Source organism: Nicotiana attenuata, unplaced genomic scaffold (assembly GCF_001879085.1).
Source record: "Nicotiana attenuata strain UT unplaced genomic scaffold, NIATTr2, whole genome shotgun sequence".
Classification (NCBI taxonomy): domain Eukaryota; kingdom Viridiplantae; phylum Streptophyta; class Magnoliopsida; order Solanales; family Solanaceae; genus Nicotiana; species Nicotiana attenuata.
Window position 1 is genome coordinate 43,968 of NW_017670687.1, and position 144,179 is coordinate 188,146.

Below are 144,179 nucleotides of genomic sequence, written 5' to 3' on the forward strand. Positions count from 1 at the left end.
GGCACTGTCTTACGATTCATATAAGTTTTTCAAGAATTACAGATGGCTCTAGCAATTATGCATGATTAGCTACTTACCTAGGCCCCAATTAACAATTATGAAGCTGCCCACATGATTCTAAGCAAAAGTGACTAACTATTGACAATTTTAGGCATGAATTCAACCCTAGACAAAAGAACAAAACTAAGAAAAGATGAAAAATCTAAATATGAAATGTACATGCCATTAATGAAGATGCAGGTGAGATTCAAAACTGATGAATGAGGGAAGATTGAGAGCAGTTGGGATATGCACTGTGCTAGCTTAGAGCTTGAGATTTCAAAGAGTCTAAAGCGTAAAAAGTTATGAAAAGACCTATTTATAGGTTGGCCCGTAGGGCCCAGACTTACCTGAGTGCGGCCGCACAATTATTGAGAGTGGTCCGCACTCATTACCTGATCCTTTGAGGAAGTTCTGTGGACCGCACAAAAGTGAGTGCGGCCGCAGAATTTGTGCCGACCGCACAATTTTGTATGCGGCCGTAATATGTTAAGGAATTTTGACAGGCCAAACTTTAGAAAGCATGCATTTTTCATCTTCCAGTTGTGAGACCACACACAGAATTGTGCGGCCGCAGAGTGATTGTACGGTCCGCACTTTTGTGACACTTAGTCCTATTTTCTTGCACAGTCCCTGCAATGCACACCCATTCCTGCATACACTTCAAAACTAGTTAGCACAAAATAAAGCCTATCTAATCTAAAGAAGAAAAACAAGAAAAAAGAAAATGACACATGGGTTGTGTCACGACCCAAAATCCACTAAGGGTCGTGGTGGCGCCGGACACCTCTGTCAGGCCAGCCAACTAGATTATCAATTAATTCCTCTTTTAATACTTTTGAAAATCTAAGGTTTTTCCTTCCATTTTCATAAATGAAAGTTCACTACTTGAATTCAAATATAAATAATAACAATTAGTATAAATCCGTTTAAACCCATCCCAGAAACCCGGTGTCACAAGTACATGAGCAACTATCGACAAGGAAAGTAAAATACAACATCTGTCCGAAATACAGTGGACAGGCAATAAATAATAAAATGCTGAAAGGAACTACACTGGCTGCGGGTCGTCTCGAACAATGCAGCTCACCTAGGCCCAGAGTCATCCGTGCTGCTACGCCTAATAGGCTGCTAGAGGTATATATACCCGTGAGACAAAAATGCACAGAAGTGTAGTATGAGTACGTAATCAACGTGTACTCAGTGAGTATCCCGCCTAATCCCGAAGGGGTAGAGACGAGATGGCCATCTCCGACACTCACTAAAGGTCAATTAGTAAGTGCGAGGAAAATCATGGATTTGTATAGAAGTTCTGATTGTGAAGCCAGAAAAACAGGTAAACACCTTCAACAATAAATCCAGGGCTTCTAAAGTTTGTTCTTTATTATCTTATCAGTTTATATCAAGCCACGTAGGGCCAATTCCACATTTACAATTTCATGTAACAGATAAACACGCGCAAATCATGCCGAGGTCGACGGCCCGCTCCAACAGAAATGTAAATTGTGCACTGCCGAGGGTCGAACGGCACGAACCATAGATGCATCTATTCTCACCGAGGCGTTCGGCCTATTCCATAAATAAACACATATCCTGCTCGCGAATCATCCATGCGACGCAGGCACACATAAAGTACATGCTCAATCAGTCAAATAAGAACTTATCGGGGAATATTTATTCGGATAAAACCAATTTTCTTTAACAATTTAAGAAATGAAGTTTAATCCTTTTAGAAATTTACTTACTAATTCGATGTGAGTTAAACAATTCGAGCTACCAATGGGTTCACAATTAATCCACGTGCAACATGCTTTTGGGTCCTAACTACCCGGACAATAGCATAATAGTAGCTACGCACGGACTCTCGTCACCTCGTACGTACGTAGCCCCCACAAATAGGAGCACATAATCAATTACTTCACCTATGGGGTAAATTTCCCCTCACAAGATTAGAAAGGAGACTCACCTCGCTCCGAAGACTCATAATCCGCATTCTACATTCTTCCGAAGGCTTGAACCGACGCACATTGCACCAAAACTAGCCAATTAACGACAAACTAATGGGAACATACTCGAGTACTCGTTAACAATTCAAATTATACAAATTCCCAACTCCGCTTAGTGAAATGACCAAAATGCCCTCGGGCCCACGTGCCTGGAATCCGGAATTTCTCGAAGAAAAAGGTTACCCATGACCTTAGGAACTCAAATATATGATTTTCTCCTAATTCCATACTCAAAATCATGGTCAAATTCGAAGAAATGTAAATTCCTAGGTTTTCCACCAAAACCCCAAATATCCATAATTTCCTTGCCTAAATCCATGTATAAACCTTGTATTTAACTCAAAGCTAGCATAAATTACTTACCTCATGACAAGTGACGAAAATGGCATCTCCAAGCTGCTCCCCATCGACTCCAATGGAAGAAAAATGGGGTTGAAATGAACTCAACCCCGAACTTAAAACATCTCACTGCCCCAGCTGCTTCCGCTTCTGCGGAGATAGTTCCGCTTCTGCGACTTTTCGCCGCTTCTGCGGCTTCCTTGGGCCTGGCCCCTTCCGCTTCTGCGATATCACTTCCGCAGATGCGGTCCCGCTTCTGCGGAACCTTGACCGCATCTGCGGTCCACGAACCTTCGAACAATTCCGCTTCTGCGGCTCCCTCTACCGCTTCGGCGGGGCCGCTTCTGCAGTCCCGTTTCCGCAGAAGCGGAAATACCAGCAATCAGCAAACCTTAGCCTTCCCAAAAATCTATTTTTGATCCGTTAACCACCCGGAATCCACCCGAGGCCCCTGGGACCCCGACCAATCACACCCATTTTCCGTGCGATGGCCCAGGACGAGGCGGTATTCGAGAACAATTGGCTGCTGACAAAATTATCAACGAAGTCCCAAAACACATTACGAACTTGCTCGAGGCCTCAAATCACATCTAACAACACAAAAATCACGGATTACACCCCAATTCAATCTTTATGAACTTTGAACTTTCCAGCTTCTATTTCCGATGTTTAAACCTATCAAATCATGTCCGATTGACCTCAAATTTTGCACGCAAGTCATATTTGACATTACGGACCTACTGCAACTTTCGGGATCGGATTCCGACCCCGATATCAAAAAGTCAACCTCCGGTCAAACTTCTCAAAAACCTTCAAATTCCTATCTTTAGCCAAATGGCTCCAAAATGACCTACGGACCTCCGAATTCACTTCCGATCGCGCCCCCAACTCCAGAATTACCATGCGGAGCTATTCACAGTCTCGAAATCCCAAACGGACATCGATAACACTGAAATGCTCTTCAAGCCAAACTTATGAAATTTCTTCTAAAATGCTAACTTCCACAATAGGCGCCAAAACGCTCCCGGGTTATCCAAAACCCGAACCGGGCATACCCCCAAGTCCAAAATCATCATACGAACCTGCTGGAACCTTCAGATCCTAATTCCGAGGTCGTTTACTCAAAAATGCATTCCTAGTTCATTTTTTCAACTTTAAGCTTCTCAAATGAGAATTCTCTTTCTAAATCAACTCTGAACTTCCCGGAACTTAATTCCGACCACGCGTACAAGTCATAATACCTGAAATGAAGCTGTTCATGGCCTCCGACTGCTGAACGGAGCGCTAGGACTCAAAACGACCGGTCGGGTCGTTACAGGTTGCCTCCCAAGAAGCGCCTGATTTAATATCGCGGCACGACGCAGATTACCAATCACTTGAAATGAAGAACCGCACCCATCATCAACCTTGCCAAGATAATGTTTAACCCGGTGCCCATTGACACTAAACACCACCTCATTCTTATTTCAAATCTAGAGCACCAAAGGGGGTTACATTCACCACTTCAAAGGGGCCACTCCCTTTTAACTTCAACTTGCCCGGAAACATCCGTAACCGAGAGTTGAACAATAGCACAAGATAACCATTTTTAAACTCCTTGTTGTGGATGTACTTGTCATGGAGGTACTTCATCTTCTCCTTATAAAGGGACGAACTTGTGTAGTCATGATACCGGAATTCATCAAGCTCATTCAATTGTGCCACCCTTAAGTTTGCAGTGACATCCCACTCAAGGTTCAACTTCTTCAAAGCCCACATGGCCTTATGCTCAAGTTCTACCAGAAGATGACACGCCTTCCAAAACACCAATAGATATGGAGACATTCCAATTGGCGTCTTGTAGGTCATCCTATAAGCCCAAAGAGCATCATCAAGCTTTCTTGACCAATCCGTCCGGTTGGCATTCACAGTATTTGACAAAATACTCTTGATCTCCCGGTTGGAGACTTCAACTTGTTCGCTTGCTTGAGGATGGTAGGGAGTTGAGACTTTAAGAGTGACACCATACATGGTAAGTAAGGTATCAAAAGACCGGTTGCAAAAATGCGAACACCCATCACTAATAATGGCCCTTGGAGTACCAAACCTTGTGAAGATGTTCTTTTTCAAGAATGTCACCACTCTTTGAACTTCGTTGTTGGGTAAAGCCACCGCTTCAACCCATTTTGAAAAATAGTCCATAGCTACAAAAATGTAAGTGTTCCCACGAGAGTTCACCAACAGTCCCATGAAATCAATACCCCAAACATCAAAAATATCAATTTCCAAGATGGTGGTGAGGGGCATCTCATTCTTCTTAGAAATCCCACCGGCCCTTTGGCATTCATCACAACGCTTGACAAGCTCACTAGCGTCCTTGTAGAGAGTAGGCCAATAGAATCCACAACTCAATACTTTTGTAGCCGTTCTAGATCCACCATGGTGATCACCATACGGTGAAGAGTGGCAAGCCTCAAGAATTCCCATTTGTTCTTCCTCCGGCACACATCGTCTGATCACACCATCGGTACATATCTGGAAAAGATACGGCTCATCCCAATAATAGTCAAGACCATCCCGTTTGAGCTTCTTCCTTTGGTTGAAGAGAACTCATTCGGTACAATGCCGCTCACAAGATAATTGGCTAAATCGGCAAACCATGGCATCCCGGTCATCGAAATGGCTAGCAATTGCTCGCCGGGGAAGGAATCATTGATCTCAAGGCCGACATGTGGCCTCTCCTCCTCCTCCAATTGGGACAAGTGGTCCGCCACTTGATTTTCACTATCCTTGCGGTCTTGAATTTCTAGATCAAACTCTTGCAATAGAAGCACTCATCGCATCAACCTTGCCTTAGAATCTTTCTTGCTCATCAAATACCGAAGCGCCGCATGGTCGGTGTGAACAATCAACTTTGTACCCATCAAATGCGGCCGGAACTTCTCCATCGAAAAAAATAGCAAGTAACTCTTTAGTGGGCATCATTCATGGTCTTGCTAGCATAGTATACCGGATGGAAGATTTTGTTAATTCTTTTCCCCAAAAATACCCAACGGCCACATCACTAGCGTCACGCATGAGCTCAAAAGTCAAGCTCCAATCCGGTGCGGTGATAATAGTAGTAGTAGTCAACTTGAACTTCAGGAATTCGAATGCCTTCATACAATCTTCGTTGAAATGGAACTTGGCATCCTTCTCCTAAAGTTTACACAAAGGGTTTACCACCTTGGAAAAGTCCTTGATGAATCAGCGATAAAAACTCGCATGACCCAAGAAGCTCCTCACTTCCTTCACTGATGTAGGGGGAGGGAGTTGGGAGATCACCTCAATTTTGGCCTTGTCGACCTCAATACGATGCTTTGAAATTTCATGGTCGAGGAAAATGCCTTCCTCGAACATGAAGTGACATTTCTCCCAATTCAACATCAAATTTGTCTCCTCACATCTAGCCAAGACCTTATCCAAATTGTTTAAACAATCCTCAAAAGAATTCCCAACCACAGAAAAATCATCCATGAAGACCTCAAGAATATCCTCCACCATGTCGGTGAAAATAGCCATCGTACACCGTTGAAAAGTCACTGGTGCATTACACAACCCGAATGGCATCCTTGAAAACGAGAAAGTACCATAAGGACATGTGAAAGTGGTCTTCTATTGGTCCTCAGGAGCAATTAGAATTTGATTGTAGCCGGAGTATCCATCAAGGAAGCAATAAAAAGCACGTCCGGCCAACCTATAAAGCATTTGATCAAGAAATAGAAGCGGGAAATGATCTCTCCAAGTGACTTTGTTGAGCTTCCTATAGTCCATGCACACTCTCCACCTGGTGACGGCTCTTGTGGGCATCAATCCATTCTTGTCATTTGTTACCACAGTCATGCCCTCTTTCTTTGGGACACGTTGCATCGGAGAGGTCCACAAGCTATCGCAAATAGGGTAGAAAACCCCGGCATCCAACCACTTGATTAACTCCTTCTTCACCACCTCTTGCATTGCTTCATTTAGCCTCCTTTGATGTCCAACGGAGGGTTTGGCACCCTCCTCAAAAATAATCTTGTGCATGCAAAAGGCGGGGCTTATGCCTGGATATCCGCCAATGTCCAATCGATTTCTCTTTTCCTCCTTTGTAGCACCTCCAATGTGGACTCTACCTGCATGTTAGTCAAAGAAGAGGAAAGAATAACCGGTAAAGTTAAAGAAGGGCCAAGGAATTCATACCTGAGATGTGGAGGCAATGGTTTTAACTCCAATGTGGGAGGCTCCTCGATTGAGGGCTTTGTTGGAGGAGTCTTCCGGTTCTCAAGATCCAAGGATAGCTTGCGGGGTTCATAAGTATATGATCCTATTCCTTGCAATGCATTCACACATTCCACATAGCTAGCATTCTCCTCATCATCATCAAGATTGAGCTAGATGGCTTCCAATTTGTCCTCAACATTCATCGTGGCACTAGCATCATCAATAATCACATCCGTCACCAAATCCACGAACGAACAAACTTCATTACTATTCGGTTGCCTCATAGATTTGCACACATGGAAGACCACCTTTTCGTCACCCACCCGAAAAGTGAGCTCACCGGCTTTCACATCAACAAGAGCCTTCCCCGTAGCAAGGAAAGGTCTACCCAAAATAATAGGCACCTCATAGTCCACTTCACAATCAAGAATCACAAAATCCGCCGGGAGGATGAACTTGTCAACACAAACCAACACATCATCAATAATACCCAATGGCCTCTTCATTGTACGATCCTCCATTTGCAACCTCATGGATGTGGGTCTTGGTTGCCCAATTCTCAAAGTTTTGAACACCGAATATGGCGTCAAGTTGATACTCGCCCCAAGATCACATAATGCTTTGGCAAAGTTGGCACTCCCAATAGTGCAAGGGATTGTGAAAGCGCCCGAATCTTCCAACTTAGGACCCATCGAGTGCACAATAACACTCACTTGATGTGTCATCTTAATTATTTCACAATTCATCGACCTCTTCTTGGTCACCAAGTCCTTCACGAACTTTGCATATCCCGGCATTTGTTCCATGGATTAAACCAACGGCACGTTTATGGATAAACTCTTCATCATATAAATAAATTTTTTGAATTGGTTATCACTATTTTGCTTTGCAAGAATTTGAGGGTATTGAGGAGGAGGACTTGGCATTGGTGCCTTAGCCTTTGGCACTACCGGTTTCGGTATGTCAATATCAATTCTTACTTCTTCATTAGCTTGAACCACATTGCTTGGGATTTCCTTTTCTTGAACCACAACATCTTCATCCACACTTCTTCTTTGATTTGAGGTGGTTGCATCTCCACCTTTTCCATTCTAGTAGTCACGGCCATAGCATGTCCTGATTATTCCCACCCTTCGGGTTCACCACCATATCACTTGGTGGTGCCCCCTTAGGACAAGTGTTCAAAGCTAGCGAGATTTGGCCTAATTGAACCTCCAAATTGCGAATAGAATTGTTCTGAGAGGCTAGTTGAGCATCGGAGTGGGCATTCTTCTCCATCATTTGGTTAAACATATTTTCAATTCTACCCATCTCATTATTAGAAGAGCTCGGACCTGGAGAAGGATAGGGGGTGGATTGATCGGTTGTTGGAACATCGGGGGCCTTTGAAAACCCGACCCCTAGTTGTTGTTGTTGTTCCACCCTCCTTTATTTTTACCTCCCCAATTGCTTTGATTGTTTTCACCCCAATTGCTTGGTTACCTTGATTATTCCAATTGCTTTGATTATTTTACCATCATTCCAATTGTCTTGGTGGCCTTGGTTGTTCCAATTTTCTTGATTTCCTTGTGACCTCTATTGTTGTTGATTTTGTCCTTGAGCATTGTTTCTTTGGCCTTGATAATTGTTGACATATTGAACTTCTTCTTCTTGCTCATTGAACGAATCACCTTGATCATAACCACTATCATCTTGCATGAATTGTTCCAGACGGCTTTGCATTTGTTGACCTTGTTGTCGTCTCTTGTTTATCATCATATTCACACCTTCCATCGCATTCACTTGTTTCGGCCCTTGAACTTGTTGAAGTTGAGCTTTGGCCAATTGGTTCATTGTGGTTGTCAACTCGGCAATAGCTTGCCCATGATCATGTAGCTCCTTGTGTAGGTGAATGACATTTGGGTCACCTTGCAGAACATTGACTCTACTTTGCCATGCCGATGAGGTATCCGCCATCTCATCAAGAATTCACAAGCTTTGGCATAAGGCATGTTCATGAAGTTCCCACCAGTGAGCTGATTAACCACACATAGATTTGTTGTGTTGATCCCCCTGTAGAAGGGTTGTTGGATCATGGCCTCGGTCATATCATTATGCGGGCACTCTTTAACCATGGTATGATATCTTTCCCAAATCTCGTGCAATGGCTCATTGGGTTCTTGCTTGAACGCAATAATATCATCCCGGAGTGTAGCCATATGTCCTGGAAAGAAGAATTTGGCAATGAATTTTTTTGCCAACTCATCCTATGTGTGGTTGGAATGATTGGGCAATCTCTATAGCCAGTCCAATGCCTTTCCCCGTAGAGAAAAGGGAAACAGCCTCAACCGCAACGCATCCTCGGAGACATTTGTTTGCTTGCTCCCCCAACAAGTATCGACGAACCCTTTGAGATACTTGTAAGCATTTTGACTCGGAGCCCCGGTGAAGAATCCCCATTGCTCAAGTAGTGTAAGCATCACATTGGTGATTTGGAAGTTGCCCGCCCTAATGAGGGGCAGAACTATAGCACTTGCATAACCCTCGTTTGGCAACATCCGGTGACCTGCTGCTCTTGGAGGAGGCGGGGGAGGGATGGGAACATTAACATGAGGCGGTCGGCCTCGCCTATTTTCTTGAGGTTCAAGAGGAACCTCATCTACTTGCTCATCATCCACGTCCTCCCCCATTGGCAAATTCCCAATAAGCTCGTTCTTGAGAGCCATTTTCGTACCTAAAAGCAGTTCAAAAACAAAGTTAGTAACTCAGAAGGAAAAGAAGACAAATCACACAAAAACCTAGATATATAGCGAAATCCATTTAACTCCCCGACAACGGCGCCAAAAATTTCGCCCAAACTCACCCCACAAATATAGGTAGTGAGGCGGTCGAAGCAGTAATAAAAACACAACGCAAGTCGGAGTATAATCCACATGGAGTTAGAATTGGGATTAGGTATATATTTAGTGTAATTGTATGATGTGCCTCAAATTGCACTTCCACATTCTTGTTTGTTGTTTCTATTTCTATTTTAGGCTATTGATTGCAATTATAAAACTAGGAGACAATATTTTGGTTTTGGTTATTTTTCAAATGATAAAGGATCTAGGGTCGTGACTTCCACCTAGGTGGTTACCTAACGGGTCGTAAACTCAAGGGCAAGTTTGATTAGTCGGGATTGTAATATAGGAATCACACGCAATTACCCACTCTATAACTCTCGGTAGTTTGAGTGATTTTGCCCAATTTGGCTTTCTCAAGACCAAATGGGTATTTCACAAAACAAGCAATATATGCTCAAGTCGGTCTTACTATCTCTAAATTTGACCCTTTAATTGGGGCTATAAATTTCTTGAGTTCACCCCAATTTCTTGTTAGCCAAGTATTACTAGACTTAGTCTCTCTTTCTCAAGTAGAAACTAAGTCAAATAGGCATGAATCAATGTTTGCAACCATTAATTCTTGAATTCAAGCAAGAACTAGGCAAAATATCACTAACCCAATCACAAACAAGCCCAAAATCAGATACCCATTAAGTACCCACACTAGGGTCGGGCCACAACCCTAGCTACAAATTTGGCTACTCATGAAAAATAAAGAAACTAAAAAAGAAATTAAAATAGAATGCATAATAATTGATTAGGGAAAGAATATATAATGTTTAGAAGCTAATCTAGTACAATATTACTCAAAGCAGTAAAGAAAATGGCTCAGGGGCTCTCCCAATACAAAACATAACCTAAAAATGACAAAAAGTTCTATTTATACTAAGCTAAAAATATGTGACAAAAATGCCCCTACGGAGGTTGTGCGGCCGCACAATTCTAGTGTGGTCTGCACTCCTTGAACTTGGACTTGGCTGAGCAAGACTTTTGTGGACCGCATAAAAATAAGTGTGGCAGCGCTCTTGATTATGCGGCCGCACAAAAATGGTGCGGTCCGCATTTCTTTTTAAACGTAAAGTTTCATCTCTCTGATCTTTGTCTTCTGCGGACCGTATAATTGTCAGTACGGCCGCACTTGTCATCCTGTGGCCGCACAATAATGGAGAGGTCCGCATATCTTCAGCTTGCTCAAAACAAACTCTCTGAATCTCCTCTTCTGCGGTCGCATAATATTTGTGCGGTCCGCATACTCTGAAGAAAAACTGACATGGCTCTTTCCTTGTTTTGCGACCGCACACAGTATTGTGCGGTCCGCACTTTGGGCCTTTTTGCCTTTTTGCCTTGTTTTGGTCCTTGTCCACTTTTGACTCCTTTATGAGTTGATTGTGATTTCTTTGGCTCATATTGCAACACTCCTGCATGCAAGCACATTTCATTAGTGTTCGGGAATACCTTTAAGTATTTTTGAGCTAAAACGCAAGTAAAAGAGAGCAAATAAGCTGTCAAAATCCCTACTTATCAGTGGGTGCAATCATTTCAGGTTTTGGTATGCGTATAACAAAAATCCTTAAAAGATTTAAATTGCTTTGAAGCATATTGAAGTTCCCAAGAAATTTATTAAATAACACTTCGGCAAATCCTTATGTGGATTAGAGCAATCATGACGTACATAATTTTTTGTGTCTAGTACAATTGGTGCACTAAATTATCTTACTAGAACTATGAGTATAACAATATGCTAGCAGGATATAGTTTTACTTTTATGTGGATATACTGAAATACGATTAGTGTTATATTGCAAACACTACTAAAAAAATTGGTTTTAGCGATAGACAAATTTTGTAACTACGGGCAATTTAGCAACAGATTAGCGACGACGTTCGTAGCTAATTCTCGTTTTATATTTGTAGTGAAAAGGAATCCTTGATATAGATTTGTTTATTCTAACAAATACCGTTAAGATTTTGTTGGTTTTGCAAATACATATATTTCTTGAAGTTCATTCTTCTAACAATCTATTTGCATGTGATGACAATACTATATTTTGATATTCGACAAGGCAGACGATTAGTGATACTTATTCAAGTCATGCCAGGATACTAGCAATTGATAAAGCAAGTACCTCAACAAACAATGAATGTGTGATTTTTCTTTGAAAAAAGATTTCAATAATAGTGAAGACAATGTTGCTTGCTTATCTCAATTGAGAGAAGGATATATTGAAAGCAAAAAATTAAAGCGCATTTCACCAAAGTTCTTTTCAGACATGATCTTCGACAGATTGGTGATAAAGATGTTCAACAAATTTATTTGATTGATAATTTGGTAGATTTGTTCAATGAATCATTAACAACCTCAACATTTTGAGAAGTTGGTATACGGGATTGGAATGCGTCATTTCCGAAAAGTAAAGTGATGTTTTCATCAGGGGGAGTATGATACGCGCTTAACTCTTTTTTCCTTAGCTGAGGTTTTATCCCACTAGGTTTTCCTAGCAAGGTTTTTAAGGGGGCAGCAAACAATGTGTATTACAAGATATATGTACTATTTTTCCTTTACTAAGATTTTTTCCCACAGGGTTTTTTCTTAGTAAAGTTTTAACGAGGCACATTATCTATAGACATCCAAGGGGGAGTGTTATTATGATGACCCGAAAGGTCATCTTGTGTTTTAGAACCCAATTCGGGGTTTCGAGGCCTTCAAATCCTCATTTTATTTCTCCTCGATTTACGTGCATAGTCCGGGCGCATTTCCGGAAAGCCTTTATGTGGAAATTTGAGAAAATAATAATTTTTGCCTTTAAAAGTTGATTTTAGTTGTCTTCGGTCAATATTTTGAGTAAACGGACCCAGACCCGTATTTTAACGGTCCCGAAAGGTTCGTAGTAAAATATGAGACCTGGACGTATGCCCGGAATCGAATTTCGAGGTACCTAGTCCGAGAAATGAATATTTGATGAAAATATTTAAACTAAAATTATAATAGTTCTGAGAAATTGGTTAATAGTTGATCTCATTGGTATCGGGTCCGTATTTTGGTTGAGGAATCTGGTACAGGTACATCATGATATTTATACCTTATCTGTGAAATTTGGTGAGAAACGGAACTGATTTGACGTGATTAGGACCTTTGGTTGAGAAAATTAAAGTTTTGAAACTTTCTTGAAAATTTCATGCAATTTGATGCTAAATTCGTAGTTCTAGGTGTTATTTTGGCGATTTGATCGCCCGAGCAAGATGCGTGTTTGGTTTGGAGCCCCAAGGGCTCGGGTGAGTTTCGGATAGGCTACGGGATGTCTAGACTTAGAAAAAGACCTGGTGTTTGATAGTTGCAGAAATTGCAGGTCTCGGATCTTAGGAGTGCAGCCGCGAAGTGAAATTCGCGGACCGCGGCCGCCGTAGGGACTTCGCGGACCGCGGTAGGGTAAGGCTCAAGTCTCGCGGTCGTACCCATAATATCGTGGACCGCGGTGGGGGTTTGCAACCGCGCCCAGAATTTCGCGGACCGCGTAGTATAGATCAGAGGGGTGCTATATAAACGAGATTTTTCATTCATTTCTCAATTTTTCAAATCCTAAAACACAAGAGGAGATTTTTCAAACACTTCTTCTTCCCCAAATCATAATTAAGTGATTCTTATCTCATTTCTTTCACTCTTTTACTTCCTTTTACAAGATGTCATCTTAGAATCTAAGGTTTTCATGGTGGAATTGGAAATTTTGGGTAGAACTTAGGAATTTCGAAATTTGGGAATTTAGACCTCAAATTGAGGTCGGATTCCAAAACCATTTGTATATCCAGGCTCAGGGTGAATGAGTAATCGGGTATTGGTCCGAATTTTGAGTTTGGACCAAGCGGGCCCGGGTGTTGACTTTTGTTGACTTTTTTTAAAAAAAAAGACCTAAATTGAATTCCTTGCTATCGTGGGTAGTTCCTAAGGCTTAAATTGAATCGTTTGGTTGGTAATTTGCTAGATTCTATTGGTCCGGAGGCTTGTGTGAAGGGAACAGCTGTGATTGAGCTTTGAGTGGCCCGCGGAGGCGAGGTAAGTGTTGGGTCTTACCCTGGCTTGAGGGATTAGGTATTACTTGCTTAATTGCTACGTGTTTTGATGTTTAGTACAACGTATAGGTGAAGTGACGAGTACCTATACGTTGTTGTCGAGTCATAGCATGCGAGTTAGTCTTATTCTTGTAACTATTGTACTCTTTGCTCATATATTTCATATTTAGACTTGTTATTCCATGTGGTGAGCAACTCTTATCATGTTTTACGAGATTTGGTACTGATTGAGTATTAACTCAGAGTTGAGGCTGCTATTGTGGAAATTAATATTGAAGTAAGACCGATTCTTGATATTTCTATCTCTCTGTTATTATCGTTCATTGTCTTGGTGAGGGAGAGTGTTAAAGCACGAAGGGTGATTCCGTGCAATATTTTGTGAGCGAGTGATAATGCATGAAGGCTGATGCCGTGCCATATTCTGTGAGTGATAATGCACGAAGGGTGATGTCGTGCCATGTTAGAGAGAGCTAATGCACGAAGGGTGATGCTGTGCCATGTTATGAGAGAGTTAATGCACGAAGGGTGATGCCGTGCCGTTTCTATTGTTTCTTATGGTGAGGATGAGAGTAAAAGCACGAAGGGTGATGCCGTGCACTTGTTTTGCGAGGTTTATTACTTTTGTTGGTGTAAAGCATATTATTTACTACGTTTCTGTACTGTTACTGTTTTCAGGATCTGATATGCCCCTCAACATGTCTTCCCCTTCCCGTTATAATCTACTTTGTTTCCAGTTGTTGTTATTTTCTTTTATATGATTTAACTGCACAGGTTCATGTATTGTCTTGTCCTAGCCTCGTCACTACTTCGCCGAGGTTAGGCTCGACACTTACCAGTACATAGGGTCGGTTGTACTGATACTGCACTCTGCACTTTGTGTGCAGATTTCGGTACTGGACCGTGTTGATCTGAGTTGAGTTGCTGCCTTCAGTCCATCAGGAGACCCAAGGTAGATCTGCCGGCCTTCGCAGACCTTGGAGTCTCCTTCCATTTATCCTAGTCTTCCTGTTTTCTTTTAATTCGAGAACAAATGTATTTTCTTTAAACCAGTATTTGTAGTGACTCTTAGAAGTTCGTGGATTGTGACACCAAATTTTAGATAGTCGTGTGTTAGTTTTTGGATTATTATGAATTTACGCACTTCTTTACTTTGTTTGGTTTAATTATTGTTATTTACTGTTTTGGAGAGTGGTTAGCGTATTAAATATTTATCTGTTGGCTTGCCTAGCATTTTGAAAACTTAGGCGCCTTCACGATCCCGAAGGTGGAAAATCCGGGTCGTGACAGTTATGAAATATTATAACATATGTGGATGTCTATTACTCCTAAAGAAGTTACTCCCACTACTCTTCTCCATTCACCTCTCACTATTTCTTACCATTATGGTTGTAACCCCCACACCTCCATAACCTCGGGGGCGGATCTATGTAGAAGGCTAGGAGTGGTACGCCACCTGGACGCTCGGGTAAAATTTTGAGCGTGTATACATATATTTGATATTTTACAAACAGATCGTTATATATTATATGGATGGCACCCGGAGTTGTATGTTGTCTCTAGGTGCCTAAAGCCAATATTCCAAGTTCCACATTCAGGATCGAATCCTTGTTTTTCCTTTTTCTTTCTTTACTTTCTTCTCCTTTTCTTAGTTTCTTGTATTTCTTCATCTTTTGATTTCCTTTCTTAGTACAACCACTTTGTTATTTATTCAATAATATATTTGTGTTATAAAACAATAAAAGAACAAGAGCAATATTGCAGAGAAAAGTAGAGAGAGAGAATTCTAATTGAATTTTGGGATGAATTACAATGGAATAGAACCCTCTATTTATAAGGAGAGGGTGGCTTAGCCACCAAGCAATGAACCCTAGAATCTCTCTAAATATAGACATTCACCATAAATATAATTGTATTTATAACACTCCCCCTTGAATGTCTATTCAACAGATAATGTGCCTCGTTAAAACCTTAACTAAAATAAAACCCAGTGGGAAAAAAATTCTAGAGAAGGAAAAAGAGTACACATATCTAACAATACACCTTTTGGTTGCCTCGTTAAAAACCTTGCAAGGAAAACCCAGTGGGACAAAACCTTGTAAGGAGAAAAGAGTACAACGCATATTAACTCCCCCTGAGGAGAGCATCAATTCACATCCTTAAGCATTTGCATTCCAATCTTGTGCACCATCTTCAAAAGATCTTTGGTAGAGATTTTATGAACAAATCAGCCATATTAACTTGAATGAATATATCGCACCTTGAAATCATCATTCTTGATAGAGATGAATTGTCTTCATATGATCTTGTTGGAATCTTCAGTTCAATATCTTCACATAGAGGTGAAACTCTTGCTATCATATTATCATGCATATAGTTATAGCAAGATACATTTGTGCACAAATTGCACTGAGGAAGTGGTACTTCAAGATCAAGAATTGTATATGCTTCAAGCAACTTAAATCCTTCATGGATTGTCATATAAGTTAAGTCGTATAAGTCATATAATAGACTTTTGATGCATATCGAGTTTTCATGTCATGCTAGACACATAAGATACCCAAAACTGATTGCACATACCATTGACTTTATACTTTCAAGTGTTTGAACTACATGTCCAAAACTACATGTCTTTCATATGAAATCAAATTCTACTTGAATTGTTTATCCAGACTTAAGATGCTCATATATATTTAGCGCTATCATAGATGTTGTTGACGAACATTTTATATCGGTTCCAACCTCCTTATTTTGTATAAAGACATAACATAGAGATCTCTTCATTGATATATTCAGGTACCTGAATCTCTCATGAGATTTTATGAAGTGCTATGTCATGTGATCTTCTAGATCACTTGCCTCCTTATTATGATCATTTGATCATTTGCTCATCTTCTTTATCAAGAAGTTTATTCGAAACAGATTTGTCTATACGCTTCAAGCGTACCATAGACTTTGTCCTTCTAGGACTTAATATGAGCATTTGCAATGAGAATATAGTTACTTTCTTTGGGTCAGCAAATGCGTCTGACATGCTTTGCAATATATTGCAACTGAATTATCCTTTTATGAACTTCAAGTTCATATTATCTTATTCAAGGATCTAGATGTATAAATGATAATTCATTCCATGTAACCTTGTCTCAACTGTTTATCATGTCTCCCCCTCATGTTAGAAAAACTAACTTGTGTTCTCAACTTTGAGAATCCATCTTTGTGCGTTATGGTGTTAATCAAAATATACACCGCACATCAATAATAATAAGATGGAATTATTTGGTTCCTGACCATGAACCACTTGTGAGGGGAGAAATTAATATACTTTCGTATATAACGTATATCAAACTGGTATATAAAACTTTATTTTCATAAGTAATTATTTAGCTATTAAGTGGAGGCACTCAATAAATCATTTTGCTAAACCAGCTGTGATGTAGACCAACTTATCAAGATGAACTTCTTGAATAGAAAATCTGGAATATGCTCTAAATTAAATTATTGAGCAAGTTACCTCGCAAACACCATGTTGCGGGTTAATAATAATCGCACATGTAACCATCTCATAGATGCATCTTATGTGGTATACATGGCAGGTGGGCCCATATTCACCTTTGATATTTCCAGCATTCATGGGATTCAATCCCAATTTTAGTTGATCTATTAATTAATGAGAACAAGCAATATAAGAGAATTCGTAAAGAACTTTCTAGTTCTTTAATATTTACCCATGTGAATTCTCTATTATTTTTGCACATCATACATGAATTAACATGGCTAAACCAAGTATGCCAACTGGATAAATTATCAATATTGATAAACTTCAGGTTTACACCATGATGTGTGCAATTATGAATAAACTCCAAGTTTATTATGATAAGGGTTTTTATATCAATAAATATCCACTTCATTGTGGTATTCTTTTGTTTATGTAGTACAAATTGGAGAATAAAGCGGGTAGCTTTTCACATACATATTACCCCGCTACAAGATGTAGTAATAGAAGATATTAAATCTTTCCTTTATTTATAGTCTCAATATAATCAACCGCTTTCGCGTATACTTTGGAAACTGAATAAGTTTCTCTGCGACTTACTACAACACAATACCTTATTTGTAATTAATTGTGTTTCTCCAAAATAGTATAATTGGCTCTTGCAGATTTCTCAATTAATTTTGTAGTACCACATATTCATCAACACCCATATGGTGAATATCTCTTTTAAAGAGAAAGTTATACCATTATGGTTATGGTTAAAATTATATGCAAGATCTGTTTCTTGCATTACCGTTGACTTTTAATAATCACAATGCCAAAATATTTTGGCGTACAATAGGTACGTGACCAATGACCATTCATGCCATAATAATGATATTATTTTCTTATATCATATCAAACCTCCTTCTAGAGGTGAGTGTGGTATATACCACTAGCACGCTCATATTCTTCCAAAAATGAATATGTATTCTTAAATCAGATGTTGTCACATTCACATCATGAATAGACCATAATCATCTATATGTGCTTTATAAAATCTCATGTCAAATCGATGACAAATATTTTCACAAGTGGGGGATTATTTTGAGAATCCTTATTATTCTCATTATCACAATGATGACGATTATAATTTCGTCTATTGCCACGTCCACATCCATTGATACATACACAGTAATAATTTTATCTTCTTTCATACTTATCACATACTGCTATCACATTCTCTTAAGGGAATGAGAATGGAGCAAATTCAATGGGACGGGTTTCCACTTTTTGTGCCCATAATCATACATGAATTTGATCATGGCAAGACATAGAAACTTTTACCACTTCAGGTGGTTATAATTTCTTACAAACTCCATTAGAGTTATAATCAAACTTTGTTGTCTTTGCTTGTATATAAAATCAAAGTATAGAATAAAAGAGAAAAATACGGTAAAATACTTACCTTAAATCCAGAATTTAATCATGAAGGAAGTTCATGGAATAATTGACAATCATTATGCTCAATTTCAAAGTTTCTACTCAATTGGTTAGAGTCGCGTGCTGATAACGTGTTATAAAACAATAAAAGAACAAGAGCAATATTGCAGAGAAAAGTAGAGAGAGAGAATTCTTATTGAATTTTGGGATGAATTACAATGTAATAGAACCCTCTATTTATAGGGAGAGGGTGGCTTAGCCACCAAGCAATGAACCCTAGAATCTCTCTAAATATAGACATTCACCATAAATATAATTGTATTTATAACAATTTGCTTCTTTTTCTTGCATAGATCTTTAAGAATGTGATTTTAATATTTTCTCTTTTTAATCATATAATTTTATTATTTTCATGATTCAAAATCTTTTATTTGAATTTTGTGTATCTAATCACATCATTCAATAGAGCCAGAGAATTAGATCGAATTGGACAAATTTATTCGGTTCATACATTTATTTATGTACCAAAAATCTTGTAAATCGAACTGAATTAATTCAAAATTGATCGAACCAAACCAAAGTGAACCGAATTAGTTCAAAATGGATCAAACCAACAAAATGTACACCCTAATTCAATCTCTTCCCTAATGGTAGGTTTGCATTATAAAGTGGCACCCATAGTCATCAGATCCTGGATCCGCCTTTGCATAACGTGAGGGGCGAATCTACGTAGTCCGTGTCGGGTGCTGAAGCACCCATTGACGCCGCCGTGAATTATGTACAGTTATATAAGAAAACATAGCAAAATGAATTAGTAAGCACCCACAAAACAAAAGGGCTCATGGGTGCTTTGGTTCAAAGCTGAAGTTAAGAACAGTGATTTTAAGCCACACGAGTTCGATTCCGAATTGGGACAGCATTTCGCTAATAAGGCTGGCTATTTTCTCTGTCTTTTCAATGCTCTGACTTTGACCTTTTCTTTTAATAATTTTTTTATTTTTTTTATTTTTTTTATTTCCTTTAGGCTTTATCTCATTCAGGATAAAGTTAACTGCTACTAGACACCAAATGACCAAACTCTTCTCCACTTCTTGGATTTTCGGCTCTCACATAAAGAAAGAAAATACACCTTCCAGCGAAAAGAAAAAAGAAAGCTAACAATCTCTCCTATGCTTCAAAATAATTTCAAAATCAAAACGTAAGGAACAATGTAATAAGATTATGTTTTTATTAAAGCTAGAGATTGAAAACATTTAGTAGAGGGATTTGGAATTTTTTTTTCCCCATGCTTATTGTTTATGCTTCGTACAAAGTTCATTGCCACTTTATGATTAGAAGTTCGTTTTGGTTGTGATAATATTAACCGGTGTTTTCTCATTAACTTTTTACACTATCGCGTTAGAATAGTCATGCATTTATAATATATAATTGGTAGCAAATTTATGTTAAAGGAAATAAGCACCCACGACCTTAAAATCCTGAATCCGCCACTGCATAATGTCCTCCATGATATCCCCCCATGATCTCAATAGTTTTTACCATGTTCATGGCATCCCTTTGTATTACCTCAATATCATCCTATAAATAGTGGGTTTGGGCATCACATTGTACACACTTGAAAACACTTGATGAAATAAGAAAGTTCCCTCTTCCTCTCTACTTCTCTTGTCTATATTCTTGTTCTATATTATTAGTTTGAGCTTAGTTTCTTAACAAAAACAAAGTTATAAAAGGGATAATAATTAATCATTTATAAATCCTCCAATAATTTTGCTTATATTTGGGGTTATTCCTAAAAATAGGCAAACGTGAATGGAAATATATCAAGAGACAAGAGGATAACTTCTATAAAAAACATAACTGCCGCTTTTTAGGGATCCCTCTTTTGGACGAGATTTTAGATACTTTGAATATACCAAAATTGATAGTACAATTTAACATCCACATAAAAGAATTTATATTTATCTATATTATTATTATTATTATTATTATTATTATTATTATTATTATTAATATTTATTATTTATATTATAAAAGCACGAATGTTCGTCGCTAAATATTGAACGACAAAAATATCCTCAAAATATTGGTTGACTTTTATGTCCTTAAAAGTTAAAATATGCCCTAAAAAGATAATGTCATATAGGTTAAAATTGTAAAACTAGACCATATACGAATTTGTATAGACTCCTAATTGCTAGGCCTAAAGTGAATTGCATAAATTTCCAACTCCATTGGAGTCTAATTTTTCAATTATGCCCAACTGTTTTGGAGTGCCAATTCCAGATAGAAGAATATTTATATTTTATATTATTGGTATTTTGGTTTTAAATAATCGGACTCTTATGCCCTTTAAAACTAAATTATTCTTTCAAACAATTGATTTTATTGTGGATAAAATTGTGGTTTCAATAATTATTTTGCTGACTTCAACTACACTTGAACTTTAGGACTTCAATATTCATTAGGAATCAAAACATTGAAACCAAATTATTCACATAAGTTTAATCACACAAAGAGTTCTGATGATTGAAAGAACCTTTACCGAATTCTAGGCAAAAGGAGTTTACTCACATAAACTTTCTTTTGTTTGATTAATATATTTAACGGACAATATTTATTTTGACATATTATTATCTTTGTATATTATTATATACAGTAACATTTTTGTTTGGTGAAGTTCTCTCACTGTTCTCATTGACCGTAGCTTTGAAATATCTACTTTTTTCTTTTAATCAATAATATTATGGATATGCTTTTAATAAATCTTCAGCATATGTAAAATTTTGGCAAAAGGCCATCTCTGTAATAACTAAAGTTTCTTCTTTAAAGGTATCAGATAATTACAAGTAACAAATTTGAGATAGATATTTATTATATGAGATAGATATAGGTGATTGATAAAATTATGCTTGAGTGAGGTAAACATGTAGGTGATGAATATGGTGTTCGCAAACACATATCGATTTGTTACTTTAAGTTGTTAACTGGACCTTTTCTCAAAAATAACTAATCTACTTTGACAAAAGCATATATATATTTTATCAGCTTTAGTATTTTTCTAAAATAGTTTTTTCTTTATTGTTATAAATGGCTTAGTTTATAAATATTTTTAGGACCCATTTATTAGTTACGAAAAATATTATGAAATTCAATAATATTAAATATTATGTATATTATTGAACTTCATAATATTCACAGACCTAAAATTTATCATACATATTCAATAATAAGTAGTTTTAGTATATTTACACAATGCATTTTCTAATATTCGAACAAGATATATCGTGCAACGCACGAACATAGAGACTAGTATTATATTAAAAGCACGAAACCCCTTAGTAAAATGTCGTTCGCCTTTTTTACCTCCTTAAAATTTAGCTCACACTAGACAAATAGTCATTTAATTATTTTTCTAATAATTAGGACTTTAAAATTAACTAATATTTTGGCTACTAAATCTTTTCTTATTTGAATTATGTAAAGAATCCTAATATTTAGGAATCTAAAGTGACCAAAGTTTACTTATATAAATTCTTTCCCAAATAAAATATATATTTTTCTAATAAAATATAAATTCTTTCCCAAATGCATATCAACATTAAAACGAAAAATTTATCTTCTCTATTGCTTATATAATAATTTTTCTTGCTTGTAATAGTACTGAACTACTTTAACGTTAATATAATATTCCTGCTTACTCAAAAAAAAAACTCTTTCGACAGCAATAAATTAGTTTTGTTTGAAAGCTCCTCATTCTTTATTTGATTTGGATTTGAACTTTCTTCTTTTTCTTTATATATTTTAATTTTGTAGTACCATAAATGAAAATTCTTGTACAAGTGACTAAATAACTTAGCTAATATATTCTCATTCATGCTTCATATCATAAATTAATCTATGTAGTATAATCTCCACTCTACCATGATGTTTATTGATATATTTTGGTCTATCGATATGTTGAACAGATTTGTAGTTGAAAGTATACCCAATGAAAAATTTATTATTTAAAGATATTTTTTAATATTTGAGAAGGGATTATTGCACGTATACAGAAACTAAATATTTATATATGACTTTTAAAAAAAATAGGTATTGATAATGAGTACACGCGCAACGCGCATATCCTAAGACTAATTTTAATTTAATAAAGAAGAAATTACACTCTATGTCACTTGGCCCACTATCCTAACAAAATACGGCCCATATTTTCCCTTCTTACCCGGTATGGCCCAGTTCTATACTGTTGAAATTTTTTTTTCAATGATTAGCCCTCGCCGCCCACACTCTTTTTTAGACTTTCTCCCCACCCCACTTTCTCTTTCATTTTCAATCTCTTGCTCTTTCTCTGTCTCTTTCTCTCTCTCTGGCAAAATAGTCGAATTCTTCTTCAGATTTCCTTGCTCCGTTCATTATCTTCCTCTTCCACAAAATAATTTTGTTGAACAATCCACACCGGATCTATCTTTTGTAGTCTTTTTCTTTTCTTTGAACTGGAGTTAGCAGTCAGCAGTTTGGGATGTTTTTCAGCTTCACTTGAGTCCAACCAACTGAGAGGATTGCGATTATAGACGGGCCAGTTGGGGATGGTGACAAGGGCAGTAAAGACAACACCACCAGCATATGTTAACAGCATAGTCTGAAACGATCCCAACGCATAGCCTTTCTTCTTCTTCTTCTCACTTTAAATAACTTCTGAAGGGAGGAAGAATGATGTATATGTTGTATATACATATATATACTTTGTATNTTACAATGTATTTTGAAGACCAGGAGGTGGTGTCACTACCGCTTTTTTACACGCCACCCCGGAGGATAGTGTATAAGGGAGTTTTTCCACTTAAAGTGATATTATTCGAAATGAGATTAATAAGGTGTTTAATAATGTAATTTTTTTTTCCAGTGAAATAAGAATTTTCCTTAGCAAAACTTTAAATTTTACAAAAAAAATATAAAAATAAAATTATAGACTCTAAGGATGAATATATTTTTATTTTTTACTTCAACTTGCTGATATTGTTTACTATACAGAGGGAAGTAAAAAATAAATAAGAATGAAAATGGAAAAAGGGTAAAGATAAAAATGAAAGAAAAAAGTGAAATCTGATTTAGGCGTGATTTTGGGTGTAGTTGATGAAGTTGTGGGTTAGGCGCTGAAATTATTTGTAGGCTACCGCATGAAAACTGTATTTGTGGGTTAGGCGGCTGAAAAGTGCTTTCCCCAAGTGTACTTATGTGAAATTATCCCTTTAATAAAAGGGTCATTGTTATAAATAGAATTGTATTTAAGGTGAATGTCTGTATTTTAGAGAGATCTTAGGGCTTTACTTGGTGGCTAAGCCACTTTTTCCCTATAAAAAGAGGGGTTTTATTCCATTGTAATTCATTCCGAATCAATAAGAATTCTCTCTCCGTACTTTTCTCTGCAATACTCTTTTTCTTCTTTTATTATTTCATAACATGTTATCAGCACGAGACTCTAACCAATTGAGTAGAAGCTTTGGGATTGAGCATAATGATTGTCAATTGTTCCAATATGACTTCCTTCATAATTAAATTCTGGATTTAAGGTAAGTATTTTGCTGTATTTTTCTCTTTTATTCTATAATTTGATTTTAAATATAAGCAAAGACAATAAATTTTGATTATAACTCTAATGGAGTTAGTAAGAAATTATAACCACTCGAAGTGGTAAAATTTCTATGTCTTGCCATGATCAAATTTATGTATGGTTATGGGCACAAGAAGTGCATACACGTCCCATTGAATTTGCTTCATTCTCATTCCCTTAAGAGAATATGATAGCAGTATGTGATAAGTCTGAAAGAAGATAAAATTATTACCGTGAAGGTATCAATGGATGTGGACGTGGCAGTAGACGAAATTATAATCGTCATCATTGTGGTAATGAGAATAATAAGGATTTTCAAAATAATCCTTCACTCTGTGAAAGTATGTTTGTCATCGATTTGACATGAGATTTTTTAAAGCACATATAGATATTATGGTTCATTCTTGATGTGAATATGATAACATATGATTCACGAATAAATATTCATTCTTGGAAGAATATGAACGTGCTAGTGGTAGTGAATATACCACACTCACCTTTAGAAGGAGGTTTGAGATGAAATAAAAAATTAATTTCATTATTATGGCGTGAATGGTCATTGATCATGTACCTATTGTGATTATGCCAAATATTTTGGCAATGTGATTATTAAAAGACAACGGTAATGCAAGAAATAGAACTTGCATATAATTTGACCATGACCATAATGGTAAAACTTTCTCTTTAAAAGAGATATTCACCATATGGATGTTGATGAATATGTGGTAGTACCAAATTAATTGAGAGCTCTGGAAGAGCCAATTATTATTATTTTGGAGGAATAAAATTGATTATCAATAAGGCATTATGTTGTAGTAAGTCTCAAAGAAACTTAATTGAGTTTCTAAAGTATTCGCGAAAGCGGCTGGTCATACTGAGACTATAAATAAAGGAAAGATTTAATATCTTCTATTACTACAACTTGTAGAGGGCAATATGTATGTGAAAAGCTACCCGCTTTATTCTCCAGTTTGTACTATACAAACAAAAGAATGCCACAATAAAGTTGAAGTTTATTGATATAAAAATCCATATCATAATAAACTTGGAGTGTATTCATAACTGCACACGTCATGGTGTAAACCTGAAGTTTATCAATATTGATAATTTCTCCAATTGGCATAATTGGTTTAGCCATTAATTTAAGTATAATGTGCAAAATAAAAGAGAATTCACATGGGTAAATATTAAAGAACTAGAAAGTTCTTTACGAATTCTCCTATTTTGCTTGTTCTCATTAATTAATAGACCAACTAAAATTAGGATTGAATCCCATGAATGCTGGAAATATCAAAGGTGAATATGAGCCCATTCACCTGTCATGTATACCACATAAGATTCATCCATGAGATGGTTACATGTGCGATTATTATTAACCTGCAACCTTGTAACGACCCGACCGGTCGTTTTGCCTTTTAGAACTCCGTTCCCCTAAATAAAGCCTCCCGTACTTGCTTTAGCCAAATTACGACTTGCGGGGGCGGTCGGTTCGGGAGTTAGAAGAGTTTTGAGTGAAAAATGCCTAATTGTTTCTTTAAGAATTCCTTAAAATGCCAAGTTTGACTTCGGTCAACTCTCTTGGGAAACGGACCCGTATTCGTGATTCGGCAATTTCTGAGGGTCCGTGAAAAAATATGGGACCTGGGCGTATGTCCGGAATCGAATTCCGAGGTCCCTAACCCGAGTAATGAATTTCTATTTAAAATTGTTTAATTGAAGTTTTAAAGAATAAAAGAAACTAAGTAATCATTGATCCCCTAGGTATCGGGCTCGGATTTTGGTTCCGAAGCTTGGTACAGGTCCGTAATATCATTTAAGACTTGCCCGTAAAATTTGGTGCCAATCCGAGTAGTTTAAGGGCATTTTGACCCGTTAAAGGAGAATTAAGAACTTGAAGATTCAATAGTTTGATTAATTTGGTGTTAGGGGGTGATTCCAAGATTTGGCGTTGTTTTGAGTGTTCCGAGGGTTCGAGTAGGTCCGCCTCGTGATTCCAGACTTGTCGGCATGTTCGAGCGGGGCTCGGGAGCCCCGAGCGTCAATTGAGCGAGGTTCGAGCGAAGTAAGAAAATTGGAGGAGAGCTGAAGTTGCTGCTTCTGTCATAACCGCATCTGCGGTTCTTTGACCGCAGAAGCGGTACTGCAGATGCGGTCAGCCATCGCAAAACCGGAAAGGGCCAGGCCCAGGGGAAACCGCAGAAGCGGCCCAGAGACCGCAGAAGCGGTCCCGCTTAAGCCGCCCCCAGACCGCAGAAGCGGTCCAGCTCCTTAGGCCCAAATCCGCAAAAACGACTCGACATTCGCAGAAGCGGACCCGCATAAGCGGGCACCTGAGCGCAGAAGCGGTCTAGGCTTCTTGGGCCATTTCCGCAAAAGCGGGCCTTTTTCCGCATAGGCGATTTCCGCAGAAGCGGTCATGGTGCCGCAGAAGCGGAAATCGCTGGGGGCAGAGAGTTCATTTAATCCGAACTCAAAGTCATTTATTCCATACACAACTCCACACTTGGGCGATTTTGGTGCTTCTAAAGAGAGGGTTTCAACATAGCATTGTAAGGTAAGTAATCCCCATTCATCCTTAGTTTAAATACATGTATATTAGGTAGGTTAAACACTAAAAATTAAATAAAAACCAAGGGTTAGAGCCTTGGCGCAAATGCTCAAACTCTACGCGCCATGTATCCCTGAGACTCTGTGGGACAAACTCCCTCATGAACATATCCGAGAACTGGGTCCAAGTCAGTGTAGCAGCCTCGACTGGACTGTCTATCTCATAAGTGCACCACCAATCATAGGCAGCTCCCCGAAGCTGAAAAGCAGTGAAAGAAACCCCGCTGGACTCCACTATGCCCATAGTGCGAAGAATACGATGACACTCCTCTAGAAATCCTAAGGCATCGTCTGATGCTAATCCACTGAACACTGTGGGATCATACTTCTTGAACCTCTCAAGCCTGCGCTGCTCGTCCTCTGAAGCAGCTGACCCATCCTCGGGCTGAACTGGTGCTGCAGGCGGTGCCGGAATAATCTCGGGAACCTGCTCAACCTGCACTCGCTGCTCAGGAGTGCGGACGGCGGGAGTCTGTGCTCCTCCCCCGGCCTGGGATGTGGCTGCAGCAAGGGGAAGCAACCCCGCCTGAGCCAAGGTGGTGTACATGCTCATGAACTGAGCCAAAGTCTCCTGGAGCGCTGGAGTAGTAGTGGCAGTAGTAGGTGTGCCAGGTGCCCGGGCTCCGGCTGGATCTGCTGGTGGTACCTCGGCGGCAGCTCGCGCAGGTGCTCTGGCTGCACCACATGCGCGTCCTCGACCTCTTCCCCGGCCCCGGCCTCTGACGGCTGCAGTAGGGGGCGCGGGTGCCTGATCATCTCGAGTAGCACGTGTCCTCACCATATGTGAGAGAATAGAAGTCAGAAGTTTAGAATTGATGTCAAAAATATCGCACGACGAGGAATTCAAATGAAATGAAGATTTTTCCTAAACAGTTACATAGCCCCTCGTAGATAAGTACAGACGTCTCCGTACCGATCAACGAGACTCTAATAAACCGGCCTGTGTTCCGTGACTCCTATGAACCTAGAGCTCTGATACCAATTTGTCACGACCCTAGTTCACCAACCGTGAACATGTCGTGACGGCACCTGGCCCCCATGACCAGGTAAGCCTAACATTTGCGGAAATATAATAATTGCGGAAAAATAGAGAAAATCAAATCAAGTATCTAAAGGAAAACTGTACTGAATGCCGCATGGCAAGTACAACTCAATATCATAAGTCTAAAACAATTCCCAAAACCCGGAAATTCACGGGCAACACAGGCTACAGAAGTGTATAGTAAAGGTTACAAACTCCAGAATTTCTAACAACTGAAAGAAGGAAAACTAAGTACTAAAGATAGAGTAAGAGGGAGACTCGTCGGTCTGCGGACGCAGCAGATCTACATCGAAGTCTCCGTAGTCCTCCTGCCTCACTGATAGTGCGCCTGAGTGGAGGTACCTGAATGATCTGCACATGAAAAACATGCGCAGGAAGGGCATGAGTACACCACAGCGGTACTCAGGAAGTGCTAAGCCTAACCTCGGTTGGGTAGTGACGAGGAAGGTCAGGGCCCTACTGAGGCTAAAATATAATAATAAATTAACAGTATGAAAAATAAGCAGTAATAGTGAGTACAGCAGTGAGATAAGACAGGTTAAACAAGGCAATAGCAAATACACAAAGAACGGAACAACCACAGAATAAGTACAGCTCATACCAATGGTAACAATGAGGATCTCCCAGGATACCGTCCTGTAGTCCTTTTCTCAACTGTCCAGTGGATCTCCCGGGATACCGTCCCGTAGTCCATCATATGTGTATATCCGAAGAATCTCCCGGGATACCGTCCCGTAGTCTAACTATCAATGTGCAGGGGGATCTATCGGGAATCTATGTTATCACAATATCATCGACATACACAAGAAGAAACAGAGTAATATCCAAGTTTTTATAAATAAAAAGAGAATTATCAGAATGAGCCTTGGTAAAACCTGACTGAACTAAGAAATTTCTTAGCTCATTGTACCATGCCCGGGGAGCTTGTTTGAGCCCATAAATGGCCTTTCGAAGGCGACACACATGAGTTGGATAGTCAGGATGCTCGAAGCCCTTTGGCTGTTGCATGAAAACTTCTTCATCTGATGTCCTTGTAAAAAGGCATTATTGACATCAAGATGGTGGAGCGGCCAGCCGTGCATCGTTGCAATGGACAAGACAACTCTAACGGTTATTGGTTTGACGACTGGGCTAAAGGTGGAATCAAAATCAATGCCTGGACGTTGTGGTAAACCTTTGGCAACTAATCTAGCTTTATATCGATCAAGACTCCCATCTGCTTTACGTTTGACATGGAAAATTCATTTGTTACCTATAACATTCTGATTTTGCATTAGTGGAACAAGGTCCCAAGTGTGTTTTTTGAGTGATGCAGAAAATTCTTCTTGCATAGCTGCATGCCAGTGGGGGTCCTTACCTGTATGTGAGACTGAACTAGGAGTAATAATTTCATTAGAAATAGTAGCCATGTAGTCTATAATTTTTTTTGGTTTTTTTGTGATCGAGTAGTTATACGTGGGGGATTAGGTTGGTGAAAATTTTCCTATGTGGAAGCACTATTATTTAGGGGAGAGTTATCAGGTGATGAATATAAAGTAGAAGATATAGGTGGCGAAGAAGCAGTTGAAAGGATATTACTTACCTGGTTTGAAGAAGTACTTGGCGACTGTGAGGGTCCATCCATGGCGGCCTGAGTAGGAGGACCTATTGTAGTGTTCAATGTAGATTTGTTGCTAGAATTCTGAAGTAAAGAAATAAAAGGAGAATCACTAAAAATATAGGATTGGGAAGGTTTGTTTGAGATATCAGTGGAACATACTTCGTGCCACAAAACAGGAGAGGAGTGCAAATTTAAATTGGATGATTTGAGATGAGCGAAAATTGTTTTGAAGGGAAAAACTTCTTCAATAAATCTTACATCACGAGAGATATAGACTTTTGACGAAATAGGATCGTAAGATTGATGAATATAATAGAGATTAGAAAAACCCAAATAAACACATGGTACTGATTTTGACTCTAATTTATTTTTGGCATATGGTTTAAGCCAAGGATAACAAAGACATCCAAAAGGGCGAAGTAAATCAAAGTTAGGATCTTTCCAAAAAAGTATTTGATATGGGGATTTTGCGTTAGTAGTTGGTAAGAGAAAACGATTTATAAGGTATACAGTTGCATGACATGCAAAAGACCATAAATTTTGGGGCAGGGAAGCTTGATGTAATAAAGTTCTAGCAGTTTCTAATATATGACGGTGTTTCCGTTCAGCTAAGGCAACACGTTGAGGGGTGTAAGGTGGCGATAATAATTGTTGTATTCCTTTAAAAGCTGGAGAAGATTTTAAGCCAAGGTATTCTCCACCACCATCAGAGTAAACAGTCAGGATTTTGGTATTAAAATAATTTTCTACTAAAGGCTTGAAATCAGTAAAAATCTTTGCTACATCACTTTTGTGTTTTATGGTGCATGTATAACCATGTATATTTAGAAAAATGATTGACAAAAATGACATAATAAGAGTTTTGATTGACAGATCGAACGGGACAAGGGCCCCATACATCATAGTATAAAAGTTCAAATGGTTTAGTACTGCTTAAAGAATTTTTTGAAAAAGGAGATCTGTGGCTTTTATTGCAATAACAAGAATTACAAAACGTAAATTTTTTTGAATCGGAAAAAGGAAGATGATGACTACGTAATATGTAATTCAAAACACGAAGATTGGGATGTCCTAATCTATGATGCCACACAGAGAGAGAGAAGGTCTTGTGGTGGTGGCCGAGTATGCAAAGGTTGATGATGTGCATGCGAAATCTGAAGTCAACCACTCATACAGATCCTTCCTATTCTGGATGCGGACCAACGGTGCCCCCGTATTCAGTGCCTTGACAAGAAAATAAGACGGAAAAAATTCAATAGAGGTCTTATTTTGAGAACAAAATCTAGAAACTGAAATAAGATTCCTTTTATAGAAGAATCACATAAAACATTTTGCAGAGAAAAGATCGAGAAGGAGTAAGAGAGGAAGTGCCTGCGTGAGTAATTGGAATTGCATTACCATCACCCATTGAAATCTCTGTTGGTCCAGTATAATCCTGTGCAGTAGCCAAGTTTTGAGGGTTGTCAGTGATATGGTGAGACGCTCCTATGTCTAGAATCCATGGTGCTTGGCTTGAGTGTGATCTGGAAGAAAATAAAGCTTTCCCTTCAAAGTGGTTATGAGACTTTGAGCGACAAACAGAGGCTGCATGACCAAATCGTCCACATAGTTAGCATTGAATAGTCAACTTATTATAGAATGGGGATGAGGGACGCCATTGCTGAAAATATACATTGTTGTTCACATTTTTGTTGGGATGTAAATTTGCAGATTGTGGGTTATGTACACGCCATTGTGGCTGTCTGTTCCATGGTTGTGGTCCATTCCAACGCTGATCGCTTTTGGTGTTGTTTGAACTAATGTTTCGTTGTGCTACTTGAGCAGTAATGGAGTTGGTCTGCTTCTTCTTTTGTTCTTCATGTTGTAAGAAGATTTCATGATCTGAAAGTTTCTCAAATAGTTCTTCATAAGAGATGGGAGTATCACGTGTTTGAATAGCAGCACTGAATTGACTGTATTCTGGTCCAAGACCATTCAAAATCTTGATTACTAGCTCTTCATGAGCAACAGGTGATCCAGCAATGTAACGATCCGACCGATCGTCTTGAGAGTTAGAGCCTCGATCCCCTATTAGCTACTTCCCCTGTTATTTTTTCCTGCTATTGTGACTTGCCGGGAGGTTTCATTTTGGGTTTTGGAATGATTTGGGACACTTAGTCCCTAAATGGAGGCTTAAGTCTTCGAAATTAGACCGTAGTTAGAACTGTGTGAAGACGACTCTGGAATGGGGTCCCGTCGATTTCGTTAGCTCCGTTCAGTGATTTTGAGCTTAGGGATGTGTCCGAATTGTGTTTTGGAGGTCCGTAGCTTATTTAGGTTTGAAATGGCGAAAGTTAAAATTTTGAAGGTTTGGACCTAGTGGAATTTTTGATATCGGGGTCGGAATCCGATTCCGAAAGTTGGAGTAGGTCCATAGTGTGAATTATGACTTGTGTGAAAAATTTGAGGTCAATCGGACATGGTTTGGTTGGTTTTGGCATCAGTTGTCGAATTTGGAAGTTTCAAGTTCATTAAGTTAGGATTGGAAGGAGATTTGTGTTTATAACGTTGTTTGATGTGTTTTGAGGGCTCAGCTAAGTTCGTATGGTATTTTAGGATTGGTTGGTATGCTTGGTTGAGGTCCCGGGGGCCTCGGGTGTGTTTCGGATGCTCAACGGGTTGAAATTTGGACTTGTGCATATTCTGAAGTTGGTTTGTTCTGGTATTTTCGCACCTGCGGTGGGAAGCCCGTAGGTGCGGTCCCTCAGAAGCGAGGAAGGAGTCGCAGGTGCGGGTTTGGGTATAAAGGCCAGGGGTCGCAGATGCGACGAGGGAGTCGCAGGAGCGGAGCCGCATCTGCGGAAGGGTAGTCGCAGATGCAGAGGTGAGAAGGACCCAAGGCTCCGCAGAAGCGGACGATTGGCCGTAGAAGCGCACCCGCAAATACGGAGGAAGGCGCGTATGTGCGGACTCTAGAGTTTAATGAAAACTCGCAAATGCGGAGTCCCTGTCGCAGAAGCGGGACCACAAATGCGGTCCTGGGAACACAGAAGTGGAAATCGCTGGGCAGAAAAGGAGATTTTCGAGGGTTTGAAGTTCATATGACAAAATTCAATTTGGAACTGGTGGAAGGCGAATTTTTGAGAGTTTTTCAAGGAGATCTATTGGGTAACGATTCCTTACTTAGTTTTGGCTATATTTCATTAATCTACTATTGTTTTCTTCATTTAATCAAGGATTATGAGTGAGAAAGTTGGGAAAATGGGGGAAAAGTTCCCCAATCGAATTTCTGAGTTTTGAGTAGGATTTAGAACCTCAGATATGGATAATTTCGGTGCGAGTGAACTCGGGAGTGAATGGGTGTTCATATTTTATGACTTTTACCCGATTCCGAGACGTGGGCCTGGGGAGGCTTTTTGGGCATTTTTTTAATTTCTTGCCTTAGGTTTGATTTCATTAGCTAGATTAGTTTCTTGTAGCTATATTTATGTTATGTAATTGGTTTTGGCTAGATTTGAGTCATTCAGAGTTGGAGATTCATGGAAAGAGCATTATGACTGATTAATTGAGCTTGGTTCCAGGTAAGTGGCTTGCCTAACCTTATATGGAGGAACTCCTTTAGGATTTGGTACTGTTTTGATATATGAGCACCTTGTACGTGAGGTAACGAGTGCGTACACGGGCTATTTGTTGCAAAACTCCGTTTCATTAAGTAAAATATCTGTTTTCCTTTAACTGAGCTACACTAGCATATGTAATTATCCTGTTTAGTTTAGAACAACATGTCTAGGTGTCTTAATTGTTTATCTGAACTCTGTGCAGCATGCTGAGTAAATTTCCCGCTTCTTCGTTGACTTGTACTTAGTCTAAATTGTAGGATTCCGTGTGGTAGTGGTAATTCTATTGTTTGAGCTGCATATTTATTTTGAGACTACGAAACGGTATTCCGGTAAATCCCCTTGTTCCGCATATTTACTTTGGGACTATGGAACGGTATTTCGGTAGATCTCCCTAGGGGCGTTTGCCGGTCGGTTCGGTACGGTATTTTCGATATTCTGTTTCTTAAATCCTATACCTATACCGTACCAAATTAAATTCGGTTGGTTCGGTTTTTCTCCTTTCGGTTTCGATTTATTCGGTTCGATAACTTCAGTTTATTTGGTTAGAATACTAACTAGTGCATAGAGCCATACACTCTAATATTCTTAATTAAAGAACTCAAAAATACAAAACTAAAAATGTTTGGTGACAAAAATTTTGTCCAAAACTAGCAAATATCGACCCAAATAGAGAAAATTGTACATGAAAGAATATTTGGTCATTAGAAATATCTTGTTACTTGTTTAGAGTTAGTTGATGAACTTTGAGAATAAAGGAAAGTAAAATTTAAGATTTTTTATATTTATGTTATAATTGATAATATGTGTTTTGTGTAATATAATATATATTTCGGTACGGTATCGGTGTTTCGGTATTTTATTTTAAAATACCAAATACCATACCCAATACAAAATTTTTTAAAAACTCAAATCAAATACCATACCAAATACCTTAACACCGTATACCAAATACCAAAATTTACGGTTTCGGTACGGTAATTCGGTATTTACCAAATTATGCATAGCCCTAGAACCCCCTATTCCGCATATTTACTTTGGGACTACGGAACAGTATTCCGGTAGATCCTCCTGTTCTGCATATTTACTTTGGACTATGGAATGGTATTCCGGTAGATTTCCCTGCACATTTACGTTTGGGACTACAGGACGGTATCCTAGGAGATTCCCTATTGTTATCTCTGTGTTCTGAGCTGTTGTTCTTCCATGCTTGCATTCTTGTTAAATTTTAGTAATTATTTTTATTGCGATATTTCATTCTGTTATATTTTATTATATATATTCCAGCAGGGCCCTGACCAGATCTCGTCACTACTCGACCGAGGTTAGGCCTGACACTTACTGGATACCATTGTGGTGTACTCAAGACCTTCCCTGCACATGTTTTTCGTGTGCCGGTTCAAGTACCGCTTATCAGCCGCATTATCAGTGAGGCGAGCTAGCAGTAGAGACTTCAAGGTATATCTGCCGCGTCCGCAGACCTCAGAGTCCCTATCTACTCTTCCCCATGTCAAACATTCCTTATTTTGTGAGTTACGATATTCCGGGTTTTGGGAGAGTTTATGTACAGTTCGAGAGTGATTATTGTATATGCCGAGCGGCATCTAATTTTCTTATTTAAATTTACTTGTTAAATTATTAGTTTTCATGTTTTCGTCTCATTTCCGCAAAATGTTAGGCTTACTTAGTCGTAGAGACTAGGTGCCGTCATAACAGTGTCGTAACAAATTGGTACCAGAGATCTTGGTTCATAGGAGTCGTGAGTCACAAACCGGTCTATTAGAGTCTCGCGGATCGGTATGTAGACGTCGGTACTTATCTTCGGGAGGCTATGGAACTGTTAGGAAATTTCACTTAATTTGATTCCTTGTCGTGCAAAATTATTGACTTCGAAATTCTAAACTTCTGTCTTCTATTCTGTCAAGATGGTGAGGACACCTGCAGCCCGAGATGACCAGGATCCCGCTCCCTCTACTAGAGCCGCCAAAGGCTGGGGCCGGGGTAGAGGCCGAGGACACCAACGTGGTGCAGCCAGAGCACCCGAGCGAGCTTCCATAGAGGAGCCACCAGTAGCTCTAGTCGGAGCGCAGGCACCTGAGATGCCTACTACTACTACCCCAGCAGTGTTCCTAAGCATGTTTGGTACATTGGTTTAGGTGGGGTTGATTCCGGTTGTACCAGCTACTTTACAGACCGGGGAAGGGACCCAGAATCCCGCCACCCACACTCCAGAGCAGCGAATTCACGTTGGTCAGGTTCCAGGTGTCATGGTGACACAGCCTGTGATCCCATTTCAGTAGGTGGTAGGGATCGCTCGCCGGATAGAGGACAGGTCGGTCCAGGAGAGAGAGGGCAGACGGGGTTAGGAGAGAGAGTACAGGGAGGTGAGGAGACCTCGTAGACCGGAGAGATCCACTGGTCCTTATTTGGAGGCAGGGTATGGCATAGTAGAGGTTTTGTGGGTAAGCTAGTTCAGTTTGCTTTTCAAGCTTCGCGCAATGTTTCAGGTGTTCATGGGTCTCAGGGTACCCGTACCGCACAATTCCCAAAGCCACATCAGCAGCGAGGGTTTTTTGAGTGTGGCGACACTCGCCATGTGGTGAGGATTTGCCCCAGACTTAGGAGGGGTGCACCTCCATAGACTTTTCAGGCACCGCGTGTCGCACCCCTTTTTCTCGCAAAATCGGGTTTCGACACGTGACAACTCTTTTAAGGAAGGGTTTTAAAAGAGAGAGTCGTCATCTAACGGATTAAGGCACGTTAGGGCACCTATTTGCAAATAACTCCGTTTTAACTAGTCAACGTCACCAAAGATCGGGTAAGGGCTCGAAATTTACCTCGAAGAGAAGGTGTTAGGCACTCTTCGAGGTCCACAACTGTGGGTCCCGACCGAACTCAATTATATGAATTAGTCTATGTGATCAAAGATAAGAAACAAGGAATTACTAAACATGAATAAACAATTGAAAAACAAAGAAGAGGGGGGTCCTAAGTTTTTTAACCTAAAGGATCACCCCGTGCAACATAAATAATATTTCATAACTCCCTCGAGATGGGGTGATACTCATATTATTCAGCGGCACAAACTATAATCTCCCGCTGCCCAATTACTATCTTTAATTTGTTTACTTAAAGCGCACTAGTCAATTCTAAGTCGTGTCCTACGCGTGCACTACACGTCCCATGCCTGTGGTCCAGGAGGCATTTGGACCTTTATTTCAGGGTGGTTCTAGATTTTAACTTAGGCTGCTCAAAATGGAAAAATACTAAGCGACAAACAAAACAGTTAGGACTTTCAAATAGAAACAAGTATAGGCTCAAGTTAGCCTCCGCATTTAGACATCAAATGCACGCCAAATTGGTTAACATTGACAAATTTTATTAATTTTAGAATCCTATAGGCAGGATATCTATGTGATATTGAATGAACAAACGAACAGTCATGTACAAAATCAGTTTCTTAATGCGATAAGTAGAACCTACATAGGTTTGCTTACTGGTTTTAGCATAATACGATTAAGCCTATTAGTATGGTATCTAGGTGTTTTATGCGATAGTAGACAGTGGCAGGTCACAGAAACAGATCCAGAATTATTTGTTTGAATCCTATGGGCATGTTTTCTAGTAAGGGTAACAACACAGTATTTGGAAACTCGGGCAGAACTGATAATTAAACAAATCCGGGCGTGTAAACGTGCATTCCACAATTTGGTCAGTTTTAGATCCTGTAGGTATGATCTCTACAATTTGATCCAGTTTTAGATCCTATAGGCATGATCTCTACAATTTGATCCAGTTTTAGATCCTATAGGCATAATCTCTACAACTTGAACAGAACAGTATGTAAACAATCATTTTGCACACATATTGGATCACACCATTTCCTATAGGCATGGTTTCTAGCAAAGCAAAACATAACAGAACCAATCATTAAGTCTATAGGCATGGCTGCCCGTATAGGATGATTAAACATAATAAGGTACCTATAGGCATGATTTCTACCACATCACATATAATATCACACTGTTAGATCTATAGGCAGGATTTCTAACTCATTACATATAATAGCACATTGTTGGACCTATAGGCAGGATTTCTAACACATTACATATAATAACACATTGTTGGACCTATAGGCAGGATTTCTACCAAACTTTTATTGCAAAAAATAAGAAACCCTTCCCAATTTCACTAACACCCTAGAATTGTTATTATAAAATAATTATTACAGACCAGAAATTAATGTAATGAATTACAGAATAAGTATCACTATAGGGAGCCTACAGCAGGCCCAAATACACCTAGACAGGCCACGCCTTCAACACACAACAGCTCCAAAATTCACGTTCATAGAAACGAAATAACTAGTTGTTGAGTGATTTACCCATATATCAAAGCTGAGTATACAAAACCCAAGTCCTAGTATGTTAGAGTTCCCAAGGGGTTCAAGAACCCAGGGCAGTGCTCACACTAGAGAGATTGATCAGAAACAGTTCATGGAGAAGACTAGGGACCAGATCCTAGTGCGTCAGAGTTCATAAGGGTCTCACATGAACCCTGAGCAGTGCTCACACTAGGGAGGCCAAAGGATAGAATCTAAATAGCCTTGGCTTTCAGCCGGCTAAGAATAAGAATTCAGAAGGACAAGATAGTAAAGGAGTAGAATGGAGTCAAGGGATTTCACTGAAGGACAGAATCCAAACTGAACATATACACACAAATGACAGACATGCTTGAACTTAGGCAGACTTAGTCAAGTTTTAGGAATTAAACTCAATCACAAGTCACAAAAAAAAAGATTTATAGTGATAAAAGAGGATCTAGATCAGGATAAGTGCAGAAACTAGTGTCATAAGAAGAAAACAATTAGCAACAGATCATGACATGCTAGGGACTAATTAGGGCAATTACTAGAGGTGTCAGAATATGATTAAACAGGATCAAACATGCCACATTATAGCAGGTTCAGCAAACAGATTTGCATACATCTTATACATAGTTAACTAGCCCACAGAAGGAGATATGAGAACATGTTCAAAGAGCAGAATTATAACAGAACTAAACTTAAAGAGATAGCTATTAGTGACATATGGTTAAGCAGGATCAAACTAACAAACTCACAGTAGATTTAAGCATGTCTCAGATGTAATAGCATTTAGGATAGCATAGTTCAATTGAGTAGCAAAGGTCTACCAGGTTGTCCCAAAACACAACCAAAAGCTCCATCTAGTACGGACCAATAGAGTAGCAAAGGTCTACCAGGTTCCGGCGGGACCAAGACTGGTGGTGTGGATAGGTATTCCTTGATTCTGTCAAAGGCTTTCTGACATTCTTTAGTCCATTTTGTTGCAGCATCTTTCTTTAACATTTTGAAAATTGGCTCACAGATCATAGTCGATTGTGCCATGAATCGGCTGATGTAATTGAGATGCCCCAAGAAGCTCATCACATCTTTCTTGCTCTTCGGAGGTGGAAAATCTTGTATGGGTTTGACCTTTGAAGGGTCCAATTCAATCCCCGGCGACTAGCGATGAAACCTAGCAATTTTCTAACAGGGACTCCGAAGGCACACTTTGTAGGATTCAGTTTCAGATTGTACCTTTGAAGCCGATTAAAAAATTTCCTTAAATCTGCTATATGATCTGCACTTCTTCTGGATTGATGATGACGTCATCCACATACACCTCTATTTCTTTGTGAATCATGTCATGGAAAATGGTCGTCATGGCTCTTATATAAGTGGCTCCAGCATTCTTCAGGCCAAACGGCATCATGTTATAATAATACATCCCCCACGGAGTGATAAAGGCTGTTTTCTCGGCATCTTCCTCATCCATCCAGATCTGATGGTATCCCGCGAAGCAATCCACAAAGGATTGCAGTTCATGATTGGCACAGTTGTCAATCGGTATGTGTATATTGGGTAACGGGAAATCATCTTTGGGACTTGCATTGTTTAAATCTCGATAGTCGACACATACTCTGACCTTCCCATCCTTCTTCGGAACTGGCACAATGTTGGCCAACCAAGTAGGGTATTCAACCACTCTGAGAACCTTAGCTTTGATCTGCTTGGTGACTTCCTCTTTGATTTTTAGACTCATATCAGGCTTGAACTTTCTGAGTTTCTGCTTTACAGGCGGACACATCGGATTGGTAGGTAGTTTATGAGCCACTATAGACGTTCTCAAACCAATCATATCATCATAAGACCATGCGAAAATGTCCTCATACTCCTTCAGGAAACGGGTGTATTCTTCTTTTTCTGATGGTGACAAGGGGATACTTATGTGGGTTTCTTTGGCTGTTTCAGAATCTCCCAAGTTGACTAACTCAGTTTCGTCCAGGTTGGACTTAGGCTTATTCTCAAAGTTCTCGATTTCTTTGACAATTTCCTCAGGTATCACATCCTCTTTATCTATCTCTTCCGAGTCACTATCCTTATGTTGCGTTGTCTCATTACATGTCATAGTCGTTGGTTCATCAGGACAAGTAATAATAATGCCGTAGAGAGAAAATGTGAAAGATAATAATAAATACTAAAATAGCAATGCATTAAATAAATCTTGAGAACATTAAAACAAGTATGGCCCGATAACTCGAGCAATTATTCCAAAACAAAATGCGTCTAAACAAAATACTAAAAATGTCTTAAATGCTTAAACTGCTTTTAAAACTAGATCATGCTTATTGCTAGGCTACCCAGGAACTCGACGGGCCTGGGATGGTGCAGCAGTCCAATTCTTGAGAATGGCTCCTTTCTCCATGGTCTGAATGGTGAGGTCTTCTTCTTCCTCCTCCTCAACTATTGCATTGCAGTCCATGTCTTCATCTTCTAGAAATAGATTCCTTAGGCCAGATAAAGCCTCATCTTCTTCAGATCCCCATATCACTTCAGCTTGTTGAAACGTCTGGCGCAAATGTGGTATTGGCTGTTCGAGAGGGTAATAGGGACCACGCCATGGCAGCGACCAATCATCGTACTCCTGCCAGGTGTATTCGTACGCAGGCCCAAAGGTTGTACCGTGGCACTTTAACTGTATTGATTTGGTGATCCTTGGAGATTCTTGCCGAGACCTTTACTGGGTTCATACCCTGTCCATAACAGTATGCTTTCAATCTTATTACTCCACCATTTGTCTTTCTCGAATGCATTGACGCGCTCGATGCGATGGTACGTCTCTCCACCCAACTTCCTTCTATTCTCGACAACTCGAAGCGGTTTGATTGGTGTAAATGGGATTACTTCCATCTCCATGAATGATCACTTCCTGATGATTGCATTCAAACTTCACGGCCTGGTGTAGCGTAGAAGCTACGGCTCTAGCAGCATGTATCCAAGGTCGTCCCAACAGCAGATTGTATGTGGCGGATATGTCCAATACTTGAAACTCATGTTAAACCAAGTTGGACCCATCTGCAGGCATAGGTTTATTTCCCCGATCGTGGCCCTTTGGGATCCATCGAATGCTTTCACATTCATAGTCCCTACTCGTATCTCATGCAAGCCTTTACCCAATCACTTCAAAGTGGTCAGCGGACAAATGTTGAGGCTCGAACCCCCATCTATTAGGACTCTGGCTATGAATTTGTCCTCAAATGCACTATGATGTGCAACACCTTGTTGTGACTCAGTCCTTCAGGTGGTAGTTCGTCTTCGTGAAAGGTGATCTTGTGGCTTTCCAATACTTGCCCTACCATGTTGGCCATCTCTCCACTAGTGATGTTGTTGGGCACGTAAGCTTCATTCAACACTTTCATTAATACATTCTTATGCATCTCCGAATTCTGTAGTAGTGATAGAATGGATATCTGAGCAGGGGTTTTGTTAAGATGATCAACCACATAATATTCTCTTGCTTGCACCTTTCTCCAAAGATCATCCGGGCATGCTTCAATGATAGGCTGCTTGGGAGCGGCTTTTTTACTTGTTCCTCCCAAATGCTCAGGTGTGTAACCCCTACCGATCCTGGTCATGCCCTGTGCGGCACCTGTCTCTTCCATTTTCCCTTTTCCTTTTCTCCTCGCCTCTGCAACATAGACCCATGGTATAGCATTGGAATTAAAGGATGGTGTGGGTGCTACTGTCACAGTGAAGGGTGTGGTCACTTCCACCTCAAACAGAGCTGGTGCGACTGTGTGCCTTGTTGTTTTAACCTCGAATAGAGTTGGCGTGGCCATTTCAACCTCAATTGGTGAGAATTTGCACTATAATAGGTGTGAGAGTGACTGGAGGTATTGTGGTTTGATGCCCTTCACGACTGAGTCCAATCGATCCTTCGGAATCCCATTCTTCATCAGTTTCTATCACATTTACCCCCTCACCCCTGTGATCCGGGAGAGGATTGTTATGGACATTAGGTGCAACCTCCTTTGCTTGTATAACCTTGTGTCAATCAATGTTTGGATCTTATTCTTCAAAGTGCGACATTCATCGATGGTGTGTCCCTTCATGCCCGAGTCATAGGCACACGTCTTGTTCGAATTAACCTACTGGGAAGAGTTTTCCACAGCAACAGCAGGAATGGGGGTGACATAACCGGCAGCCTTCAGTCTTTCATAGAGCTAATCAATGGGTTCAGCGATAGGAGTGTATTGTCTGGGTCCTCTACGGTCAAAATTTTGTTTGGGTTTCCGGTAGTTTTGGCGAGCTAGTGGTGGTGAGTGGTAATATGCAGGTTGGGTGTTATAAGTATGGTAAGTGGTGGCGGGTTGTTGGTATCTGGGAGGTGAAGGCTGATATGTGGGTGGAGGTGTTTGTTATGTGAGAGGAGATTTTGGGCCCTGGGCTACCATCACCACCCCCACCTCCTTCTTCTTGGATATACCCCCTGACTTTAAAGCTTTGTTCGTAGCCTGTAATGCCTCAAAATTAGTTACCATTCCGCTCTTGATTCCTTCTTCAATCCTTTCCCCTAATTTGATGATATCGGAGAATTTGTGATTCTCGATAACCATTAACCTTTTGTAGTATTGTGGATCCTGGGCTCGGACAAAGAACTTGTTCATCTGCTCTTCTTCCAATGCCGGCTTCACTTTCGCAGCTTCCGTTCTCCATCAAGTAGCATACTCGCGGAAAGTCTCTATTGGCTTCTTCTTGAGATTCTGGATATAGAAGACATCTGGTGCATTCTCTGTCACGACCCAAGTTCGCCCTCCATGAACTGCCGTGACGACACCTAGTCTCTATGACTAGGTAATCCTAATAATAGCGGAAAAAGGAACAAAATGCGGAAAACAAATAAAAACTGAAGATAAACAAATATAGAAGTGTTTAAGACGCCGCCCGACATATACCAATACAAGATATAAAAAACTGAACAATTCCCAAAACCCGGAATCCCATGAATCACAAGCTAAGAGATACATAAAAAGCTCTAACTCCAGAAATGTCTATCAACAAGGAAAATACAGAAGGGCTAAACTAGTACAGAGAATAGAAAGGGACTCCTCGGTCTGCGGACGCGGCAGATATACCTCGAAGTCTCTACAAAAGCGCCTCGCCTCAAGGGTGATAAGACTGAGTGGGAGTACCTGGATCTGCACATGAAAAATATGCGCAAAAAGGGCATGAGTACACCACAACGGTACTCAGTAAGTGCCAAGCCTAACCTCGGTCGGGTAGTGTTGAGGAAAGTCAGGGCCCTACTGAGGTTAAATGAAATACAAGGTATAACAGTATAGAATAAGATAGTATAGTTAAGTGCAACAGTAAGAAGTAACACAGGATAGAAAGAACAACAACAGCTATAACAGAGACAAAATAATCGCGGAAAGGAATACAGCTCACACAGAGATAACAACCGGGGATCTCCTAGGATATCGTCCTGTAGTCCCAAATATAAATATCCAGTGGATCTCCCGGGATACCGTCCCGTAGTTCAAATGTAAATATACAGTGGATCTCCCAAGATACCGTCCCGTAGTCCAACTCATAGTGCGCGGGGATCTACCGGAGTCCCGATCCGTAGTCCCAAATGTAAATACTCAGTATTGGGGGAATCTACCAGGTGCAGTCCCGTTGTTCCAATGTAATAGTGCAGGGGGATATCCCGGAATACAAATCTGTAGTCCCAAAGTAAACATACAGGGGGGATCTCTCGGGATACCGTCCCGTAGTCCCAAAGTAAATACACAGCAGCAACACGAAGAATACTCAATTCAATCAAATTTCACACCAAGGTAAAACAGGTATTTCTAACCTAGCATGTTGCACATAATCCAAATAAGACAGTTGAGCAAATAAGCAATTAAGTCAATTAGACATGCTTCCCTAAGCTAACAGCAGGCTTAAATTGCAAGTAGTATAAACAGGAAAGGAAACACAATTTTAGTTACTTAATTAAAATCGAATATTCAACAATTAGCACAAGTACGCACTCGTCACCTCACGTACAAGGCATTTCAAATAGCAACAATACCAAATCCTAAGGGGAGTTCCCCACACAAGGTTAGGCAAGCCACTTACCTCGAACCGACTCAAAAATCAACCCGAAACCACGCTCTTGCCACGAGTACTCGACTCCAAATGGCCCAAATATATTCAAATCAAATTTCATAATGTAAATAAAACTTCAAGTAACTGATTCCACTAATTAATTATAAGTTAATACGCGAAATTAGGAAAAATGACCAAAATGCCACCGGGCCCACGTCTCGGAATCGGGTAAAACTTACAAATTCAGAATCCTCACACTCTCACGAGTTCATGCATACCAAATTACCAAAATCGGACCTCAATTGGTCCCTCAAATCACCACTCAAAGCTCTCCAATATCAAGCCCTAATCCCTCAATTTTCTTCCTTAATTTCCACTAATACCACGATTTAACAATGGAAAAATGATCGTAAACTCAAGTATGGAAGCTTAGGTAGCTTACCTGACTGGAAACCTCCGATTACCCCTTGAAATTCACTTCCCTAGCTTACTTCCCGTCTTCAAAAATGGAGAACTTAGCAAAAATTCGCGAAGGAAACCTTATATACTTTCTGACCAGGGATTCGGCACCTGCGGTCCATTACCCGCTTCTGTGGTCTAACCCACCACATCTTCTGTTCTCACTTAAAGGCCTGGGACCGCACCTGCAGTCACTCACTCGCACCTGCGCCATCGCAGATGCGTCCAGGCATCCGCTTCTGCGGCTCCTCGCGACTCACCTCTTGGCCGCTTCTGCGGTTTGATTTTGCATCTGCGGGAGTCGCACCTGCGGCCTCTCAACCGCAGATGTGGTTATGACAGCAGCCCTAAACTTCAGCTGCAACCCCGAGGCCCCTGGGACCTCAACCAAACGCACGAACAAGTAATATACCACTATCCAAACTTATACAAATCTTCAAAACACCTCAAACAACATTGGATCAACCAATTAGAATCGAATTCAAGCCTAGAACTTCAAAAGTCTCAATTTACGCTTTCAATCAAAAAGTCTATCAAACCTCGTCCGAATGACCTGAAAATTTTCACGCACGTCACATTCAACACTACGAAGCTACTCCAACTTCCGGAATTCCATTCCGACCCCGATATCAAAATCTCACTATCGAACCGGAAACTTCAAAAATTCAACTTTCGACATTTCAAGCCTAATTAAGCTACGGACCTCCAAAACACAACCCCAATACGCCCCTAAGCCCGAAATCACCCAACTGAGCTAACGGAACCAACAGAATTCCATTCCGAGGCCGTCTTCACACTGTTCCGACTACGGTCCAAATTTTAAAACTTAAACTCTCATTTAGGGACTAAGTGTCCCAAAACTCTCCGAAACTCCAAATAAATCCTCCAGGCAACTCACAATAGCAGAAACAAACATGGGGAATGCAGTTAATAGGGGATCGGGGCGTTAATTCTTAAAGCGACCGACCGGGTCGTTACATCCTCCTACCCTTAACCATTCGTTCGTCCTCAAATGAGCATAGAGACATACCTGAAGTAGTGAAAAGATGAGGGTAACGGCTGCGCATATCCTGCTCGGTCTCCCAGGTCGCCTCCTCGACCGGCTGACCGCGCCATTAAACCTTCACTGATGCAATATTCTTTGACCTCAGCTTTCGAACATGCCTGTCCAATATTGCCACTGGCTCCTCAACATAAGATAGATCTTTGTCCAACCGGACTGCATTGAAAACCAACACGTGAGACGGATCAACGTGATACCTCCGGAGCATCGAAACATGAAATACCGGATGAAGTCCTGCCAAGCTGGGAGGCAAGGCAAGCTCATAAGCAACCTCCCCAACACGCCGCAATATCTCAAAAGGGCAATAAACCTCGGACTCAACTTCCCTTTCTTCCCAAATCTCATCACGCCCTTCATAGGCGAAACCCGAAGCAAAACCTGCTCTCCAATCATGTAGGAAACATCATGAACCTTCCGGTCCGCGTAACTCTTCTGTCTGGACTGGGCTGTACGGAGTCTATCCTGAATCACCTTAACCTTCTCCAAAGCATCCTGAACCAAGTCTGTGCCCAATAATCTAGCCTCACTCGGCTTAAACTAACCCACCGGGGATCTACACCGCCTACCATATAAAGCCTCATACGGTGCCACCTAAATGCTGGACTGATAACTGTTGTTGTAGGCAAACTCCGCCAATGGCAAGAACTGATCCCAAGACCCTCCAAACTCAATCACACACGCACGGAGCATATCCTCAAGAATCTGAATAGTGCGCTCGGACTGTTCGTCCGTCTGAGGGTGAAATGCTGTACTCAACTCAACCCGAGTACCCAACTCATGCTGTACGACCCTCCAGAACCGTGATGTGAACTGAGTACCTCTATCTGAAATAATAGAAACTGGAATACCATGCAGTCGGACAATCTCCCGGATATAAATCTCTGCCAACCGCTCCGAAGAATAGGTGGTACACACAGGAATGAAATGCGCGGACTTGGTCAGTCGATCCATAATAACCCAAGCGGCATCGAACTTCCTCAAAGTCCGTGGGAGCCCAGTTACGAAGTCCATGGTGATCCGCTCCTACTTCCACTCCGGAATCTCTATCTGCTGAAGCAATCCACCCGGTCTCTGGTGCTCATATTTCACCTGCTGACAATTGAGGCACCGAGCTACAAACCCAACTATATCTTTCTTCATCCGCCTCCACCAATAGGGCTGTCTCAAATCCTGGTACATCTTCGCGGCACCCGGATGGATGGAGTACCGCGAACTGTGGGCCTCCTCTAGAATCAACTCACGAAGCCCATCAACATTGGGTACACAAACTCGACCCTGCATCCTCAATACCCCGTCATCACCAATGGTCACATCTCTGGCATCACCATGCAAAACCTTGTCCTTGAGGACAAGCAAATGAGGGTCATCAAACTGACGCTCCCGGATACGATCAAATAAGGAAGACCGAAAGACCACGCAAGCTAGAACCCGACTGGGCTCTGAAAGATCCAATCTCACAAACTGGATGGCTAAGGCCTGAACATCTATCGCCATGGGCCTCTCTGCTGCTGGTAAATAAGCCAAACTCCCCAAACTCTTTGCCCGACGGCTCAAAGCATTGGCCACCACATTGGCCTTGCCCGGGTGATACAAAATAGTGATATCATAGTCCTTCAGCAGCTCTAGCCATCTCCTCTGACGCAAATTAAGGTCCTTCTGCTTGAATAGATGCTGCAAACTCCGGTGATCAGTATAAATCTCACAAGGCACACCGTACAAATAATGACGCCAGATCTTCAAGGCGTGAACAATAGCAGCTAACTCGAGATCATGGAAAGGATAATTCTTCTCATGAACCTTCAACTGTCTGGACGTGTAGGCAATCACCCAACTGTCCTACATCAATACCGCTCCAAGGCCAACCCTCGAGGCATCACAATAAACAGTATAAGACCCCGAACCGGTAGGCATTATCAAAACTGGAGCTATAGTCAAAGCTGTCTTGAGCTTTTGAAAGCTCTCCTCACACACTTCCGTCCACTGGAACGGAGCACCCTTCTGGGTCAACCTGGTCATAGGTGCTGAAATAGATGAAAATCTCTGAACAAATCGACGGTAATAACCCGCCAAGCCAAGAAAACTGTGGATCTCTGTAGCTGAGGATGGTCTGGGCCAATTCTGCACTGCCTCCACTTTCTTCGAATCCACCTGAATACCCTCACTCGAAACCACGTGACCCAAGAATGCCACGGAATCCAACCAAAACTCACATTTTGAGAACTTAGCATATAGTTTCTTCTCTCTCAAAGTCTGGAGCACTGTCCTCAAGTGCTGCTCATGATCTTCCCGACTCTGAGAATATACCAGAATGTCGTCAATAAAGGCAATGACGAATGAATCAAGATATGGCCGGAATACACTGTGCATAAAATGCATGAAGGCTGCTGGGGAATTGGTCAGCCCAAATGACATAACAAGGAACTCATAATGACCATACCGAGTCCTAAAGGCAGTCTTTGGGATATCTGGCTCCCGAATCTTCAACTGATCATAGCCTGAACAAAAGTCAATCTTAGAAAACACCCAAGCACCCTGTAACTGATCAAGCAGGTCATCAATACGGGGCAAAGGATAACGGTTCTTCACTCTAACCTTGTTCAACTGGCGACAATCAATACACATACGCATAGAACCATCCTTCTTCTTCATAAATAAGACAGGAGCACCCCAAGGTGATACACTAGGCCGAATGAAACCCTTATCAAGTAATTCCTATAACTACTCCTTCAACTCCTTCAACTCAGGAGGAGCCATACAGTACGGAGGAATAGAGGCTGAGTGCCCGGCAACAGATCAATATCTCTATCGGGCGACATGCCCGGAAGGTCAGCTGGAAACACATCAGAGAAATCCCGTACTACTGGGACTCAATCAACTGTAGGGGTATCAATACTAACATCTCTCACATAAGCTAGATACGCGTCGCACCCCTTTTCAACCATACGTTGAGCTTTACGGAATGAAATAGCTCTACTGGAAGAATGATCTAAGGTACCCCTCCACTCTACTCGCGGTACACCTGGCATAGCCAGCGTCACGGTTTTTGCATGACAATCAAGAATAGCATAATGGGGCGACAACCAGTTCATGCCCAGAATAACATCAAAGTCTACCATGTTGAGCAATAACAAATAGGCTCTAGTCTCAAAACCACTAAGAGCAATCAAACACGACCGATAAATGCGGTCCACAACAAGAGAATCTCTAACAGGAGTAGAAACATAAACAGGAGAACTCAAAGAATCCCGAGATACGCCTAAATATGGGGCAAAATAAGAGGACACATAAGAATAAGTGGAGCCTGGATCGAATATAACTGATGTATCTCTATGACAGACCAGGATAGTACGTCTGATGACAGAATCGGAGGCGATAGCCTCGGTACAAGTAGGAAGGGCATAGTATCTGGCCTGGCCTCCCCCTCGAGGGTGACCTCTACCTCCCCGTCCTCCACCTCTAGCTGGCTGAGCAGGTGGGGTAGCAACTGGTGCTGTGATCATAGCCTGAGAACTCTGCGGGGCATGTTGTGGCTGAGAAGTCTGTGGAGGTGCACCCCTCCTAAGTCTGGGGCAATCCCTCACCATATGGCGTGTGTCACCACACTCAAAACAAGCTCTGGGAGGACGTGGCGGCTGTGACTGGCTCGGGCCAGGTCTGCTGGACTGACCACTGGGAGCACCCCATTCAGGAGGCGCACTGGATACTGGTGTCGCATAATAAGGCTCCTGAGGTCTGGGAGGAGCTGAAATACCACTGGCTGCTGGAAGAGCTGAATGAACAGGGTGACTCATATAACCCCTACCATGACGACCTGCAGTTGGGGCACGGGCACCAGAATAATCTCCAACTCACGAGCCATGCTAGACCTGATGCTGGGAATAAGCCCCTCAATAAACTGGCGAACCTACTCGCAAATAGTAGAAACCAAAGCTGGTGCATGTCTAGCCAAGTCGGTGAAACGGACAACATACTTCGAGACTGTCATAGTACCCTGGTGCAAATGCTCAAACTCTACGCGCCAAGCATCCCTGAGACTCTTGGGGAACGTACTCTCTCGTGAACATATCTGGAAACTGAGCCCAAGTCAGGGAAGCTGCCTCATCCGGACTGTTTAACTCATAAGCACGCCGCCACTAATAGGAGGCACCTCGAAGCTGGAAGGTAGTGAAGGAAACCCCCCTCGATCCTGATATACCCATGGTATGGAGGATACGGTAGCACTCCTCTAGAAGTCCAAGAGCATCATCTGAGGCTAGTCCGCTGAATGTAGGAGGCTGATACTTCTTGAACCTCTCAAGCCTCTTCTGCTCCTCCTCTGAAGCTATTGCCCTCTCCTCGGGCTGAGCTGGGGCTACCAGCTATACAGGAATAATCTCTGGGACCTGATCAACATGCACTCGCTGCTCAGGAGTGCGGGCGGCGGGAGTTTATGCTCCTCCCCCGACCTGAGATGTAGCTGCAGCAAGGGGAAGCAACCCTGCCTGAGCTAGAGTGGTGTACATAGTCATAAACTGTGCCAGAGTCTCCTAGAGTGCTGGAGTAGTAGTAGCAGTAGGCGTATCAGGTGTCTGGACTACGGCTGGAACTGTTGGTGTCACCTCGGTGGCAGCTCGCGTGGGTGCTCTGGCTGCACCACGTGCGCTTCCTCGACCTCTACCCCGGCCTCTGACGGCTTCAGTAGGGGGCGCGGGTGCCTGATCGTCTCGGGTAGCACGTGTCCTCACCATCTGTGAGAGAATAGAAGACAGAAGTTTTGAATTGTGGTATCAAAAATCTCGCACGACAAGGAAATCAAATGAAGTGAAACTTTCCTAACAGTTACATAGCCTCTCGTAGATAAGTACAGACGTCTCCGTACCGATCCGCGAGACTCTAATAAATGGGCTTGTGATTATGAACCTAGAGCTCTGATATCAACTTGTCACGACCCAAGTTCTCTCTCCATGAACTGTCGTGACGGCACCTAGTCTCTACGACTAGGTTAAGCCTAACAATTGCGAAAAAAGGAACAAAATGCGGAAAACTAATTAAAACTGAAGATATACAAATATAGAAGTGTTTAAGATGCCGCCCGGCATATACCAATACAAGATCTCAAAAACTGAACAATTGCCAAACCCCGGAATCCCATGAATCACAAGCTAAGAGATACATAAAAAGCTCTAACTCCAGAAATGTCTATCAACAAGGAAAATACAAAAGGGCTAAACTAGTACAGAGAATAGAAAGGGACTCCTCGATCTGCGGACGCGACAGATTTACCTCAAAGTCTCTACAAAAGCGCCTCGCCTCATGGGTGATAAGACTGAGTGGGAGTACCTAGATCTGCACATGAAAAACATGCGTAGAAAGGGCATGAGTACACCACAGCGGTACTCACTAAGTGCCAAGCATAACCTCGATCGGGTAGTGACGAGAAAAGTTAGGGCCCTACTGAGGTTAAATGAGATACAAGGTATAATAGTATAGAATATGACAATATAGTTAAGTGCAACAGTAAGAAGTAACACAGGATAGAAAGAACAACAACACCTATAACAGAGAAAAAATAATCACAGAAAGGAATACAGCTCACACAGAGATAACAACCGGGGATCTCCCAAGATACCATCCTGTAGTCCCAAATATAAATATCCAGTGGGTCTCCCGAGATACCGTCCCGTAGTTCAAATGTAAATATACAGTGGATCTCTCGGGATACCGTCCCGTGGTCCAAATCATAGTGCGCAGGGATCTACCGGAATCCAGATCTGTAGTCCCAAATGTAAATACTCAGTACTGGGGGAATCTACCGGGTGCAGTCCCGTAGTTCCAATGTACAAGTGCAGGGGGATCTCCCGGAATACAAATCCGTAGTCCCAAAGTAAACATACAGGGGGATCTCCCCGGATACCGTCCCGTAGTCCCAAAGTAAATACACAGCAGCAACCCGAAGAATACTCAATTCAATCATTCACACCAAGGTAAAACAGGTATTTCTAACCTAGCATGCTGCACATAATCCAAATGAGGCAGTTGAGCAAATAAGCAATTAAGTCAGTTAGACATCCTTACCTAAGCTAACAGCAGGCTTAATGAAACACAATTTTAGTTACTTAATGAAAACCGAATTTTCAACAATTAGCACAGGTACGCACTCGTCACCTCATGTACAAGGCATTTCAAATAGCAACAATACCAATCCTAAGGGGAGTTCCCCCACACAAGGTTAGGCAAGCCACTTACCTCGAACCGACTCAAAAATCAACCTGAAACCACGCTCTTGCCACGAGTACTCGACTCTAAATGATCCAAATCTATTCAAATCAAATTGCATAATGTAAATAAAACTTCAAGTAACTGATTCCACTAATTAATTCTAAGCTAATACGCGAAATTAGGAAAAATAACCAAAATGCCCTCCCCCCCCCCCCCGGCCCACTTCTCGGAATCNCATATATACATTCTGACCCAGGGATTCCACACCTACGGTCTACTATGCGCTTCTGCGGTCTAACCCACCGCATCTGCGGTTCTCACTTAAAGGCCTGGGACCGCACCTGCGGTCGCTCACTCGCACTTGCGCCATCGCAGATGCATCCAGGCATCCGCTTTTGCAGCTCCTCGCGACTAACCTCTTGGCCGCTTCTGCGGCTTGATTCCGTATCTGCGGGAGTCGCACCTGCGGCCTCTCAACCGCAGATGCAGTTATGACAGCAACCATAAACTTCAACTGCAACTCCAAATTCCTAACTTTCCGTCAAGCATCCAAAATCACCCCGAGGCCCCCGAGACCTCAACCAAAAGCACAAACAAGTAATATACCACTATCCAAACTTATACAAATCTTCAAAACACCTCAAACAACATCGGATCAACCAATTAGGATCGGATTCAAGCCTAGAACTTCAAAAACTCTCAATTTACGTTGTCGATCAAAAAGTCTATCAAACCTCGTCCGAATGACCTAAAATTTTGCACGCACGTCACATTCAACACTACAGAGCTACTCCAACTTCCGGAATTCCATTCCGACCCCGATATCAAAATCTCACTATCGAACCGGAAACTTCAAAAGTTCAACTTTCGGCATTTCAAGCCTAATTAAGCTACGGACCTCCAAAACACAATCCGAACACGCACCTAAGCCCGAAATCACCCAACTGAGCTAATGGAACCAACAAAATTCCATTCCGAGGCCGTCTTCACACTGTTCCGACTACGGTCCGAATTCTAAAACTTAAACTCTCATTTAGGGACTAAGTGTCCTAAAACTCTCCGAAACTCCAAATAAATCCTCCCGGCAACTCACAATAGCAAAAACAAATACGGGGAATGCAGTTAATAGGGGATCGGGGCGTTAATTCTTAAAACGACTGGCCGGGTCATTACATTCTCCGTATTAAACCTGAGCCGATCTATGAAATCCGATGCCATGCTTACCCAACTAACCCACTTCTTTGGATTTTGACTGATGTACCAAGATAGGGCATCTCCAGTAGGCTCCTCATGAATAATTTCATGAGAATCCTTTCATCCATTCCAACTCCTACGAGCTTGTCACAATATGTCCTTAGATGCACCTTTGGGTCACCTATTCCGTCAAATGTCTCGAACTTGGGAGGTTTGTAACCCTCTGGCAGTTCTACGTCCGGCTGAATGCACAAATCCTCATAGTTCAATTCCTCAATTCCTTTACCCCCTTCGACACCTTGGACTCGACTTGTGAGCTTCTTAAGTTCCTTTGCCATATTCTTGATGAGCAGGTCCTTTTCGGTGGACTCGGGTATGTATAGGGTTTGTTGTGGAGTGTGGGGTAGGGTTTCCACATATATGGGGTTGCTTTGATGGACTCCAGGGATTTGGGTGTAGTGGTGGTCGTTGGTTGAGTTTTGATGATTGGGGGTACGTTGTGGTGCGTTCTAAGGAGTATGATAGGTAATGGTTTGTGGATATTGAGTTAGCTGATAATGATGTTGTGGAGGAGTTGGTACTGGTGGAGGATTGGGGTTTTGAGGCGGTGTGGCATATTGGTGAGGTGCGGGAGGATTTTGCTGGTTTTGTGTGTTCTGGGGAGGTGCTGGGTTTTTGGTGTTTTGTTGGTTGATGTTGGGGACATTCAAGGTGAGGGAAAGGTTTGCCAAGTTATGGACCAGCTCGAGTTTCCCTTGTAACTCCAATATCTTATGTTCCAATCGTAAAACCAAGTCATTCGGTGCTGGAGTGCTTCGACCATCAGAAGTTTCGACATTCTCTTCATGCGTAGCATTGTCTTTTATGATATTGTTTGTGTCATCCATTCTGGCTTTTCCTTTGCTTTTGAAATTACTTGGAGGAGGAGTAGGTGGAGGACCTCTTGATCTGGTATGATATGCTGATGATGCCAGTATGCACGAACAAACCTTAGGGGATGGGAATAAACAAATAAAGAAAAAGAAAAAATAAAAGGTAAACAAGTCAGTAGGAGTATTAAAATGTTGTTTGCGGTATTTAAACACATATTGCGGAATTATAAATTCGCGTCGTAATTTGGGGACCTCATAGTGCCCGATATAGACCTAAGCGACATATAGATTTGGGGAAAATTGATGCCAGTAGTTGCGTCATTTCATTAATATGAAAAATAAACCGAATCCCCACTAAAACGACAATAATGATAAAGAGTCACTAATGGCATGTGCCTTATTACAACTAAAGCCTAAACGAGTCTAGAAAGCAAGTAAAAAATAATTTCTAATCTATTTGATCCCAGAAGGACCTTCTCCATGCTTGGCCTTCTTGGCTCTATCGATCAAGTTCCCCAGGTCGCGCATGTTCAGCAGCAGATACGCCCTTGCTAGGAGACCTCCTTCATTTCCATCCATGTTTTGACAGCCTATAACCCTGTTTCTCATCTTCCCTTCCAGCTCCATCAATCCCTGCTCTAAATACTCTAACCTCTCTATTGATTTAGTAGCGATTTCTCTCCATTCATTGATTGCTTCCATGTTCGCTTTGTGTTGTTCCAAATGTCTGGCCTCAGATTCAAAAATCCTTTTGCGTAACCTCCTATATTTGACTTGGGCCTCGGCAGCGTCGTCTATGACCCTATTTTCCAAATCAATCCCTGGATTGACTTCTCCTTCTATGTCATCGACCATCCATGATGGATAAAAGTGCACCTGGCGTCGTCTATGACCCTACCCAATTACTATCTTTAAGTTGTTTACTTAAACCGCACTAGTCAATTCTAAGTCGTGTCTTGCGCGTGCACTACCCGTCCCATGCAAATGGTCCAGGAGGTATTTGGACCTCTATTTCAGGGTGGTTCTAGACTTTAACTTAGGTTGCTCAAAATGGAAAAATACTAAGCGACAGACAATTCAATTAGGACTTTCTAATAGAAACAAGTATAGGCTCAAGTTAGCCTCCGCCTTTAGACATCAAATGCAGGCCAAATTGGTTACCATTGATAGATTTTATTAATTTCAGAATCCTAAAGGAAGGATATCTATGTGATATTGAATGAACAAACAAACAGTCATGTACAAAATCAGTTTCTTAATGCGATAAGTAAGACCTACATAGGTTTGCCTACTGATTTTATCATAATACAATTAAGCCTATTATCATGGTATCTAGGTGTTTTAAGCGATAGTAGACAATAGCAAGTCGCAGAAACAGATCTAGATTTGTTTGAATCCTATAGGCATGTTTTCTAGTGAGGGTAACATCATAGTATTTGGAAACTCGGGCAGAATTGATAATTAAACAAATTCAGGCCTGTGAACGTGCATTCTACAATTTGATCCAGTTTTAGATTCTATAGGTATAATCTCTACAACTTGAATAGAATAGTATGTAAACAGGTATTTTGCACAAATATTGGATCACACCATTTCCTATTGGCATGGTTTCTAGCAAAGCAAAACATAACAGAACCAAGCATTAAGTCTATAGGCATGGCTGCCTGTATAGGATGATTAAACATAATAAGGTACCTATAGGCATGATTTCTAACACATCACATATAATAGCACACTGTTAGATCTATAGGCAGGATTTCTAACACATTACATATAATAACACATTGTTGGACCTATAGGTAGGATTTCTAACATATTACATATAATAACACATTGTTGGACCTATAGGCAGGATTTCTACACAACTTTTATTGCAAAAAATAATTATTACGGACCAAAAATTAATGTAATGAATTACAAAATAAGTATAACTATAGGGAGCCTACAGCAGGCCCAAATACACCTGGACAGGCCAGGCCTTCAACCCACAACAACTCCAAAATTCATGTTCATAGATACAAATTAACCAGTTGTTGAGTGATTCACCCATATATCAAAACTGATTATACAAAACCCAAGTCCCTAGTGTGTCAGAGTTCCCAAGGGTTTTAAGAACCTAGGGCAGTGCTCACACTAGAGAGATTGATCAGAAATAGTTCAGGGAGAAGACTAGGGACCAGGTCCTAATGCATCAGAGTTCACTAGAGTCTCACATGAACCCTGATTAGTGCTCACACTAGGGAGGCCAAAGTATAGAATCCAAATAGCATTAGCTTTCAGCCGGCTAAGAATAAGAATTCAGAAGGACAAGATAGTAAAGGAGTAGAATGGAGTCAAGGGATTTCACTGAAGGACAGAATCTAAATTGAACATATACACACAAATGATAGACATGCTTGAACTTAGGCAGACTTCGTCAAGTTTTAGGAATTAAACTCAGTCACAAGTCACAAAAAAATAGATTTATAGTGATAAAAGAGGATCCAGATTAGGCTAAGTACAGAAACTAGTGTCATAAGAAGAAAACAATTAGCAGTAGATCATGACATGCTAGGGACTAATAGGGAAGTTACTATAGATGTCAAAATATGATGAAACAGGATCAAACAAGCCACATTATAGCAGGTTCAACAAACAGATTTGCATACATCTTATACATTGTTAGCTAGCCCACAGAAGGAGATATGAGAACATGTTCAAAGAGTAGAATTATAACAGGATTAAACTTAAAGAGAGAGCGATCAGTGACATATGGTTAAGCAGGATCGAACTAACAAACTCACAGTAGATTTAAGCATGTCTCAGATGTAATAGCATTTAGGATAGCATAGTTCAATTGAAGTTACACATAGATGAAACGACAGATATTCAGAATAGAATGGTAAAAGACATGGTAACTTACCAGTTAAGATGAAGCAAGGAAAAAGGAATTCAACAGTATGGTAAATATCACCAAACAAGAGCAAGAACTTGGAAATTTTTGGCCCTGGCTTCCAGCCGGCCAGGAATCAAAATACAGAAAAAGATTATTCAAGAGTGGAAGCACATAACCTTAGTTTTTAGTGGTCTAGAGATTTTCAAACTTAGAACTTTTGGTCCACTTTAAAGGGGAGATGGAGAGGGGTTTAAATAGTGTAGAAAACTAAACACATAATATGGAAAATAATTAATTCAGGCATCCAAATCAATAAGGAAAGGTAAATTTGAAACCCTAGTTTTAGGTAAATCACACAAAATCGGCAGAGATATAAGGACAGAATAATCACACAATGCGTAAAGATGTACATGGATAGGAAGCTATTCAAGAGAACAAAGAATTGAACCAGATTTGGTTAAGTAAAAACGGTCTGAAACCCTAATTTGGGTAAACCACAAAATCGACAGAAAATAAGGCAAAGAATCACATATTTGCATAAAATGAACATAGATAGGAGATTATTCAAAGAGAAACACAGAATCGAACCAGATTTGGTTCAACTAAAGTAGATCTGAAACCCTATTTTTAGGGCAAGTATGAATCGGCGAGATACAAGCGAATCGGTACAAAATAAGGCGTTTGGACTCGAAGTCATCTAGATTCAAGAGGCAAACATTGATTTGGACAGAATCAAAGTGGGGTACTTGCCATGTTTAGGCAAGTACTTAAGTTATTCGGTAAAATAAGACCAAATAAAGGAAAAACACCGAAATGGTAAGTGAATGGGGAAAGAATCCCATTAGGAATAGGATTTGGGGGGATTTTAGTGAGGCAGTGGGGTTAGGGTTCATCATAGGCGGGAAATAGAGGCGGTGGATTTGGGAAATGAGGGTTAGGTTTGGGGGGTGGAGATATAAGGGAAGGGAGGGGTCGTTTACTAGTCGTTGATCATTTTCGTTCAACAGTTGGGATTTAGGCAGGGTTGGGTTGGGTTATTAAATGGGTAAGGGTAATTGGGCCAAGAGTATTGGGCTTGGGATAATTGGGTATGTTTGGGTCCGAAATTAATAGAAAAATTGGGGCTAGATTTTAAATACCTTATTTATTAAATACAATAATTTATAAATATGAGGAAAAAATTGGGTATCAACATCGCGTGCCCCACCGGGTTCTCAGGCCATGATTTCGGCACCAGCTGCCACTCCACTTGCTCAGCTAGGTGGAGGTCGGAGAGGTAGAGGTCGCCCTAGAAGGGGAGGCCAGGCCAGATATTATGCCCTTCCTGCTCGTACAGAGGCCGCTGCTTCTGATTCTTTCATTACAGGTATTATTCCGGTTTGTCATAGAGATGCATCGGTTTTATTCGATCCAGGCTCCACTTATTCCTATGTGTCATCTTATTTTGCCCTGCATTTAGGCGTATCTCGGGATTCTTTGAGTTCCCCTATTTATGTGTCTACTCCTGTGGGAGATTCTCTTATGTTGGACCGCGTGTATCGGTCGTGTTTGATTACTCTTAGTGGTTTTGAGACCAGAGTTGATTTATTATGACTCAGCATGGTAGACTTTGATGTTATCTTAGGCATGCATTAGTTGTCGCCCCATTATGCTATTCTTGATAGTCACGCCAAGACCATGACGCTGGCTATGCCTGGTTTATCGCGATTAGAGTGGAAGGGTACCTTAGATTACACTCCCAGTTGAGTTATTTCATATCATAAGGCTCAACGCATGGTTGAGAAGGGGTGTGACGCGTATCTAGCCTATGTGAGAGATGTCAATATTGATACCCCTACAGTTGAGTCAGTCCCAGTAGTGAGGGATTTCCCTGATGTGTTTCCAGTTGATCTTCCGGACATGCCACCCGACAAAGATATAGATTTTGGCATTGATTTGTTTCCGGGAACTCAGCCATCTCTATTCCTCCTTATCGTATAGCCCCTCCTGAGTTGAAGGAGTTGAAGGAACAGTTATAGGAATTGCTTGATAAGGGCTTCATTCGGCCCAGTGTGTCGCCTTGGGGTGCTTCTATCTTGTTTGTGAAGAAAAAGGATGGTTCTATGCGTATTTGCATTGATTATCGCCAGTTGAACAAAGTTACAATGAAGAATCGGTATCCTTTGCCTCGTATTGATGACCTATTTGATCACTTACAGGGTGCCCGAATGTTTTCCAAGATTGACTTGCGTTCAGGTTATCGTAAGTTGAAGATTCGGGAGCCAGATATCTCGAAGACTGCTTTCAGGACTCAGCATGGTCATTACGAGTTCCTTGTGATGTCATTTGTGCTGACCAACGCCCCAACAACATTTATGCTTTTGATGCACAGTGTATTTCGGCCTAATCTTGATACTTTCGTCATTGTCTTTATTGATGACATTATGGTGTATTCTCGGAGTTGGGAAGATCAGAGCAGCACCTGAGGACTGTGCTTCAGACTTTGAGAGAGAAGAAATTATATGCAAAGTTCTCAAAATGTGAGTTCTAGTTGGATTCAGTGGCATTTTTGGGTCACGTAGTATCGAGTGAAGGGATCAAGGTGGATCCGAAGAAAGTGGAAGCAGAGCTGGCCCAAACCATCCTCAGCTATACAGATTCGGAGATTTCTTTGTTTGGCGGGTTATTGCCGTCGATTTGTTAAGGGATTCTCATCTATTGCAGCACCTATGACCAGGCTGACCCAGAAGGGTTCTTCGTTCTGGTGGACGGAGGAGTGTAAGGAGAGCTTTCAAAAGCTCAAGACAGCTTTGACTACAGCCCTAGTATTGGTATTGCATTCAGGTTCGGGGTCTTATACAGTTTATTATGATGCGTTGCGAGTTAGCCTTGGTGCGGTGTTGATGCAGGACCGTAGGGTGATTGCCTATGCATCCAATCAGTTGAAGGTACATGAAAAGAACTATCCTGTCCATAACTTTGAGCTAGCAACTATTATTCATGCCTTAAAAATTTGGAGGCACTATTTGTACGGTGTCCCTTGTGAGATCTATATTGATCACCGGAGTTTGCAGCATCTATTCAAGTAGAAAGATCTTAATTTGCATCAGAGGAGGTACTTAGAGCTGCTTAAGGATTATGATATCACCATTTTGTACCACCCGGGGAAGGCCAATATGGTGGCCGATGCTTTGAGTCGTCGGGTAGAGAGGATGGGGAGTTTAGCATATCTACCAGCAGCAGAGAGGCCCATGGCGTTGGATGTTCAAGCCTTAGCCAGTCGGTTTAAGAGATTGGATATTTCTGATCCTAGTCGAGTATTGGCTTGTGTGGTCTCTCGGTCTCCTCTTTATGATCGTATCAGGGAGCGTTAGTATGATGACCCCCATCTGCTTGTCTTGAAAGACACGGTCCAGCCCGGCGATGCTAAGGAGGTCACTATTGGAGATGATGGTGCATTGAGGATGTAGCGCATGCTATGTGTGCCTAATGTGGACGGTTTGCGCGAGTTGATTCTTCAGGAAGCACACAGCTCGCGGTACTCCATTCATTCGGGTGCCGCAAAGAAGAATCAGGACTTGAGGCAGCATTATTGGTGGCGTAGGATGAAGAAGCACATAGTGGAGTATGTTGCTCGGTGTCTAAATTGTCAGCAGGTGAAATATGCGCATCACCGGGCCTGGTGGATTATTTTAGAAGTGGAGATTCCGGAGTGGAAATGGGAGCGGATCACTATTGATTTCGTTGTTGGACTCCTACGAACTCAGTGGAACTTTGATGCAGTTTGGGTGATTGTGGATAGACTGACCAAGTCAGCTCACTTCCTTTCTGGGATGACTACCTATTCTTCCGAGCAGTTGGCTCGACTTTATATCCGTGAGATTGTCAGACTTCATGGCGTGTCGGTATCTATCATCTCTGACCAGGGTACGCATTTTACATCACGGTTCTGGAGAGCCGTACATCATGAGTTGGGTACTCTGGTGGAGTTGAGCATATTATTTCACCCTTAGACGGATGGACAGTCCGAGCGCACTATTCAAATTCTTACGGATATGCTCCGTGCGTGTGTGGTGGAGTTCGGAGGTTCTTGGGATCAGTTCTTGCCACTTGCGGAGTTTGCCTACAACAACAGTATCAGTCTAGCATTCAGATGACACCGTATGAGGCTCTGTATGGTAGGCCGTGTCGGTCCCCAGTGCGTTGGTTCGAGTCGGGGAGGCCAAATTATTGGGCACGGACTTGGTTCAGGATGCTTTGGAGAAGGTTAAGGTGATTCAGGATAGACTTCGCACAGCCCAGTCCAAACAGAAGAGTATGTGGACAGGAAGGTTCGCGATGTTGCATTCATGGTTGGGGAGCGGGTCTTGCTCCGAGTTTCGCCTATGAAGGGCGTTATGAGGTTCAGAAAGAGGGGCAAGCTGAGCCCAAGGTTTATTGGTCCCTTTGAGGTGTTGCGGCGTGTTGGGGAGGTTGCTTATGAGCTTGCCTTACCTCCCAGCCTAGCAGTTCACCCGGTATTTCATGTCTCGATGCTTCAAAAGTATCACGGTGATCCGTCTCATGTGTTGGGTTTAGCTCAGTCCAGTTGGACAAGGATCTACCTTATGTTGAGGAGCCAGTAGCCATTTTGGACAGGCCGGTTCGAAAGCTGAGGTCAAAGAGCATTGCATCAGTAAAGGTTCAGTGGCGGGGTCAGCCAGTCGAGGAGGTGACTTGGGAGACCGAGCAGGATATGCGCAGCCATTATCCACATCTTTTCACCACTTCAGGTATGTCTCTATGCTCGCTCGAGGGCGAAAGAATGTTTCAAGAGGGGGAGGATGTAAATACCCATCCGGTTGTTTTGAGAGTTAGAGCCCCGATCCCAAATTAACTGCTTCCCCTGTATCTTTTTTCTTCTATTGTGACTTGCCGAGAGGTTTCATTTTGGGTTTTGGAGTGTTTTGGGACACTTAGTCCCTAAATAAAGGCTTAAGTCTTAGAAATTGGACCGTAGTCGGAACTGTGTGAAGATAACTCCGAAATGGGGTTTTGTCGATTTCGTTAGCTCAGTTAGGTGATTTTGGGCTTAGGGGCGTGTCCGGATTGTGTTTTTGAGGTCCGTAGCTTATTTAGGCTTGAAATGGCGAAGTTGAATTTTTGGAGATTTGGACCGGTTGTAGAATTTTTTTATATGGGGGTCGTAATCCGATTCTAGAAGTTGGAGAAGGTACATAGTGTGAATTATGACTTGTGTTCAAAATTTGAGGTCAATCAGATGTGGTTTGGTTAGTTTCGGCATCGATTGTCAACTTTGGATGTTTCAAGTTTATTAAGATTGGATTGGATGTTTTTAGCGCTGTTTGATGTGTTTTAAGGGCTCGACTAAGTTCGTATGGTGTTTTAGGATTGGTTGGTATGCTTGGTTAAGGTCCTGGGGGCCTCGGGTGTGTTTCGGATGCTCAACGGTTTGAAATTTGGATTTGTGCATATTCTGAAGTTGGCTGGTTCTGGTGTTTTTGCACTTGCAGTAGGAAGCCCGTAGGTGCGGCCCCACAGAAGCGAGGAATGAGTCGCAGGTGCAGGTTTGGGTATAAAGGCTAGGGGTCATAGATGCGACGAGGGAGTCGTAGGAATGGAGCCACATCTGTGGAAGGATAGTCGCAGATGCGGAGGTGAAAAGGACCTAAGGCTCCGCAGAAGCGGACGATTGGCTACAGAAGCGCACCCGCAGATGCAGACGAAGGTGCACATGTGCGGAATCTGGAGTTTAATGAAAACTCGCAGATGCAGAGTCCCTGTCGCAGAAGCGGGACCGGAGATGCGGTCCTGGGAACGCAGAAGCGGAAATCGCTGGGCAGAAAAGGGGATTTTCGAGGGTTTTAAGCTCATATCACAAAATTCAATTTGGAACTCGGTGGAAGGCGAATTTTCGAGTGTTTTTCAAGGAGAACTATTGGGTAACGATTCCTTACTCGGTTTTGGCTATATTTCATTAATCCATTATTGTTTTCTTCATTTAATTAAGGATTTTGAGTGAGAAAGTTGGGGAAATGGGGGAAAGTTCCCCAATCGAATTTCTGAGTTTTGAGTAGGATTTAGACCTCGGATTTGGATAACTTCGGAATGAGTGAACTCGGGAGTGAATGGGTGTTCATATTTCGTGATTTTTACCCGATTACGAGACGTGGGCCCGGGGAGGCTTTTTGGGCGTTTTATTAATTTCTTGCCTTAGCTTTGATTTTGTTAGCTAGATTAGTTTCTTGTAGCTATATTTATGTTATGTAATTGGTTTTGGCTAGATTTGAGCCATTCGGGGTTGGATATTCGTGGAAAGGGCATTGTGACTGATTGATTGAGCTTGGTTCGAGGTAAGTGGCTTGCCTAACCTTGTGTAGTCCCCTTAGGATTTGGTACTATTTTGATATATGAGCACCGTGTACGTGAGGTGATGAGTGCGTACACGGGCTGTTTGTTGCAAAAACTCCGTTTCATTAAGTAAAATATCTGTTTTCCTTTAACTGAGCTACACTAGCATATGTATTATCCAGTCTAGTTTAGAAACGCATGTCTAGGTGTCTTGATTGCTTATCTGAACTCTATGCAACATGCTTAGTATATTTCCTGCTTCTTCATTGACTTGTACTTAGTCTAAGTTGTAGTATTCTGTGTGGTAGTTGTAAATCTATTGTTTAAGCTGCATATTTACTTCGGGACTACGGAACGGTATTTTGGTAGATCCCCCTGTTCCGCATATTTACTTTGGGACTACGGAATGGTATTCCGATATATCCCCCTATTTTGCATATTTACTTTGGGACTACGGAACGATATTGTGGTAGATCACCATGTTCTGCATATTTACTTTGGGACTACGGAACGGTATTTCGGTAGATCCCCCCTACACATTTACGTTTGGGACTACAGGACGGTATCTTGGGAGATCCCCTGTTGTTATCTCTGTGTTCTGAGCTGTTGTTCTTCCCTGCTTGCATTCTTGTTAAATTTCAGTATTTATTCTTACTGCAACATTTCATTATGTTATATTTTATTATATATATATATATATATAGTAGTAGGGCCTTACCTGATCTCGTCACTACTCGACCGAGGTTAGGCTTGGCACTTACTGGGTACCATTGTGGTGTACTCATGCCCTTCCCTGCACATGTTTTTTGTGTGCAGATCCAGGTACCGCTTATCAGCTGCATTATCAGTGAGGCAAGCCAGCTGTAGAGACTTCAAGGTATATCTGCCGCGTCCGCAGACCTCGGAGTCCCTATCTACTCTTCCCCATGTCAAACATTCCTTACATTTCCTTTTTGTTAGATTCTGGAGTATTGAAATATTGTTTTCTTTCTGTAGTTTGTGACTTATGATATTCTGGGTTTTGGGAGAGTTTATGTATAGTTCGAAGTGATTATTGTATATGCCGAGCGGCATCTAAATTTCTTATTTGAATTTACCTGTTAAATTGTTAGTTTTCATGTTTTCATCTCAATTTCGCAAAATGTTAGGCTTACCTAGTCATAGAGACTAGGTGCCATCACAACAGTTCACGGAAGGAGAACTTGGGTCGTAACAAGCAACGGTAAGTTCGTCAGCGAGGGATCTAATTTCTCGAAGATATTCTACGACAAATTTTTTATCTTTCGAAACCTTAGTAAGAAGATCTCTAAGATTGTAGATTCTGGTTTGAGACTTATTTGCAAATGTGGTGGGCAAATGGTCCCAAGCCTCTTTAGCAATAGATGCAGTAGCAACAGAAGGAGCGATTGTTGGGTCGACCAACGCCATCAATGCATTGCATACCAAACTATCCTGTTGGAACTATACTTTATATTCTTGATTAATAACATGAATATCGCCTTGTTTGATGATTTTGGGAGGGCAAACAACGTAACCATCATGGTAAGAAACAAGGTCAAATCCACACATAAGTTTGAAAAATTGAGCTTTCCCAGTTGCAAAATTGTTACTGCCTGTGAAATTTATTGGCAGTTGTGATGCCGGATTAAAGCTAATGACTTGTGTTCTAGCATTGGGTATATCAAGATAAGTGGTATGTGAATGTGCTTGTAAAACAAATGGGTTGTGTTGGTTTGATTTGGTTGCAGAGGATTCAGATGGAGAGTTAGATGGAGAGCTGCCTGCCATTGTTAAAAAAAAGAGGAGAGGATTGATCAGTTTACTCATTTGATTGTGTAATGCTCTAATACCATAAAAGAGAGAGTTGATGCAAAAGAGCTTGAGTATTTTATTGATAGCATTCTTCTTTTTGTACATAGAGAAGAGAATGAGAACCCATGAAAATAGACAAATACAAAAGCAAAAATATAAAAAGTGAATCAAAGTGAATATTCTTGTGTCTGAGAATATCAAAACAAATATTCTTGTGATTGAGAATATCACAATCAATCTTCAGTTTCCTTATTACTTTAGGCCCCACATTTATGGGCCCCCCATTTTTTTGTTATACTTAATAGGTTATGTATAAATTTATAAAAAGGTTCTGTGAAGTGAAAAAGTTTGATTTTTTTCTTTAACAAGTATAGAGAAGAACGATTTGCAACGTCTGTTATGATTTCTGCCAAGAAAATTGCAAATATCAAACCCGAATTTCAAAAGAAATGTATGATATATAGGAAGTAACAATTTGATGAGAATGTTGATAATAAAATCTCGAAATCTTTCGAATAGTCCTTTGGAGTTGATTACTTTATACATAGTAGACAAGGCAATTTTTTTTACTTCAAAATAGATTTGAACAATTCGACGCATATAAAAATATTTTTGGTTTTCCATTTTGTGGTAAAAATTAAGATCACTAGATGATGAAAATTTGAAAACATATTGCGTTAATGTTGAATGTTCCTTGAAACATAATAATCAATTCAATATTGATGGTTTCGATTTATTTTTTGAATTAAAAATATTAAAAAAATAGTACAATTAGAAGATAACATTTTAATTGATAAACTCAGACAAATAAATTTGATTCTTTTTCCAATGCCTATATTACTTATGGAATAATGTTAACAACTCTTGTTTCCGTCGTTTCAGCGGTAAGAAATTTTCAAAATTAAAATTCATAAAATCTCACCTAAGATCAACAATGTCTTAATAAAGGTTAAATAGATTAGCTATATTGTCAATTACGCAAGACTTATTAGGAGTTATTAATTATTAGTCCGGAAGTATTGAATTGTGTTTCCGAAACTAATAAAATTGTGCAAATTGCAGGAATGCTGGAAGTTTGGTCTCCCGAGATGAAATCCGACTCAAAAAGGAGTGTTCTGAAGCACAAGGCGATATAGGGCACGGAAGCACAAATGTGCGGTCCGTAGAAGGAATTCTCCGACCGCAAAAGAAATTGCGGACTGCAAAATTCCATCTGATGCCGCAAACCAAGAAGAAAAGTCTAATAGAACTTTCAGCAATATGCGGACCGCACATGAATTGTTCGGCTGCAGAACTAGGCTAAGAGTCAAAGATCAGAGAGTATGCAAAAAGAACAAGTCCAGGAGCCTTTGTAAATTGCGGACCACACAAGAATTGCACGGCCGCAGAAGATTGCCTCGCGGCCGCAGTCCAGAAATATGCGGCCGCAGTTAAGAAATGTGCAGCCGCATAACTCCTCTTCCTGCCAGCTAAAGAAATCTGCGGACCGCACATTGAATTTTGCGGCCACAGAACCTACAGAGGGGCATTTTTGTTCGAGATTTTCGGCCCTGTATAAATAGACGAGTTTCATAAAATTAGGTCAAGTTTGAACATCTGAAGTTGCTGTAGCCGTTTTCTTTATTACTTTAGGAAGTTTTACATTATTTTGGTGTATTTACATTAGATATCATCATTTTAATCTTCCATTATGAGTTTAATTTGCTTTTATTCTTTATTTTCTTCAAATCCCATTATGAGTAACTAGACTTTTACTAAGGTTGTGACCCAACCCTAGTGTGTAAATCTTATGGGTATCTAATTTAGTGCTTGTTTATGATTGGGTGTTGATTATTCAACTTAGTTCGTGCTTCAATTTAGAATTAATTGTTGCAAACATTGCTTCATGCCTATTTGATTTAGTCTCTACTTGAGAAAGAGGGACATAGTCTAGGATAACTTAGCTTACAAGGAATTGGGTCAATTGAGAGATTGATTAACCTAATTAAAGGGGTCAACCTAGAGATAATAACAACCCGACTTGAGCTCTTATCAACTATTTTGGTTGATACCCATTTGGTCTTGACAAAGCCAAATTGGGCAAAACCACACTCTGACTGAGAGGTATTGAGTGGGTAATATAAAGTTGTGAGCTATAATACACCCCAATCAACAAAACAAGCATTAACATCTTTATCCCATTAGGCAAACACCTAGGTTATGGTCACTAGGATTTTACCCATTTGGAAAAACCTTAAAAATATTTATCTCTAGTTTATTTTCTCTATATTGCAATCATTAGATTAATAGTAGAAGTAGAAAACAAAACTGTGTTGTGGAAGTGCAATCTGGATAACCCATTTGCTTATTTCAAATATATACCCCTAACACCCTTCATAACTCCTAGCGGATTCGACCCTGACTACTAGTTGGGCGTTTATTATTGCATACGACCGTTTCATATCTTTATTGAGGTTTGTTGTGAATGTGATCACCCGTTACAAAAAATATGGCATTCACTAATTTTGATAGCTCTACGCTCGGAACGAAGATATCTGTCGTTTATTTCAATTTCAGGGTTAAGTTTTATAATTCTCTCTAATTCAGCTGTTATTTTAGGATTAAATTAATTCACATATCTATAAACCACGTATAAATTCAACTGTACCATTTTACGGGTAAACATTTTGGCGCCCACCGTGGGACATAGATAGTTGTGTAATTGAATTGAACCCTACATCTATTACAAACTTGTTTGATTCTTTATCCTTAGCGAAAATCATGAAAATTGGAAGATATTGGTGTTAACAACACACACAACGATGAGGCCCAAGGAAATCTACCTCAACACAAAGATTCTATCAACGATACCCACAATGAGGGAAAAGAGGCCATGCCGGTCCTCGGCGGCCGATATCCGCGGCATGTACGGGAGACGAATCCTAATGATGTTGTAGAAGAGCACGTCGTCGAAGCAGTAAGGGTCTTGCAGGAGCAATAGGAGGCCATAATAAGCCATCTCACATGATAGGATAAGGTCATTATGGAGCTGAAGCAGGCATTGTCGGGTGCTTCCAACAACGTGAATGGACGAGGTCCAGTTCTTCTCGGTGCTACCGTAAATCAAACAACACAAAGGGTCGGAAACAACACCCCGAGGGGCGAGGTCGGCTTTGATGGGGCTAGAGGGAGTGGACCCAGCCACAAGAGTGAGAGTGATCCCTTAAAAATCAAACTCATGCGGTTTATGAGGGAAGTAAACGCCCGAATGGATCAATTCTGGGCGCACCACAAATGCTGAAAGGTCCAGACTTAAAGAAGTACACGCATTCGTCGTACAAGCGAAGCGCGGCACCAGAATTGATCCCGAAGTGGTTTAAATGCCAAATGTACCGAAGTATGATGGGACTTCAGATCCTCAGGAGCATATCACCACCTATACAACATCGGTGAAGAGGAACGATTAAGCTCCCCACGAGATTGAGTCGGTTTTGCTGAAGAAATTCGGGGAGACTCCTACGAAGGGAGCCCTAGAAAGGTATTCACTTTTGCCTGAGTATTCCATAGACTCCTTTGAGATGCTCGTGAACTCTTTCATCAAGGCCCATGCCAGCCAGAGCTGCGGGAGTTTGTAACCAAATTCTAGAAGCAAAAGATGTTGCTACTGCCATACTAGACGAATGGGCGGCTGAAGCATTCACCAAAGGTCTGAATCTGAGAAGCACGATGCGTCTCGTAAGTTGAAAAAAAGTTTGCTCGAGTTCTAGAAAACAACTTAGGCGGACGTTAACAACCGGTACGAATCAAAGATAAGAATTGAAGATGACCAATTCGGTTTCCCGGTGTCGGTCAAGGGTCGGGACGGGGAGTATAATAAGGAAAAATTGAAAGATGATTTCGACACAGATCAACTGTCTTCAAGGAGTCGGTTTTTGCCCTATGAAGGGGCCGAAGGATGAGGCAGAGGTTTCCAATCAGTAGATAGATTCTCTACCGATAGGAGAACTGATCGTTGCCAAAATAACAGGTTGTTACATGGCAAGGAAACGTCAGGTTCTTGAGATTCTTCCTACCCCAGGCTTTCCGAATACAACTTCAACGTCAGCATAATGGAGCTGGTGTCGGCCATGAGGAACATTAAAGAAGCTCGGTTCCCAAAGCCAATAAGATCTGATCTCACCCAAAGGGATCCAAACGTGTGCTGTGTACCACGAGACAAACAGTCATCGGACTGGGAACTGCCAGCATCTACGTGAAGAGGTGGCGACATTGCTGATGAACAGCCATCTCAGGGAATTTTTAAGTGACCGGGCTAAAAGCAACTAAGGTCACAACCGTGATAATACAGAGCCTTCAAAAGCAGGTGAAGATCTTCCGCGCCTGACGATCAACATGATTTTTTTTGGGGGGGGGGGGGGGGGAACGAGATTAACGGGGTTACATTCTTGGTGGCAAAAAAATGAAGGTGTCAGTACCCTACAGCAAGAGACTCCGGGAAGTCACTGAAGACGACATTACTTTCACGGAGTAAGATGTAGATGGATTGCTACTGCCACACAATGATGCATTGGTAATCTCTTTATATGTCTTAGATTTTAAAATTAAACGTGTTCTGGTAGAGCTAGGAAGTTCGACAAACATCATACAATGGAGGGTATTGAGCAAGCCAAGCTCGCCGAAAGCATTATTCCGCTAAACACCTCGCCGGGTTCAACCTAGAAAGTGTGATGACCCGAGTAAAGATTCTGCTGCCCACGAATGCCGAAGGGGTGTAAAGATGACCCTTTTTGAGGTGGTGGATAGTGATATGGACTACAATATTATCATGGATAGGCCGTAGTTGCACGAGATGAAGGTTGTGCCATCAACATATCACAAGTTGCTGAAATTCCCTACTCCCGAGGGAATTAAACAAATAAGAGGTGACCAACCGACAACAAGGGAGATGAACGCAATCTAGTCTCCAGTAGCAAGGGGAAGGAGCATGCAGCATAGCAATTACAGGAAGCGGCACCTGCTCCCGAGTCAAGCGAAGTCAACCAGGGGGGAGAGTCGTCGGAACCCTACTAGGTGCCAAGGTACTTCTAGGTACCAGAAGATACGGACACAAAAAAGTCCACAGCGGAAGAACTTGACCAAGTCGCATTATTCGAAAGGTTCTTGTATAGGAAGTTCCACTTGGGGACAGGACTGCACCCCGAACACAGGTCTGGATTTATTGAATTTCTCAAATTTAATATCGATTGTTTTGCGTGGTCACATGCAGATATGATAGGTATCCCGCCAGAAGTGGTCGTACATACGCTAAGCTTGGATCCCAGCATTCCTCCGGTAAGACAGAAAAATGTCCTATTGTCGAGGCCAAGAATAAATTTTTCAAGGAAGAGGTTACTCGCTTGCTTGATATCGGTTCAATCCAAGAGGTAATCATCTTAAACACTTGCAAGAAACTTTTGACATCTTAAGGAAGCATAACATGAAGCTTAACCCCGAGAAGTGCGCAATCGGGGTCAGCCCTGGTAAGTTTCTGGAATTCCTGGTTTCACAAAGGGGGATCGAGGTTAACCTTGATAAAATCAAAGACATCGAAGACATCCTGGACCAGATATCAAGCGTAAAAGAGGTTCAAAGGCTAACAGGGAGATTGGCCACTTTGAGCAGATTCATCTCTCGATCTTCAGAGAAATGCCATCATTTCTTCTCGTTGCTCAAAAAAAAGAACAACTCGAATGGATCCTGGAATGTCATCAAGCTTTGAGGGATTTGAAAAGGTATTTGTCAAGTCCTATATCACCCGATAGTTGTGGTGACCACTTTTCCCCTACGGAATATCCTTCATAAACCCAAACTTTCATGTAGGCTGGCCAATTGGGCCGTCGAAATGAGTGAATTTAACATAGAATATAAACCCACAACTGCAATTAAGTCACAAGTTTTGGCCGACTTTATGGACGATTTCAGTCCGGGACTGTTACCTTTGGCTATAAAAGAAGCAATAATGGTATCAGAATCAACATCAGAAATTCAGACGCTACTCATAGACGGAGCTTCCAGCATGAAAGGGTCCGGGCTTAGTGTAGTATTAACCACGCCTTTGGAAGAAATCCTAAGAGAGGCCATAAAAATTGTTCCCCTAACTAAGAATGAAGCTGAGTATGAAGCTTTAATTGCAGGGCTCGAATTGGCCCGGAGACTGGACTCCGAGGTGATAGAAATCAAATGCGACTCCCAATTGGATGTAAATAAAGTCTACAGGATCTTCGAAGCCAAAGAGGAATGCATCCAACAATACGTAGTGAAGCTTCATGCTTTGCTTTCTCGATTCGGGGAGTGGTCAATTACGCATATCCCGAGGGAAGAAAATGTGAAAGCGGACACAAATGAAAGGATCGAACACTGGTACGGTAGTACAGCTTATGCACTCGGTGTTGGACGCCGGTAGCTATTACAAGGTAAATGCAACCAATTTGGTCTAGGACTGGAGGAATGAGATCATTAATATCTCGAGCACGAAAAGTTGCCTGAAGATCCGAAGGCATCCCGGGCGCTACGCACTAAGGCAGCACGATATAGTTTCAAAGGAGGTCAATTGTATTGAAAATCTTTCCAAGGATCGCTGGCCCGATGTTTGGGAGCCTCCAAAGCTAATTATGTTATGCGGGAAATCCACGAAGGGATCTGCAAAATTCATTCAGGCGCAGATTCCTTAGTGTTAAAATTAATTAGGACAGATACTATTAGCTCCGAACAAAACGCCAAATCTTATGTTCAAACATGTGATAAGTGCTAACGCTACGCACAGTTGGTACATCAACCGGTAGAGCCATTGCACTCAGCTTTATCACCATGGCCGTTCATGAAGTGGGGAATGGATATCATTGGACCACTACCGCCGGCCCGTGGTAAGGTAAGATTTCTTTTGATTTTAACTGATTATTTTTCTAAGCGGGTTGAAGCAGGTCCTTATCAGAAGTTCGGTGAAAGTGAAGTGGTAGATTTCTTATGGGAGAACATAATTTGGAGATTTGGGATACAAAAAGAGATAGCCTGCAACAACGGGCCATAATATATAGGCGCAAAGGTCAAGAAGTAACTTGAAGACTTGAAAATCAAAAAGATCGCATCTTCACCCTATCATCCGAGCACAAACGGTCAAGCGAAATCAACTAATAAAGTGATTATACAGAATCTCAAAAAGAGATTGGAAGCAGCTAAAGGTAAATGGCCTGAAGAACTGACAGGTGTACTATGGGTGTACCGAACAACGACCACATCGAGCACGGGAGAGACTCCTTTGTCCCTCGTGCACGGAGCAGAAGCCCTGATCCCAGTAGATGTAGGGGAGCCAACAATGTGATATTTTCGGGCAGATGAAGAAGCAAACAATGAAGCAATGTTGGTCAACTTGGAGTTGCTAGATGAATGCAGGGACTTGGCGCATATAAGGATGGCAGCCCAAAAGCAGAGAACAGAAAGATATTACAATCAAAGAGCTAACCTCCATTATTTCAAAGTAAGAGACTTGGTTTTTAGGAAAGTGACTCAGAACACCCAGGAGCTTAATGCAAGGAAGCTAAGTCCAACAAGGGAAGGCCCCTACCGGGTTTCAGCTGTCACCGGGAAAGGATCATATGAGTTAGAGAATCAAGATGGAGAAAAGTTGCCAAGCAACTGGAACATGGAACACTTCAAGAGATACTATTGCTGATGAACATCACCTGTACTGAAAGTATGTACTGCACTCTTTTTTCTTTCGTCCAGTTTTTGTCTCAATTGGGTTCTTCTCGCAAGATTTTTAACGAGGCAGCAAAGGAAAGCATACTATGAAGGAAGCTTCAGCAACAACAATAAGACCTTTAAATGAAAAGGCACACAAGCAAATAAGGATTACAAAGCGGTTAGTTAGTCTTTTCCGTGATAATAAAGTTCCTACCGGGAAGTTAAGTTTGCTATCGAACATAGATTACCCGACCGATCACAAGTGCAAGCCACTGGGGGATTGGTAGATAATCATTGGCTCGATAGCATAAAATCCTAAGGGGAAGCGAAGTTTGTTACCGAACTGAAGATTATCTAGCAATTCACTAGTGGAATCCTCGAAGGTGTAAAACTTCCAGTGTTAAAATTCTCATTCTTTGCATTCGAACATTGGAGAGGGGGTGATCACGTATGAATGCCTCTAACGAGGTATGACACGGTTGTTTGCAATAATAAAACCCAACAAGGAGTCGAGATCAAATCCACATGGAGCTGAGAAGGGAGTTAGTAGTATATATTTGGAGTGAGTACGTGAAGTATCTAGATTGCACTTCCACAAACAGGGTATTGTTTTTACTTTTAAAATTAACTAAGGATTGCAAATCTAAAGGAATAAAACTAGGGATGATTGTTTTTGAATGTTTTTCAAAGATATAAAAAGGGTTTAGGGCTGTGACCATGACCTAGGTGTTTGCCTAATGGGATAAAGACTTTATGTTGTTTTATTGACTGGGGGATATTATAGCTTACAATACTACATTGCCCACTCAAATACCTCTCGGCCAGAGAGTGGTTTTGCCCAATTTGGTTTTCTCAAGACAAAATGGGTATCTACCAAAATAGATGATAAGAGCTCAAGTCGGGTTGTTACTATATCGAGGTTAAACCCTTTAATTGGGATAATCAATCTCTCAATCTTTGAATTGACCCAATTCCTTGTTGGCTAAGTTAACCTAGATTAGGTCTCGCTTTCTCAAGAATAGGCTAAGTCAAAAAGGCATCAATCAATGTTTGCAACTATTAATTTCATAATTGAAGAATGAACATTGCTAAATAACAAACACCAATTCATAAACAAGCATAAAATTAATCACCCATAAGGTTTACACACTAGGGTTGGGTCACAACCCTAGTAAAAATCTAGCTACTCATAGTGGGTGTAGCAGAAAATAAAGAAGAAGAGATAAATAAACTAATATTGAAAGATTAAACTGTAGAAATTCAATGTTAAATCACAAAAATAAGGTAAAGTTGCCCAAAGGAGAAAAGAGAAACGGCTACAGCACTTTTAATATTTAAAACTTGACGTAAAAAAGTGAAACTATTCTATTTATACAACGTCGGAATTTTCAGACAAAAATGCCCTTTCGGAGGTTCTGCGGCCGCACAACTCCATGTGTGGTCCGCCCTTTGCTTCAGCCTCACAGGACTTGGATCTTTGCGGCCGAACAATTCTGAATCGCGGCCACATCTCTCATTTTCAGCGGTCTGCACATTTCTGGGTGCGGCAACGGCGCCTTATATTGATCACGTCAAAATGCGCGTATCTAACGAAAACGACATGGTCGTTTGCAATAATAAATCCTAACAAGGAGTCAGGATCAAATCCATAGGGAGCTGAGATGGGAGTAAGTAGTATATATTTGGAGTGAGTACGTGAAGTATCTAGATTGCACTTCCACAAACAGGGTATTGTTTTTGCTTCTAAAATTGACTAAGGATTGCAAATCTAAAGGAATAAAACTAGCGATGATAGTTTTTAAATGTTTTTCAAAGATATAAAAAGGGTTTAGGGCTGTGCATGACCTAGGTGTTTGACTAATGGGATAAAGACTTTATGTTGTTTTATTTACTGGGGGGGGGGGGGGTATTATAGCTTTCCATACTACGTTTCACACACAAATACCTCTCGGCTAGAGAGTGGTTTTGCCCAATTTGGTTTTCTCAAGACAAAATGGGCATCTATCAAAACGGTTGATAAGAGCTCAAGTCGGGTTGTTACTATCTCTAGGTTAAACCCTTTAATTGGGTTAATCAATCTCTCAATTGACCCAATTCCTTTTTAGCTAAGTTAACCTAGACTAGGTCTCTCTTTCTCAAGAAGAGACTAAGTCAAATAGGCATAAATCAATGTTTGCAACCATTAATTTCACAATTGAAGCATGAACCTAGCTAAATAACAAACACCCATTCGTAAACAAGCATAAAATTAATCAGCCATAAGGTTTACACACTAGGGTTGGGTCACAACCCTAGTAAAAATCTAGCTACTCATATTGGGTAAAGAAGAAAATAAAGAAGAAGAGATAAATAAGCTCATATGGAAAGATTAAAGTATAGAAATGCAATGTTAAATCGCCAACATAAGCTAAAGTTGCCTAAAGGAGCAAAGAGAAACGGCTACAACACTTTTAATATTCAAAACTTGACCTAAAAAAGTGAAACTATTCAATTTGTACAACGCTGGAATTTTCGAACAAAAATGCCCTTTCGGAGGTTTTGCGGCCGCACAATTCCATGAGTGGTCCGCACTTTACTTCAGCTTCACAAGACTTGGGTATTTGTCGCCAAACAATTCTGAATCGCGACCGCATCTCTCATTTTCTGCGGTCCGCACATTTTTGGGTGCGGCAACAGCGCCAAAAATAGATCACGTCTAAATGCATGTATCTAATGAGGTATGAAACGGTCATTTGCAACAATAAACCCCAACAAGGAGGCAGGATCAAATCCACGGGGAGCTGAGATGGGAGTTAGTAGTATATATTTGGAGTGAGTACATGAAGTATCTAGATTGCACTTCAGCAAACAGGGTATTGATTTTACTTCTTAAATTAACTAAGGATTGCAAATATAAAGGAATAAAACTAGGGATGATTGTTTTCAATATTTTTCAAAGTTATAGGGTGTAGGGCTGTGACCATGACCTAGGTATTTGCCTAATGGGATAAAGACTTTTATGTTGTTTTATTGACTGGAGTGTATTATAGCTCACAACACTACGTTGCCCACTCAATACCTTTCGGTCAGAGAGTGGTTTTGCCCAATTTGGATTTCTTAAGACCAAATGGGTATCTATCAAAACGGTTGATAAGAGCTCAAGTCGGGTTGTTACAATCTCTAGGTTAAACCCTTTAATTGGGTTAACCAATCTCTCAATTGACCCAATTCCTTGTTGGCTTAGTTAACCTAGACAAGGTCTCTCTTTCTCAACAAGAGACAAAGTCAAATAGGCGAAAATCGATGTATGCAACCATTAATTTCACAATTGAAGCATGAACATTGCTAAATAACAAACACCCATTCATAAACAAGCATAAAATTAATCACCCATAAGGTTTACACACTAGGGTTGGGTAACAACCCTAGTAAAAATCTAGCTACTCGTAGTGGGTGTAGTAGAAAATAAAGAAGAAGAGATAAATAAACTCATATTGAAAGATTAAAGTATAGAAATCCAATATTAAATTACCAAAATAAGCTAATGGTTCCAAAAGGAGCAAAGAGAAACGGCTACATCACTTTTAATATCCAAAACTCGAACTAATAAAGTGAAACTATTCTATTTATACAATGCTGGAGTTTTAGAATAAAATGCCCTTTCGGAGGTTGTGCGACCGCCCAATTCCATGAGTGGTCCGCACTTTACTTCAGCTTCACTGGACTTGGATCTTTGCGGCCAAACAATTCTGAATCGCGACCACATCTCTCATTTACTGTTGTTCGCAGATTTTTGGGTGAGGCAACGACGCTAAAAATTGATCACGTCCAAATGCACGCATCTAACGAGGTATGACACGGTCGTTTGCAATAATAGAACCCAACAAGGAGTCGGGATCAAATCCAAAGGGAGCTGAGATGGGAGTTAGTAGTATATATTTGGACTGAGTATGTGAAGTATCTAGATTGCACTTCCACAAACAGGCAATTGATTTTACTTATAAAATTAACTAAGGATTGCAATTCTAAATGAATAAAACTAGGGATGATTGTTTTTGAATGTTTTTCAAAGATACAAAAAGGGACTAGGGCTATGACCATGACCATGACCTAGGTGTTTGCCAAATGGGATAAAGAGTTTTATGCTGTTTTATTGACAGGAGTGTATTATAGCTCACAACACTACGTTGCTCACTCAATACCTTTCGGTCAGAGAGTGGTTTTGCCCAATTTGGATTTCTCAAGACCAAATGGGTATCTATCAAAACGGTTGTTAAGAGCTCAAGTTGGGTTGTGACTATCTCTAGATTAATCCCTTTAATTGGGTTAATCAATCTCTCAATTGACCCAATTCCTTGTTGGCTAAGTTAACCAAGATTAGGTCTCTCATTCTCAAGAAGAGACTAAGTCAAATAGGCATAAATCAATGTCTGCAACCATTGATTTTACAATTTAAGCATAAACATTGCTAAATAACAAACACACATTCACAAACAAGCATAAAATTGATCAGCCATAAGGTTTACACACTAGGGTTGGGTCACAACCCTAGTAAAAATCTAGCTAATGATAGTGGGCATAGAAGAAAATAAAGAAGAAGAGATAAATAAACTCATATTGAAAGATTAAAGTATAGAAATCCAATATTAAATCACCAAAATAAGCTAATGGTGCTTAAAGGAGCAAAGAGAAAAGGCTACATCACTTTTAATATCCAAAACTCTACCTAATAAAGTGAAACTATTCTATTTATACTACGCTGGAATTTTTGAACAAAATGCCCCTTCGGGGGTTGTGCGACCGCACAATTCCATGAGTGGTCCGCACATTACTTCAGCATCACAAGACTTGGATCTTTGCGGCCAAACAATTCTGAATTGCGGCCACATCTCTCATTTTCTGCTGTCTGCATATTTCTAGGTGCGGCAACGGCACCAAAAATTGATCACGTCCAAATGCACGCATCTTATGGGGTATGACACGGTCGTTTGCAATAATAAAACCCATCAAAGAGTCGGGATCAAATTCACAGGGAGCCGAGATGGGAGTTAGTAGAATATATTTGGACTGAGTACGTGAAGTATCTAGATTGCACTTCCACAAACAGGAAATTGATTTTACTTCTAAAATTAACTAATGATTGCAAATCTAAAGGAATAAAACTAGTGATGATTGTTTTTGAATGTTTTTCAAAGATATAAAAAGGGTCTAGAGCTATGACCATGACCTAGGTGTTTACCAAATGGGCTAAAGAGTTTTATGTTATTTTATTGACTAGAGTGTATTATAGCTCACAACACTACGTTGCCCACTCAATACCTTTCGGTCAGAGAGTGGTTTTGCCCAATTTGGATTTCTTAAGACCAAATGGGTATTTATCAAAACGGTTGATAAGAGCTCAAGTCGGGTTGTTATAATCTCTAGGTTAAATCCTTTAATTGGGTTAATCAATCTCTCAATTGACCCAATTCCTTGTTGGCTAAGTTAACCTAGATTAGGTCTCTCTTTCTCAAGAAGAGACTAAGTCAAATAGGCATCAATCAATGTTTGGAACCATTAATTTCACAATTGAAGCATCAACATTGCTAAATAACAAACACCCATTCATAAACAAGCATAAAATTAAGTACCCATAAGGTTTACGCATTAGGTTTGGGTCACAACCCTAGTAAAAATCTAGCTACTCATAGTGGATATAGCAGAAAATAAAGTAGAAGAGATAAATAAAATCATATTGAAAGATTAAAGTATAGAAATCCAATAATAAATGACCAAATAAGCTAAAGTTTCCTAAAGGAGCAAAGAGAAACGGCTACAACACATTTAATATCCAAAACTTAACCTAAAAAAGTGAAACGATTCTCTTTATACAACGCTAGAATTTTCGAACAAAATGCCCTTTCGGAGGTTCTGCGGCCGCACAATTCCATGAGTGGTCCGCACTTTACATCAGCTTCACATGACTTGGATCTTTGCGGCCAAACAATTCGTAATCGTGACCGCATCTCTCATTTTCTGCGGTCCGCACATTTCTAGATGCGGCAACGGCGCCAAAAATTAATCACGTGCAAATGCAAACCACTAACGAGGTATGCACGGTCGTTTGAAATAATAAAACCCAACAAGGAGTCAGGATCAAATCCTCAGGGAGCTGAGATGGGTGTTAGTAGTATATATTTTAAGTGAGTACGTGAAGTATCTAGATTGCACTTCAACAAACAGGGTATTGATTTCACTTCTAAAATTAACTAAGGATTGCGAATCTAAAGGAATAAAACTAGGGATGATTGTTTTTGAATGTTTTTCAAAGGTATAAAAAGGGTTTAGGGCTGGGACCATGACCTAGGTGTTTGCCTAATGGGATAAAGACTTTTATGATGTTTTGACTGGACTGTATTATACCTCACAACACTACGTTGCCCACAAAATACCTCTCGATCAGAGAGTGGTTTTGCCCAATTTGGATTTCTCAAGACCAAATGGGTAACTACCAAAACGGTTGATAAGAGATCAAGTCGGGTTGTTACTATCTCTAGGTTAAACCCTTTAATTGGGTTAATCAATCTCTCAATTGACCAAATTCCTTGTTAGCTAAGTTAACCTAGACTAGGTCTCTCTTTCTTATGAAGAGACTAAGTCAAATAGGCATAAATCAATGTTTGAAACCATTAATTTCACAATTGAAGCACGAACATTGCTAAATAACAAACACCCATTCATAAACAAGCATAAAATTAATCACCCATAGGGTTTACACACTAAGGTTGGGTCACAACCCCAGTAAAAATCTAGCTATTTATAGAATATCAGAAAATAAAAAACAAGAGATAAATAAACTGATATTGAAAGGTTAATGTTTAGAAATCAAGTATTAAATGATAAAAATAAGCTAAGGTTTCCTAAAGGAGCAAAGAGAAATAGATACAACACTTTTAATATTCAAAACTTGACCTGAAAAAGTGAAACTATTTTTTTTAAGCAAATCCACTAGTCAGGTGCCTAGGGCTAGTTTTATTAATACGAAAAAGCAACAAAAAAAAAGATCCACATAGGAAGAGTACAAATAAGGGGGACAATAGCACCAGTAATGTTGCCTCTATGCCTTGGCTATATAATCACTCCTCTGCGCCTCACAATGCCCTTATGGCAGCCTCATGTAGAGGAATCGTGGTGCAGCTGCCGACAAAGTCTCACGAGGGCATATGATCTCATAGCTATTTGGATATCTTTCCAAAGGCATATGACTAGAGCAACACAAACTGGGCTAAACCTTACCTTACTATTCCTATTGAGGCAAAGAAAAAGCCTCACCTACTAACATGCATGTAAAAAGAAAGAACTAGCTAGAACTAGATATTCTATGATCATCACAGAGTTTATAACATACTCTGTGATGATATTACATAGAATTATGCTAATGTGATGGTAGAATAAAAAGATGAAGAAATAACAATGGTGCTCTTTCTTTCCTAATCTTGTGAAATCTTCAATTTGTAGACGCTTGTCTTCATCCTCAACCTTCTTCAAAATATCTTCAAAATTCATGCTTTCTTCTTTGAACGATTGGACTTTGTAGATGTATTTTGGATGGCCTGTTTTTGTTTGGAAATTCTCATTGGAAGTCTCCTTATGTTTGCATCTTCATTTACCCTGCCGTCCCAACTTTTGTCCCTTGTTCGAGACTTCTTACTTTTTCCACTATGCATAGGTGATAAATCACCTTTTCTTGCTGCCTTTGCCCGGCATTGATTTAAAATATCATCTTCCTCTCCCTCTTCATATATATCTCTGCCCAATGTCAACGGATTTGGTATGTCCTGCTCAATTCCTTGTGCGATCAAGGCATCTCCATCTTGTATTTTTACCAAAGCTGCCTTTTTATGTTGTAGCTCAATGTGTTGCATTTTATTCCTGCTTTTACCCACACATCCAGTACTACCAGTATTAGGATTTAACAAATTAATAGGTTTTGAACTTACCATCGCGTCCAGTAGCTTTCTATCTTCAACACTAATAATCTGCTGTTGTTGTTCATTATTTGTAACTGCTACTGCTGCCTCTGAACTGTCTACATGTTGTTGTTGCTGCCCAGGATTTGTTGTTGCCTTAAATGGTTTTGGCAAGGTTACAATTTGCTGCTGCTTTCCTGGATTTAAAGTGGCTGCTTCATGTTGATTAATAGCTGGAGTGTTACAGCTAAGTTGCTGCTGCCCAGACATCATGTCTACTGCCTTTGCCATTGAAATAGCAACTGTTGTAATCTGTTGCTGCCTAGTTTTAGGAATAAAATCTGGTGCTTTTGCATTTAATTTGCTGCCTGAGTTCAACTTAGAAGAGCTGCCAATTTTTGGTAAAGGTGAGCTAACTGAGAGCATCTCCTCATCTCCACTACATTGTTCACCTTCATCAGAAGAATCCTCCACAAAATCAACACCAAAATCTTCTTCATCATCATACTCACGTTGGTCATCCCACAGCTTAGATTTAATTTCCATTGCCCTCACGTTTGCTTTAATAACCTCATTGTTGTTTCCTGTGGATAGCACCAATTGCCCATGATCAACTCCATGTTCTCCACACGACTCCAAAGACTGTGATGGCACTTCATAAACTGAGGTGTTCAAAGTGACAATTGGTTGTTTAACCATATTAGTATGCATCATCATTGCATTGTAGGCCTCTTTGATTATTTGTTCGACATGAGGGCTGGAAAAATTAAAGGTCGGAGCATTGGAGATATGTGCTTGATTACTCGTTAGCTCCTCCACCAAGTTCACCTTTAAGGCTACATTAGACACTGCTCCAGTCATTTGCTCGTCAACAGGAACAAGAGCAAAATCTATTTTTGATCGACCATCTGCATTCTTAGTGAACTGCTGTTGCTTTTCACTGCCTGGAGAGTTAGACAGCCTAGTTGTTGAAGCTAAATCTTGACCAACCTGCTGTATGTTCTTCTCACCATCATCATTCACATTGCCAAGAGCCTCAAAAGGATTTGAACTTTTTCGCGCACCTGGACTGTCTCTTGCAATCTGCAGCAGTTTTTTGCTGTTTGGAGTGCCTTTTTTGCTGAAAACTTTTGTCCAGTTATCCTTAATAGTATGTTGCCCTGCTTCCTTTGTATCTTGTCCAGCATCAATAGGTTTTGAAGCAACTTCAGCTGGAACTAAGGCAGCAGTAGATACATCTACAGCAGTTGTACGTAATTCAATATCTCCAGCAACATCAAAACTAGCTGCTTGTACCCCTGATTCAACATTGGTCACTATATCAAATTGTGCACATGCTACTGCTGATTTCTCCACTGGTTCAACGAGTGCAACAACTCGATCAAAAGTTGTTTTCAATGTAGTAGTACCCTCAAAATTTGCACCTACACCAGTTGGTGAAATTTCAGCTCCTTCAACATGTCCTGGCATTGATACTGCCTTAGCAGTAACTGCACTATTAACAGCTTTAGGACCTTGACAATCACCATCCGGACTTCCTGCTTTACCAACATGTCCTGCCCCCGCTACCTTTATTTGATTATTACCAATGTTTGCTTGATTCATAGCCTCCCCTTGAATATTAATTTTACCAACTGAGGCAGCCATATCACGATCCTGCCCATCTGCAGAAACTTTCAAAGCATCAACGGTAGCTTCAAACATCCGTGCAAAAACTGTGGTAGCAGGTATATCAGCAGAAAATTTGGATCTCACAGGACCTACCACATCATCTACTGCTATTTCTTGTTGGCTATTACCAGTAGTTAAATCAAGCACTTGCACCTCTTTTCGATTACCAAAAGATATCCCTTCACCATCTCCCTTTTGTCCAGCATTAGCCCTAACCAATTCAACATTAAACTTTTCCATCACAGTAACACTTTGTTGTCCTCCATTAGATTGCACACCAAAATTTGTAACTTCTTTTGAAACATTATCGACCAGTTGGGCAGCTCTTTTTGCATTCGAAAAATCCCTAGCGTCCCCTTGTAATTGTTCAATATTGTCCACCTCTATAACAGGTAGATTGTCATCACTTGTAACACCCTCTGCCATCACCTCTTTTCCAGCTTGTTCTTTCATAACTCGACACACCTTTTCGTCATGTCCTTGATGCTTGAAATAAGTGCAATATTTAGGAAGATTGTCATACACTATTTCCTGATAGTGCACGATATATTTACCTGTAGCTCGATCTACAATCTGCAACTTGACCTTCTTAGGATGTTTCTCCAAAAGACCGATTATAACCTTAACTCTAGCAGCACTAGGTCTCGTTCTTTCTCGTGTCGCCTTGTCCACAGCAAGGGCTTTTCCAACAGCTGAAGCTATAGACATTAACGACCTCTTAGCAAAGAAATTAGGTGGCAAACCTGGTAGAGAAATCCACACGACTGCCATAGATGTCTCCTCCTTCGGATTGAATCCTAATGTCCATAGGAATGTTCTAAAGAAGAATTAGTCGCCTTTGGATTTAAGATATCCAGTAGACTTTGAAAGGAACTGAACATAGTCATTATAAAGTTCAAACCTGACTAACAAGTGACGAAACTCCAACTGCCCAACATTACAATGACCTTGGACGTCAAATTGCGATGAAAAATTTTGTCGAACCTCCTGTAGATCAGGATTTCCGTATGAAAATTTTATCACAACTGCCTGGTGCAGTCCTTCTTCCCTTGTGAAGTCATTAACATCCTCCATTGTGAACTCTATCACTGGTTCTCCATGATCGTGTTTAACTGGAAACAACTCGATTATTTACGACACTAAGGCAGCCTGTTTTGCTTGAAGTTGTGACGCATAGGATTGTTTCGTATTGTATTTTGGGATTGTTTCTGTATGGAGGCTTGTCTCTCCCACAGCTAAAGGCTGGGGAGAGCTCGCAGCAGCCATGGCTGCCAAGCTCACAAAAAAATCGCAGAAGCCTAGAGAGAGAAAGAAGAGAGAAGGGAGAGCGTTTTTGCGTACGAGTTGGTTTGGGTTTTGAAATTATTATATTTATACAACGCTGAAATTTTCGAACAAAATGCCCTTTCGGAGGTTCTGTAGCCGCACAATTCCATGAGTGGTCCGCACTTTACTTCAGCTTCACACGACTTGGATCTTTGCGCACAAACAATTCTGAATCGCGATCGCATCTCTCATTTTCTGTGGTCCGCACATTTCTGGGTGCGGCAACAACGCCGAAAATTGATCACATCCAAATGCACGCATCTAACGAGGTATGACACGGTCGTTTGCAATAATAAAACCCAACAAGGAGTCGGGATCAAATCCACAGGGAGCTGAGATGGGAGTTAGTACTATATATTTGGAGTGAGTACGTGAAGTATCTAGATTGCACTTCCACAAACAAGGTATTGATTTTACTTCTAAAATTAACTAAGGATTTGCAAATCTAAAAGAATAAAACTAGGGATGATTGTTTTTGAATGTTTTTCAAAGATATAAAAATGGTCTAGAGCTGTAACAATGACCTAGGTGTTTGCCTAATAGAATAAAGACTTTTATGTTATTTTATTGACTGGAGTGTATTATAGCTCACAACACTACGTTGCCCATTCAATACCTCTCGGTCAGAGAGTGGTCTTGCCCAATTTGGATTTCTCAAGACCAAATGGGTATCTACCGAAATGGTTGATAAGAGCTCAAGTCGGGTTGTTACTATCTCTAGGTTAAACAATTTAATTTGGTTAATCAATCTCTCAATTGACCCAATTCCTTATTAGCTAAGTTAACCTAGAGTAGGTCTCTCTTTCTTAAGAAGAGACTAAGTGAAATAGGTATAAATAAATGTTTGCAACCATTATTTTCACAATCGAAGCATAAACCTTGGTAAATAACACACTCATTCATAAACAAGCATAAAATTTATCACCCGTAAGGTTTACGCACTACAGTTGGGTCAAAACCCTAGTAAAAATCTAGCTAATCATAGTGGATGTAGCGGAAAATAAAGAAGAAGAGATAAATAATCTCATATTGAAAGATTAAACAATAGAAATCCAATGTTAAATCACCAAAATAAGCTAAAGTTGCCTAAATGAGCAAAAAGAAACGGCTACATCACTTTTAATATTGAAAACATGACCTAAAAAAGTAAAACTATTATATTTATACAACGCTGGAATTTTCAGACAAAAATGCTCTTTCGGAGATTCTACGGCCACACAACTTCATATGCGGCCCGCACTTTGCTTCAGCTTCGCAGGATTTGGATCTTTGCGGCCGAACAATTCAAAATTGCGGAAGCATCTCTCATTTTCTGCGGTCCGCACATTTCTAGGTGCGGCAACAACGGCAAAAATTGATCACGTCCAAATGCACGCCGCTAACGAGGTATGCACGGTCGTTTAAAATAACAAAACCCAACAAGGAGTCAGGATCAAATCCACAGGGAGATGAGATGGGAGTTAGTAGTATATATTTGGAGTGAGTACCTGAAGTATCTAGATTCCACTTCAACAAATAGGGTATTGATTTCACTTTTAAAATTAACTAAGGGTTGCAAATCTAAAGGAATAAAACTATGGATGCTTGTTTTTGAATGTTTTTCAAAGATATAAAAAGGGTTTAGGGCTGTGACCATGATCTAGGTGTTTGCCTAATGGGATAAAGACTTTTATGATGTTTTATTGACTGGAGTATATTATAGCTCACAACACTACGTTGCCCACAAAATACCTCTCGGACAGAGTGTGGTTTTGCCCAATTTGTGTTTCTCAAGACCAAATGGGTATCTACCAAAATGTTTGATAAGAGCTCATGTCGGGTTGTTACTATCTCCAGGTTAAACCCTTTAATTGGGTTAATCAATCTCTCAATCGACCCAATTCCTTGTTAGCTAAGTTAACCTAGACTTGGTCTCTCTTTCTTTAGAAGAGACTCAGTCAAATACGCATAAATCAATGTTTGCAACAATTTATGTCACAATTGAAGCATGAACATTGCTAAATAACAAACACCCATTCATAAACAAGCATAAAATTAATCACCCATATGGTTTATACACTATGGTTGGGTCACAACCCCAGTAAAAATCTAGCTATTGATAGTGGGTATATCAGAAAATAAAGAAGAAAAGATAAATAAACTCATATTGTGTCACGACCCCAGTTCGCCCTCCGTGAAATATCGTGACAGCACCTAATCTCTACGACTAGGTATGCCTAACAAATAGTTCACGGAGGGCGAACTAGGGTCGTGACAAGTTGGTATCAGAGCTCTAGGTTCATAGGAGTCACGAATCACAAGCCGGTTTATTAGAGTCTTGTGGATCGGTACGGAGACGTCTGTACTTATCTACGAGAGGCTATGTAACTGTTAAGAAAAATTCCACTTCATTTGATTTCTTTATCGTGCGAGATTTTTGATATCACAATTCTAAACTTCTATCTTCTATTCTCTCACAGATGGTGAGGTGTGATGACCCGAATGGTCATCACTTATTTTAGAAACTAATTCAGTATTCCGAGGCCTAAAAACCTCCCTTTTACCTCACCTCGATTTGCGTGCGCAGTCCGGGCGCGTAGCCGGATAGCCATTATATGAAAAACTATGGAAGATGATGAATTTTGCCTTTAAAATGAATTTAAGTTGACTTCGGTCAATATTTTGAGCAAACGGACCCGGATCCGTGTTCCGACAATCCCGGGAGGTCCGTAAGAAAATATGGGACTTGGGCGTATGCCCGGAATCGGATTATGAGGTCCCAAGCCCGAGAAATGATTTTTTAAAGAAAATTGTTTTCTGAAAAATATGTGAGTTTTTGAAAATGAAATGTGTTTGAAATTTGATGGTATCGAACCCGTATTTTGGTTCCGGAGCCCGGTACAGGTCTTATATGTGGTTTAAGTTAAGTCTGTGAAATTTGGTAAGAAATGGATTTGAAATGACGTGAATCGGGCCTTATTTGTGAAAATTGGAAAATTTGATGCTCTTAAGTGATTTCATGATTTTGATGCTAAATTCATAGTTGTAGATGTTATTTTGGTGATTTGAATGCACGAGCGAGTCTGTATGATGTTTTTAGGTTGGTGTGCATGTTTGGTTTGGAGCCCCGAGGGCTCGGTTGAGTTTTGGATAGGCCACAGGGTGAAATTTGGACTTAGGATGTTGCAGATTTTTAACTGGCATATTGCAGGCCTGCAGGCTTCGCATTTGCGAAGCTTGGCTCGCAAATGCGAAAGAGCCCAGGCCAGCATTACCTCACAAATGCGAGGCACCCATCGCAAATGCGAGGCCTCCAGTTGTAGCCTTAGTCACAAATGCGACTCCACTATCGCAAATGCGACTTCCCATTTGCGAAAGGTCTATCGCAAATGCGAAGAAGAACGGAAAATTGACTTGGTCGCAAATGCGACATTTTGTTCGCAAATGCAAAAGTCTCAGAATTCTGAAGGGTTCGCAATTGCGAACCCTGGTCGCAATTGCGACATCAGAGACCTGTAAATTCATAACTTAGACGCATTTCAACCATTTTTCACACTCTTTCAAAACCAAAACACTCTAGGGCGATTTTTCAAAGGCAATTTCTTCTCCAAATCGATTGTAAGTTTTTTCTAACTTGTTTTCTTCAATCTTCAACATCTTTTCACATGATTTCAACTCAAAATCAAAGGTTTTCATGGGGAAAATTGGGTGTTTTGGGTAGAACCTAGGTTTTTCAAATTTTGGGGATTTGGACCTCGATTTGAGGTCCGATTTCAGAACAAATTGTATATTTGAGTTCGTGGTGAATGGGTAGTCGGGTTTTGGTTCAAACCTCGGGTTTTGACCATGTAGGACCGGGGTCGATTTTTGACTTTTGGGAAAAACTTTAGAAAACTTATTTCCATGCATTAGAATTGATTCATTTAGCATTTATTGATATAATTAAGTAACTTGTGGCTAGATACGAGCGAATTGGTGGTGGAATCAAGAGGTATAGCGATAGTTGAGGCTTTAACTGTGTTCGAGGCATCGAGGTAAGTGTTTGGTCTAACCTTAGCTTGAGGGATTAGGAGTTGTGTCCTATTTGCTATGTGATATTTGTTGAGTATGACGTATAGGCATGGTGACGAGTATCTATACGTTGGTGTCAAGCATGCCCGTGAGTCTTGTATTATTATTAAAATGACTCCGTTTGTATTGTTCATGCCTTTATGTGATGCTTTCTATTGTTGGGAAAAGTTTGTGGAAATAATGGTGATATTTGAACATTTAGGAGCGTTGGCTCAAGTTGTGAGGTGAATTGTGGAAGAATAATTGGTAATTGAACCTTATAGAGCATTGGCTCAAATTGTGAATCAAGTTGTGAAGTAAATGTGAAAAAGAGAAGAGGATTATGGTATTGTTCCCTTGCCGGGACGTTGTTGTTTTTGAATATTGTTTCCTTGCCGGGATTTTATTATGATTCATTTATTCCTTGCCCTTATTGTTTGTGTTTGTTGTTTGGGTAAGGAAGAGTGTAAAGCACGAAGGGTGATGCCGTGCATTGTTCTGGTGAGAGAGTGTTAAAGCACGAAGGGTGATGCCGTGTATGATTTTTGTGAGGAAGAGTGCAAAGCACGAAGGGTGATGTCGTATCGCACGATGTACCATTCCGTGCCTATTATATTGATTTTATGGTGAGGATGAGAGTACAAGCACGAAGGGTGATGCTGTGCAGTTTATGTTGATTTTTATGGTAAGGATGAGAGTAAAAGCACGAAGGGTGATGTCGTGCACTTGTTTGATTTCTGATTCTTGTTGATAGTTGAATTATGGTGTTCCCTATATTTACCTGTTGTCTTCCTGTTGCCACATGATATCTCCCCGCAGCATGTTCCCCCCTCCCATCCTTGACTGTATATTTCTGCTTTTATTTTTCCGCTGTACATTATTTATCTGCACAGGTTATTTGGTAGTCTGGGCCTAGCCTCGTCACTACTTCGTCGAGGTTAGGCTAGGCACTTACCAGCACATGGGGTCAGTTATGCTGATACTACACTCTGCACTCTTTTGTACAGATCACAGTGTTGAGGATTTCGGAACGCAGTAAGATTTCTGCTCCTTGTTCATCAGGCGACCCGAGGTAGTCCTGCAGGCGTCCGCAGGCCTTGGCGTCTCCCTCTATCTATTATTCTTGTTTCTTTTATGTAATCCCAGAGACAATATTTTGTTATTTCTTTCAGACCTTTATTTGTAGTACTCTTAGACAGTCTGTGAAGTTGTGACACAAATCTTGGGTAGATTGTTATGAATTGATATTGGTAGCACTATTACAACTTGAAATTTAGTCTTCCGCCTATTAAATTATGTTGTTCATTAACTGTTGTCTCTTAATTGTTAACGAATTTAAAATGGAATCAAGGTGATTAAATTCAGTTGTTTGGCTTGCCTAGCTTTCACTAGTAGGCGCCATCACGACTCCTGAGGGTGGGAAATTCGGGTCGTGACATGAGGACATGTGCTACCTGAGATGATCAGTCACCCGCGCTCCCTACTGGAGCCGTCAGAGGCTGGGGCCGGGGTAGAGGTCAAGGACGCGCACATGGTGCAGCTAGAGCACCCGCGAGAGCTGCCACCAGAAGTTCCAGCCGGAGTCCAGACACCTGATACGCCTACTGCTACTACTACTCCAGCACTCCAGGAGACTTTGGCGCAGTTTATGACTATGTACACCACTCTAGCTCAGGCAGGGTTGCTTCCCCTTGCTGCAACTATATCCCAGGCCGGGGGAGGAGTACAGACTCCCGCCGCCCGCACTCCTGAGCAGCGAGTGCATGTTGATCAGGTCCTAGAGATTATTCCTGTACAGCTGGTAGCCCCAGCTCAGCCCGATGAGAGGGCAGTAGCTTCAGAGCAGGAGCAGAAGAGGCTTGAGAGGTTCAAGAAGTATCAGCCTCCTAAATTCAGCGGACTAGCCTCAGATGATGCTCTTGGATTTCTAGAGGAGTGCTACCGTATCCTCCGTACCATGGGTATATCAGGATCGAGCGGGGTTTCCTTCATTACCTTCCAGCTTCGAGGAGCTGCCTATCAGTGGTGGCGTGCTTATGAGTTAGACAGTCCGGATGAGGCAGCTTCCCTGACTTGGACTCAGTTTTCAGATATGTTCCTGAGAGAGTATGTTCCTCAGAGCCTCAAGGACGCGTGGCACGCAGAGTTTGAGCATTTGCGCCAAGGTACTATGACTGTCTCAGAGTATGCTGTCGGTTTCACTAACTTGGCTAGACATGCACCAGCTTTGGTTTCTACTGTTCGCGAGAGGATTCGCCGGTTCATTGAGGGGCTTATTCCCAGCATCAGGTCTAGCATGGCTCGGGAGTTGGAGATGGATATTCATTATCAGCAAGTGGTGAGCATTGCTAGGAGGATAGAGGGTATGCATGCTCGGGACAGAGAGGAGAGGGAGGCCAAGAGGTCTCGAGAGTTGGGCCATTATTCTGGTGCCCGTGCTTCAACTGCAATTCGTCATGGTAGGGGTTATATGAGTCGCCCCGTTCATTCAGCTCTTCCAGCAGCCAGTGGCATTCCAGCTCCTCCTAGACCTCAGGAGCCTTATTATGCACCTCCAGTATCTAGTGCGCCTCCTGTACGAGGTGCTTTCAGTGGTCGGTCCAGCAGACCTGGCCCGAGCCAGTCACAGCTGCCACGTCCTCCCAGAGCTTGTTTTGAGTGTGGTGACACACGCCATATGGTGAGGGATTGCCCTAAACTTGGGAGGGGTGCACCTCCACAGACTTCTCGGCCACAGCGTGCCCCGCAGAGTTCTCAAGCTATGATCACAGCACCAGATGCTAAACCACCTGCTCAGCCTACTAGAGGTGGAGATCGGGGATGTAGAGGTCGCCCTCGAGGGTGAGCCAAGGCCAGATACTATGCCCTTCCTGCCTGTACTAAGGTTGTCGCCTCCGATTCTGTCATCACAGGTATTATCCTGGTCGGTCATAGAGATGCATCGGTTCTATTCGATCCAGGCTCCACTTACTCTTATGTGTCCTCTTATTTTGCCCCGTATTTGGGTGTATCTCGGGATTCTTTGAGTTCTCCTGTTTATGTTTCTACTCCTCTTGGAGATTCTCTTGTTGTGGATCGCGTTTATCAGTCATGTTTGGTTGCTCTTAGTGGTTTTGAGACCAGAGCCGATTTGTTATTGCTCAGCATGGTAGATTTTGATGCTATTCTGGGCATGGACTGGTTGTCGCCCCATTATGCTATTCTTGATTGTCACGTGAAAATTGTGACGCTGGCTATGCCAGGTGTACCGCGAGTAGAGTGGAAGGGTACCTTAGATTATACTCCTAGTAGAGTTATTTCATTCCTTAAGGCTCAGTGTATGGTTGAGAAGGGGTGTGACGCGTATCTAACTTATGTGAGAGATGTCAGTATTGATACCCCTACAGTTGATTCAGTCCCAGTAGTATGGGATTTCTGTGATATGTTTCCAGTTGATCTTCCGGGCATGCCGCCCGATAGAGACATTGATTTTGGCATTGATCTGTTGCCGGGCACTCAGCCTATTTCTATTCCTCCGTACCGTAAGGCTCCTCCTGAGTTGAAGGAGTAGTTACAGGAATTACTTGATAAAGGTTTCATTCGGCCTAGTGTATCACCTTGGGGTGCTCCTGTCTTATTTGTGAAGAAGAAGGATGGTTCTATGCGTATGTGTATTGATTATCGCCAGTTAAACAAGGTTACAGTGAAGAATCGTTATCCTTTGCCCGGTATTGATGACCTGTTTGATCAGTTACAGGGTGCTTGTGTGTTTTCTAAGATTGACTTGCGTTCAGGCTATCACTAGTTGAAAATTCGGGAGCCAGATATCCCGAAGACCACCTTCAGGACTCGGTATGGTCATTACGAGTTCCTTGTTATGTCATTTGGGCTGACCAATGCCCCAGGAGCCTTCATGCATTTGGTGCACAGTGTATTCCGGCCATATTTTGACTCATTCGTCATTGTCTTTATTGATAACATCCTGGTATATTCTCGGAGTCGGGAAGATCATGAGCAGCACCTGAGGACAGTGCTTCAGACTTTAAGGGAAAAGAAGTTATATGCAAAGTTCTCCAAATGTGAGTTTTGGTTGGATTCCGTTGCATTCTTAGGTCACGTGGTATCGAGTGAGGGTATTCAGGTGGATCCGAAGAAAGTGGAAGTAGTGCAGAGTTGGCCCAGACCATCCTCAGCTATAGAGACCCGTAGTTTTCTTGGCTTGGCGGGTTATTACCGTGGATTTGTTCAGGGGTTTTCATCCACTGCATCACCTATGACCAGGCTGACCCAGAAGGGTGCTCCGTTCCATTGGATGGAAAAGTTTGAGGAGAGCATTAAGAAGCTCAAGACAGCTTTGACTACAGCCCCAATTTTGATATTGCCTACCGGTTCGGGGTCTTATACTGTCTATTGTGATGCCTCAAGGGTTGGCCTTAGAGCGGTATTGATGCAGGACGGTAGGGTGATTGCCTACGCGTCCAGAGAGTTGAAGGTACATGAGAAGAATTATCCTGTCCATGATCTCGAGTTAGCTTCTATTGTTCACGCCTTAAAGATCTAATGTCACTATTTGTACGGTGTGCCTTGTGAGATTTATACAGATCACCAGAGTTTGCAGCACCTGTTACATAAGAAGAATTATCCTTTCCATGATCTCGAGTTAGCTGCTATTGTTCACGCCTTGAAGATCTGGCGTCACTATTTGTACAGTGTGCCTTGTGAGATTTATACTGATCACCAGAGTTTGCAGCACCTGTTCAAGTAGAAGGACCTTAATTTGCATCAGAGGAGATGGCTAGAGGTGCTGAAGGACTATGATATCACTATTTTGTATCACCCGGGCAAGGCCAATATGGTGGTCGATGCTTTGAGCCACCGAGCGGAGAGTTTGGGGAGTTTAGCTTATTTACCAGCAGCAGAGAGGCCCATGGCGATGGATGTTCAGGCCTTAGCCAAGGAGTTTGTGAGATTGGATCTTTCGGAGCCCAGTCGGCTTCTAGCTTGCGTGGTCTCTCGGTCTTCCTTGCTTGATCGTATCTGGGAGCGTCAGTTTGATGACCCTCATTTGCTTGTCCTCAAGGACAAGGTTTTGCATGGAGGTGCCAAAGATGTGACTATTGGTGATGATGGGGTATTGAGGATGCAGGGTCGAGTTTGTGTACCCAATATTGATGGGCTTCGAGAGTTGATTCTAGAGGAGGCCCATAGTTCGCGGTATTCCATTCATCCCGGGTTTCGCGAAGATGTACCGGGATTTGAGACAACACTACTGGTGGAGGCGGATGAAGAAGGATATAGTTGGGTTTGTAGCTTGGTGTCTTAATTGTCAGCAGGTGAAGTATGAGCACTAGAGACCGGGTGGATTGCTTCAGCAGATAGAGATTCCGGAGTGGAAGTGGGAGCGGATCACCATGGACTTCGTAACTGGGCTCCCACGAACATTGAGGAAGTTTGATGCCATTTGGGTGATTGTGGATCGGCTGACCAAGTCCGCACATTTCATTCCTGTGTACTACCTATTCTTCGGAGCGGCTAGCGGAGATTTATATCCGGGAGATTGTTCGTCTGCATGGTATTCCAATTTCCATCATTTCAGATAGAGGTACTCAGTTCACATCACGGTTCTGGAGGGACAACATGAGTTGGGTACTTGGGTGGAGTTGAGTGCAACATTTCACCCTCAGACGGACGGACAGTCCGAGCGCACTATTCAGATTCTTGAGGATATGCTCCGTGCGTGTGTGATTGAGTTTGGAGGGTCTTGGGATCAGTTATTGCCACTGGCAGAGTTCGCTTACAACAACAGCTATCAGTCCAGCATTCAGATGGCACTATATGAGGCCTTGTATGGTAGGCGGTGTAGATCCCCGGTGGGTTGGTTTGAGCCGGGTGAGGCTAGATTATTGGACACAGACTTGGTACAAGATGCTTTGGAGAAAGTCAAGGTAATTCAGGATAGACTCCGTACAGCCCAGTCCAGACAGAAGAGTTATGCGGACCGGAAGGTTCGTGATATTTCCTATATGGTTGGAGAGCGGGTTTTGCTGCGGATTTCGCCTATGAAGGGCGTTATGAGGTTTGGGAAGAAAGGGAAGTTGAGTCTGAGGTTTATTGGCCCTTTTGAGATATTGAGGCGTGTTGGGGAGGTTGCTTATGAGCTTACCTTACCTCCCAGCTTGGCAGGAGTTCATCCGATATTTCATGTTTCGATGCTCCGGAGGTATCATGGTAATCCGTCGCACGTGTTGGATTTCAGTTCAGTCCAGTTGGACAAGGATCTATCTATGTTGAGGAGCCAGTGGCGATATTGGACAGGCAGGTTCGGAAGCTGAGGTCAAAGAACATTGCATCAGTGAAGGTTCAGTGGCGGGGTCAGTCGGTCGAGGAGGTGACTTGGGAGACCGAGTATGATATACGCAGCTGTTACCCTTATCTTTTCACTACTTCAGGTATGTCTCTATGCTCGTTCGAGGACGAACGAATGTTTAAGTGTGGGAGGATGTAACGACCCAGCCGGTCATTTTAAGAATTTACGCCCCGATCCCCTATTACTGCATTCCCCGTGTTGGTTTCTGCTATTTTGAATTGCCGGGATGTTTTGTTTTGAATTTTGGGTATTTTTGAGACACTTAGTCCCTAAAAGAGAATTTATGTTTTAGAATTTGGACCATAGTCGGAGTAGTGTGAAGACGGCCTCGAAATGGAATTCCGATGGTTCCCAAAGCTCCGTTGGGTGATTTCGGGCTTAGGGGCGTGTCCGGATTGTGTTTTGGAGCTCCGTAGCTTAATTAGGCTTGAAATGCCGAAAGTCAAATTTTTGAAGTTTCCGGTTGTTTGGTGAGATTTTGATATAGGGGTCAGAATGGAATTCCGGAAGTTGCAGTAGATTCGTTGGGTCATATGTGATGTGCGTGTAAAATTTTAGGTCATTCGGACGAGGTTTGATAGACTTTTTGATCAAAAGCGGAATTTGTAAGTTTTTGGAATCCTTAGGCTTGAATTCGAAGATGAGTTGGTGTTTCGATGTTGTTTGAGGTGTTTTGAAGATTGGTATAAGTTTGGATAGTGGTATATGACTTGTTCGTGCTGTTGGTTGAGGCCCCGGGGGCCCCGGGGTGATTTCGGATGGTTGATGGAAGATTTTGAGTTGGGTTTGGCATCTGATGTTTTTCCATTGCTATCATAACCGCACCTGCGACTAGGGGACCGCAGGTGCGGACTCACAGAAGCGGAGATCGAACTGCAGATGCGGCCAAGAGAGAGGTCAGCTGGAACCGCAGAAGCGGCTACTGGAGCGCACATGCGCTATCGCAGGTGCGAGTGTTTTTTCGCAGATGCGGAAATGGGCTTTTAAGTGAACACCGCAGATGCGGTGCTTTCGCCGCAGATGCGGTGTAGGGACCACAGGTGCAAAAAGCCCGGGTCAGAAAGTATAAAAGACTTCCTTCGCGATTTTGGTCATTTTTCTCAATATTTCAACTCGGGGTGGAGCTTTTGGGAGCAATTTCAAGGGAGATTTTCAGAGGGATTCATTGGGGTAAGGTCCTTGGTTCCTAAACTCGTTATTATGGTGATTTTTATCAATTTAAGCATGAAATTTGAAGGAAAATCAGTGGTAAATTGGGGGTTAGGGCTTGGTTAGTTGGGGAGTTTTGAGTGGTGATTTGAGGGACCATTTGGGGTCCGATTTTGGTACTTTTGGTATGACTGAACTCGTGAGAGTGTGAGGATTCCGAATTTGTAAATTTTACTCGATTCCGAGATGCGGGCCCAGGGGCGTTTTGGTCATTTTTCCTAATTTCGCGTATTAGCTTAGAATTAATTAGTTGAATTAGTTACTTGAGGTTTTATTTACATTATGCAATTACTTTGAATAGATTTGGGCCATTTGGAGTCGGGTACTCGTGGCAAGAACGTGGTATCGAGTTGATTGAGCTGGTTCGAGGTAAATGGCTTGTCTAACCTCGTGTGGGGGAACTCCCCTTAGGATTTGGTACTGTGATATCTGAAATGCCTTGTACGTGAGGTGACGAGCGCATACTTGTGCTGATTGTTGAAATTCCTGTTTTCCATTTTAGTATCTATATTTCGTATTTTACTTCACTGTTTACGCTACTTGAACTTTGAGCTTACTGTTAGCCTAGGAAAGCATGCCTAAATGACTAAATTGTTTACTTGCTTAAATTGCCTTATCTGAACTCTGTGCAGCATGCTAGGTTAGAATTACCTGTCTATTTTTTATATTAAATTGAATTGAGTGGATTATATTTGTGTTGTTGTTGCGTGTTTACATTGGGACTACGGGTGGTTCCCAGTAGATCCCCCTTGTCTGTTATTTGGGACTACGGATGTGGTATTCCGGTATATACCCCCTCCCCCCCACCCCGCACAGTGATATGGACTATGGGACAGCACCCGGGAGATCCACTTATTATTTACTTTTGGGACTACGGATGTGGTATTCCGGTAGATCCCCCTGCACAGTCATATGGACTACGGGATAGCACCCGGGAGATCCACTGATTATTTACTTTTGGGGCTACAGGACGGGATCCTGGTAGACCCCCGGTTGTTATCTCTAAGTTGGGTTGTATACCTTCTGTGATTATTTGCCTTGGTTGTGATTGTTGTTTCTCTTATTATCTGTATTTCTTTACTACTGCTCATCTTCCTTATATATTATTGTATATGACCGGTAGGGCCTTGACCTTCCTCGTCACTACTCAACCGAGGTTAGGCTTGGCACTTAATGGGTGCCATTTTGGTGTACTCATGCCCTTTCCGCGCATGTTTTTTGTGTGTGCAGATCCAGGTACTTCTACTCAGTCTTATCACCCTTGAGGCAAGGCGATCTCCAGAGACTTTGAGGTATATCTGTCGCGTCCGCAGACCGAAGAGTCCCTATCTACTCTCTCTTTTAGTTATAACCCTTCTATATTTCTTCTTTTGTTTAGACACTATGGAGTTAGATCACTTCGTAGATATTCCACATCTTCTGATTTCATGAGATTCCGGGTTTTGGGAAATGTAGTTTCAGTTTGAGAAGTTTGTATTGAATATGCCGAGCTGCATCTTAAATGTTTCATTATGTTATTCCATAGTTTTTGGCTAGTTCTATTCTGTTGTTTATTTTTCCGCAATTTGTTAGGCTTACCTAGTCGTAGAGACTAGGTGCCGTTACGATAGTTCACGGAGGGCGAAATGGGATTGTGATATATTGAAAGATTAAAGCATAGAAATCAAATATTAAATGACCAAAATAAGCTAAGGTTTCCTAAAGGAGCAAAGAGAAATGGCTACAACACTTTTAATATTCAAAACTTGACCTAAAAAGGTGAAACTATTCTATTTATACAACGTTGGAATTTTTGAACAAAATGTCCTTTCGGAGGTTCTGTGGCCGCACAATTCCATGAGTTGTCCGCACTTTACTTCAGCTTCACAAGACTTGGATCTTTGCGGACAAACAATTCTGAATCACAATCGCATCTCTCATTTTCTGCGGTACACACATAATTGAGTGCAGCAACGGCGCCAAAAATTTGATCACGTCCAAATGCACGCATCTAACGAGGCATGAAACGGTCGTTTGCAATAATAAAATCCAAGAAGGAGTCGGGATTAAATCCATAGGGAGCTGAGATGGGAGTTAGTAGTATATATTTGGAGTGAGTACATGAAGTATCTAGATTGCACTTCCACAAACAGGATATTGATTTTACTTCTAAAATTAACTAAGCTTTGCAAATCTAAAGGAATAAAACTAGGTATGGTTGCTTTTGAATGTTTTTCATAGATTTAAAAAGGGTCTAGGGATGTGACCATGACCTAGGTGTTTGCCTAATGGGATAAAGACTTTATGCTATTTTATTGACTGGAGTGTATTATAGCTCACAACACTATGTTGCCCACAAAATACATCTCGGTTAGAGAGTCATTTTGCCCAATTTGGATTTCTCAAGACCAAATGGGTATCTACAAAAATGGTTGACAAGAGCTCAAGTCGGGTTGTTACTATCTCTAGGTTAAACCCTTTAATTGGGTTAATCAATCTCTGAATTGACCCAATTCCTTATTAGCTAAGTTAACCTAGACTAGGTCTCTCTTTCTTATGAAGAGACTAAGTCAAATAGGCATAAATCAATGCTTGCAACCATTAATTTCACAATTGAAGTATGAACATAGCTAAGTAACAAACACCCATTCATAAACAAGCATAAAATTAATCACCCATAAGGTTTAAAGACTAGGGTTGGGTCACAACCCCAGTAAAAATGTAGCTACTGATAGTGGGTATAGCAAAAAAAAAAGAAAAAAAGATAAATAAAATCATATTGAAAGATTAAAGTGTAGAAATATGATATTAAATGACCAAAACAAGCTAAAGTTTCCTCAAGGAGAAAAAGAGAAACGGCTACAGCACTTTTAATATTCAAAACCTGACCTAAAAAGGTGAAACTATTCTATTTGTACAACGCTGGAAATTTTGAACAAAATGCCCTTTTGGAGGTTCTCTAGCCGCACAATTCTATGAGTGGTCCGCAGTTTACTCTAGCTTCACAGGACTTGGATCTTTGCGGACAAACAATTCTGAATCGCGACTGCATCTCTCATTTTCTGCGGTCCGCACATTTCTGGGTTTGGCAACAGCGCAAAAAATTGATCACGTCCAATTGCATGCATCTAACGAGGTATGATACGGTCGTTTGCAATAATAAAACCCATCAATGAGTCGGGATCAAATCCACAGGGAGCTGAGATGGGAGTTAGTAGTATATATTCGAAGTGACTACGTGAAGTATCTTGATTGCACTTCCTCAAACAGTGTATTGATTTTACTTCTAAAATTAATTAAGGATTGCAAATCTAAAAGAATAAAACTTGGAAAGATTGTTTTTGAATTTTTCTAAAATATATAAAAAGGGTCTAGGGCTGTGACCATGACCTAGGTGTTTGCCTAATGGGATAATGACTTTTATGTTGTTTTATTGACTGGAGTGTATTATAGCTCACAACACTATGTTGCCCACTCAATACCTTTCGGACAGAGAGTGATTTTGCCCAATTTGGATTTTTCAAGACCAAATGGGTATCTACCAAAACGGTTGATAACAGCTCAAGTCAGGTCGTTACTATCTCTTGGTTAAACCCTATAATTGGGTTAATCAATCTCTCAATTGACCCAATTCTTTGTTAGCTAAGTTAACTTAGACTAGGTCTCTCTTTCTCAAGAAGAGACTAAGTCAAATAGCCATAAATCAATATTTGCAACCATTTATTTCAGAATTGAAGCATGAACATTGCTAAATAACAAACACCTATTCATAAACAAGCATAAAATTAATCACCCGTAAGGGTTACACACTAGGGTTGGGTCACAACTCTAGTAAAAATCTAGCCACTGATAGTAGGTATAGCAAAAAATAAAGAAGAAGAGATAAATAAACTCATATTGAAAGATTAAAGTATAGAAATACAATGTTAAATCACCAAAATAAGCTAAAGTTTCGTAATGGAGTAAAGAGATAGGACTACAACACTTTTAATATTGAAGACTTGACCTAAAAAGGTGAAACTATTCTATTTATACAATGCTGGAATTTTCGGACAAAAATGCTCTTTCTGAGGTTCTGCGGCCGCACAACTCCATGTGCGATCCGCACTTTGCTTCAGCTTCACAAGACTTAGATCTTTGCGGCCGAACAATTCTGAATCGTGGCCGCATCTCTCATTTTCTGCGGTTTGCACATTTCTGGGTGCGGCAATGGCGCCAAAATTTTATCACGTCCAAATGCACGCCTCTAACGAGGTATGCACGATCGTTTGAAATAACAAAACCCAACAAGGAGTCAGGATCTAATCCACAGGGAGCTGAGATCGGAGTTAGTAGTATATATTTGGAGTGAGTACGTGAAGTATTTAGATTGCACTTCCATAAATAGGGTATTTATTTTACTTCTAAAATTAACTAAGGATTGCAAATCTAAAGGAAAAAAACTAGGGATGATTGTTTTTGAATGTTTTTCAAAGATATAAAAAGGGTCTAGGGTTGTGAACATGATCTAGGTGTTTGCCTAATGGGATGAAGACTTTTTTGCTGTTATATTGACTGGAGTGTATTATAGCTCACAACATTACGTTGCCCACTCAATACCTTTCGGCCAGAGAGTGATTTTGCCCAATTTGGATTTTTCAAGACCAAATGGGTATCTACCAAAACGGTTGATAACAACTCAAGTCGGGTTGTTACTATATCTAGGTTAAACCATTTAATTGGGTTAATCAATCTCTCAATTGACCCAATTCCTTGTTAGCTAAGTTAACTTAGACTAGGTCTCTCTTTCTCAAGAAGAGACTATATCAAATAGTCATAAATCAATGTTTGCAACCATTAATTTCACAATTGAAGCATGAACATTGCTAAATAACAAACACCCATTCATAAACAAGCATAAAATTAATCAACCATAAGGTTTACACACTAGGGTTGGGTCACAGCCATAGTAAAAATCTAGCTACTGATAGTGGGTATAGCAGAAAATAAAGAAGAAGAGATAAATAAACTCGTATTGAATGATTAAAGTATAGAAATCCAATGTTAAATAACCAAAATAAGCTAAAGTTGCTTAAAAGAGCAAAGAGATACGACTACAGCACTTTTAATATTGAAAACTTGACCTAAATAAGTAAAACTATTCTATTTATACAACGCTGGAACTTTCGGACAAAAATGACCTTTCTTTGCTTCAGCTTAATAGGACTTGGATCTTTGCCACTGCACAATTCTGAATCGTGGCCGCATCTCTCATTTTCTGTGGTCCGCACATTTCTGGGTGCGGCCGCACAAGGCTCTTCTGCGGACTGCACATTTCTAAGTGCGGCCGCGTAAGCTGACTTCTGCGGCCACACAATAATTTTGCGGTCCGCACTTCCTTTGAGCTTGAAATGAGAACTCTTTGAACTTCTTCTCTTGCTTAGCTTCTGCGGCCACACATCTCATGTGCGGATCGCACTTTGCACTTGTTTCTGATAAGCTTGCCTTCACAATCTGTGGCAAGAGATGATATTCTGCGTCCCCACTTTGAGCTTATGTGCCTGATTTTGTTTTTGAGTTCAGATCACACCTTTGAGTTGGATTTCATCTTAGTGGCTCATTTTCCAATACTCCTACAATGAAGCATATTTTATCAGTTTTTGGAAACACAATTAAACGCTTTTAGATTAAAATGAAAGCTAAAAGGCGCTAATTAGTAGTCAAAAACCCCCCACTTATCAAGGGGAAATGATATGAGGATACGGCAACAACGACTGCCACTTCTACTGAAATACAAAACCTGGAAACATAGTTGTATCATCGGGACCGGGGACTGCACGGCCAGCCCCGTAGAAACAAGTTGTACAAGTTAGCCACAAGAAATGACAATTTCTTTTTAGCACAACGAATGCTTATGTGCTTTTGAAAATGGAGGGAATAAAGTAAAGTCCTTTTATTTCTACCTTGTTTCTTGTTTGAAAGATGAATTGATATTATCATTTCAAAGTTAAACAAGTACTTCAAATGCTAGTGCCGTAATGAACAGGAGATGTCCTCTTCAAGAACATCATAAACATGAGAGGGCCCTCTCTTATATAACCCTCGCATTAAAGGGTTAATTTTGGAAGAGCTTACGCCCGTAATTCAAATACCACCGGGGAAAAATATACCCCAAGCCTTGCATATCTCGGCGCGAAAAACATTCAAGAATACTTAAACAAAAAAAAAGACGCAAAGAAAAAAACTTGCGCAAATACTTAAATGAAAAAAGACGCAAAAGAGCGAAATTTGCGCAAATACTTAAACGAAAAGGAAGCAAAGAGAAAAACTTGCACGACACTAAAACTAAAAGATAATTCTATTCACAATAAATGTGCCAAACAACAGAAGTACAAAAGTGTAAAAAAAAAGGAAAAACTAAGCTGCTACATCTCCGGGACCCAGAGGAAGAGAAGCATCTGTGCCCCCAAGAGAAGTGGATGGATCTGCTGGCGGCTCTTCATTTTGACCTTCATCATTTTGGCCTTTGGCATCATCACCTTTCGCTTCTTATTCAGATCCTGAGAACACAAAACAGGAACCAGAAGAATCGGTAGCATCAGGTCGGGCTGGAAGACCCCTTTTTGCAGCTAACTCCAACTCACAGGCCTTAGCGATTTCGGCATCAAAGTCAATAACACCTGCTTTGGCCTCTTCCAATGTTTTTCTCCTCATGCTATACATAGCATATGTTTTTTCAAATAAGAGGGAAGTTGCCCGGCGGTGAAGTTCTTCTGTAAGTTGGTCGACCTCGACAAAAAGGTTAGCCTGCGCGGATCTGGTGGACCGGAGGCTGACATCAAGCTCATGGATAGTAGAGCTGAAAATTCTATTATGCACAATGGTCCTCTTATGCTTCTACTCCGATTGGGCATACTTTACCCCGGCAGCACCAAGCTCTTCAGCTTTGGAGTTTAAGGCCACCTCAAAACTATTCAACCTTTCGGCGGAGGAAGCCTCACGATCGGATGCAGTAAGAACGGCATTATGGTCTTTAACCCATTTGGCCTTAGCCTCTTCAAATTTAGACCTCAACGGGGCAACCTCTTTGCTAAGGGTCACTACTTTTTGCTCGCTTTGCTGTAACCGAGCCTCCAACTCAATGACCTCGGCAGCTCGAGCTTCCAGTTCTGAGAGGCAAACTGCAATTTGGTCTCACTCGGGTAAGTTCCTCCTTATCACGAATCAGCCTTTAGAGACCCTCGGAAGCAAGGATGTTCGTCTGCAAAACAGGAATACAAATTCAAAACCCTGCCATAACAGAGATAGAAGAAACAACAAAGAAAGCAAGGACTATACCGCTGCTACGTTATGCATGGCATTGATCGACAAGCACTCGAGAGAGAGAGCTTGTATCTTTTCCCTATCTTTTTCAGAAGCCAAAGGCTTCAGGTAACTTGCAAGTTCCACCAGCCGGGACAAAATATGGCATACGGTAGAAATCGAGAGAGTAACGCTCCTCATCCTTTGAGGATTTTCTAAGGGGGCATTATAATTTTTCCCCAAGTTCCCATGATCCGGGAACTGGGGAAGAGCGACGTCATCATCTCTGGCAACTGCGGCCGATAGAGATGATGCAGCAGTTGCTGGTGGTAGAAATGGAGTTGGTGAAGAAGGAGATGAAATGTATGGTATTGAAGAATGAGCAGTGGCTGCGGTAAGCGCAGTGCTTGTTGTTGGTTGCTCATCAACCGAAGACGACAGGGGTTCGGCACCCACCCTCATAGTATCGGGTACGGCAGCTAGGACTCGGAATCATGAATTGGCATCTTCCACTGCATCAAAGAACCCCCCCCCCCCCCCAAGAGTGCTGAGGCATCGTCCTCGGTTGGTGTAGCTAATTCAACGGATTGAGTGTTCTGTTGAATTGATGAAGGTCATCGTCTTCTATGTAGATAAGCCCCTCATTACTAGCTTCTCCATCATCGTCAATCACCACGGTTTCTGGGACCAGCTCGGGCACAACGCTCATCACCACAACACCCGAAGTTGGCTCGGGCGTTGCGCTTTTTACCTTTTTATTTATTGCCCTGCCACGGATGAACGTCTCCGTTTTTTGTTGCATGTTCTCCGACCGGGGACTCCGAGAAGAAGCACTTGCAACAAAAGCAGGCTCGGAGACACCTGTTCGTGTAAAAGTCTCCTACAATAGCCTCGTCGCATCAGTAGGATTAGCCAAAATGTCCTTCTCGGGGACGACAACTGAGCCCTGGGGTAGACCTGAATTCAACAAAGGAAAAAGGGTTAATCAGCTTCCTTATGCGAAATGGAAAAATAAAGGTGAGTTCAACCTACTATGAATTTTGGCCTTCTACCCGTATTTGAGGGCTAGTCCTTTCCACGTGCGGGTTTTGAACGTAGTAACCTCCAAAATTTTCTGGACCCACTGGTCTAAGCTTTCAACCCTAGGTGATACCCCCAAGTCGCTGAAATAAGCGAAAGAAAAAGGGTCAGTAATGATATGAGACAGTCTTTGATGGAGAAAAAACAAATGATGATCTTACGAGTATGGTTCCATAATTCCGGAAAGGATGACGCCATAGCAAGAATTATGTCACTGGTGGTGACTGCGACAAACCGTTCTATCCATCCACGGTCATAGTCATCATCCATGCTAGATAGCAGAGCATGGTGGCCATGCTTGTTAAGATATCATTCCCCTGCGGAAGATCTTGGGGGAATAAATGTTTATCGACCGAGCTAGGGTTAGCTCCTCTCCCGTCTCCTGGAACAGACGCCAAAGACAAGCGACTGTCCTCCACACAGACGGACATACTTGTGCCAGGCATACTTGGTAGCGGATGCAGAACTCCACAATGACGGAGTCAAGCTCTCCACTCAAAGAAAATGCCCCCAAAGTAAAGGGATACGTATAAAAATACGTAAAACCCTTATTGGGTAAGGTTATCCACTCCACCAGGCGGGAGTGATAATGTCTAAATATTGTCAATAGCAGTCTTCCTTCACAGCAAAAATGCTGGAAGGACGGATGAAAGAAGGGTATAAACTAATGGCCCACGTACGAGGGTTAGCGAAATGATATTTCTCTTCGAAGTCCTTAGTTGTGATGAGATTTTTTTGGATGATGGTGCTCACCGTAGAAGGATCAGTATCATCAGCTTTACCTTTGCTCTTTGAGGAGCTAGGGTTTCTGGAAGAAGAAGCCATTCTTTATCGGAAAGGAATGAGTGTTTTTTCTCTCAAGAAGAAGGTTAAAGAAAGGTTGAAGACAAAGTACGAGTTGAGTAAAGAGAGTTTAAGAAAGTTTAGAGAATTATGAAGTTTAAATGAAGAAGTTTGACGTGTATAAGTAAAGGTATAGGCGGATAAAATCGTGGCCATAATTACCTTGATAACCGGCAAAAGAGATGCTAAATCGTGGGATGACGTGTGTTCTAGCATTAAATGCAGAGAGACGTGCGTCTAATCAAACGTCAAAAACTTTTCAGAGGGGACCAGAGAATTTCCCGCCAAAAAATGTATTTCTACCAACTTCCCGGTGACATAAAGTTATGCCAAGGGAAGGCAGGGGGACTATCTGTATAGGTAAAATATGTTTATATAGAAAATAATACTCATAAAGGTGAAATAAATGCATGCCACCCGGTAGCATTTAATGAAGAATATTCTACAATATTAAGTACGCGACCCATTACAAAAAAAATGGCATTCACTGCCTGCCGTTACACATTCTTCAATACCCGTCATAATTATTATAAAAGATGGGCTTGATCCTAGGATCTTGTTCCCTAGGTGCATCTATAAATAGTGAGCTCTATTATCATTGTAAAGGAAATCAACTTCTGACAAGCATACACTATATTCTACTAAAAGCTCAATAATACTTTACTTTTATTGCTTATTTGCACTGTTCTTACCGACTCCGGTAGCTCTGCACCTAGAACTAATACATCTGCTGTTTATTTCAATTTCAAGGCTAAGTTTTATATTTCTGTCTAATTCATCTGTTATTTTAGGATCAAATTAATTCACTTGTCTATAAACCACGTATAAATTCAACTGTACTGTTTTACGAGTAAACAACAATACATTGCAATACAATACAATATAATACAATACTATACTATACAATACATTACGAAATAATACGTAAAAACTATTGCTAACGACTAACGTTCCCTTCGTTTGCTTCGTAGACGGATCACCAGAATAAAGTACTGTTGTCACGACCCGGATTTCCCACCCTCGGGGGCCGTGATGGCGCCTACTAACGAGAGCTAGGCAAGCCAATTAACAACTACCTCTTTTAACGAACTCTGACAATATTAGGAACAATAAAACATTTAATAAATACGCGGAAGTCTCAATATGATTAACTGAAAGAAATGCGGAAGTTTAACAAAAATCCTCTACCCAAGACTGGTGTCACTAACTCACGAACGTCTACAGAATACTACATACAAAGTCTGAACAAAATACAATACTATTTGCTTCGGTACAAGTGATAACAAACTGTATAAAACAGAAGGGACCCCGGGCCTGCGGTCGTCAGCAAGGCTACCTCGAATGTCCCTGGGCTAAGAGCGCGTTCCCAAAATGCTACTACTACTCGAATGCTGCTCCAACACCTGGATCTGTGCAAAAAGATGCACAGAGTGTAGCATCAGCACAACCGACCCCATGTGCTGGTAAGTGCCTAGCCTAACCCCGGCGAAGTAGTGACGAGGCTAGACCAGACTACCAAATAAACCTGTACAGATATATATATGCAAGTACAACAAAATAATAGCGGAAATAACAATTTAAAACTGGGAGGGGAACATGCTTACGGGGTAGCGGATAAGACAGAATATCATGAATAACAAGAGACTACATATGGTTACGTCTAGCACAGAATAAGGGAAAACAAACCACTTTCACTTGTTTCAATTTCCTCTCGTTGCAGGCGTGCAACCTGGTCCCATTTTATAATATCTCGTGGTCGGCGTGCCACACAATCCCATGACATAATATCACGTGATAGGCGTACCACTCGATCCAATTTCAAAATAACACGTGGTAGGCGTACCACTCGATCCCTTTTCATAATATCACGTGGTAGGCGTACCACTCGATCCCATTTCATAATAACACGTGGTAGGCGTACCACTCGATCCCATTTCATAATAACACGTGGTAGGCGTACCACTCGATCCCATTTCATAATAACACGTGGTAGGCGTACCACTCGATCCCATTTCATAATATCTCGTGGTCGGCGTGCCACACGATCCCATTTCTCTCAACACAATACACAAAATAATCCCGGCAAGGGAGAAAAGATGTTATAATAAACTATCCCAGCAAGGGAGATCCAGCTATAACCGAAATTATTCAATTTCTACTTAACACAATTAAATGAATACTCAGTCTCAACAATTACTGGCTCAGTGTTAAAGATTTCCAACCAAGTCCTCATAAAAAACAATTATGAATTCGATAATATAGCAAATTAGGACTCACGGTCATGCTCGACACCAGTGTATAGATACTCGTCACCATGCCTATACACCGTACTCGACAAATAGCAATTAGCAACAAAAAGACTCTACTCCTATTCCCTCAAGCCAAAGTTAGACCAAACACTTACCTCGGTCCGAGGAATAGCAATCAATCCTCAAATACCGCCTTTCCTCTACAATCCGACTCCGAAACAACGGTATCTAGTCATAATTAGTTCAATAATATCACTAAGGACTCAATGGCAACATCCCATAGCCTAGATATGAATTTTCCTAGCATTCTTCCAAAAATACCAAAATTCGACACCGGGCCCACATGGTCCGAACACGAGGCTCGGACCAAACCCAATCACCCATAACCCCACGAGTTCAAATATATAATTTATTTCAAGATTCGACCCCAAATTGAGGTTGAATCACCCAAAATTCCCAAAAACCAAACTCTACCCAAAACCCTTAATTTCTACTTTGATTTCATGATTTAGAGCTAGGAAATTAGTAATTAGATGAAGAAATAATGAGGGAATAATGTTAAGATTACTTACCCAAAGAGTTATGGAGGAAGGAGAGCTTGAATTTCGTCTATGGAGGGTTTAAGAGGGGAGCTCGTGTGAAAAGTGAGGAAAAATCCCGCAACCATTCTGTTTTAAGCTTTGAAAAATCACTGGGCACTTTTGGTCTATGCGATCGTGGGGCAATTGATGTGGTCGCATAGAGGAGTGGGAACTTGGCTTCCGCGAACGCAGAACAATTTCGTGCGTTCGCAGAGAAGAAGGGAAACCAGGACTTTTGGGTGAAGTTTAAAGCTGTGCGATCGCGTAGAGGTGAGTGCGATCGCATTGAAGAGACTGGTCAGACTATGCGATCGCGGGACAACTTATGCGATCGCATTGAAGGAATTTGGAAATGCCTGGAGAAGACACTATGCGATCGCAAGAATGGAATCGCGATCGCAGAGAACAAATTCTCTGAACACCAGCAGAAGAAATTCTGCAACAACTCTAAGGCCAAAAACACCCCGAACTACCTCCGAAACACTCCCGGACCCTCGGGGCTCCTAACCAAACATCCACACTAACTCAACAACACTCTACGAACTAACTCGAGCGATCAAACCGCCAAAATAACATCAAAATCATTGAATCAAACCCCAAAATCATCATTTTTCATTATAAGTTCATAAACTTCTAACTTTAGATATTTAGGCCCGAAACACATCAAATGACGTCCGATTTCGACCAAACTTTACAGAAAGCGCTTAACACATATTTAAGACTTGTACCGGGCGTCGGAACCAAAATACGAGCCCGATACCATAGTCTTTCAATCAATTTTCATTTCCATTTTTCTTAAGAATTTCAGAAAAATAGTTTCACAGAAAAATTTATTTCTCGAGCTCTCGACCTCGGAATTCGGCTCCGGGCATATGCCCGAGTCTCATATTTTTCTACGGACCCTCCGGGACCGCCAAATCACGGGTCCGGGTCCGTTTACCAAAAATATTGACCAAAGTCAACTTTAGCAATATTAATATCAAAATTCTTCAAATTTTTCACAAAATTCACATATTTCAACATAAAAGCTTTCCGGGATGCGCCCGGACTGCGCACGCTAATCGAGGTAAGAAAAAATGAGATTTTCAAGGCCTCGGAAGCACGGAACGAATGAGAAAACAGGTGATGACCCTTTGGGTCGTCACAACTGTTTATCCTTTTTTGGTAATTATAAATTTATATTTATCAAGGAAAACATATGTACAAGCAAAACAAAAACCAACAAAAGTTGAACAGACCTCAAGTTTTGAACAACTACTAACATTTACTTCTCTCTACCACCCCCTATTACATCTTTATAACAATAACACTAAGGGTAAAAGTTCAAATGTCTCAATTATCCAGCAATACTTGGTATTACTTTCCCTCTATAAATGATGTCCTGGACTATTAGCTTGGTGAGAGCATCAACTCTTCTTTGCTTCCCTCGAAAGATTCTTTGTTTTTATTTATTGTACCCAGAGGCGAAGTCAGGATTCGAAACTCATAGGTTCAAGATTTTAGCACTTTTAAGTTATTGAAAAATTAATATTTTGTATACAGTAAATGAATTTTATAAGACAAATACATAGGCTAGACCAAAGTTATTAGGTTCAGTCGAACCCGCACCTTGGTCTCTAGCTCTGCCCATGACACTACCAATCATCACCATGTTGTAAATTTCAACTTTTGCATTACATCTAAGCGTAGTCATATACAAATCTTTCTCTCTCTAACCAAACTCTTCTGCCTTCTCTCTATGATTTCAACCAACCCACGTGGACCACTAGAGGTCCCACAACTACCTCCACCAGCCCCACCCGATCCATCACCCCCAAAATAGCAATCACCAATCGACACCTCACCATCGGAATTTCCAACATCAATTTCCACCCACTCGACGGCTAATGATACCCAAGTTACTATCCCAAAGACCACCGTCAAAACTAAACTCACTTTGCAATCAACATCTTCGCAACCCAAAACACATACTTCACATCCATCCCTTGAAGATTTGATTCATTTGGACGGCACAAGCATTCAAACACTATCAAACCCCCAATATGAAAACCTATTACCCAACACAAACAAGTAATACCCAATGCCTAGAAGAGTAATTTTCTCCCATCACCACTGAAGGATTCTTCTAATTTTGACCCCCACCTCATCACAACCAAACAAATAATAGTATTTAAAATCCCCAATCCAATGTTCAACAAAATGTAAATCAGAACATGGGAAACAATAATCCTTCCTCTAGCTCCACTAATAATTCCAAAAATCAACCTCGACCACCCATTCCAGTGTCCAAGCCATCATTTACAACTAGTGTCTCCGCTTCTCTCGCAAATAGCTCAAGTGCTAAGCAACCTGTTAAAATTACTCATGGAACTCATATGAGCAGACCCGCAGTCTACTTCTCTGCCCAAGACTTTTTCGTTACTCTGTCTGAAGATTGCAAGTTCACAATTGTTGGGAAGTTTACTATAGGTAAACCTAACATGGATAAAGTAAGGAGGTTATTCATTAGTCATATTCCGGTTAAAGGTATTGTGAAAATAGCCTTTTATGATACAAATCATGTTTATATTGACTTCTCCAATGAAGCAGATATTTACCATATCTACTTTAAATCGTTTATCACCGTTGGTCCATACATAATGAAGAAGATTAGATGGACTCCCTACTTTGCCCCCGAATGTGTCTACAACTGCTCCGGTGTGGATTCTCATTCATCAACTCCCCTGACTTCTTTTTAGGTGGGACATTTTATCAAAAATGGTTATTTCAATTGGTACTATTATGGCTCCTGACATGACCACCTACTCTAAATCTAGAGGTAATGTGGCCAAGATTAAAGTTGAAACTGATCTCTTGAAAATTAGGAAGGATCAAATCTGGCTGGGGTTCAAGAGGTTGGATAGTAATGAGAAGGATGGTTATTGGCTTGATATTGAATATGAAGATGCTCCCTCATACTGTCAATATTGTCGCAAGCAAGGATATGATGTACTCTCCTGTAGAAATAATAAAAGAGAGAAAGAAATACAAGCCCAAGAAGCGAATAAGGAGGCGAATATTGATCAATGGAATGTTCAAAAAGGAAATAAGAAAGGTAACCAACACACGAATGGAAGTAATAACCTGGATATGTTAACACAACAATATCACCAGGATGTCATAGATACATAACACAACACCCAATCACAAAAGGATGACCAACCAACTCAACAGCCGAGAGATCATGATACCCAAAAAAATCAGCAACAGGTTCTGAACGAGAACAAATTAGTTGAGCAGGCAGCACAACCTCAACAAGTACCAAAGCAAAAGATTGGAGCTAAGAAAAAAGTGCAATGGCAAGTTAACCGAGCAAGCAAATCACCAATACCATACACCACAATAACTCAAAACAATCGACTGCTCAAACAACAGATTCTAACCAAGTTTGAACTAAATCAAAACCATACACACATCAAAGCATAAGTACCCATCCTTAAGCTACTTAACAACCTTCCATTAATAAAATCTCTCAGATTGTTCCTGATAACATATCCAAGCCAAAACTCCAAATTATCACTAACATCCCTTCCATCTCAAAGTCCCAAAACAACAACATTTATTAGCCACATAACCTAAACTGCCAAAACCAACACAAGTTATCCCTTCCCAGCAAATAAACTTTCAAGTAATTTAGTCAGCTAAGGCTTATGCAAACTCCACCACTTAAGAAGCACTAGAACCCCCCCCCCCCCTCTTGAAAACCTCCCACCTAAACATAACTTCGATAATCATAAGCCATCTAAGTGCTTTTCATATAGCAGTGATGAATCAGACAAGGGTATGCTAAATGATATTGACTCTGAATTCGAAGCTTTAGGGGAAGAATCAAAAACGGCTGAATATAAGCAGGATGTTAATGACTCTAATGATGACTTTGAAAGTATTGAACAACAGTCTAATAGTGATGATGCTCAATCAGTTACTAGTGATGATCATGCAAACAAATTGTTAGAAATTTTCTCATATCATTCACCACCACCACAAGAAATTGATCAAGCCTTTGAGGAAGTGATAGGCCAACATCACCTTTCACCATGGGGACATGAAATAATCAAAGGTAGGTTCTCATCAACAAGAGGTGGACACTCAAGCAAAGGTGGCAGAGCAAACATAAGAGACAAATGTATTCCTGCTGTAAAATTTTCAGAGGACAAAGATGATCAATCTATATCCCTTTAATGATTAAGTTTCTTATTTGAAATATTAGAGGCATCACTTCTCAAGGTGCCTTTGACAGACTTAAGCAACTTAAAAGAACTCACAACCTCGTATTCATAGCTATTATGGAACCTTCTAGTGGAAGAACTAAATTGGAGAAGTTCAAGAGAAAACTTGGGCTTGATTTTGCATATGCAAACTGCAGCAGCAAGATCTGGTTTTTTGGCGATAATTCTATTAATTTTACTCTGATTGAAGATATCCCTCAACTTATCAATTGTTCAATTGATAAAAATTAGGAGACTCTATTTATGACTTTGGTGTATGCTAACTGCAAAGCTCATCTCAGTGAGACATTGTGGGATGGTATCAAAATATTTTCCGAGGAAATTAGCTCTCCAAGGATGGTGGCCGGGGATTTTAACTCTATCACTGATCCGTAGGAAAAGGGAGGGAATGATTTTAACATGTCCAAAAGCTTACCCTTCATCAATTGTATTGTTGGCAGTAAGTTAATGGATATCGGCTACTCTGGCAATCCCTTTACTTGGTGTAAAGGTTGGGCTTCTGCTAGGAGGATATGGGCAAGATTAGATAGGGTACTTATTAATTTCGAATGGTTGCAGAGATTTTTAGACACTTCTGCCACTCATTTGGTTAGAACTGGTTCGGACCATGCTCCCCTTCTAATATCCACATCTAATCCTCATCGGGAACCTAAGAAGTATTTTAGATTTCTAGACTTCTGGACTGAACAAGAGGGCTTCATGAAAGTCGTGAAACAAGCATGGCAATTGCAGGTACAGGGTGGTCCTATGTGGAGATTTCACCTAAAATTTAAAATTATTTGTAAGAGTCTTTCCTTCTGGTCTAATAACTCTATTGGCAATATCTTTGATAAGACCAAAGAATTGCAGAACATGCTTGAGACTCTAGAGGAGAGATGCTTGAATGACAACTCAGAAAGTAATAGAATGATGTACAACAGTGTGAATGCTCAATTGATTAGGAATATTAAAAATAAAGAATCTTTCTGGGGACAAAAAGCTGGCTTGAAGTGGTTTATTGATGATGATAATAACACAAGGTTCTTTCACTCTGTAATCAATTCTAAGAGGAAAAAATTGCAACTGACAAAAGTTAAGAAGCAGGATGGCACATGGCTTGAGAACAGGGATGATATTGTTGCTGGAGTTGTCAGCTTTTTTTAGCAACACTTCACACATGAAATTACTTGCAGAGATTTTTCAATCCTAAGGGGGCTTCCAACATCGGTCAACTAAGAAGATAACTTGTTGTTAGAAGCCCTCCCCTCCATGGAAGAGCTGAAACAGGTGGTATTCTGTATGAGCACTAGTAGCTCACCTGGTCCTGATGGTATTTTTGGGAAATTCTTTCAACACTGTTGGGATTTAATTGCTAATGATCTCTATGATGTGGTTTTGGACTTCGTTTCTGGAACTGAACTTCCTAGGTCCTTCACTCATACATGACTTGTCCTTATTCCCAAAATTGAAAATCCTCAGCAATTCACTTATTTTAGGCCTATTAGTCTAAGCAACTTTACTTCCAAAATCATCTCAAAGTTTCTTAACAATAGGTTAGCCCCTCTTATGAATAGGATTATTTCTCCAAACTGGATTCCTTAAGGGAAGATCTATTTCTGATAATGTCATGCTCACTCAAGAACTTGTCTATAACTTGAGTAGGTCCAATATAAAGGTTAATATTGTATTCAAACTGGATATGGCAAAGGCCTTTGACGGAGTTGCCTGGGATTATCTCTATCGGGTAATGAGGCAATTAAGATTTTATGAATTTCGGATTGATATGGTGGCTAGATTGATTTCCAACAATTGTTAATTCCATTAATATCAATGGAATGAGACATGGGTTTTTTAAATCATCTAGAGGTTTGAAGCAAGGGGATCCACTATCTCCCTCTTTTTGTCACTGGTGCTGAACTACTATCATACATGATGGATCAATTGATACATGATAATTTCATCCCTTTCTATGTGGATAATGGAAGCCCCTTAATGACTCATCTCACATATGTTGACAACACCATCCTCTTATTCTCTGGTGACTTGCTTTCCATTGCCATGATGATGAACAAGTTGGAGAAATATGAACAAATCTCAGGCCAAATGGTGAATAAAAGGAAATCTGCTTTCATGGTATCTTCTAATACTCCACCCCTTGTAAATGAGGACATCAAAGCTATCACTATTTTTTTCCGTTCTCATTTCCCTTTTACTTATTTGGGGTGTTTTTTTCTTGGGAGAAAGAAAATATGCTATTTTGGAAATATGGTGGCCAAAATAGCAACAGAACTCAGGGATGGAAAGGGAAGACTTTTTCCTTTGGGGGTAGAGTAGTCCTTATTAGGTCTGTATTACATTCTCTCTCTATACATATCATATCTGTTGTGCATCCACCAAAAACTACTCTTGATTATGTTGAAAAATCTCTTGCTAGTTTTTTTTGGGGCACATCAGAGAGCAAGAGGAACTATCATTGGTTTTCCTAGAAACATTTATGTTATCCTAAGGTGGAGGGAGGGGTAGGTTTTAGGTCTTTGCATGACATCTGCATTAATTTTGCTGCTAAAGCATGTTGGAACTACATGACTCAAAAATCTCTTCTCACCCTCTTCTTAGAAGCTAAATATTGCAAAAGATATCACCGCTTGCTAGGAATAAAAGCTATTCTCAGTCACATTTGGAGAAGGATAATGGACATCAAGAAGGATTGTGAAGATCATATTTTGTGAAAAATAGAGAAAGGTAACCTCTCATTTTGGTGGGATAACTGGACTAATAAAGGTGCTCTTGCTAAGCTAGTCCAATATGAAAATAAGTCCAAAAAGACAAAAGTGGCTGATTTTATCTCTCACAACCAATGGATGCTGGATAAACTTCATTATACCCTCCCCTATCATCTGGTATCTCATATTCAACCCATTAAGATTTCACTAGAAGAGAATGATCGGCCTATGGCTTGCTAATCATTTTGATCTTTCACTAGTAAATCATCTTGGGAAACATTTAGAAAATCAAGAGGTTATTCCCTTACTCTTTCTAAGATCTAGCACTGTAAATTTCCATTCAAAGTCTCCTTCCATGTACTGAGATTACTTAATGGTAAACTTGCTACTGATGATTTTTTGACCAGATTTAATGTAAATGGGCCATCAAGATGTTACAGTTGCACCATTTGCAACATTGAAACTACTAATCATTTATTCTGTAAGGGGAATGTTGCTATCAAAGTCTGAAAAATACTTCGAAGATGCGTGTGGTTTGTCTACTTGTTCTACTCAAGGCATCAAGACCAAATTCATCAAATGGTGGCTCATCAAACCACATAACAAATTACAAAAATGATATTGCAACATCTCCCTTCAGTTATCTATTGACACGCCCCAAGCCTGGATGGGCTGCGACGGGCACCCGGTACCTTACTCAATCGAGAAGAAACATAACGTATCTTTTCATGTCATACTATCGTAGATAACTGAGCCGGAAGGCTATCGTAAGATAAGTAGAATACAACATGTGATACCAACTTATAAATAAGGTATACGGGCCTATAAGGCCAAAATAACCACTCGTACACTGAACATTGGCCGACAAGGCCATACAATCTTTTACATACATGACATCTGTCTAAAATACTCTAAGAATACATAATTTTCATAAAGGTCGGGACAGAGTCCCGCCATACCAAACGATACACATCTAAATCATACAAACCAAACAAGCAACTCCGAAGCAAATGGAGCGCACCAACATCTTCCGCTGAGTTGATAGCCTGCTTGGAGAGCTCTTGACCTGTCTATCGGGACCTGCAGGCATGAAACGCAGTGTCCCCAAGCAAAAGGGACGTCAATACAATTAATGTACCGAGTATTTAAGGAATGAAAATTAGTAAATAATGGACATGAGAAACATGGAGTAAAAGACTCGACATGTAAATCTGAATGACTCTGTGAATCATTAATATGTATAATGCCATGCATATGCATATAAATGTCATGTCGTGCATAGGTACATGTGTTCACAACATCATCAAGTCTCTGAGGGCATCCCATCATATCATCTTGGCCACTGTGGGCAAATCATCAACGTATACCATCTGATAAAGTGGTGGTGCGTATATAACGCCGTAACCTTTTTCTCATATCCCATATATATATATATATATATATATATATATATATATATATATATATATATATATATATAATGCCATCTGGTCATGGGTCGATGTACATGAATGTAATGCATGAGAAGTACGTCAATAAAATCTCTTGGAATATCATAAGACCATTATGCCTTTGAATAATATCATGAAGTAAAATTTTTTAACTTACGTATTTTTCTGAGACCCATGAACAGATGATAGAATAATACGAAACATAGAGAATCAAGAACATAAGCATCTCTAACATTTCTATGAATAGAGTCATTTATGGAAATTGCGCATTTGCTTGTTTCGTTTGTGTCGTATAGATTATTCCAAAAGAAGAAAGGATAGCCTTAACATACCTGGAGTAGGGAAAAATTCGTATGATGTTCTTAGAAAAGGTTGCATCGTACTCCTTTAGAACCGCAAAATCTTACGTTGCTAATGTGTAAATAATTTTCATTGGAATTGTTGAAACTTGTAGGAATTCTAGCGTTCTGTTGTAGTATTCCTTTGTACTAATTTGTAAGCATTTTACGTTTCTAATGGCAAAGCTCACGCCTGAATTGTTGTCTTGGTATTTAAGATCCTAGAAATGAGTTGTCTTGAGATTAATACACTATGTTGCCACCTAATCCAAATTGAGTTGTCTTAAGATTAATACACTATGTTGCCACCTAATCCAAATTGATCAAGAGTCATTTGGTGGGTTAATGTCTTGCTGCCACGTGGGGGGTGGGGAGGTATTTTAATCTTATCCCATAACCAATTAATTAATTAGGCAATATTTCGTTACCCGGTAATTAACTAATTACCCGCATAATTAAGAATCGTCTCAAATTACTTAAAATTCTACTTATTTCTAATACCCTTTTATATATCATACTACCATGGTCATATGGTAACTCGTATGGTACTAGTCCATAAATATCGGGTATTAACGCTCGGCCCGAATTTTATCCCAGCATGCCAAACTTGGACAAAAATTTATTTTTTTTGACTTGCTTCCCCTCTCACCTTCACAAATTTACTCATCACTTGTGAAATAGCATAATCCTTATAATCTCCGAATAATCTTTTCCTTGGACTGATGTCAATTACCTTACGATAAATTCAACGTACAATACTACAGAGTGCAACATCGTAGTTATTTAATACTGCGAAGCGTAACATCATCGTAATATTGCGGAGCGTAACATCATTTCCCCCTTTTGAAACATTCGTCCTCGAATGTTGACTGATGCTCTTATCATTTTCATAAATTATAGCTCTTGTGAATACCTTAATACTCTCCTTGCCATTTAGGCAGTTGTCCTGTGAATAAATCCAAAGGCCAGGGCATTCCTCCCCTTAGGCCTTTTTCCCACGCCATGACTTGTGATCAAATTCCTTCCAATCTCGTAAGTGTTGCTACCTTCTATCATGCAGCCTCTACGATACTGACCTTGTTAGTGTGCCTATGCGACTCTTCTCTCCTTTTTCCTCCAGCTTTTAGCCAATCTCTAGGCCTTACTTTGTAAACATATATAAGGCGTAATAGGATACCTCTCTGGGCATCTATAGGTGTATTGAAGTTCTTCGCTTGGTACTTTGTAGAACTTGCGAATATGGCTATATCTTATTTCATAGACCTGGTTATCCATCGTATGACTTTACTGCATCTACGTAGGTCATACTATACCATATTTCTTACTTCGATTTATCGTTACTGAGGTCTGCAACCAACTCTAGGTTACTCTCGTTGCTTATCCTTAAGATTGATGGTCTAATCTCATCTCAAACTGTTAAACTTTTATCCATCTATTGTTGATTCACCTTAATGTTGATTCATCATCTACCACTGATATCCTGATCTTTTATGTAACACCGCCGCTAGGGCTTCGTCTCATTGCGGACATCTGGAGTAATTAGATTGATCCACCTAGGGGTGATACCATACTTCCATAACCGTACTTTATAGCATCCCAATGTGACTCACCTTATATGGGTATTTTAGTCCCTTACAATTCATGAAATCCTCTTCCCCCACCCCCCTTTTTTTCTTCAAATCATTACTCAAGCGAAGGCCCAAACGTCATTCTTTATTTGTCACAATTACACCCTCATTCTTCTACCAGGGCAGCATTCCATCTCTTCTAAATGCTACTAGTCTTAGACTCCTTTGAGTTCATTCAAGCTATATTGAGCTTTCTATAACTTAGAGGAACTATCAGCTCCTTTGTTTTCATGGGCTTAATCCCGTGGACTTATCCATTTTCTTCACCTTCTCCCTTGCCTTTTCTTATCCTTACTCTTGTCTTTCTAAAACCTTGTCTTTCTATCATACTTTAGCTTGCGATCGATTCCCTTATGCTTTTCTGGAACATCAAGCGAGACATCGCATCATCTCTAACTCTTCTTTTACTCTCTACTTAGACCTTTCGGTACTTAGAAACCATAGGCTGGAAGGTATGCTACTGATGACGCTACTATCATCCCTAGATACTGAATCCCAGCGCTTCTACTCTTTTACCTGAAGTATGGACCACTCTCATCCTTCTATACTTGAGTATTTCGTACGTTGTTTACCTTTACCGTACTTACTTTAAAATATCACCTTACATTCTTCTATCTTTCTTTCATAACCTCCCTTCCACATTGGTATAAATCACATCCACCATTTGAAGCTCTATTATAACACTTGCACCTTTGGTGCCTATACAATCCGGTGGGAGCTCCATAGTGACTTCTTATGAGGCTGGTACTTCTTCTAACTGGCTTTATCGTAGAGTCGTTATAGAATATAGTTGTGGTGTTATCTCTCTAGCACCTCTAATATTAAAAGTGATTATACTATGTTCTCAATCACGATTCCTATAACTTCTGGGTCCAATAATCGGATTCCTGATTTACTTCGTTGATGTAACACTTTAGTTTCCTCCTTCTTCTGATCGGCCTTCATGTCGGCTTAGGTTATCTTCCAATCTGTGGTTCATGGTATTAGTTATTCTATTAGCCTTTCATGGGTGCTGAGGAATATGCATGATACAATCCTTTAACAATTTAATCTCTCGTCTAAGATCTGGGCTCAATTCTTTTTTTTAACATATACCAGAATCTTCTACGACTGTATATGCTACATGTATAAAACTCTGAACCCTTAAGTGCATTCATAACGTAACCCACTCTGATCATTGATCGAATAATTTCTTTCGTTCCATCTTTGCTTTCTTTCAACGTAAGCTATTACTTTTCCTGGTCTTTCCGCCCCCTTGTTGCGTCCATACTTAGCTTATCTTAGTGCCCACACATGCTAGAGTTTTTATACAACTCATATGATCTCGAATATTACTTTTAATTTTACTTCCCGTTCATTAGTCACAGTAGGTGCCATTTTCCTTTGGAGTGCTTACAATGTTTTGGCAAGACTGTGGTTATACGACCATTTCCTCTTTAGGTCGTTGTGCTTAGGTTGAAGCTTTCTTCCCTATTTCCTCAGCTAGTCTTTCGTTGTAGTACTTAGGGAGAACCCTTGACTCTCGTAAAGATGTGAGCTTATTACGGACCTTTTTGATGTCTTTCCTTGCCTATAATCATCCGTAGTTGCTTACCTCCGTGCCCTTGTGCTTGTAGGGTTGCTTCTGAACTGATATTCTAAATGCCTTCCTAGTGGCACTTTCTTTTATCCCCGTAACACTTATACTGTACCTTTAACTACCCCGACTCCTATTTGAATATATCTCAAGTATTATAATGACATTAGCGCGAGGCTAAATTCTCCATGTTGGGGTTTGCTACATTTATCTTGCATGATCTGCTGATTTGTTTGTAACTTCTTGTCTAGTCATGACTAGGCTCTTCCTGAATCAACTAGTAACTACCTGCCGTGTAACACCCCGTAAATTCGGCTTAGGTATGAATGAGATAAAGGAGTAGTAAGATTATATTTTGGATATATGAAGTTCTATCGGGATGATTATGGGTAAAACAGTTGTTTCAAAATCAAGATGGAAAGTGAGGTGCATAAGATTTGACAAAATCAACTAAGTTTGCAGAAGGTCTATCTTCCAGTAGGTTTTAGTGGAAATGTGTAAGGAATTTGGAAAAACGCAAAGCATGAAAGTTGTAGGCCGTTGAAATATCTTTCCAACGATATATTATGGAGCTTGAACGGATCTCTGTGCAAAATGTTATGCGCGTTTTACAGAACAGTATACGATATGCGCGCCCGGTAGCGCGCCCATAGCGCGACCGCGCTAATTTTGAGGCAGTGTTACCGCCGTTTAGCGCGGTCAGTAGCGCGGGCAGGTCTCCAGGTGCGCGAGCGCGCTCGTGGGGGGTCGTTTTAAAGCTATATTTCGTCCCCCACATCCCCAAAACACAGAAACTTGCTCTAGAAAGGAGAACTCTCAAAAACCTAACTCCTTAAGGCTCCTTCCACCACCCAAGGTAAGTTCTAATGGTGATTCTAAGTTAATTTTAATTTCCCAACATTTTATTAACATGGGTAAACCCTCCATATCATTAGATATTCGATTGGGGCATCATTGTTGAGAGAAGGAACCCTAGAACTCGAATTCAAGAAGATTGAACGTCAAGAAGGTAATGTCTTCACCCTCTAATTGATTATACTATTGGATTAATGATTATAGACTCTAGTTCATGAGATATAAGTTGATGGGTTTGATAGAAAAGCATGAACGATTATAGGTTTGGAGTGTTGATTGTTGATTATTGGTTAAGGGTGTTGTTTACCTTATGGGTGATAAAGAATAATATTGATTATAAGAAATTTGAGATTTTAGAATTTATCTAGGATCAAAAGAATGGCTTGTTGAGCGTAGAAACACCATTAATAAGGACTATGAAGCTTTATGTCACCAAGTGTTTGAGAAAATACTTAAGTGACTAAAACATGAGAATTATTGCTAATATGGAATCTCTTTGACTTGTATTGATATAGATTAAAGTTGAAAGGGGTGACAAATATTGTATTAAGATCAAGAGCAGGAAGTTAAGGTATGTGAGGCTAACTCACTATGTTTGGGAATTTTAATGATTCTCCCTACACTACGTTTCTTTTATGACATTACTAATTGCCTCAGAAATATAGTTAAATCTAGTTCCTTGAATAGTTGCAGAACTTCTATTCTCTAGCTTCACAACTTGTTCACTACTTTCATTCTGAACGTTGAACGTTGTGAGCTTAGTGCGTATTCAATATAGACTTGGGTTTGATGCCCCCGAGTCTTAGTATAGATTACTCAGTATGCCATAAACAGTTGAAGTTTAAGTGTTCATAATCAGTTCAAGAATACATGTCTCAGTCTAGTCCCATTCAGTATTCCAGTATTATGTAACTCAGTATGATCCAGTATTCCCGTATTATGTAACTTAGTGTGATCCAGTATTCCAGTATTATGTAATTCAGTGTCATCAAGTATTCCAGTATCATGTAACTCAGTGTGATTCAGTATTTCATTATCATGTATTGCAGTTTGATTCTCAGTTCCTGAATGTTGAACACCTGTATTTGGGCCTGAGGCTGCAGTTTATACTTTATGCATCTTTGGGCCTGAGGCCGCAGTTTATGCTTTATGCCTCTTTGGGCCTGAGGCCGCAGTTTATGCTTTATGCATCTTTGGGCCTGAGGCCGCAGTTTATGCTTTATGCATTTTGGACCTGAGGTCTCAGTTATGTATACGTATACTTGGGCCCGAGGCCGCAGTTGTGCACATATATATATTGGGCTTGAGGCCGCAGTTTAATATTCAGATAAACAAGTTGTTCACCATTCAGAAGAGGGAGTATTCATATCCTTACTTCATTTATTCAGTTCAGTTATCAGTTATCAGTTATATTTTCAGTTATTAGTTCAGTTATCAGTTATCAGTTATCTTTTCAGTTATTAGTTCAGTTATCAGTTATCAGTTATCTTTTCAGTTATCAGTTCAGTTACCAGTTCTCCCTTTAGTTTCAGTTTCAATAGTTATCATTTCAGTTATCAGTTTAGTTTTAGTTTCAGTATTTATAATTCTTTCTTTCAGTTGCTTTACATACCAGTACAATTCAAATGTACTGACGTCCCTTTTGCTGGGGGCCTACATCTCACAATGCAGGTAATGATTTACACGTCGACGATGCAGAGCGCTAGCATTCTCGTACCAGCTAATTGGTGATCCCAGTTCTTTCGGGGCATTATCATTACTTTACATCCTTTCAGTATTTACAGATAGTCAGTGTTTTCAGTACTTCAATAGAGGCTTCATTGACTAGAGTAACAGCTAGACAGAGTCACAGCTTTTCATGTTAAGCAATATTGACTACAGATATGTTTCAGACTTGTATTAGTGTTTCCACACTTTGATTTTTATCATTCAGACTTTCAGTATACCAGCATGTGTTAGTTTATCTTCCGCATTTAGTATGTTATGATATCACATGTTGATTCAGCCAGCCAATTGGTTCGCTCGGTCACATGTAGTCAGGCACCGAGTGCCGTGTTACGTCCAGGCCCAGGTTCGGGGCGTGACAAAGCTTGGTATCAGACCACTAGGTTCAAGGGTCCTAGGGAGTCTATGAAGCCGTGTCCAGTGGAGTTTCCTTTATATGTGTGTGCCAGCCACTCATATAAACGGTTAACTGCCAAGACATCCAGGATTGTCTCATTTCTTTCTACTCTAGATTGTGCCATGAAGCTTAGAGCAATAGTTAACCTTCTCTTCTTATCGAATTTAAAACGCATTGGATGCCCAAGCAACGCGCATGAGAAACCTAAGGTCCTAGAGAGGATAATTGTCCATTGGGGTATAATTATAGAGTACAGGTTGGTAAATATAAGACTTGAGAGGATGTTAAAAGTGGGATGCAATGGATAGTAGTACAGATTAGAGCATAACCTTATCAGAAAGTACAAATGCAATTATCATGTCTTATGACTATCAGTTTACCTCAGTTACCGGTTATACAGTCTTTCAGTTAACAAGTTTATGGTTATTCAGTACGCCAGTATTCAGTTTTATATTTACTAAATATCCAATTTTCAGTGTATCAAATTTTCTGGTGACTTGTGAGTATACAATGATGTATATGGATTCTCAAAGAAAATGTAAGTAACGGTGATTATAGTGAAACATTCGCATATTTTAGGTATGGATTAAGACCAAGACTCACCGGATGGCGCAGGAAGTGATTTATCAGATGATGGTATACTCTGAAGGATAAGTTTGTGTATGGTAATCTTATGTGTTTGACCTCAGAGAACAATTTCTTTTAATTCTTGCAAATGGAGCCATATACAGAATGATGGTAGTTCAGATGTCAGACCCTAACATTGGTCACTATAGTTTGGACAGAAAAGAGCCTAAGGGTAAAATACCTAGGAGTCAGAAACGATTGTTATTATTAGAGATGTATTTTTCGTAGAACTCATGCAAATGACTAGGAGATATGATGTATGCAATGAGAACCAAGATCAGCCAATAGTGAATTTCAGGGAATGATTCTAAGTTGCTTAGATTTGTTCAAATCAGAACTAGAAGTACCACGTTAGTAAGCTACTATAAGAAGCAGCTATTGATGTAAGATAAAAGATGTGGCAGTTTCCCCTTAGGTTATGTGACTAAGTGATTACCGCGGATGTTTATAGTATGATATGATTTTGTATTATACAGAAAGTTTGGGGTTAGATATTCTAATTTTGTTTAAGACAGATGAATTCCCTAAGTGTGATCTATGCACATAGTTTAGAAGAAAAAAAAGATAGTATGCGACCATAGAATAGGGTCGGATGATGAGGGAAATTAGAAACAGCCTTATGCTTCACTTTAGTTATTCAAAGAAGAACATGAACACATGACGCTAGCAGGTAGTTAGTAAAAGAATAGTTAGTATTTCTGAGTTGATACAGTGAATTAGCAAATTTCAGCAGAGCTACTACAGATACAATTGATTTACTTAGCCCGGTTAACTCTAGTGAGTGGATGACAGTTTGAAATATCGAATGTATGTTAGGACCCAGTGAGTTTAAGTTAAACCCAAAGTACAGTGCCAGTGGAAAAAAAATCAGCTAGCAGTGAGAGCACAAACTATAGAAGAATAGCCTTTAAGAATTATCAAAAATGGATCTCCCCAAGATTGACCATGTGAGCAGAATTAAATTATTAAGATTGTGTATGATAGCTGTGAATATGTTAGCTTTCCGTTAAGTGAATAATTTAGTTTTTCCTAGTAATAAATATTTCTCAGAAGTAAGTTGGAAGATGAGTCGTCATTGACATAGAGTGCAAAGAATTGCAGAAAATAAGGAAAGTTATTTGGATCCCAAAAAAAAAAGATCCACAAGTATAAGACCTTTGGTCTAAGGGGTGATGTGAAGACCATCAATAAGTGCAGTTAGAGATTTGAAACCAGAATAGTTAGCATGGGATATGAAAAAGAAAATCAGTTCGGTAATGAGGAAAAAAATTTGTATAATTACCACAGGGATTATGTCTAGCATGTGTAAGAAACACAAAGTAAGTAGAATGATCACTGATCATAGTTATTGATGACAAAGTGATCACAGAAAAGCTGTAAAATCATGCCTATTTGTGTGTTATGAGGGTAGTGCCATTGCGCGGGACTTTAAAATTTAGAGTACATGTCAAAGACTTAGGTCACAATAATGCTATAAGTGTTTTCAGGAAGTGCTTAAGAAGATAATGTGTGAGAAGTATAACTCATGATTGAGGTAGATAAGAGAACTCTGGTGAAAGAAGTTCACCAACCAAGATAGGAGTTCGACTTCGGACTCCGAAGATGACGGAGTTGTTGTTTAGAACAGGACGTGTTCCCCATTTAGTAGCTGAAGAGAAGGAGAAACAATGTGATGATCCCTACGTGTTGCAGTTGAAGAGGAGATTCACAAGTATAAAACGATGGCTTTTGAATAAGGGGGAGATGATGGTACTTTGAGGTACTAGGACAGATTGTGTGTCCCAAACATAGATGGACTTAAAGAGGGAAGATCATGTTAGAAGCCCATAATTCAAGGTATTCTTTCCATCCAGGTTCCCCAAATATGCATCATGACCAAGGAGATTTATTGGTTGAACGACATGAAAAAGAACGTCGCAGACTTTGCGGCCAATTGTCTAAATTGTCAGCAAGTGAAAGTCGAGGAGCAGAAAGCCTAGTGTTTTATCACAGAATACACATATTTTGAGTGGAGATGGTAAATATGAAATTTATAACGGGATTATCTTGCTCATTTTTAAAACATGATTTGATTGGATGATTGTAAATCGACTTACCAAGTCAGCACATTTCTTGCCAGTAAAGACTGCAGATTCAACAGAAGATTATACCAAGTTGTACATTTAGGAAATCGTCTGATATATGGGACTCCGTGGTCCATAATTTGGGACTGTGTTGCTCAGTTTAAAATGAGCTTTTAGAAGTTCTTTCAGAAAGGATTAGGCACGAGTTTTTCATCCTCAGAAAGATGGCCAGGCGGAGCGCATTATTCAAACAGTTGAGGATATGTCCTTGATGTTAAAAGTAATTAGGATGATCACATACCTCTCATTGACCTTGAGAATAATAACACCTACCATTTCAGTACCAAGATGGCACCGTGCGAAACTCTGTATGGGAGAAGGTGTAGATCGCCAGTTGGTTGGTTCAAGTTGGTGATTAAGTGTTTCTGAAAGTTTCGCCTATAAAATGCGTTATGAGATTTGGGAAGAAGGGGAAGCACAGTCTATACTATATTGGGCCATATAGAATCCTACAAATGATCGATCAATTAGCTTATGAGTTGGAGTTGCCACCATAATTAGTGGTGGTACAGCCAGCATTTCATGTGTCATGTTATAACATTCAAGTTTCCAGTACTCAGATACTCATGTCAGTTCAGTACTTAGATACTCATGTCAGTTCAGTACTCAGATACTCATGTCAGCTCAATACTCAGTTACTCATGTTAGTCCAATACCTAGACATTCATGCTAGCTTAGTACTCAGACTACTCAAATATTCGTGCCAGTTCAATATTCATATATCCATGTTAGTTCAGTATTCACGTATCCATGGCAGAACAATATTCAGTCAATGCAGTAGTCATTCAGTTCAGTATCGCGACAGTTCAGTAACCATGTATTCATTAAGTTTAGTATACAAGTGTTAATGAAAGTTCATGTTTCCACCAGACCCGTTTAAGGTTCGGAGTTAGCAGAAGTTACAGCCAGGACAATCATTCGAGGACGAATGTTCCCAAGGGGGAGATAATGTAACACCCAGTAAATTCGGCTTAGGTATGAATGAGTTAAAGGAGTAGTAAGGTTATATTTCGGATATATGAAGTTCTATCGGGATGATTATGGGTATAATAGTTGTTTCAAAATCAAGATGCAAAGTGAGGTGCATATGATTTGACAAAATCAACTAAGTTTGTAGAAGGTCTGTCTTCCAGCAGGTTTTAGTGAAACTGTGTAAGGAATTTGGTAAAAAGCAAAGCGTGAAAGTTGTAGGCCTTTGAAATAGCTTTCCAACAATATATTATGGAGCCCGAACGGATCTCTGTGCAAAAGGTTATGCGCGTTTTACAGAACAGTATGCGATATGCACGCCTGGTAGCGCGCCCATAGCGTGACCGCGCTAATTTTGAGTCAGTGTTACTGCCGTTTAGCGCGGTCAGTAGCGCGGGCAGGTCTCCAGGTGCGCGAGCGCGCTCGTGGGGGGTCGTTTTAAAGCTATATTTCATCCCCCACATCCCCAAAACACAAAAACTTGCTCTAGAAAGGAGAACTCTCAAAAACCTAACTCCTTAAGGGTCCTTCCACCACCCAAGGTAAGTTCTAATAGTGATTCTAAGTTAATTTTAATTTCGCAACATCTTATTAACATGGGTAAACCCTCCATATTATTAGATATTCGATTGGGGCATCATTGTTGAGAGAAGGAACCCTAGAACTCGAATTCAAGAAGATTGAACGTCAAGAAGGTAGTGTCTTCACCCTCTAATTGATTATACTATTAGATTAATGATTATAGACTCTAGTTCATGAGATATAAGTTGATGGGTTTGATAGAAAAGCATGAACGATTATAGGTTTGGAGTGTTGATTGTTGATTATTGGTTAAGGGTGTTGTTTACCTTATGGGTGATAAAGAATAATATTGATTATAAGAAATTTGAGATTTTAGAATTTATCTAGGATCAAGAGAATGGCTTGTTGAGCGTAGAAACACCATTAATAAGGACTATGAAGCTTTATGTCACCAAGTGTTTGAGAAAATGCTTAAGTGACTAAAATATGAGAATTATTGCTAATATGGAATCCCTTTGACTTGTATTGATATAGATTAAAGTTGAAAGGGGTGACAAACATTATATTACGCTCAAGAGCAGGAAGTTAAGGTATGTGAGGCTAACTCTCTATGTTTGCGAATTTTAATGATTCTCCCTACACTACGTTTCTTTTATGACATTACTAATTGCCTCAAAAATATAGTTAAATCTAGTTCCTTGAATAGTTGCAGAACTTCTATTCTCTAGCTTCATAACTTGTTTACCACTTTCATTCTGAACGTTGTGAGCTCAGTGCGTATTCAATATAGACTTGGGTTTGATGCCCCCGAGTCTTAGTATAGATTACTCAGTATGCCATAAACAGTTGAAGTTTCAGTGTTCATAATAAGTTCAAGAATACATGTCTCAGTCTAGTCCCATTCAGTATTCCAGTATTATGTAACTCAGTGTGATCCAGTATTCCAGTATTATGTAACTCAGTGTGATCCAGTATTCCAGTATTATGTAACTCAGTGTCATCCAGTATTCCAGTATCATGTAACTCAGTGTGATTCAGTATTTCATTATCATGTATTGCAGTTTGATTCTCAGTTCCTGAATGTTGAACACCTGTATTTGGGCCAGAGGCCACAGTTTATGCTTTATGCATCTTTGGGCCTGAGGCCGCAGTTTATGCTTTATGCATCTTTGGGCCTGAGGCCGCAGTTTATGCTTTATGCATTTTGGACCTGAGGTCGCAGTTATGTATACGTATACTTGGGCCCGAGGCCGCAGTTGTGCACATATATATATTGGGCCTGAGGCCGCAGTTTAATATTCAGATAAACAGGTTGTTCACCATTTAGAAGAGGGAGTATTCATATCCTTACTTCCTTTATTCAGTTCAGTTATCAGTTATCAGTTATCTTTTCAGTTATTAGTTCAGTTATCAGTTATCAATTATCTTTTCAGTTATTAGTTCAGTTATCAGTTGTCTTTTCAGTTATCAGTTCAGTTACCAGTTCTCCCTTTAGTTTCAGTTTCAATAGTTATCATTTCAGTTATCAGCTTAGTTTCAGTTTCAGTATCAGTATTTATAATTTTTTCTTTCAGTTGCTTTACATACCAGTACAATTCAAATGTACTGACGTCCCTTTTGCCGGGGGCCTGCATCTCACAATGCAGGTAATGATTTACAGGTCGACGATGCAGAGCGCTAGGATTCTCGTACCAGCTATTTGGTGATCCCCAGTTCTTTCGGGGTATTATCATTACTTTACAGCCTTTCAATATTTACAGATAGTCAGTGTTTTCAGTAATTCAATAGAGGCTTCATAGACTAGAGTAACAGCTAGACAGAGTCACAGCTTTTCATGTTAAGCAATATTGGCTACTGATATGTTTCAGACTTGTATTAGTGTTTCCACACTTTGATTTTTATCATTCAGACTTTCAGTATACCAGCATGTGTTAGTTTATCTTCCGCATTTAGTATGTTATGATATCACATGTTGATTCAGCCAGCCAGTTGGTTTGCTCGGTCACATGTAGTCAGGCAACGAGTGCCGTGTTACGTCCAGGCCCAGGTTCAGGGCGTGACATGTCGGCCCATTCTCATATCCATATTCCGCGTAATCTTTCTTGTGTTATTTCCTTGTCTTAACTTACCTCACGTACCGGCTCCTTATCTATCAATAACATCCCGGGCAGGAATCCTTACTTCCTTTTTCTGACGTCGTGCTTACATAACATTTTGGAATTATAGCATATCTGTAACATTTGGATAAGTGCAATCTCATCCCTTTCTCATTTTTATCGCATTCTTCCTTTATCATTCCATATTCCCCCCTTAAGGGGAGTACTAAGACTTGGAGCTATGACGACCTGCTATAGATGTTTTTCCTCTTCATCTTTGGCGTCCTTTCACATCATCGATGACCCTTACTCGCCTTGCGGTAATCCTTCTGTACCAAGGATAACAAAATTCCTCACTCGTGATGGTGACACTTAAATTGGCACATACAATCCCTTAAGCTTAACTTTGCTCATATTGCTTGCTTTAGGGAAACGTCTCCCTGAATGACCATTCTCTAAATTCATCATGGATCTTGTGCTGTTGTCCATTCTATTGTTGCCGGAATGCAATATGAAATTCTCATGATGCTGACGATTATCAAATCATGCAGTTCCTAATTCATGTTCAGTTTACTTTGTTCACCAGTCCATACTGGTTTCTATTACTCTGGGGTCTAACTTTTCCTTCTGTTAATCACGTTAGAGTTGCGAACTTATTTCTCGAAATGAGGATGTGACTGTATGGCCTATACTCTTTTGTTGTCTTAAGGCCCATCACCTCTCGTCTCTTTCTTCATTTTACTATAGATTCTGTAACACTCTACTGTTGCCATCCATGTATCACATCACACTCATAATGCTTTATTATCCCTCTTCGTACTTCCCTGCTAATATTTGTATCTATCACTTTATCCTGAAAACTTTAACAAGACATTCTTTCGCTTTTACCTTCCCTTGCTCCATCTACTAGCTCTTCGGGATGCTTAACATTCTCCCTCTACTAGGGACGGGAGCCATACTAAGGTAATATTTATCCCTTCAAGGTTTCCAGTTCCTATCTTTGTTGTACTCATATCTAGCTGTACTATTTTAGTGTGCACCAGCTGGGTGTCTCACAAGGAGATCTATTAGCACATTTGCAATATCCTTCGAAAATGTCAACTAACGCAAACAATTCACCCATCATTTTAGCTCACTCTAACCCCAGCCGGATCGTGATATTATGTCCTTCTCTTAAACCATATTTGTTAGCTCCCATAGAGCATAACATAGATCGGTGTGGCCAATTATACATACCTCTGTTACTGTTGAAGGTAACTCAAAATGCTTATATCTCTCTTCCTAAATGGTAAATAAGGATAATCTTCATTAGCTGGGTACCTCGTACCCTCTTTCACCTTGCTTCCTTTACTTGTTGAAACTTATATTTATATTCTGAATCTCTCATTGTCTTTCATCATAAAGGTGGATAGATATTCTTGCCTTAAGGCTCCTTTTCCAGAAGCTTATCGAGTTCTTCTGACTCAACTCTTTCACCACCGCATTCAATCCCTTACCAACCATCTTTCTAAATATAGGCATCGTCGTATTATGAATAAGATCGATTTTAGGAAATTGTGTTTTTACAACTGAGTTCTACCACATGATCTAGAGTAAGAAGAAAGTGTGACAGTCCTAAATGCCCTATAGCCTCCTGCTTATTAGTGTGGTGCACGACACACCCATAAACAAGACTCTACTAGACACAGCTTGTAGACTCCCTAGGACAGAACTGCTCTAATACCACTTTTGACACGCCCCGAGCCTGGATGAGCTGCGACGGGCACCCGTTACCTTACTCAACCGAGTACCAACATAAAGTATCTTTTCAGGTCATACTATCATAGATAAATGAGCCGGAAGGATATCGTGAGATAAGTAGAATACAACATGTGATACCAACTTATACATAAGGCATACGGGCCTATAAGGCCAAAATAACCACTCGTACATGGGCCGACAAGGCCATACAATCTTTTACGTACATGACATCTGTCTACAAGCCTCTAAGCATACATAATTTTCATAAAGGTCGGGACAAAGTCCCGCCACACCAAACAATACACATATAAATCATACTAACCAAACAAGCAACTCCGAAGCAAATGGAGCACACCAACATCTTCCGCTGAGTTGATAGCCCACTTGGAGGGCTCTCAACCTATCTATCGGGACCTGCGGGCATGAAACGCAGCATCCCTAGGCAAAAGGGATGTCAGTACAATCAATGTACCGAGCATGTAAGGAGTGAAAATTAGTAAATAATGGACATGAGAGAAACACGGAGTAAAAGACTCGACATGTAAATCTTAATGACTCTGTGAATCATTAATATGTTTAATGCCATGCATATGCGTATAAATGTCATGTCGTGCATAGGTACATGTGTTCACAACATCATCAAGCCTATGAGGGCATCCCATCATATCATCTCGGCCACTGTGGGCAAATCATCAACGTATACCAGCTGATCAGGTGGTGGTGCGTATACAATGCCGTAACCTTTTTTCCATATCCCATATACATATATATACATATATAAGCATATATAGCGCTATATGGTCATGGGTAGATGTACATGAATGCAATGCATGAGAAATACGTCAATAAAATCGCTTGGAATGTCATAAGACCGTTATGCCTTTGAATAATATCATGAAGTAAACTTTTTCAACATACGTATTTTTTTGAGACCCATGAACAGATGATAGAATAACACAACACATGGAGAATCAAGAACATAAGCATCTCTAGCATTTCTATGAATAGAGTCATTTATGGAAATTGCGCATTTGCTCGTTTCGTTTATGTCGTATAAATCATGCCAAAAGAAAGAAAGGATAGCCTTAACATACCTGGAGTAGGGAAAAATCCATATGATGTTCTTGGAAAAGGTTGTACCGTACTTTTTTAGAACCGCAAAATCTTACATTGCTAATGTGTAAATAATTTTCATTGGAATTGTTGAAACTTGTAGGAATTCTAGCGTCTATTCCTTTGTAGGAATTTGTAGGCATTTCACGTTTCTAATGTCAAAGCTCACGCCTGAATTGTAGTCTTGGTATTTAAGATCCTAGAAATGAGTTGTCTTGAGATTAATACACTATGTTTCTACCTAATCCAAATTGAGTTGTCTTGAGATTAATACAATATGTTGCCACCTAATCCAAATTGATCAAGAGTCATTTGGTGGGTTAATGTCTAGCTGTCACGTGGGGGTGGTTTAGTCTTATCCCATAATCAATTAATTAATTAGGTAATATTTCGTTACCCGGTAATTAACTAACTACCCGCATAATTAAGAATTATCTCAAGTTACTTAAAATTCTACTTATTTTTAATACCCTTTTATATATTATACTACCATGGTCATATGGTACCTTGTATGGTACTCATAATTATCGGGTATTAACGCTCTGCCAGAATTTTATCCCAACATGCCAAACTTGGATGAGAACTCATTTTCTTTGACTTGTTTTCCCTCTCACCTTCACGAATTTACTCATCACTTGTGAAATAGCATAATCCTTATAATCTCCAAATAATCTTTTCCTTGGACTGATGTCAATTACCTTACGACAAATTCAACGTACAATACTATAGGGTGCAACATCGTAATAATTTGACACTGCGAAGCGTAACATCATCGTAATGTTGCGGGGCATAACATCTGTTGGGAAATCTTGACATATTGATGTACTTATGAAGGTATTAGAGGCTCTATAGCCCGAGTCATTGATCAGATTACCACCATGATGTTGTTGCTGCTCTCTACTCTATTTCCCTCTCTATCTTTTGTCTCCCCATTTCCAATGATATCACATATGGTAGAATGAATCAAGCCCCAATTAAATATTGTACCTGTAGCTGGAAAAAACCTACAACAGGGGATCTCAAATTAATTGTCGAGGGGTGTGGCAAAGGGATTCCTGGTAACTGAGGAGGTGGAGGGATCCTGACGGACCATCTTGGTCATATGATTATGGCATTCACTGTGCATCTTGATTGTTGTTTGAACAAATCTGCTGAAGTTCAAGCAATCAAAATTGGTTTTAGAGAAGGCAACATCCCAGCCGGCCTCCTTACTAACTTAGCTGTATTGGATAGGAAAAATATATTATTCACCGAGGCTATAAGTCTATCAAGGCAGATTTGTAACGACCCGACCGGTCATTTTTGGAATTTACGCCCCGATCCTCTATTAACTGTTTTCCCTAAGTTCATTTCTGCTATTTTGTTTTGCCGGGACGTTCGGTTTTGAGTTTCGGAGAGTTTTGGGACGCTTAGTCCCTAAATGAGAGCTTAAGTGTTGAAAAGTGGTCCGTAGTCGGAATAGTGTGAAGACGACTTCGGAATGGAAATCCGATGGTTTTGNCGTAGCTCATTTAGGCTTGAAATGCCGAAGTTTGAATTTTTGAAGTTTCCGGTCCGATAGTGAGTTTTTGATCCGAGGGTCGGATTGGAATTCCGGAAGTTGCAGTAGCTCCGTCATGTCATTTGAGATGTGTGTGTAAAATTTCAGGTCATTCCGACGTGTTTTGGTTAGGTTTTTGATCGAAAGCGTGTTTTGATGAAAATTTAAGTTCTTAGGCTCAAATCCTTGTTTAATTCGAGTTTCCGGCGTTGTTTTAGGTGGTTTAAGGATTGGTACAAGTTTGAATGATGTTATGGGATATGTCTGTAGGTTTGGTTGAGGTCCCGGGGGCCTCGGGTGTGTTTCGGGTGCTCAACGGAGCATTTTGGAGTTGTGTTATTGCAGAAAAAATCCTTCAGCAGTTGCAGGTCCCAGATCCTTCTTCGCGTTCGCGTACCTCCCATCGCGTTCGCGTAGCTTTGACTCACTTCTTATTCGCGCTCGCGTCCCCTCTCACGCGTTCGCGTAGTGTAATCCTGGAGGGGGCCAGTTCCTATACGCGTTCGCATACCCGCCTCCGCGTTCGCGTAGCCTCGCCTATTTCCCCGTCGCGTTCGCGAACGCTGCTTCGCGTTCGCATAGAGCAGCTCCTGGACTTTAACATTTTCCTTCATCGCGTTCGCATTACTTGCGTCGCGTTCGCGAAGCTTCATGTCCCAGGCCTTCGCGTTCGCAGTCTACCTATCGCGATCGCGAAGGGTAATTTTGGCATCTTCAAATTTTCTTCTTCGCGAACGCGAGCTCGCCTCCGCGTTCGCGAAGCATTAAAGTTCTGGGCAGTATTTAACATTTCAAAAACGAGGGTTAGCCATTTTTATCAAAATACAAGCTTGGGAGCTCGGATTTGGGAGCAATTTTGAGGGGTTTTCGAGGGAAACGATTGGGTAACGATTCTCTACTCCCTTATGCTTAAAACCCACTAATCTAATCGCGAATTCATATTTAATTTCGGATTTTTGAATGAAAAATTGGTAAAACTTCATAGACCAAACTATTGGATTTTGAGTGGGTGTTTGACCTCTGATTTGGGAGATTTTTATATGGTTAGACTCGTGAGAGTACGAGGGTTCTGAAAATATAAAAAATTAGTCGATTCCGAGATGTTGGCCTGAAGGGCGTTTTGGTCATTTTACCTAAATTCGCGTCTTAGCTTTAAATTAAATAGTAGAATCAGTTGCTTGTGATGTTATTTATGATGTGTAATTAAATTGAATAGATTTGGGCCATTTGGAGTCGGATACTCGTGGCAAAAATGTGGTTTCGAGTTGATTTTGGAGCCGGTTTGAGGTAAGTGGCTTGTCTAACCTTCTGTGGGGGACCTTTCCCCTTAGGATATGATATTGGTAATTGAATGCCTTGTGCGTGAGGTGACGAGTGCGAACTTGAGCTAATTGTTGAAAAATCCGATGTTCCTTTAAATATTTAGACTGAGTTTCTTTCTTACCGGTTTTATTCTACTTGCAATTATAGCCTGTGTTAGTTTAGAAAAGCATGCTTAGCTGACCTAAATTGCCTATTTGCTTAAGTTGCCTTGATTGTACTACGTGAAGCATGTTAGGCTAGAACTACTTGTTGCCTTGTATTTTCTTGTACTCTAGTTCTGAATATCTTCTTGTTGTGGCTGCGTATTTACATTGGAACTACGGATGTGGGATTCCGGTAGCTCCCCCCTTGTTTGTTTACTTTGGGACTGCGGGTTAGATTCCTGATAGATCCCCCTGCATATTTACTTTGGGACTGCGGGTTCGATTCCTGATAGATCCCCCCTGCATATTTACTTTGGGACTGCGGGTTCGATTCCCGATAGATCCCCCTGCATATTTACTTTGGGACTGCGGGTTAGATTCCCGATAGATCCCCCCCCTGCACATTGATAGTTGGACTACGGGACGATATCCCGGGAGGTCCTTCGGATATATACATATGATGGACTACGGGACAGTATCCCGGGAGATCCACTGGACAGTTGAGAAAAGGACTACAGGACGGTATCCTGGGAGATCCTCATTGTTACCATTGGCATTCAGCTGTACATATTTCGTGTTTACTCTGTTCCTTGTGTAATTGTTATTGCTTTGTTTAGCCTGTCTTATTCCAGTGTTGTACTCATTATTACTGCCTATTTTCATACTGTTAATTCATATTATATTGTTTAACCTCAGTAGGGCCCTGACCTTCCTCGTCACTACCCAACCGAGGTTAGGCTTGGCACTTACTGAGTACCGTCGTGGTGTACTCATCCCCCTTCTGCGCATGTTTTTCATGTGCGGACCCAGGTATCTCCACTCAGGCGTACTATCCTTGAGGTGGAGAGATCTAGCGGAGACTTTGAGGTATATCTGCCGCGTCCGCAGACCAGGAGTCTCTATTCTGTTCCAGATTTAGTAGTTACCCTATCCTTTTCTTTCAGTTGTTTAGTCATTCTGGAGTTAGAGCAGCATATTACATTTCTATTAGCCTATGGTTCCCGTGAGTTTCCGTGTTTTGGGATGAAATTGTAGACTTCCGCGTTTTACTTTTGGGTTGTATATGCCAAGTGGCACTTATATACCGTTCCTTTTAGTGTTTCTAAATTTAATTAAATGTTTTCCGCAATTTATATTAACTTCCGCATTGTTAGGCTTACCTAGTTATAGGAACTAGGTGCCATCACGACATGTTCATGGAGGGTGAACTGGGGTTGTGAGAAGTTGGTATCAGAGCCCTAGGTTCATAGGAGTCACGAAACACAGGCCGGTTTATTAGAGTCTTGCTGATCGGTACATAGACGTCTGTACTTATCTACGAGAGGCTATGTAACCGTTAGGAAAACTTCACTTCATTTGAATCCCTGTCGTGCAAAATTTTTGACATCACAATCCTAAACTTCTGCTTCTATTCTCTCACAGATGGTGAGGACACGTTCTACTCGAGATGATCAAGCACACGCGCCCCCTACTGCAGCCGTCAGAGACCGGGGCCGGGGTAGAGGCCAAGGACGCGCCCATAGTGTAGCGAGAGCACCTGCGCGAGCTGCCGCCGAGGTACCATTAACAGATCCAGCCGGAGTTCAATCACCTGACACGCCTACAGCTACTACTACTCCAGCTCTTCAGGTGACTTTGGCGCAGTTCCTGGGCATGTTTGGTACGTTGATTCAGGCGGGATAGATTCAGGTTGTACCGACTACTTCACTGATTGGGGGAGGGACCCAGACTCCCGCCGCCCCCACTCCAGAGCAGCAGGTTCCCATTGGTCAGGTTCCGGGCGTCATGGTGACACAACCTGTGGTCCTAGTTCAGCGGGTGGTGAGGACCTCTCGCCAAGTAGGAGACAGGTAGGTCCAGGAGAGAGAGGACAGACATGGTCAGGAGGGAGAGCATAGAGGAGTGAGTAGGCATCGTAGATTGGGGAGGTCGCTGGTCCTTATTTTAGGGGAAGAGTATGACACGGTAGAGGTTTTATGGGTAAGCCAGCTCAGTCTGCATCCCAGATTTCACACAGAGTTTCAGGTGTTCAAGGGTCTTGGAGTACCCGTACTGCACAGTTTCCACCGCCACGTCGGCCGTGAGGTTGCTTTGAGTGTGGTGACATGTGCCATGTGGTGAGGTATTGCCCCAGACTCGGGAGGAGTGCACCTCCACAGACTTCTCAGCCACAGCGCGCCCCGCAGAGTTCTCAGGCTATGGTTACAGCCCCAGTTGCTACCCTACCTGCCCGTACCGAGGTTGTTGCCTCTAATTATGTCATCGCAGGTATTGTCATGGTTTGTTATAGAGGTGTATCGGTTCTATTCGATTTACGCTCCACTTATTTTCATGTGTCTTCTTATTTTGCTCCGCATTTGGGTGTACCTCAGGATTTCCTTGAGTCTTCCTATTTGTGTTTCTACTCCTGTGGGGGATTCTCTTGTTGTGGACCGCTTTTATTGGTCATGTTTGGTCACTATTCGTGGTTTTGAGACCAGGGCAGATTTATTGTTACTCAGTAAGGTTGATTTTGATATTATTTTGGGCATGGACTGGTTGTCTCCCCATTTTGCTATTCTTGATTGTCATGCCAAGACCGTGACGCTGGTTATGCCAGGTATTCCGCGTATTGAGTGGAGTGGTACTTTAGATAACACTCCCAGTAGAGTTATCTTTTCCTTAAAGCTCAGCATATGGTTGAGAAAGGGTGTGCCGTGTATTTTAGCTTATGTGAGAAATGTCAGTGTTGATACCCCTTTCTGTTGCCAATGGTACGGGATTATCACGATGTGTTTCCAACTGATCTTCCGGGCATGCCGCCCGATAGAGACGTTGATTTTGGCATTGATTTGTTGCCGGGCACTCAGCCCATTTCCATTCCTCCGTATCGTATGGCTCCTCCTGAGTTGAAGGAGTTGAAGGATCAGTTGCAGGAATTGCTTGATAAGGGTGTTATTCGCCCCAGTGTTTTACCGTGGGGTGCTCCTGTCTTGTTTGTGAAGAAAAAGGATGGTTCTATGCGTGTGTGTATTGATTATCGCCAGTTGAACAAGGTTACAGTGAAGAACCGTTATCCCTTGCCCCGTATTGATGATCTGTTTGACCAGCTTAAGGGCGCACAGGTGTTTTTCTAAGATTGACTTGCGCTTAGGTTACCATCAGTTGAGGATTTGGGAGCCAGATATCCCGAAGGCTGCCTTCAGGACTCGATATGGTCATTACGAGTTCCTTGTTATGTCATTTGGGCTGACCAATGCCCCAGCAGCTTTTATGCATTTGATGCACAGTGTGTTCAGGCCATATCTCGACTCGTTTGTTATTGCGTTTATTGATGATATTCTGGTGTATTCCTGGAGTCGGGAAGATCATGTGCAGCACCTGAGGACCCTGCTTCAGAACCTGAGAGAGAAGAAGTTATATGCAAAGTTCTCAAAGTGCGAGTTTTGGTTGAGTTCTGTGGCATTCTTAGGCCACGTGGTTTCGAGTGAGGGCATTCGGGTGGATCCGAGGAAGATAGAGGCCGTGCAGAGTTGGCCCAGGCCGTCCTCAGCTACAAAGATTCGCAGTTCCTTGGTTTGGCGGGCTATTACCGTCGTTTTGTGGAGGGGTTTTCATCGATTGCATCCCCTATGACTAGATTGACCCAGAAGGGTGCCCCATTTTAGTGGACGGAGGAGTGTGAGGCGAGCTTTCAGAAGCTCAAGACAGCTTTGATTACAGCCCCTATTTTGATATTGCCTACTGGTTCGGGGTCCTATACAGTTTATTGTGATGCCTCACAGGTTGGCCTTGGAGCGGTGTTGATGTAGGACGGTAGAGTGATTGCCTATGCGTCCAGACGATTGAAGATACATGAGAAGAACTACCCTGTCCACGACCTTGAGTTAGTTGCTATTGTTCATGCCTTGAAGATCTGGCGTCACTGTTTGTACGGTGTGCCTTGTGAGATTTATACTGACCACTGGAGTTTGTAGCACTTGTTCAAGCAAAAGGATCTAAATTTGCTCCAGAGGAGGTGGTTAGAGTTGTTGAAGGACTATGATATTACTATTCTGTATCACCCGGGCAAGGCCAATGTAGTGGCGGATACCTTGAGTCGCCCCGCGGAGAGTTTGGGGAGTTTGGCATAGTTACCAGCTTCGGAGAGGCCTATGGCGATGGATGTTCAGGCCTTAGCCAGCCAGTTTGTGAGATTGGACCTTTCGGAGCCCAGTCGGGTTCTAGCTTGTGTGGTTTCCCGGTCTTCCTTATTTGATCGTATCAGGGAGCAGTAGTATGAGGACCGCCATTTACTTGTCCTTAAGGACAAGGTCCAGCGTGGAGATGCCAGAGATGTGACCATCGCAGATGACGGGGTATTGAGGATACAGGGCCGGATTTGTGTGCCCAATGTTGAGCGTCTTCGAGAGTTGATTCTAGCAGAGGCCCATAGTTCGCGGTATTCCATCCATCCAGGTGCCGCGAAGATGTATCAGGACTTGAGGCGGCACTATTGGTGGAGGCGGATGAAGAAAGATATAGTTTGGTTATGTGTCTAGATGCCTCAACTGCCAGTAGGTGAAGTATGAGCACCAGCGCCCGGGTGGGTTGCTACAGCAGATAGGGATTCCGGAGTGGAAATGGGCGTGCATCACCATGGACTTTGTATCGAGACTTTCACGGACCTTGAAGAAATTTGATGCAATTTGGGTCATTGTGGATCGGCTGACCAAGTCTGCTAATTTCCTTCCTGTGTGTACCACTTATTCATCGGAGCAGTTAGCGGAGAATTATATCCGGGAGATCGTCCATCTACATGGTATTCCAGTTTCTGTTATTCCGGACAGAGGTACTCAGTTTACATCGCAGTTCTGGAGAGCCTTGCAGCAGGAGTTAGGTATTCGGGTGGAGTTGAGCACAGCATTTCACCCCAGACGGACGGACAGTCCGAGCGCACTATTCATATTCTTGAGGATATGCTCCGTGCGTGTGTGATTGAGTTTGGAGGGTCTTGGGATCATTTCTTGCCATTGGCGGAGTTTTCTTACAACAACAGTTATCAGTCCCGCATTCTAATGGCACCGTATGAGGCTTTATATGGTAGGAGGTGTAGATCTCCGGTTGGTTGGTTTGAGCCGGGTGAGGCCATACTATCGGGCACAGAGTTGGTTCAGGATGCATTGGAGAAGGTTAAGATGATTCAGGATAGACTCCGTACAGCCCAGTCCAGACAGAAGAGTTGCGCGGACAGGAAGGTTCGTGATGTTTCATATATGGTTGGTGAGCGGGTTCTGCTTTGGGTTTCACCTAGGAAAGGCGTCATGAGGTTTGGGAAGAAAGAAAAGTTGAGCTTGAGGTTTATTGGCCCTTTTGAGATCTTGAGGCGAGTTGGGGAGGTTGCCTATGACCTTGCCTTAACTCCCAGTTTGGCCGGAGTCCATCCGGTATTTCATATTTCGATGCTCCGGAGGTATCACGGTGATCCGTCGCACGTGTTGGATTTCAGTTCAGTCCAGTTGGACAAGGATCTATCCTATGTTGAGGAGCCAATGGCTATATTGGACAAGCAGATCAGAAAGTTGAGGTCGAAGAACATTGCTTCAGTAAAGGTTCAGTGGCGGGGTCAGCCGGCCTAGGAGACGACTTGGGATATCGAGCGGGATATGCGCAGCCAGTACCCTCATCTTTTCACTACTTCAGGTATGTCTTTGTGCTCGTTCGAGGACGAACGAATGTTTAAGTGTGGGAGGATGTAACGACCCGGCCGGTCGTTTTTGGAATTTATGCCCCGATCCTCTATTAACTGTTTCCCCTAAGTTCATTTCTGCTATTTTGGTTTGCCGGGACGTTCGGTTTTGAGTTTCGGAGAGTTTTGGGACGCTTAGTCCCTAAATGAGAGCTTAAGTGTTGAAAAGCGATCTATAGTCGGAACAGTGTGAAGACGACCTCGGAATGGAAATCCAATGGTTCCGTTAGCTCCGTTAGGTGATTTCATGGTTGGGAGCGTGTTCGGAATGTATTTTGGAAGCCCGTAGCTCATTTAGGCTTGAAATGCCGAAGTTTGAATTTTTGCAGTTTCCGGTCAGATAGTGAGTTTTTGATCCGAGGGTCGGATTGGAATTTCGGAAGTTGCAGTAGCTCCGTCATGTCATTTGGGATGTGTGTGCAAAATTTCAGGTCATTCGAACGTGTTTTGGTTAGGTTTTTGATCGAAAGCGTGTTTTGATGAAAATTTAAGTTCTTAGGCTCAAATCCTTGTTTAATTCGAGTTTCCGGCATTGCTTTAGGTGGTTTAAGGATTGGTACAAGTTTGAATGATGTTATGGGATATGTCTGTAGGTTTGGTTGAGGTCCCGGGGGCCTCGGGTGTGTTTCGGGTGCTCAACGGAGCATTTTGGAGTTATGTTATTGCAGAAAAATCCTTCAGCAATTGCATGTCCCAGATCCTTCTTCGCGTTCGCGTACCTCCCATCACGTTCGCGTAGCTTTGACTCACTTCTTATTCGCGCTCGCGTCCCCTCTCACGCGTTCGCGTAGTGTAATCCTGGAGGGGGCCAGTTCCTTATACGCGTTCGCATACCCGCCTCCGCGTTCGCGTAGCCTCGCCTATTTCCCCGTCGCGTTCGCGAACGCTGCTTCGCGTTCGCGTAGAGCAGCTCCTGGACTTTAACATTTTCCTTCATCGCGTTCGTATTACTTGCGTTGCGTTCGCGAAGCTTCATGTCCCCAGGCCTTCGCGTTCGCAGTCTATCTATCGCGATCGCGAAGGGTAATTTTGGCATCTTCAAATTTTCTTCTTCGCGAACGCGAGCTCGCCTCCGCGTTCGCGAAGCATTAAAGTTCTGGGCAGTATTTAACATTTCAAAAACGAGGGTTAGCCATTTTTATCAAAATACAAGCTTGGGAGCTCGGATTTGGGAGCAATTTTGAGGGGTTTTCGAGGGAAACGATTGGGTAACGATTCTCTACTCCCTTATGCTTAAAACCCACTAATCTAATCGCGAATTCATATTTAATTTCGGATTTTTGAATGAAAAATTGGTAAAACTTCATAGACCAAACTATTGGATTTTGAGTGGGTGTTTGACCTCNTTGGGTTTGTGAGTGGGTGTTTGACCTCCGATTTGGGAGATTTTTATATGGTTAGACTCGTGAGAGTACGAGGGTTCTGAAAATGTGAAAATTATTCGATTCCGAAGATGTTGGCCTGAAGGGCGTTTTGGTCATTTTACCTAAATTCGCGTCTTAGCTTTAATTAAATAGTAGAATCAGTTGCTTGTGATGTTATTTATGATGTGTAATTAAATTGAATAGATTTGGGCCATTTGGAGTCGGATTACTCGTGGCAAAAATGGTGGTTTCGAGTTGATTTTGGAGCCGGTTTGAGGTAAGTGGCTTGTCTAACCTTCTGTGGGGGACCTTTCCCCTTAGGATATGATATTGGTAATTGAATGCCTTGTGCGTGAGGTGACGAGTGCGAACTTGAGCTAATTGTTGAAAAATCCGATGTTCCTTTAAATATTTAGACTGAGTTTCTTTCTTACCTATTTTATTCTACTTGCAATTATAGCCTGTGTTAGTTTAGAAAAGCATGCTTAGCTGACCTAAATTGCTATTTGCTTTAAGTTGCCTTGATTGTACTACGTGAAGCATGTTTAGGCTAGAACTACTTGTTGCCTTGTATTTTCTTGTACTCTAGTTCTGAATATTCTTCTTGTTGTGGCTCGTTATTTACATTGGAACTACGGATGTGGATTCCCGGTAGCTCCCCCCTTGTTTGTTTACTTTGGACTGCGGGTTAATTCCTGAAGATCCCCTGCATATTTACTTTGGGACTGCGGGTTCGATTCCTGATAGATCCCCCCTGCATATTTACTTTGGGACTGCGGATTCTATTCCCGATAGATTCCCCTGCATATTTACTTTGGGACTGCGGGTTAGATTCCTGATAGATCCCCCCCCTGCACATTGATAGTTGGACTACGAGACGGTATCCTGGGAGGTCCTTCGGATATATACATATGATGGACTACGGGACGGTATCCCGGAGATCCACTGACAGTTGAGAAAAGGACTTACAGGACGGTATCCTGGAGATCTCATTGTTACCATTGGTATTGAGCTGTACATATTTCGTGTTTACTCCGTTCCTTGTGTAATTGTTATTGCTTTGTTTAGCCTGTCTTATTCCAGTGTTGTACTCATTATTACTGCCTATTTTTATACTGTTAATTCATATTATATTGTTTAACCTCAGTAGGGCCCTGACCTTCCTCGTCACTACCTAACCGAGGTTAGGCTTGGCACTTACTGAGTATCGCCGTGGTGTACTCATGCCCCTTCTGCGCATGTTTTTCATGTGCAGACCCAGGTACCTCCACTCAGACGTACTATCCTCGAGGTGGAGAGATCTAGCGGAGACTTTGAGGTATATCTGCCGCGTCCGCAGACCAGGAGTCTCTATTCTGTTCCAGCTTTAGTAGTTACCCTATCCTTTTCTTTCAGTTGTTTAGACATTCTGGAGTTAGAGCAGCATATTACATTTCTATTAGCTTGTGGTTCCCGTGAGTTTCCGAATTTTGGGATGAAATTGTAGACTTTCGCGTTTTACTTTTGGGCTGTATATGCCAAGTGGCACTTATATACCGTTCCTTTTAATTTTGCTAAATTTAATTAAATATTTTCCGCAATTTATATTAACTTCCGTATTGTTAGGCTTACCTAGTTGTAGGAACTAGGTGCCATCACGACATGCTCATGGAGGGTGAACTGGGGTCGTAACAAGATTATATCCTCATTGAAGAATGATAAGATAGGGAGGCCAAATTTTAGAATTAGGTTGAGGAAGAGTACCTTCATCTTTGATCCAGGTTGACTGATTTTCGCTTGTTCCTTTGTAGATAGGTCAAATTGTAAGGATGGACTCCATCCCAGCTTTGTTTTAAGAGGTCGGGCTTATATCCTCCTCTATGTTCCTTTTGACTTATCAATATATTCCCCCATGGGGAGCTTTGATTAAAAAAAACTTTTGCATTCTTCCCATTAGCATTAGACTGCCTACTTTAGCTCTTGATTCCAATCCATTTGTGCCCTCTTAATTCCTGGCCAGTTGAATAGTCTTTTCCATAATTCAACAGAGTAGCTACGTTCACTTAAAAAAATAAATGTTCTTTGGACTCATCTTCCCACACAGAGGGCACACTAGGTACGAACAATATATCATTTGGACAACCTATCATTTGTGTACAACCTTCCATGAGCTACTAGTTGTATAATAAAAATCCATTTAGGACCGTCATAGTTGTTACACGGCTCTTCCAGCTAATTTTCTAAAGAAAAAGTACTATGTATCTCTTTGGAGTAGTACTAAGATTACTCTCTTTGTTTCATTATATTCTACGCGACACACTTTAAATTTTATAATTTGTTATAGAAATAGGTGCCTTTCTATATTCAAAAATATTTAAATTTTAATAATTTTATTTTACTTTTAATAACATGGTTAAATTAAAAACATACGAAATGTTATAATATATATAAGATAATTGCTTAAAAATTCCTCTAAATTTAGTCTATAATCAAATAATACCACGTACATACTATTAGCCGAGTTATATTGTAACTCTATTTTCTATGTAATATATTCTACCGAGGTTGTCCAGTAGGAGTTTTAGTGTATTTAGATTTCTTCTTCGCTTATCATAGCCTTATATTGTAACGTGTACATAAGCATGTAATGTGCCTATGGAGAAGAACGAACAGTGGAGGTTTCACTGCAATTCTTTTGCTTCAGTTTTCTCATGGTATCAGAGCCTCGTTGGTTAAACATCTAGAACAGTGTTCAAGCATCAACAATAGGCTCAAAAGGAGAAGAGTCAAAATGGATTTGTTTCAATTCACCATTTTATCTTCATGCCTCGGACAATCCCAGAATGTTACTTACCTCCTACCTGCTTGATGGAACACATTATGCAACATGATGTAGAGCCATAAAAAAAATTCTAAGGTCCAAAAACAAGTTGGGTTTTGCGAATAACACAATCACAAAGCCGAAGGATGGAACTCTAGAGGCGAACTCATGGGAGACGTGCAATTCCATGATCATATCATGAATATTCAATTCACTGGACAAAGGTTTACATAGTAGCATAACATATGTTGAAACTGCAAGAGAAGTTTGGGTAGATTTGGAGGAACGTTTCTCTAAAGGGAAGGCTTCACGAATTTACCAAATCAAAAGGGATATCAGTTTGCTCGTACAAGATGGACAAACAGTGCTTGCCTACTACACCAAATTGAAGGCGCTATGAGACGAGCTAAACGACCTCGACCCGCTGCCTGTTAACGGAAGCCCAACTTCAGGCCCAACATCAACTCATACCCAGCAGCCCAATTAACTATACCACAACTTTTTTTATTACAGTTTAGTCCATGTACATTTTATAATATCTCATGTGTATATATAGAAATAGAATAGTCTAGAAGATAGATGAGCATTCTGTATTTTCCAAAAACATTAACGATGGAATAAAAGTTCTCTCTTTTCTCTTTCCAATTCTAGGATATCTTTTTACAAAATTCCTTTTCATAGCTCGATTTTCTGTCATTAACATGGTATCAGAGCAAGGAATCGATGATCCTTGATCTCCTCTTTCGATCGATGGTACCCTCATCGATTTTCATGAAGTTTTTCGGTTCTGTCGATCTCATTTGAAGTGAAGAT

The 144,179-nt window shown here is 40.9% G+C and overlaps 1 protein-coding gene across 1 annotated transcript; it reads left to right on the top strand.

The window, feature by feature from the left end:
- The first annotated feature begins 111,074 nt into the window (after positions 1-111,074).
- Positions 111,075-111,770, top strand: LOC109242303. Its single transcript, XM_019409174.1, has 2 exons — positions 111,075-111,359; positions 111,462-111,770. Exons 1-2 carry the CDS (start codon positions 111,075-111,077, stop codon positions 111,768-111,770), a joined length of 594 nt encoding a protein of 197 aa, XP_019264719.1.
- Positions 111,771-144,179: the final 32,409 nt, after the last annotated feature.

Excerpts from the sequence above, each read along its gene's own strand:
- LOC109242303 (XM_019409174.1), top strand. The coding sequence starts at position 111,075 with ATGGATATCGGCTACTCTGGCAATCCCTTTACTTGGTGTAAAGGTTGG. Across the intron at positions 111,360-111,461 it reads AACAAGCATGGCAATTGCAG|ACCAAAGAATTGCAGAACAT; the intron begins GTACAGGGTGGT and ends ATCTTTGATAAG.